Source organism: Antechinus flavipes, chromosome 1, assembly GCF_016432865.1.
Source record: "Antechinus flavipes isolate AdamAnt ecotype Samford, QLD, Australia chromosome 1, AdamAnt_v2, whole genome shotgun sequence".
In the NCBI taxonomy this organism is placed as follows: domain Eukaryota; kingdom Metazoa; phylum Chordata; class Mammalia; order Dasyuromorphia; family Dasyuridae; genus Antechinus; species Antechinus flavipes.
Genome location: NC_067398.1, coordinates 124098074 through 124242252, shown reverse-complemented (window position 1 = coordinate 124242252; position 144179 = coordinate 124098074). Strand labels below are relative to the sequence as shown.

The window sequence follows — 144179 nt, the reverse complement described above, 5'->3', positions numbered from 1 at the left end:
ATCTTTGTACTTGTAAAATTGATTTTTTTGAATCCAAAATAAGACTTTGCATTTATCCCCATGAAATTTTATTTTATTAGATTTCACCCATGATGTCAAGATTTTTTAAATACGTATTTTGTCACCCCAGTGTATTAACTATCTTTATCAAGTTTTTGTGTCCTGTAAACTTGATAAGCATGTAAGCCATTGATAGCCTCCTCAGATAAACTGGGATAAGCATAGATCTCTGGAGCCCAATTCACAAGATGATGTCAAATCATTAATGATAACACTTTGGAATAGCTGTTCACCAAGTACTGAATCAATCTAATTGTCTCAACCATAAGTTTATATTTCACTTAAATGGACAACATGAAAAACTTTTAAAAATACTTAGCTAAAGTTTAGGCAAACTTCCCTCTCACATACTCATGCTTTGCCCCTTAGCTCAAACTTTACACAAATTGTTTCCCTATTCCTTCTTGCTGGTCCTTCTTTTAGGCTCTTGTGGCTAGTTTTCTAGATGACCTTCTCTAGATCCAGTCTTTTTTGAATGCTCCCTGAATCTTTCATTTTTACTAAAACTTCTACTTAGTCTTTTGCAGTTTTTCCTTACAACATCATACATTTTTAGGAATAATAGTAAGTTTGCTAGAGTTCAGAAGTGACAGCAGATATTGGTGAATTTCTCTAACTATCTTTTCCTCCTATCTCATCTCACCTTCACTGATATCTAGTTAGCACAGAAGATAGATGCTGACTTGAAAACAGGAAAACCTGGGTTCAAATCCTGTTTTAGATACTTACTGGCTGTATGACCATTGGCACATATTTTACATAAAATTTTGAGTTCCAATTTTTTTTCCTTCTCTCCCTTCTCCCTTAAGACAGTAAATAATTTGATATAGGTTTTATATATGCAACCATGTAAAACATATTTCCATATTAGTCAAATTGTGAAAGAAGAAAAAGAACAAAAAGGGGGAAATGAAATAAAATAAAGTGAAAATAATATGGTTTGAACTACATTCAGTTCTTTCTCTGGATGTGAAAAGCATTTTCCATTATGAATCTTTTAGACTTGTTTTGGATCATTGTATTGCTGAGAAGAGCTAAGTCAGTCATAGTTGATCATTGCACAATGTTGCTGATACCGTGAATGTTTTCCTGGTTCTGCTTACTTCATTTTGAATCAGTACAAGCAAGTCTAACCAGATTTTTTTTTTTAATGAAATCTACTTGCTCATCATTTCTTAGGGTATAATAGTATTCCATAACATTCATAAACCACAACTTGTTTAGCCATTTCCCAACTGACAGACATTCCCACAATTTCCAGTTCTTTCCTACCCCCAAAAAGAGCTTCTATAAATGCCAATGTACATGGAAGTCCTTTTTCTTTTTTAACGATCTCTTTGGGATATAGACCCCCAAAGTGGTATTGCTGGATCAAATATTGTCCTTTGGAAATGGTTACAAATTGCTCTACAGAAGGGTTAGATCAGTTCACAATTCCAACAATAGTGCTTTAGTGTCCCAATTTTCCCACATCATCTCCCACATAGCAAATTTATAATTTGCTTTTTCTGTCATATTAGCCAATCTGATCAGTATGCAGTGGTATCTCAGAAATATTTTAATTTACATTTCTCTAACCAGTAGTGAATTAGAGCATTTTATAACAACAGATAGCCTTGATTTAGTCTTCTGAAAACTACTGTTCATATTCTTTTATCATTTTCCAATTGGGGAATGGCATATACTAACATTCTTGACTCACTTCTCTATATATTTGAGAAATGGGGGTCTTTATCAAAAATGCTTGCAGTAAAACATGTTTACTACTCTTTCCCTTCTAATCTTGGTTGCTTTGGGTTTGTTCAAAATCTTTTAAATTGAATATAATCAAAATTAGCCATTTTGCATCTTGTATTGTTTTCTTATTTGGTCATATATTTCCCCTTTCTTTAGATCTGAAAGGTAAATGATTCTTTGATCTTCTAATTTGCTCATGGTATCATCCTCTATATCTAATCATGTACCCATTTTGACCTTATTTTGGCATATCATATAAGATGTTGGATCTATACCTATTTTCTGCCACAATGTTTTCCAGTTTTCCAGTGTTTTTTTTTTTTTTAAATCAAATAGTGATTTCTTATCCCAGAAGCTGGGGTCTTTGAGTTTATCAAACACTAGATTACTATGGTCGTTTATTACTGTGTTTTTGTATACCTAATTCCAGTGTTCTATCACTCTTATCTCTTAGCCAGTACTAGATAGTTTTGATAATTGCCACTTCTTAATTTAGTTTGAATATAGTTAGCCACCTATCTTTGCACTATTTTTTTTTTCCTTGAGATTCTTGACTTTTGTTCATCTAGTTGAATTTTTTTTCTCATTTTTTCTAGCTTCATAAAGCAATTTTTGGTAGTTTGATTATGTCTCTGAATAAATAAATCAATTTAGCTGGAATTGTCATTTGAATTATATTGGCTCAGCCTATGCATGAGCAATAGATATTTTCCCAATTGTTTAGATACAACTTTATTTGTGTAAAAAGTGTTTAGTAATTACATTCATAGAGTTCCTGGGTTTGTCTTGTAAGCAGACACCCAAGTATTTCATATTGTCATCTCTTATTTTAAGTGGAATTTCTCTTTCTATTTCTTACTGTTGGGTTTTATTAATATGTAAAAATGCTGATGATTTATATGAGTTTATTTTGTATTCTGAAACTTTGCTAAAGTTGTTAGTATTTCAAATAATTTCTTGTAGATTCTCTATGAGTCTCTGAGCACACCATATCACCTGCAAAAATTTATAGCCTTGTTTCCTCACTATTGTAATTTTTTCAGTTTCTTTTTCTTCTCTTATTGCTAAAGTAACATTTCTAGTACAATGTTGGATATTAGTTGTCATAACAGGCATCCTTGTTTCATCCCTAATCCTATTGGGAAAGTTTCTAACTTATTCCCATTACCAGATAATGCTTACTGATAGTTTTAGATAGATACAACTTATAATTTTAAGGAAAGTTCCATTTATTCTTTTGTTTTCTAATGTTTTAAGAAGAATGGCTATATTTTGTCAAAAGCTTTCTCTGCATCTAGAGAGAAAATCATATGGTTTCTGTTGGTTTCATTATTGATATGTCCCATAATGCTGACAGTTTCCCTAATATCGAGTAAGTTCTGCATTGCTGGTTTAAATCCCACTTGATTGTGGTGTTTGATCCTGGTGTTATATTGCTTTAATCTCCCTCCCAGTATTTTATTTTTAATTTTTGTATCAGTGTTTATTAGGGAAATCAATCTTTGTCTGCTTTGATTCTTCCTGGTTTAGATGTCAGCACTATATTTACATCATAAAAGTAATTTGGTAGAACTCCTTCTTTGCCTATTTTCCCAAATAGCTTATGTAGGATTGGAACTAATTATTTTTTTAAATGATTAGTAAAATTCACTTGTAAATTCATGTGACTCTGTGGATTTTTCTTAGAGAGTTCATTAAAAGTTTGTTCAATTTAATTTTCTAAAATAGGGCTATTTATGTATCTATTTCCTCTTCTGTCAATCTGTGCAGTTTATGTTTTATAAATATTCATCCATTTTACTTAGATTGTCAAATTAATGGCATGCAATTGGGCACATTAACTCCTGATTATTGCTTTAATTTCATCTTTGTTGGCAATGAATTTACTTTTTCCCCCCCTGAAGCAATTGGGTTAAGTGACTTGCCCAGGGTCACACAGATAGATAGGCAGTGCTAAATGTCTGAGGTCAAATTTGAACTCGGGTCCTCTTGACTTCAGGGCTGGTACTGTATCCACTGCACCACCTAGCTGCCTCCTTTTCATTTTTGATATATGATAACTTTGTTTTCTTCCTTTAAAAAAAAAAAAACAAATTAACCAATGGTTTATCTAGTTTATTACTTTTTTCATAAAAATAGTTCTGAGTTTATTTATCACTTCAATAGTGTTGGGGTTTCTTTTACTTTCAAGAAAACATTGTACATAGCAATAGCAAAATTGTTCAGTGATCAATTAAGACAGATTTGGTTCTCAGCAGTTCGATGATTCAAGATAATTCTAATAAACTTTGGAGAGACAATGCCATTCACAAACCAGAAAGAGTATTATAGAGACTGAATGTAAATCAACCCATGCTATGTTCATTATTTTTTTCTTTCTCTTTTTTTTTTCCTCTCATGGTTTTCCCTTTTATTCTAATTTTCCTCTCCCAAAAATGATTCATAGGTAAAAATATATATTAAAAAATGAATGTACATGTATAACCAAAAAAAGTTTCACATGTAACTGGAGAAAATAAAAATTAAAAAAGAAACAGAAAGCTATATATAGACAAAATAAAATGCTAAAATAGAATTAAATAAATGAATAAAAGAATTTGCCCCTAAGTGTTGCTTAATTACTTCCCATAAATTTTGGTATGTTGTCTCATTGTCATTCTCTTTAATAAATTATTGATTGTTTCTATTGATTGACTCACTCATTATTAGGATTACATTATATAGTTTCCAATTAATTTTTAATTTCTTTTTCCATGGTTCTTTATTAAATGAAATTGTTATTGCATGATGGTCTGAAAAAAGAAGTGTTTATTATTTCTTCCTTTCTGAATTTTATTGTGAAATATTTATGTTCTAATACATAATCAATTTTTGTGTAGATGCCATGTATCACTGAGAAAAAGGTATATTCCTTTCTATTCCCATTCAATTTTTCTCACAGAGTCTATCATATTTAACTTTTCTAAAATTCTTTTCACTTCATCAACATTTTTCTTCTTTTATTTAGATTTATCTAATTCTGAGAGAGTAAGTTAAGATCCCACACATATAATTTTGCTGCCTATTTCTTCCTATATTTCATTTAACTTCTCCTCTAAAACTTTGTGTGCTATACCATTTAGTACATACATGTTTAGTACTGGTATTATTTCATTATCTGTGGTATCTTTTAGCAAGGTCTAGTTTTTATTCTTATTACTTTTAACTAGTTCTAGTTTTGATTTTGCTTAGTCTGAAATCATTACTACCACCCCTGCTTTATTTATTTTTTTACTTCAGTGGAAGCATATTATATTCTGTTCTAGCCTTTTACCTTACTCTGTGTATGCCTCTCTACTTGAAATGTGTTTCTTGTAAACAATATATTGTAAGGCCTTATAACATATTTGTAGGTTTTTAATCCACTCTGCTCTCTACTTCCATTTTATGGGCGAGTTCATTTATTTCGCTCCAACCTATTTTATCCCATTTATATTTTTTCTCTCTCTCTCCTTTTACCCTGTCCCTCCTTATTAGCATTTTGCTTGACGCACTGATTTCTTAATCTCTTCCCTTCTTCTTCTTCTAGTCCCCTTTTCTTGTACTCTCTTCCTACTACCCCTATAAGACAGATGTCTATATCCAACTGAGTGTTGTAAGTTATTCTCTCTCTGAGTCAAATTCAATGAGAGTTAAGTTCAAGCAAGGCTCACCTCCCCTTTTCTTTCCCTCCATTGTAATCTGCCTTTTATGCCTCTTGATGTGAAAGAATTGAATCCCACTCTGCCTCTTCCTTCCCTCTTCTTCTAATGCAATCCTCTTTTTTACCCTTTATGTTGTTAAGTTTTGTGTTTTGTTTTTTTTTAATATCATCCCATCAAAGCCAACTTGTATCCACATTCTCTGTGTATGTATCTTCCTTCTAACTATTCTAATAGAGATACATTTCTTGAGGTATGAGTATAATCATCCCTTGTAGGGATGTAAACACTTTAACCTTATCAAATATTTTTTTTTCTTTCCTTTTTACCTCTTTATACTTCTCTTGACTCTCATATTTAAAAATCACATTTCTGTTCAATTCAATTCTTTTCATCTGGAATGATTTAAAACCCTATTTCACTGAATATTCATTTCCCACCTCCTGGAAGATCATACTTAGTTTTTCTGGGTGGTTGTAATCCAAGTTCCTTTGCTTTCCAGAATTTGATGTACTAAACCCTCCAATCCTTTGATGCAAAAGCTTGTAAATCTTGTGTAATCATGTGATTCCTCAACAAATTTGAATTATTTGTTTCTATCTGTTTGCAGTATTTTTTTCCTTGACCTGAGAATTCTGAAATTTGGCTATTGTGTTCCTGGGAATTTTTATTTTCAGATCTCTTTCAGGAAATGATTGGTTAATTCTTTTTATTTATATTTTACCATCTTGTTCTAGAATATCAAGGTAGTTTTTTTAATAGCTTCCAGAAACATGCTGCCCCTACTCTTGTTTTCTTTTTCTTTCTTTTTTTTTTTTAAATCATGGCTTTCAGGCTATCTAATAATACTTAAATCATTTTTTTCTGGATCTATTTTCCTAGTCAGATATTTTTCCAAAGAGGTATTTTACATTTTCTTCTATTTTTTTTTTTCATTCTTTTGATAGTGCTTGATAGATCTTGATGTCTCATAAAATTATTAATTTCAGGTTTCCTAAACCCATATTTTCTTCTGATACCTTTTGTACCTCCTTTTTTTATTTGGCCAATTCTACTTTTTAAGGAGTTGTTTTCTTTACTCAGTTTTTTTGGCTTCCTTTTCTGAGTTGTTGATTCTTTTTTTCATAATTCTCTTGTATAACTTTCATTTCTTTTCCCAATTTTTCTTGTACTTCTCTTATTTGATTTTTAAAATCCTTTTTAAGCTTTTCCAAAAAGCACTTTTGGGCTTGAAATCAATTCATATTTCCCTTTGAAGAAATCAAAGTCATTTTGATATTGTTGTCCTCTTCTGAGTTTGTGTTTTAATCTTCGCTGTTGCCATAGTAGCTTTTTATATTCAAGTCTTTGCTGTTTTTATTTTCATTCATTTTTGAGCCTACTTCATGATTTTTTAAATTGAGCTCTGTTCTTGTGGTGCAGGTGGCCCTGTCCCAAGCTTCTTCCTTGGGAGCCAGGGGACTGGTCACTGTTTTACTGTGCTGCCTTGCCTATTTAATCTAGGCTACAAGCCTCACAACTTGACAGCTGTGCGACTAGCCCGCTGAGGCAATGCTTGGGGAAAGGGCCTCCCATTAACTTGCCCATTATCCTACTTTGTGAACATCCTCCTATGGACACACAAGTGTCAGGAATTTTGGAGAACAAAAAGAGGACATGAAACTATCTTCAAGTCTGTAAAGGGCCTTCATGTAGAGATGGAATCTAATTTGTTTTGCTTGGTCCCAGAGTACAAAACTGGGAACAAAGGGTGGAAGTTACAGAGAAGTAGATTTAAGCTCAAAGCAAGGAGAATTTTTTTTTTTAATCTTCTTAATGATTCTAACTTTCCACACATATGATAAACTGTCTTGTGAAGTAATGGGTTCTCCCACACTCTAGAACACAGGGCTCAATGTCTATGTTTTGGAGATGTCATAGAGAGTAATGATAACACTACTGGTAGTTGTGGTGGTAGTAGTGATGGTTGTGTGACTAGCATTTATCCAATACTTTAAGGCATGCAAGATTTATTTACATTTATTAATTCATTTGGTCCTCAGAACAACCATCTGTCATGTGCTTTTATTATCTCTATTTTGCTGATGAGGAAACTGAGGCATAGAAAGGTTAAGTAAGCAACTTGTTTAAGAGACACACAGAAAAAAATTATCTAAGTCAGGATTCAAATTTAGCTATTCCTAATTCTAAGTCCTGTCCTCTATCCATTGTCCCACTTATAGGTGACAAGATGATCGTCAAAGTTATTTTTCCAACTATGGCTTCCAGGAAGCTTCAGTGTGAACATGCCCATGTGGTTGATATTAAAGTCATCGTCACTGCATTTCAGCTTTTATGGAGGAATTATAATAAATTGATTTCCTTAGTCATGAATTATTATTCTCTTCAGAAATGATGTGGCACTTTGTTTTGTAATTCTCTAAAGCATTTCATTATGTACTATTTTGTTATGTAGCTATTTGGGTTGATATCTTACACTTCTTCTAGATTATGAACTTGTTTAAAAAATGTTTTTTATGACTAACATATTATATAAAAATTAGGGAAGTGGGATGGAGCAGAATGATCTGTACCTGAAAAGTATTTTCCTGTGAGATATGTACATATGGAGACGTGTATGTATGTTTATTCTGATTAAATAAGTACACAACCATTTCTGCACCAGCTGAAAATTCCTCCCTCTTCTCTCTTCTCTTAAAGAGATAAGTGACTGTGAATGCATAAAGTTGCATATACTTTCAGATGTGATTGCTGTATCAGGAATGTTTCCATTGTACCAATGCCAGATGTCCTAGGAGAAAGAAAAGATGGAAGAGGAAAAAGACAAGGAAGATATAGGACTGAGTACAGAATTGAGAATGGGATTCACAGACTTTTCTGCTGATCTCCACCCACAACTATTGCTGTCCATCCATACATTTCATACATTCTCAAACTAGGCAATAATGGCTGTTTACTCTTGGGGAGTGAACCCAGAAGAGGGATGAGTTGACTAAGAATCTTGGTGGATGACAGGCAAAGTTGCTAATAGATTAAAAAGCCTAGGACTGAGGATCCAGAAGTGAGTTGGAGAGATGAAGAAAAAGAAGTCTGGGGAACCTGGGCATCCCTCATCAGGTCTAACAGCTCTATGTATCTCAGTTCCTTATGTAAAATGAGAGAAAGGAATATAGGTTTATGCATCGTTTCTAAGAGCCCCTGGACAGAACACAGCAAAGAGTAAAAGAGGAAGGTTTTTGTTTTATTTCATTTCATTTTGTGTTGTTTCAAGGAGGATAAGCTATTTCTGCAGTGGGCATATCACCATCTAGTGGAATTGTCAGAGTACAGCCTCTTTATTGAACATTTGTTTTTAAACATGTAAAAAGCTTAGTTTTGATGCTGTTTGAGTGGTCTAGATTAGTTGCTATAAGAGAGTTGTTAAGAATCCTCTTTAAATCGGCCACAGGTTTTAGGAGTGAACGAATTCACTCATTCCCGAATTATCAGTTGCAAAATGAAAGTTTATTGTTAGATAGAAATCAGTTTACCAAGAGACTGACTTCTATGATGGCAGATCTATGGAAAATGGAGTTTTGCACTGAGAATGCAGTTCTCGGTGGACAAAAAGTTCTGGCATGTGAGTGAGCTACCTAGGTCCATCTCCAAAAGACCTTCCTTGAAGGAAGGTATTATATTGGAGACTGGGGCAGCCCAAACAGGTCAGACCCAGTGGGGGCTGGGACAGCCCAAGCAAGTCAAACCAGTGGAGGCTGGGGCAACCCAAGTTGGCTCACTTACAAGCTGGATTTCAGCTTGAGCTGGAATTTGAATAGAATTGAATGAGTTTCTTTAATTCAATAAGGTTGGAATTCTTTTGCTCAGGACTGAACCAACCCCACCTAGATAACAGAAAGAAACTATCTTATTTCCCTGGGGCAGGATCCCTCACTGAGGCAGAGTTGAAGATTACTCCTTCTAGGAGTTTTAGAATTTCAGGGTTCCTTCTTCATTTTCAAATGTCAAAATATAATCCTAATTTGGACACAACCTTCTTGAGAAAAATAGTAAATTGAAAAAAGTTGGTCTCAAGCAATATCATGGAAAGGAATACATAGCTTCCTCTTGGACAAGAACAGACTAGTTCTTGACTCAAATTTATAAGAAATCAAGCCATTCTCCAATTGATAAATGGTCAAAGGATATGAACAGACAATTTTCAGAGGATGAGATTGAAACTATTACCACTCATATGAAAGAGTGTTCCAAATCATTATTGATCAGAGAAATGCAAATTAACACAACTCTGAGATACCACTACACACCTGTCAGATTGGCTAAGATGACAGGAAAAAATAATGATGAATGTTGGAGGGGATGCGGGAAAACTGGGACACTAATGCATTGTTGGTGGAGTTGTGAACGAATCCAACCATTCTGGAGAGCAATCTGGAATTATGCCCAAAAAATTATCAAATTGTGCATACCCTTTGATCCAGCAGTGTTTCTATTGGGCTTATATCCCAAAGAAATACTAAAGAAGGGAAAGGGACCTGTATGTGCCAAAATGTTTGTAGCAGCCCTGTTTGTAGTGGCTAGAAACTGGAAAATGAATGGATGCCCATCAATTGGAGAATGGCTGGATAAATTGTGGTATATGAATGTTATGGAATATTATTGTTCTGTAAGAAATGACCAGCAGGATGAATACAGAGAGGACTGGCGAGACTTACATGAACTGATGCTAAGTGAAAGGAGCAGAACCAGGAGATCATTATACACTTCGACAACGATATTGTATGAGGACATATTTTGATGGAAGTGGATTTCTTTGACAAAGAGACCTGAGTTTCAATTGATAAATGACGGACAAAAGCAGCTACACCCAAAGAAAGAACACTGGGAAACGAATGTAAACTATCTGCATTTTTGTTTTTCTTCCCGGATTATTTATACCTTCTGAATCCAATTCTCCCTACGCAACAAGAGAACTGTTTGGTTCTGCAAACATATATTGTATCTAGGATATACTGCAACATATCCAACATATAAAGGACTGCTTGCCATCTAGGGGAGGGGGTGGAGGGAGGGAGGGGGAAAAAATCGGAACAGAAACGAGTGTCAATATAATGTAATTATTAAATAAAAAATTAAAAAAAAAAAAAAAAAAGAACAGACTAGTTCTATTGCTTTCCTTCTGGACTTGCATCCAAATCACTAAGAGTCTACAAGTTCTGTGTCTATGAACTACCTTCTCAGTCCATATCAACATAGTTGGATTCAAATGGCTCAGAATGAGTATAAATAGCAACTTTTTTCTGTTCTGGTCAGAAAATGGTCTTTCCCTTCCAGCCTGATTCTTTTATGAAAGTAAACTAGGCCATCTTTTGCATCACTTCTTACCTAGTCTCTAGTTACTGAATTGGTGTTGCCTTAGACAAACTGAAATCTGGAAAAGACCTAAGCTTCAAAAGACCAAAGTTTTACTGTATCAGGCAATCACCTCATTTTGACTTATTTCTAGCCACTAGTGCCTCATTTAAATCCATTCAACTTGCAAATCAAGACACCACCCTCTTGAAATCAATGGTTGTCTTTGAGAAACAAAGGATGAACAACAAACAACATCAACAACAAACCTTATCAGTGACTCACTGTACTACCACGTGTCTCTGCTCCCAGGCAAAAATAAAGGACTTCTATATCTAAAGTGGATAACCATTCTTCATCAATTTTTCTTTTATTTTAGCTCTTCTATTTATTTGCTTGTCTTTAGAGGGGAAAATAACAAAAAGTGCCTCCTCTGAATGGATATCCCAAATTATCCTCTCTTCCCCTCAATCTCACAATAGGTGAAAAGGGTCAAGACTTCCATAAAGATACTCTTTTATTATTCTAGCACAAATGGGGTAGTTCTAATCCACAGATGTTCCTCATCTTATTTTTTTCCCTTACTCCTCCTCCTCAAAGAACTGCTTGTCATTCTTGTCAAAGATATTAACAGTGAGCATGTGCATATTCACCATTTTAAAAAAAGATACAAACTTCCAAACAAATGTCTTAAATTCATTAAGTTGCCTAAATCCCTAATCAATGCCTACCTTTTGCTAAGAAAAGAAATAACTTCTTTGCTAGTGAGTACCATAAAATGTCTGTCTGGATTTCTCTAAAAGTTCACATCTCCATAACATGGAAAATTTATACCCTGTCTGCATTTTAATCTTTGGCTTTATGGTCCTCTTTAGAAGATAATGTTCAGAGTGGGAGAAAATAAAGATGTTGAAATTAAAATAAACACCCTAGGGATAGAAATGAACTGGACTTATCTAGGCCCATCACTACTAACCAAATAATATGACTTTAGACAAGTCATCCAATTTTCTGTATTTCCTATTGTGTGGGTCAGAAACCATTAATAAAAAAAGACTGGATAGATCTCTAGAAATAAAGCAAAGTTTATTATACTTTCTCATGAGAATCGGGGCCCCACCCATTAAGCACACATAGGGGGCAGGGTCAAGGCTTTTAATCCCTAACATAAATTCCCCCTCCCACCACTGACCCTCATCCTTATTGGCTGAAGATCTTACATTCTAAACGCGGGAACTACCCAAGAAATTGAACTTGACCAATAAGTACATAGTTGCCCATGTTTGGTTGAAATAGGGAGGATAACAAGAAGGGGGGTTTAAGTATGCCCTTAGGGGGATAACAGGGAGGAGACTAAGTATGTCCTTAGGAGCTTGGCAGGGAGGAGACTTTAAGTATGCCCTTAGGAGAATAGCAGGGAGGAGACACTTTAAGTATGCCCTTGACTTAATGCTTAAAGTCCTTCAGGCCTACTCAAACTTTAAAATAGATGAAACCTTACTCAATTTTCACAACTGTCTTGAAAAATCTCACCTTATCTCATTCACTATCATTCTCATCTTTGGAATAAATTGTTATTATAAAGATAAATAATATGATAAATATTATGTACTTTCAGCTCATTAGAAGGAAAGGTTTTTTGAAGAAAGAAATTGTTGTTTTTGTTTTTCTCTAAACATATTCAATTCTCAGCCAGAATAGGCAATTAATAAAAAAAAAAAAAATGCTCATTGAATGAATGAATGAATACATTTGTACAGCAAAGACTTAATGGAAGGGGATTGCCTAGCAAGTAATCCTAAAGTCATTTCCCTTCCAAAAGTGGTGCTATGTGTCTGGAGGGATATAGGATTCTGGGGAAATAGCCCACATATACAGTAATCTAGACATAGTTTTATTCATACTATAGTCTGAGATTTTTCAGAGGAATTTCAGGTAGAGAAAATATAAAGCTCTTTTTCTTGAACCTTGTTCATAACACAAGAACTTGAGAACTGTGCCATGGACTAAGTTGAGGAAGTATGAAGTATTTTCACAATGGATCTCTCTGTTACTCTGCTTAGATTCATTCCCCCATAGTTAGCACATTCTTCCCATTACTTCTAGATCTCCCCATCCCTTGGAGGAATGAGAATACTTTTTTATTTTCCATTGTCATTTCCAGAATCTTCCTCTACCATGATGAGTCCAAATTTATCACTCAGTCCCAATTCTGGTAGCCATTGTTTATTAAATCCTATGGGTTCCTTTCTCAGTAGGTTCAATATCTGGATTACAGTCGTTTTCTCCATCCCAACTTCTGATCTCATTCTAGGGGACTTCAACATATGTCCTGATGTTCCCTCAAATACCCTATTTCCAATTGCTCAGTCTACTTATTTCCCATGTGCTACTCCTCTCCTCTACCTTAGCTACTCCCAGGAGCAGCTATCCCCTTGTTCTTACCATCATTCACGGATGTTTGGTGTCCATATAATAACTAAAATTCCTTTTTATCTAATTACACTCTTTTATCTTTCAAGTTCCCATTGTGTAATGTTCCTCCTAAATTTACCTCCTGTTCTCACTGTGACCTCCAATTCTTTCATTCTACAGTATTCTATTCTTTGGCCAACACACTTTATTTATACTCTTCTTCCTTAACAACCTCAAACCCTAGGGGAAGAAGTTCAAGTCTATTCTGTTCTTTACTCTCAAATCATTTATTCTAAATCCTATTGATGATTGAGCTCTACTAAATCCCAATTCTGTATTATTTCCACTATTCATATCCTTTGCTTCTATTCATGTGTTTCTAAATGAAAGTGGAGAAAATTGCAAAACTGTGCTAAATGGATTCACTACAAATTCATGCAAAGCTAATCTCAGCTGGACTCTCCCTGAAACAAGGCAATACTACCACTCCTAATTAATTCCATATTCCACTTATCATAATAGCTTTTACAAAATATCGCTTCTCTCTTTAAGCATCCCATGCCACCTCCTTCATGTTCTCAGCTGAGAACTTCATCTCATAAGTCACCAAAAATATTGAAACTATTAAATAACATATCTCTCTTCCTTCTCCTCTTTCCCTGCCCCCTTTTCAGCTATAGTTTAAGAATAATGACACTGTGTATATATATATATATATATACACACACACACACATATATAGCCCAGATCTGTATATATAGTCTACACTAAACTTTAGTCCTATATCACAAGTTGCTTTTGAATTGATGTATTAGGCATCTCAAACTCAGTTTATCCATTATCCTTCTCCTAACACCCAATGATCTTCTAACCTTCCCTATTACCTGTTAAGAATACTATTACCTCAACAAAACCATTAACTAGGTTTATTTCCAAATCCAAATGGAATCATTAGTCAGAGAAAACCGAAAAATATCAGCCTGCCTTTCTAGTCCTAATTTTGTTATTTTATTTCATTCATTTTATCAAAATAGATTACTTGCTGTTTCTTGAACAGAACTACATTTCCACTACACACCTGTCAGACTGGCTAGAATGACAGGGAAAGATAATGCAGAATGTTGGAGGGAATGTGGGAAAACAGGGACACTAATACATTATTGGTGGAATTGTGAATACACCCAGCCATTCTGGAGAGCGATTTGGAACTATGCTTAAAAAGTTATCAAACTGTGCATACCCTTTGATCCAGCAGTGTTACTATTGGGCTTATATCCCAAAGAGATCATTAAGAAGGGAAAGGGATCTGTATGTGCACAAATGTTTGTGGCAGCCCTCTCTGTAGTGGCCAGAAACTAGAAACTGAGTGGATGCCCATCAATTGGAGAATGGCTGAATAAATTGTGGTATATGAATATTATGGAATATTATTATTCGGTAAGAAATGACCAACAGGATGATTTCAGAAAGGCCTGGAGACACTTACACGAACTGATGCTGAATGAAATGAGCAGGACCAGGAGATCATTATATACTTCAACAACAATACTATATGATGACCAATTCTGATGGACATGGCCATCCTCAGCAATGAGATGAACCAAATCGGTTCCAATGGAGCAGTAATGAACTGAACCAGCTACGCCCAGTGAAAGAACTCTGGGAGATGACTAAGAACCATTACATTGAATTCCAAATCCTTATATTTTTGCCCACTTGCATTTTTTATTTCCTTCACAGGCTAATTGTACAATATTTCAGAGTCTGATTTTTTGGTATAGCAAAATAATGGTTTGGTTATGCATACTTATTATGTATCTAATTTATACTTTAATATATTTCACATATACTGGTCATCCTGCCATCTGGGGGAGGGAGTAGAGGGAAGGAGGGGAAAAATTGGAACAAGAGGTTTGGCAATTGTCAACGCTGTAAAGTTACCCATACATGTAACCTGTAAATAAAAGGCTATTAAAAAAAAATTCTGGTCATCAAAACCATTTGGTATTGAATAAGAAATATAGTGCATCAGTAAAATAGGTTAGGTTCACAAGACACAATTATCAAAAATTATAATAATCTAATATTTGATAAACACAAGGACTCTAGCTTCTAGGATAAGAACTCATTATTTGACAAAAGTTGCCAGGAAAACTGGAAAATATTATGGCAGAAACTGGGCAGTGAGAAACATCTAACACTCTATACTAAGAAAAGATTAAAATACATTCATGATTTAGACATAAGCAAATTAGGAGAAAAGGGATAGTCTACCTCTCAGATCTGTGGAGAAGAGAGGAATTTATGGCTAACGAAGAACTAGAGAACATTATGAAATGCAAAAAGGATAGTTTTGATTACATTAAATTTAAAAAAAAAGTTTTGTACAAACAAAACTAATGAAGCCAAGATTAGAAGGTAAGTAGAAAAATTTTACATCTACTATTTCTGATAAAGGACTTATTTCTAAAATATATAAAGTATTGACAAAATTTATAGGAATACAAGCTATTCCCCAGTTGATAAATGCTCAAAGAATATGAACAGGTAATTTTAAGATGGAGAAATTAAAGCCATTTCTAATCATATAAAAGTTATTCCAAATTACTATTGGTTAGAGAAATGCAAATTAATACAACTCTGAAGTACTACTACATACTTCTTAGATTAGCTAAAATTGACAAAGAGATCCCAAAACACTAAAACTCCTTGAAGGACAGATTTTCCTTGAATCCTGGCCTCTGTAAAAGATCCTGAGATATGGGTACCACCCCCATTGATAATAGTTACTACTGATTAAGCTTTCTATTGAATTAAAGAAAGAGTCATTCAATTCTATTCAATTCCCCTCAAGCTGAAACCCAGCTCCCATCAAGAACTGCCCTCAGCTTGTTGCCAAAGGCTTCTATTATAAAAGAGCCAATTTTAAATTTATTCCTTGCAGAGGAGCTAATATGCCATTCCTGACATAGCTGCAAAACTCTGACCACTGGAATGATATTCTCTTTCAGCGTCACTCTCTCTTTATCCTTATCTATTTCCCTAAGGAGATTTTATGCTTCTCTATTGGGATCTCTCTACTAGAAACTTTACTCCTCTGCCAGGACTCCTCTACTACTTTACTCCCCTTTCTGGACCTTGCCACTAAGGAATTCAGCCCTTTCTATTCATGCATAGCAAAGGCTAACTTTCCAATGCTAATTATAAACTTTTTATCAGTTTAGGTTTTCAGGTTTGTAAATTCCTTTACAAAGGACCGCTGCACTACCAGAAAGGGGGTTCCCAAAACTCCCTACCCATGTGCCAGATCCTAAGGGGGTTTAGGAGATTCAAACCTCTTCATTTGGTTCCCTGAACCCCGAACCTGTCACTAACTTCATCATTTAACTCCCTAACTACCAGGAACCCTAATCTCATCATTTTGGTTCCCTGAATCTAATCTCATCAAGATGATAGGAAGAGATAATGATAAATATTGGAGGGAATGTGAGAAAACTGGGACACTAATACATTGTTGGTAGAGCTATGAACTGATCCAACTATTCTGGAGAACAATTTGGGATTGTACCCAATGGACTATAAAACTACATATACTCTTTGATCCAGCAATATCTTTACTGGGTTTGTATGCCAAAGAGATCATAAAAAGGGGGAAAGAACCCAAAAGTTCTGGTAGCAGCCCTTTTTTGTAGTGGCAAAGAACTGGAAGTTGAGTGGATGCTCATACGTTGGGAAATGGTTAAATAAGTTATGGTATAGAATGTAATAGAATATTATTGTTCTATAAGAAATGATGAGCAGGCTGATTTCAGAAAAGTCTGGAAAGATTTATGAACTGATATTGTGAAGTGAGTAAAATCAAGGAAACGTTGTACACAGCAACAAGATTATGTGATGATCAACTGTGATGAACTTGGTTGTTTTCAACAATGAGGTGACTCAAGGCAATTCCAATGGATGTGTGATGGAAAGGGCTATCTGCATGCAGAGAGAGAACTAAAGAGACTGAATGTAAGTCAAAGGATAGTATTTTCACCATTTTTTTGTCATTCAATTCAACAGGATCTGTGATTCAATTCATTAGGCACCTGTTTGGTTGAGTTGCCTAATAAATTGAATCACAGATCCTTGAAGTATTAAAGAATACTTGAATTAATTTGCATATATTGATTTTTTAATGACTGTATGATATACTGCAGAGAACATTGACTATAGAACCAATATCCAAGACCTTTTCATGGCTCTGACATGGTAAGTAGTGGAAGTCTAATGTATCAAACTATTAGAGTCTGGCAGTAACTTACTATGTAATCATAGACAAGTAATTATGGTCTTTTTATAATCTTTATGGTCCTCAGTTTCCTCATCTATAAAATGGGAAATATACGACTTATACTCCCTACCTCATGGGTTTTGCATTTGCAAACTGTAAAAAACTGCAGAAACATGGTATATTATCATCATGTGGGATTTGGGTTTTATTTGTTTGTTTTTCTGCTTTCTCTATTGTTGTTTAAACACTTTAGATACTGTTTCCAAGGTTGAGAATCAGTTTCTTTGGATTGAGCAATCAGAAAGGAGACAGTGTGGTCACTGATTCTGGAGTCAGAAGTCAGAAGTTCAAATCCTGGCTCTAAACTTAATAACCTATGTGATCTTGGAGAAGTCCATTGTTAACCCTTTTGAGCCCCATTTTCTTCATCTTTAAAATCACTAGACTACATAGTCTCTAAAATCCATTTGAGCTCTAAGTCAATGTTCTTAGGAGGTTTAGGCATGAATTCAGGTCATGCATTTTACTTATGTGACTGTATAAGTGAGTATGGCTGAGTAATTTACATTTTCAATTCAACCAAGAAACTCTAAATTCCCATTTGAGTTGCCAATTGCCTTCATTGGTGGGAGATTCCAGTCTGAATTCACCACAAATTTGACAAAAATTGCCAAATCTGACTGGATGACAGCTGCTCAATCAGTGTTCGATATCAGAAAAATAGAGTCCAGATTCCCTAGGCTGCTTTAGCAAACAACATTGGCACCTCCACATGTGACCATTAGATGGCGAAGTTGACACACTCTCCTTGGTCTTAAGCAAAGGCACCAAATAGCAATTTGTTTTGTTAGTTAGATTGCTAACCCAAATGTATGTGATCTGATTTGATATTAACTGAGAAATTTAAGGACAACTGATTTTAGTACATGGAATGAGGAATCATTAGGGCTTTTGAAAAAAAAAAAAAAACAACTCTATCTTCCATGCTTAGAAGAGAACAATTCTCCTATTCCCTTTCTGCAAAGAAGTCTACTATCCAATTAAGAAGATGAAAGAGAAAATTGAATCCTAAAAAAAAAGAATGTGCCTAAGTGAGAAAAAGAAGAGAATCTGGTGAAGGAGTTGGTTATCTGGAATTCCCAATCAAAAATCTTGGTCTACTTATATTGGTTAAGCACCATGACCAATCTATCATACCCCTTTCTACCTGGGGATAGTGAGTGATTCACTAAAAAATAGTTCAGTAAATTTGGTTGCTAAGATCAATAATTTACCAAGTATGGTACAGCAACCCTTGTGCAGCCCCCAAACTCTTTCAATGTGTCCAGGAAGTCAAGACTATTTTCATAATTCTACTAAGATATTATGTCCATTGAAAGATTCTTCCCTTTTTCCAAGTATATAATCACATAAAGCCACATTTTCTTCCTGTATTTCAACTAATACATCAGAATAGAGTGAATGCCAAAGCAGAAATGAGAATCCAGTTGTCTTCTATTAAGCCAGATATTGAAAAGATTTGCAAAAATATATGTGCAATTATGCCACTTCTCACTAAAAGTATTTTTATTTATGAAAGCATCATTATTTTAATAAAAATATTACTTGTGTTAACATGCAATGGATTTATAATTATTATAAATGAATTAATACATTTTCTAAAGTTTTATAAATTTAAGTTCCTATAGGGTACCCAATGATTTTCAAGAGTATGAAAGGATCTTGAGACCAAGAATTTGAGATCTGCTGATTAGGCTAAAAATAGAAGAGAGATGCATAAAAGTAATGGGGACTGAAACAAGCCCAGAACATCTCAGATGGCATCTTTTTATGAAGATGCTGGGAAGCTTGCATGCTGGGAGTCATAATGATATAAAATGGAAGTACCTTCGAGAGACCCTGGAGAATTCATAAACATTCTGGTATTGGTTCTCGTCTGCTAGGGAAAAAAAAAAGATGATGAATCTTTTCATAAAGAAAAGATTAAAACTGCCTTTATTCCCCAAGGAAAAATGAATACTTACCTACCTGGGACCATGATGATCATTTTAGATCATAAAGTATGTTTGCAATTTTTATTAGTTGGCAAACAATGGACAGAGCTAAGAACGGTTTTATGATTATATTGTAATCCCAGTCTCAAAGCCCAGAGTTATGACCTCAGATCCTCTTAGACTGCAGGGCCAGTGCTCTTTCCACTACTCTACCTAGTTACTCCTAACAAGCATTTGACAGATCTGGAGTCATAAAGATTCATCTTTCTCAGTTCAAATTTGTTTTCAGACACAATTAGATGTGTAATCCTGAGCAAGTCACTTAATCTTATTTGCCTCAGTTTTCTTATCTGTAAACAAAACTGGAGAAGGAAATAGCAAAACACTCCAGTATCTGCCAAGAAAACACCAAATGGGAATCAGACACAACTGAAAATGACTGAACAACAACATATTTACTAAATGTAAACAGATAGCTGTTCCTCACTTTAGTGAATTATGCTTATAATTCAAAGAAAGTTTTTCTTACAATACTTATGTAAATTTACTATACTAGATAATTCAAATTTAATCTAACCATGATAAGGAAGCTAGGGTTTCTTGTCTTGGATAAATACTATAAATCAGCAGATAGCAGTTGTACTTTCATTTAAAAAGAAAAAGAGATGAAGAATCTTTTTTTTAAAAGCAAAGATTATAACTGCTTTTATTTCTCAAGACCCAATGAATATCCATCCACCTGGGACTATGGTAATCATTTTAGATCACAAAATAAATTATCCATCATGACCCTACCTATCAACCAATTAATTATTTCACACAGGGCAAGTAAGTTATCTTGAGGAAAAGATGGAAGGCCGCATGTGCCCAGAAAGTCAAACCAACATCATGTCCATGGCTGTTACTTTCCTTCATACCCTATAGACATAGCACAGGACCATGAACTCCCAAACTTTGGGAATAACAGTCCTTTCAGCCTACTCTCCTATAGCCATCATATAAGAAAGCAATGTCTAGAAAAACATAGTCTAGCTGCTTTTGTAGGCTTTTCTGCCAGTGCTTCAGAAAGCCCAGAAAAAAAAATGTTTTTTTGTCACCAGAGTCCTTGGCACATGAAGTAGTTCAACATAATAAACTGATATAATTTTATCAGTGAAAATGACATGAAAGATGAAGCACCACTACAATCCACTTTGCTGTTATACCATAGGATCTTTTTATTTGACTTGGACCTAAAACTGCCTTTCCTTGTTGTCTTCCTTGGTCTTCTTGAGAAGGGATTATCTTAGATTTTTCTCTTCATATTCCCAGCATGTAGCACGGTATTTTGCATAGCAATCATAGAAAATAAACACTTTCTCATTTATTTATTCATATACAAAAATGATAGTAGCTCCCCATTGTAATGAGGACTTTAATGGAGCTAAGATCTCCCTTTGAAGGTCTGTTTGCTTTCTGTGAACTCATTAGGGTGTTTTGCATTAGCAATTTGTAATTTCATGCCATTTCTTTTTTTCATTTTCAACCACACTATCCTTTGCATCTTGGAAAGACAAATCTTATTTCACTATGGGTTGTCTGGGCACTTTTCTTGACAAAGACATTGGAATGGTTTGTCATTTCTTTTTCCAGTGGATTAGGGCAGAGGTAAGTGACTCAACTAGGGTCACACAATTAGGAAGTCGCATTTGAATTCAAAGTTTCCTTTGGTGCAGCATTCTATTCACTGAACCATCTAGCTTTATCTACAGGAGGCTCTAAATAAATTTGGAATTAATGAATGACAAATCAATGAAATATAAATATGATAATAAATGATTCCTCAAGAGTACTGATTACCTGATTCTCTAAAATGCAACTTATAGTTTCTTGCTTTGTACAATATCAAATTTCTGACAAAGCTAAATTTGTGTTTCATCTTCCATGTAATTCTGATCTACTTTCTAGCTACAAATTACTCACAGCTTTCAACCCTGAAGTGAGAGAGATGAGATGAGTCATTTTAACATTTATTTTTCCTTTACACATTTTACAAAATATAGCTGTTAGGAACACACATTTAGAAATTGCTTTTCTTTATAAAGTGTTACCAAGATTGCTCAGTTCTTCCAGTCCTCTTCATGAATTTCTCCAGAACTACTCTTAAAAACCCTGGGACTTTTCAGACTTTTCAGACAATAGAGGATTTTAATACATTACACCCAATAAATCCTCCTCTCCCTTTCATTTTCCCTCTCCCAATCCTCTTTCTCTCTGCTTCTCCCTTCCCCTTTCTCTTCTCTCTCTTTTCTTCTTTTCTCTCTTTCACTTTTCTTTTATCTCACTCTTCTTCCCATCTCACTCTTAAACACAAAAGATTTTCCTTCAAAAACAAAAGGAGCATAGAAAGAAACTAAATATCTTTTAGAGACATTTTAGTTCAGATTGGCTGGCATACATATGCCAATTTGCACAGAGAATTTTAGCTCTCATACAAAATCCTTTGTTATGGGCCAGAACTCTGAACTTGAAACAAAGGATGCTTACAAGGTACTAAGTGGAATTGAGAAGACAATGGTTAAATATAGTTTAGCATTCATTTAATCCTACAACAAATAATGGTTTCCTAGTGATATAATGATTGTTTTATACTCAGGGTAGAGCATATAAGCTAGGAGCCTCAGCCAGAATAGATTCGGGGAAATTCAGAAGACAGAGAAGACAGGCAGGAGTACAAGCTGTCGAAACCAAGTAGAGAGGTAGGCCTCTAAGAAAACTAGCCAAGCCCCACGTGAAGGAGATAGGACTTTGAAGGAGATAATAAAGGATTTGGACTTTAACCCCTGGCTACTCATGTGGTAATTACTGAACTGAAACGAAGGCTGCTTCCAAGACCCCCAGAGACCCCAAGAAAAACAAAACAAGAGAACTTTACAATCCTAACTATATATTTATAACCAAACATGCATATAGAAAGATGATAAAATGGGACTGTGCCTCTTCCAGGGTCTCAGTAGACATTTCATGAATCAGGCACAGGGAAAACTTTAGCTACAAGGTCAACTTATGGAGGGAAGTGGGAGGAAGGTGGGATGAAGATGTAACAGCTTTAGTAGGGACCTATTAGATATTTCCAGCTCCAAAGAGCCATCTCTAGTCAAAAATAAAACCAAAAACTTCTTCGGCAACTTAATTGCTTTCCCTCAACTTTCAGGCTCACCAAGAGAGGAAACACTCATTGGAGCGTTAAGGATCACCTTCTTTCCTCTGCCTGCTTCCAGTTCAGCACTTTCAGCTCAACAAAGTTCACAATTCTTGTTCAGACAAAGCTCCCAATGTTCCGTAATAGTAAAATGGTATTTAATGCGAGAGAGGGAGAGGCAAAGTCTCCACTCTTTCTCCTAATTGCTTCGCCACTGAATTTCTTTTCAGTTCCAAATACTTTTCCTTCCCTAATATCTTATTGTTCTGCATCTCTTTCTTAAGGAGTAGTTCTGCTTTCTGGGAAGCAGAAGGGGTGATTCCATTTCTACTTTGCCTCTGTAATTCAGGTTTTCCTGAGTCAGCTCTTTATACATTAGTTATTTTGAGAGGGGATGGTGTCCTCCCTAAGGGAAGTCCAGGGAGTACCAGAGAAAGCCTAACCAATCTCAGGGATTGTCATTTCTTCAGACAAATCACAGACAAATCAGTCTTAAACCTTGTCCTGGTGATAACTGCTCCATGGAGACTGCAAAGCAGCTGGAATGCACCAAGGTATCAGCTAGTTCATTCATAGCCACAATAAATAACTGGATGCTTAAGAAGCAATCTGCCAACAGGAAAATGAAAAAAATTGGGGGGGGGGGGGAAGGAAAAAAGCCAGCCATGTGTCAATGCAACAGCATTCCTGGTTTTGTATTTTTCTTTTGCTCCCCTATTTGGATGCTATTGAATGGAACTGAGTGAGCTGAGCAAATTGAGAATTAGGTTTTAGACATTACACATATAACTACATGTTCTAATGGGCTATAAAGTGTCTCTATCTCTAAAAGTTTCCCTGAGATTTAACTTATTAGCCCAGTTCATTATTTCATGCCCCTTTCTCTTCTCTGACACTGCTACCACTTTTCATCACCTTAGATTATCACAATGGCTGCTGGTTGATTTGATGAATAGTCTTTCCCCAAATCAATCTTTCACTCAACTATCAAACTGATCTTCCTTAGACACAAGTCTGACCACATCACATACAGTTCCACTAACCCATTCAATAAACTCTAATAGCTTCTATTACCTCCAGAATCAAATATAAAATCTTTTACTTGGGATGAATACAGAGAGGACTGGTGAGACTTACATGAACTGATGCTAAGTGAAATGAGCAGAACCAGGAGATCATTATACACTTCGACAACGATTTTGTATGAGGACATATTTTGATGGAAGTGGATTTCTTTGACAAAGAGACCTAACTGAGTTTCAATTGATAAATGACAGACAAAAGCAGCTACACCCAAAGAAAGAACACTGGGAAACGAATGTGAACTATCTGCATTTTTGTTTTTCTTCCCGGGTCATTTATACCTTCTGAATCCAATTCTCCCTATGCAACAAGAGAACTGTTCAGTTCTGCAAACATATATTGTATCTAGGATATACTGCAACATATCCAACATATAAAGGACTGCTTGCCATCTAGGGGAGGGGGTGGAGAGAGGGAGGGGAAAAAAATTGGAACAGAAACGAGTGCAAAGGATAATGTTGTAAAAAAAAAAAAAATTACCCTGGCATGGATTCTGTCAATATAAAGTAATTATTAAATAAAAATTTAAAAAAATAAAAATAAAAATAAATAAATAAATAAATTCTAAAAAAAAATAAATAAAAATAATAATAAAATCTTTTGCTTGGCTTTTAAAAACTTTCAGAACCTGATCTCTCCTTGCCTTCCCAATCTTCTTATACTTTCTTCCTTTCAGCATACTCTTTCATCCAGTAGTACTGGATTCCTTATTGTTCCTCTTACGACACTCTCTATCTCCCCATTCCAAGCATTTTTGCCAGTTGGCCTGAAATTTTCTCCTTCCTCATCTCTGCCTCCTAGCTTCTTCCACATCTGAGCTAAAGTCATGCATTCTGAAAGATATCTCTCTCCCAGTCCTCCTCACTTTTAGTACCTTCCCTCTGAGATTATCTCCAATTTTTCCTATTCATATCTTGTTGGTACATAGCTATTTGGATGTTGTTTCCCTTATTAGATTGTTAACACTTCCAGAACAGGAACTGTCTTTTGTCTTTCTTTGTATCTCCAATACTTAGCAGAGTATCTAGTACATAGTTAACTGATAATTTAATCACTGAATTTCTTCCTCATTTCTGGTTCATCTAGTTGTTTACAGTATCTTAGAGCTAGAGCCAGAAGGGACTTCTGGGTCATTTAGTTCAACCCCATCCTGTTATAGATGAATAAATGGCATCTCAGGAAGATTGAATAACTTTCTCAAAGTCACAAAGGTCAAAAAAGGGTCTGCAGGTAGGATTTTGTCTCATTGCTCTCTGAGAGTTCATATCCAACCTGATATGAGAGGTAGGATGAGTACATATTAATTCAGAAAGGTTAGGCAACTTACCTGGGATCACACAACTATTAAGTTTCAGAATTGGGATAAGAACCCAGACCTCCTGACTTCAACTTCAGAATTCTCCATTAAAGTCCTTAGTTGAAAGTTTGAAGTAATATCTGTTTGCCAAGTATGGAATCAGAAACCTTAAAGATTGAGTAAGACCAGTTCTCCATAATCTAGTTACTATATTGCCAAAGTTGTGAGGACTCAGAAGGAAGGTCCTGCCATTTGGCAGGATCTGACAACCTTAAGAAAAACATAAGGAATGTGCTTGGAACTATCCTTAAATCACATCTGATTTTATTAAACATACATATTATATACTCCATGAGTTTAATAGGCTATAGCATCAGTTATATAAGTCAGAGACAAACATAAAATAAAAGAAAGACTCGTAGCATCTTCATACTGAATCAATCATGCATTTTTCATCAGAGAGAAAATAGGGAACAAAAAATTCTTCATTCTATCTGTTTTTGGCAATGAACATATTTCATTTGTGAATGATATAAGTTTAAATCCATTGTGCAACTGGGAGTCTACTCAAGCCCTCATATTTCTATTGGGTTTTGCTACTCTTACTTTTTGGGAAGGATCTGTGTTCTTGTCGACACAGGAAACTCCAATAGTAGTAATTCTTTCCATTCAAACAAATGGGAAAATAGTCTGTGACTTGGGAGATAAATACTAAGGAGATACCTGAAATACACTGTGATTAAGTGACTTACTCAACTAGAACCTGAAGTGAAATCTGGCGTTGGATCTTCCTATCACCAAAGTGAAACCTTTAACTACCATTCTTCTTCACACAATAGACATTAGTATCATAATTGCATAGAAGAGATATGACAGATTTGAGAAGGCATAGATCCCTGAATCAAAAACTTAGTAAGTGGCAGGTACTATATAAAGAGCTACAGATACAATGGGAAAAAAAAAAAAAAACCCACCTTCTGTCCTCAAGAAGATTATATTCAATTGAGGGAGATAATATGTACATGTATAGAGTATATACTAGACATATACGTAAAATATGTTCAATAGGGAAGGAAAGGCACTAATTACTAGTTGGATCAGGAAAGGTCTTCCGCAATAGATGGAACTTGTACTGAGTCTTGAAAGAATTCAGAAATTCCAAGATTTCTGGGTATGGAATAATAGTTCAAAAACAGGGAAGCAGGAAATTGAAGGGCCTGTGTTAGAAATAGCAAGTAGTCTAATATTGTTGAACTATAGAATATAGAGGGGAATAATGTGCAAACCGACCGGAAAGGGAAGAAGGGGTCAAGTTATAAGTAACTAAATATCAAACAAAGGCATTTTTATTTGATGCTAAAAGTAAAAGGGAGCCTCGTTGACTAAGAAAGTAACATAAGTAGGAAATTCACTTTGGTAATGCCTTGAAGGATAGGCTGGATTGGAGAGAGACATGAAGCAAAATCTCCAACAAGAAGGAATTACAAGAGTGTAGTTTAGCTGTGATGAAGATCTGAACTAAGGTAATAGTTGTATGAGTGGGAAAAGATGTTAGGAAAATAGAAAAATACCAAGATTTGGCAACTGATTGGATATGTTGGGTGAAAAAAACTTCCCCTTAAAAAAGCAAAATGTGAAAACATGGAAGAAAGAAAAGAGTTTTGATAGAGAAACAAGGGATGGTGTTCTAAGCACAGAAAAAAAAAAAAAAAAAACATGGAGTCAAGAAAAGGAAGAATTAGGCTGAGAAGAGACCAGCAATCCAGTTTGCCCAGAATTTAATATTTATGACAAGAATAGAAGGGGGGAAATAGGAAAGGGTAGAGCTAGACAATGGAGGATCTGAATGGTGGAGTCAAGAGTTTGTATTTTTAATACAGAATAGAAAAATGGAGTGTCTTATGCCTAGACCAGCAAAAAAGCCAATACATAGAATTACAGGATAAATGGAAGATAGCACAGGAGTAAAAGAGAAACCAGATAATTAGAATAAATAGAATGCTGAACTTGAAGTCAGGAAGATTCATCTTTGTGAGTTCAAATCCTGCCTTAGACAGCTGTATAACCTTGGGCAAGTCACCCTATTTGCCTGGGTTTCTCATCTGTTAAACTAGTTACAGAAAGAAATAGCAAACCACTCTATTATCTTTGCTAAGAAAATTATTAAGTGGGGTCATAAAGAGTCAGAAACAACTGAAAAATGACTGGACAAGAGAAAGGAAAAAAAAAACACTAGGAAGGCAGGAAGAACTTATGTTATGAAGGACTCAACCCCTCTTGATTCTAATACCTTCTTTCTGTTAATTATTTTCTATTTTTCCTGAATATAACTTGCTTTATGAATGTTTGTTTGTATGTTGTTTCTTACATTGGATCATGACTTCCTTGAGGGCAGGGATTATCTTTTGCCTTTCTTCAGATCCCCAGCACATTGCCCAGTGCCTAAATTAATAAACATTTATTAATTTATTAATTGATTTCATCCTTGAAATGATAGGAAGACATTTACTGTTTAATGAATAGGTGGATATGTGTCAGCCATTTTAAGAACATCATTTTGATGGTTGAATGAAAAGTACATAATTGTAGAGAAATGGGAGGAACATAAATGAGACATTTAATGAAGGTAGAAACAGGCTTTCAGATTTTGGCTACATTTGTTTTGTTTGTGCAGAACCTTTTTGATTTGGTGTAATCAAAATTATCCATTTTATACCTCATATAGTTTTCTATCTCTTGTTTATTCATAAATTGTTCACTAAAAGGACTCACATTTGCAAAATATGTTTGTAACAGTCCTTTTTGTAAATGGCAAAGAACTGGAAATTAAGTGGATGCCCATAATTGAGAATGAAAGTTATGTTATATGAATGTAATGGAATATTATTGTTCTATAAGAAAGGATGAGCAGGCTGATTTCAGAAAACTTAGAAAGACTTACATGAACTGATGCTAAGTGAATAGATGCTAAGTGAATAGAACCAAGAGAACATTATACACAGTAACAACAAGATTATGTAATGATCAACTGTGATGGACCAGATTCTTTTCAACAATGAGGTGATTCAAGGCAATTCCAATAGATTTGTAATGGGAAGCACCATACGCATCCAGAGGGAGAACTATGGAGATTAAATATGAATCAAAGCATAATATTTTCACTTTTTTATTGTTGTTTGCTTGATTTCTTCTTTTTCTAGGTTTTTTTTTCCTTTTTATCTGATTTTTTTTGTACATGACAAATATAGATATGTATTTAAAAGAATTTAGCTTATATTGAATTGCTTGCTGTCTTGGGGGGGAGAGAAGGGAGAGAGGGGAAAATTTTGGAAGACAAGGTTTTGCAAAGGTGAATGTTTAAAACTACCTTTGCATGTATTTGAAAAAATAAAATACTATTCTAAAAAAAATTGTTCATCTATAATAAATAAATAAATATTCATATTTATGATAAATAATATTTCATATTCTTAAAAATAAATAATTAAATTATTGATTATATTTGATATATATAAATTATAAATTAAATTAAAAATAAATAAAATATTTCATATTCTTTTAAAAAGTTGCATTTTATTCTGAAAGCAATGGGCAACTAATGAAGGATTTTTAAACAGGGAAATGAAAAGTTCCAACTTGTACCTTAATATTATTCTTCTGACAACAAGGTAAAGAATGAATTGGAGAAGAGAGAGACTCAAGACAGGAAGACAAATTGATGATTATTAATTATTTTAATGATGATGATGATGATAGCTAGAATTCATACAGTGATCTAAGATTTACAAAGCCTTTTGCAAATATTAACTCATTTTATGCTCACAATAATTCTGGGAGGTAGGTGCTATAAATATCCCCGTTATTATGGGAAATAAGGCATACAGAAATTAGATGACTCACACAGCGTCAGATAGCTAATAAGTATCTGAGGTAGGATTTGAACTCAGTTTTTCTTGCCTCCCAAGATCAGTGTACTTCCTTTATATAAAGTTCTATATAAAGCTTTGATAAACTTACTGGTTTTAGTTCTACAATCTTGGAATCCCAAATTAAGTTGATCTCGTATTATTTATAATAGTGATAATAAGAAAGGTAGAAAACAAGCATTTATTAAATACTTGCTATATACCAGGGGCAGAAAGCTATTAAATATTTGAGGCAGGATATGAATTCAAGTTTTCTTTACTCCCAATCTGTCTCTTTATCTGCTATACTACTTACCTGTCTCTAGCTATTATCGTATACCAGATGAGATGTAATGAAGCTAAGAAATGGAATGGTATCAGTGGAATGGAAAGGAGACATCTGCAAAAGGCATTGCAGAAATATAACTGTTAGGACTTTGAAACTGATGGAATGTGCAGGGAAGTATTTAAGATGACTCAGAGATTATGAACCTTGTGACTGAAAGATGGTTGGTGGTACCAATAATAGAAATAAGGAAGTTAAGAAGGATAGGGGGGAGATGAGGTAAATTTGGAACACACTGAATATGAGATGTCACTGTATGCTTCACACATAGTAGGTACCAACTAAATGTTAGACTAATATTGAAATGAATTAAAATGGAGCGATCCAATGCATGGTTGGAAATGCAAAATTGGAGAAGTTCAGGGTAAAGGTTTCTTTAAATCAGATTTCTCTTCAAAAATTTCTTTAAGCAATAATTTATTACTTACCTTTCAAAAATATAAAGCATTATATTAAGTGACAATATCAAAAATGAAACCTTCTGCCTTCAGGAATCTTACATTATAATGGTGGGTTACAGCTAATACACAGACAAGTAAATAAAAAGCTATTTTGAAGAGAGAAAGTGCATTTACAAATTGTTGGAGAAGAAAGAAAAAGAGAACATGTTGTTTGAAGTTCTACAAGTTATTCATTTGAAGAAGCAATATTTGAAAGCCTTTTAAAATTGGTAGAATATTCCAGAATCAATGTCTTTCTTTGTGTCCATTTCTCATCTTTGAAGATAGCCTCTTTAAGCATGTAAGTCTGCAACAGAATGATTTTAGAGAGGTCTGGGAGAGATTTATATAAACTTATGCTAAGTGAAATGAATAGAACCAGGAGATCATCATACACGGCAACAAGAAGACGATATGATGATCAATTCTAATGGATGTGGCTTTCCTCAACAATGAGATGATTCAAACCAGTTACAATTGTTCAGTGATGAAAATAACCATCCACACCCAGAGAGAGGACTGTGGGACCTAAGTGTGGACCACAAAATAGCATTTTCACTCTTTTTGTTGTTTGCTGACATTGTTTTCTTTTTTCTTTTTTTTTTCTTGATTCAATTTTTCTTGCACAGCAAGATAACTGTATAACTACTGTATACATATATTGGATTTAACATACATTTTAACATATTTAACATGTATTGGACTACCTGCTGTCTAAGGGAGGGAGTGGGAGGAAGGAGGGGAAATTTGGAACAGAAGGTTTTGCCAAGTGTCAATGTTGAAAAACTACTCATGCGTGAATACAGAGAGGCTTGGAGAGACATACATGAACTGATGCTAAGTGAAATGAGCAGAATCAGGAGATCATTATACACTTCAACATTAATACTATATGATGAACAATTCTGCTGGAAGTGGCTCTCTTCAACAATGAGAGGATCCAAATCAGTTCCAATTGATCTGTAATGAACACAACCAGCTAACCCAGAGAAAGAACACTGGGAAATGAATATGGACCACAACATAACATTTCCACTCTTTCTGTTACTGTTTGCTTGCATTTTTATTTTTTTCTTCTCAGGATATTTTAACTTTCTTTCTAAATCCAATCTTTCCTATGCAACAAGATAACTGTATAAATATGTATACATATATTATATTTAACATATACTTTAATATATTTAACATGTATGGGACTACCTGCCATCTATGAGAGAGGGGAGGGGGAAGGAAGGGAAAAGTTGAAACAGAAGTTTTTGCAAAGGTCAGTGTTGAAAAATTATCCACACATATGTTTTGTATATAAAAAGCTATAATAAAAAATAAAATTAAAAAAAGAAAAATTACCCATGCATATATTTTGTAAATAAAAAGCTTTAATTTAAAAAATGTAGATCTGGAGCTACTACAATTCCATAAAATAGTCTCATTTTTAAATATTTCTTCAAGTTTACAGACAGCCAATTCCAAAATGATTCTCAGATAGATTAATGAATTAAAATTTTTTTCTGGTATCATATCCTTGCCATGTTCAATGTTTTTTAACTGTCTTCTTAAAGAAAAAGTTCATGACACGTCAGGAGTTATTCCAAGCGTCTACAAGCTTTGCATCTTCTTTCTAATATCTTTTTCAACTTCAATACATACTCATTACATTAAGATCTCACATTGTGAATATCAGCAATTCAAAGAATTGTACTAATTAATCCAAAAATTTGTAATAATTAAACCTTCTTCTACCTCATCTGCCAATTCATCATTGTTACTTTAAAAATATAAGAGAGATAGATACTCAAGGCTGAAAGTTATTTTGTACTTTTATCTGGTTGATAGGTTGCCGAAGAACTTATCATTTTGTGGTCAGCCTCCTGGTTATAAGCTTCTTTGTATTTCAATAGGATGGTCCTTTTTTAGCTTGATAGAAACTAACGAGGTTTGTGTTCTGTTGGAATAGTGTTGATACTCCAAGAATATCTTGTTGCCATAGTGAGGCTCTGGAGAAGACTTTTATGGATTTAACTAAAATTAAAAGTAAATTTTAAAAGTTCAATGGTAAACTCCATGAGGACAATAACAATAACAATAACTAACATTTAGATAGTGTTTCTACTGTGCCGGGCACTGTTCTGAGTGCTTTGCAATTAGTATCTTTATATGATCTTCATAACAATCCTAGCAGGTAGGTGATGTTATTATACCCATTTTACAGATGAGGAAAAAATGGTAAACAAAAGGTAAATAACTTATTCAAGGTTGCAGAGCTAGTAAGTGTCTGAAGCCAGAATTGAACTTGGATCTTCCTAATTCCAGACACATCTTTCTATCCTGAAAAAGGATATCAATTTTTTATATCAATTTTATATCTCTAGCAATATCTGATTAATTGTAATGAACAGAGAGCTAGCCTCAGATTCAGGAAGTCCTGGGTTTGAATTCTCTCTTTGATTACCAGTGTATGATCAGGAGTCATATCTCTTGAGTCTCTCAATATCCCCAGGCAACTCTGTGACTATAAGTTGCAGAACTGCCAGTCTGTGGTGGGAAAGGAAGTTTCTTTTGAATAGAAACAGAAGTCAAAGCTCAACATATAGCATTGTGATCTGAACAGAATATTCTAATGTGTGTTTCATCTTTGTGGAATTTCTGTCCATCAGTGTAGACCACAACAACCCACCTGTGCCTGTCCAAGGAGATTCTCATGCATCTTTCATAAAGAAAGATTTATGAAGCTACTCAATAGCCTTTCTCTGACTCTTTATTATACCCTGTGGGTACCAGTGTCTTAATCTTGTCTCATAATATTACCTCCTTGTTTGATAATACATATAAAATGATATGATAATATATATACAATGATATTAAATGATATTCCTCTAATCCCTTCTTATATAGAGATTATGGGTAGAAATATGCTGCAACCTATTTACAGCCCCCATATATTCTTCCACTGACTTTTCAGTCATTTCCATCTTTGTTTCTCTGAAAATTATGATGTCCCAAGAGTTACAGCAATATGGAATTGCTGAAAGGACGTTCAATGTTCTACTGAATTAAGACTGTCCTCTCCAGTCTCCCATTGTTCAGCAATCCAAGAAACTAATTCATGAACAGGACAGCCTAGACAAAGGGGAAATCCAGATCACACTAACAACATTGGTCAAAGTTAAAGCAGGTCCAAAAAACTGTGTCTTTCTTACCTCCCAATTATCCAAGGATTGCCAATCCACTTCAGATCAAATCTAGGAATCCCAACCAACAATTCGTAACTCATACAGGATTATAAACAGTTTTAATATAACGACTCCAAGACTACCAAGTATTCATTACATCACAAGAGAGATACGTTCCCTTATCTTTTTTGAATGGTCAAGCTTGTACATTACAATCTCACAATACTCAATTTCCTTTTTGTTGTTATTGTTGTTCCTTCTATTTACATTATTATAATCAATATATATATGTGGTTCAACTAATGTCATTCTGTAGTCATCATTTCTTAGAGAGCATTAATATTCCACTACACTTAGATACCACAATTTGTTTAACCACTCCCCAATTCCAGATAAATTACTTTTAAATACTTTGCTATGAAATATGAGCATGCATAAAGATTTTTTTTCAAGAACTATTCCCTTACCTTTGAGGGTAGCAGAATAAAATCTGTTTTCAGTATTTTTCAGGTAGCATTAAAGTTAAGGAGTTTCCCTTCATAATATCATCATAAGAAAACAATAGCTGGCAAAGTTTTAGAATATTTTGGCTCTACTGGAAGGAATATCAACCATTGTCATGTCTGGCTCAGTATCCAATGCACACAAAGCCAAACAAGGGAGATCATTCAAAGTCTCAGAATATGTACTGATTGGTATTATAGAAATGGCATGAAAGTAGTATAAACGTTGTCTCTTATGATGAATAAACTTTTTTTCTTTAAATCCCAAAATCCATGCTTTTTTGAGTTTATACATGAGAATTCGATTTTAAAACTTTGTGTTTTAGAGAAACAAATAAATCAGGTTAGTAGACACATTCAGAATTCATGAGAAAGCATTCAAAAGAAAATCATGCCAAGCTAATTTAACAAGCAAATAGCAGCATGGCTCAGTGAATAGTAGATGAGTCCAGTCTTCCCTAAATGTAAGCTTGAATGTTCCACAACTGTTCTGATTTCTGAGAAGATCTGAAAGGCTATTCTGTGTAAAATCTGCCTTATAGCCAACAATTAGAGTAAAATTCTGCCACTAGAATCAATTTTTGAGTGAAGGTATTTGTCTCAAAAATCCAGATTAAAATTCAGAGCCTAAAGAATAGCAAACCCATTAGTAATGCCTAATACAATGGGCCAGAACAGTTTATCAGATTAGCTTTCAAAGAACAGTTTTAGTGATTCAGATCAGGAAAGGATTCCTGTAGGAGAACTTCAGATGGTTGACATTCTCTGACTTCTGACTCTGACATGCCCTAAGATAGCCAGTGTCATTAACAATTCAGCCTTAAGTAGTTAAGCAAACAAGAAAACTGTTCCCATGAAACACCCAGAAAATATATTCACAAATATAGGAGGAAAGCTACCCAAACAAGACAACTGCTTTATTCCACTAAGGGAAGATCCTACCTGATTTTACTCTTCCCTATCCCAAGTAATTTGACAAAAGTATGATCACTAGTCGACTTAAATACTGGTGTATGTTTTAATAACAATTTTTAAAAATGCTATTAATCTGATCATACAAGTAATAAAGTGATAAATTTCTCACTCTAGATAAAAGAATTGAATGATAGAAGTCAACCTCCAGAAAGACAAATGCAGAAGCTTATCAGAGACAGAACCAGAAAAACCCATAGCTAACAGGGGCTCAAAGTAGCAGAACTAACAGAAAACTGGTTAGTGTTTTCAAGCCACCTATTTTTCAGTCCCCCTGTTGCTAACAATATTTGACCTGAATGTTGACTCTCTATCCCATATAAGATCACAGTCAATGAGTCAAAAACAGAGAGAATTGGTGTTACAGAAATGGGGGAAACCAAATTCCTGGCTTTTTTTTCAAATGCCTAATTCTACCTTTTGAAACACTTAAGTATGAACATAATAAGGAAGGTGTTTGGGTTTTGTTTTTTTTGTTTTTTTCATCTATTCACTTATTTTAACTCCCTGATTCTAGAAACAGGTCTGCATTTGTTGTTATTCAATCATATAATCCCTGATCTCATTTTGGATGTTTTTGGCAAAAAGTGATTTGCCATTTCCTTCTCCACTCACTATACAGATGAGGAAACTGAGGCAAACAGGATTAAGTGATTTGTCCAGGATGGCTCAAATTGCAAGTGTCTGCGGCTAGGTTTGAACTCAAAAAGATGAATCTTTCTGATTTCAGGCTAGAGTATCTAGTATAGAGTATCTAGAATATAGAGTACACTCTATCCCCAGTGTACCACCTAATTGCCCATCTTCTAAGTAGGCAAATGGAAAGACAGAAAATGGGATTCAAATGTTGGCTTTGCCACTGTTATTTGTGGTATTGGGCAAGTTACTTCTCTTTGGGCCTCAGTTTTCTCTTTTGTTAAATGAGGATACTGGCCCAAATAGACTCTGTAGTTTTTTTCAGTTTTAAATCTATGAACTATAAATCTGTACTTTCCCAATAAGGATACCAGGATAGATTTTTAAAAAAAATTCCCCATGCTTGCTGTTCTAGACAAAAGGGAGACAAAAGCAGCCCTCAGTCTAGTTCTTAATTTTAATTCACTATGTATATTATCCAATTGAAAAAGAAAATAACACAGAAGCCACTTGCTACTCATTAAAATACATAAGCAGATTATAGAGTAAGGATTCAAAGATCTATCATTTTAGAGATGAATAAATTGAGACCTAGAATAGTAAAGTGACTTTTTGCCCAAGGTTAGGTAAAATTCAAGTCTGAGTTCCATAACTTTAAACTTAACACTTTCTTTTTTTCTTAAATAAATTGTATTGATATCTTTTGTTTTTACCTCACTTTTATTTGTTCTCTATTCCTTTAAAAAGAAATTTTAAAAGAGAGAAGGGAGAAATAATTCATTAAAACAAACATATTCCAAAATTCTAGTATTATATGCATCTATAAAAAAAAATATGCTGGAGAAAAATGTGACTCTTTCTTTTTATGTCATGGAGCCTAGTAGAGAACAAACCTATAATCTGGGGGAAGAGTCCTCTGACATGCCTGCTAGTTCCATTCACAGGTCAGGCTTTTTTAGGGAAAATATGGTGAGGGAGATATCCATGTCTCAGTTTGTATAGAACTTCATTGCTTTCTGGCAGAGGCACTAAGATGTTCCAAAAGGAAAAGAGAAAAAGAAACACTGGATTTTTCCTTACACCAGGTAAGTAAAAGGGCATGTATTCTTCGGAGGAAAGGAAAAGAGAGTGGAAGTCAGCCCTCTAAACTCTCCATGGGATAAAAGGGGGAAGGGAGGCAGCTGGAAGTGAGAGGCTTGAATTTACTTAGCAAGAGACAGATTTTGTTATATATTTTAAAATGATGATGATGATGATGATGATGATGATGATGTGGTGGTGGTGGTGGTAGTAATGGGTAGTGTTTTTGTATTTGGATGGGGGGGGAGGGAGTATTATTGTTTTAATGGATAGAATACAATCCAAGAAATTTCAACAGTGGTTTCCACCCCGCCCCCCCCCCCCTTTTTTTTTCCTAAGGGATGTTGAAGCCAGGTTTAATTTTATGTCAGAAAAGAATTCCCCCCCTGAGATTTTCCTGGCTATGGTTCAGTTCAGGATAATGTTTTCCAGCCATGTTATCATGGAATCCCTGAAAAGTTTAAAGCATCAGGCACAGGGAGCCTTCCCTCTGGGAGCAGCAGGGGGAGCTATTAGGGGAAAAAAAAAAAAAAAACTAAGCAGAGTTCCTCACACTAGGACAGCCTTTTGAAAAGTAGCACACATTGTCTTCATATTTTAAGAGTTAGCATGCTGCTAGAAATTTAAAATGTGTACAAACTCTGGCAGTGGTTCTCTGTTTGAGTTGGCATGTAATATGTACCAGTAAAAAGAACTCTGGAGTCAGAGAGCCTGGATTTGAATTACAGTTTTTAAGGTATAGTATCTGAGGGAACTTATGCAAGTTGCATGGGACTCAGTTTCCTTAACAATGAAATAAGGAGCTTAAGCTAGACATTCTTCAAGATCTAAATACTATGCTATGCCTTCTAATAATGCTTCTATTATTGTTGTTGTTCAGTAGTTTTCAGTCCTGTATGACTCTCTGTGATCCTATTTGGATTTTCTAGGCAAAGATACTGATATGGTTTACCATTTCCTACTCCAGCTTATTTTACAGATGAGGAAACTGAGGCAGAGTTAAGCGACTTGCTCAATGTAATTCAGCCAATAAAGGTCAAAGGCTGGATTTGAACTGCAAGCCTGGCCTCTATCTACTGTACTACCTACCTTCCCTAAAAGTCCCATGTAAGTAGATAATAATAATATTTTATATTTGAACCACAAATTATTTATTTCCTTTCCTATGAGGAGCTTTGAGTATGCCCTACACAGTTTCTGTTAAATTCCTTGAATCTCTGCAAGGTCAGGAGGGCTGGGGTCAAAAACACATGTTTGGTTTTCACCAGTCAGTGAGTCACAGGGACATAACCACATTGGGGAATTGAGGTTGTCACTTTGGCTTTTGGAAATACATTTTAGGCCCAGTGAAAACATTGAGAGATAGAAACATACAGTAGAAGAAGTATTAGATTTGAAATCAGGACTTGGATTCAAATCCTGTTTAGTATTTGTGTGGTTTTGAGACAATAGTTTAACATCTCTATGCCTTGATTTCCAAAGCCACTAAATGAAGGGTTTGGACTAGAGGCCTACAAGCTCTTTTTCAGATATAAACCTATGATCTGAAACCATGATCTTTGTCTGAAGATGAGGAGTTTGAAGGAAAACTAAAACTTCATCCCAATTCATCAAACTGCTTGTGACCCATTCCCCTGCTTTCCAAAGTTGTTGCAGTTAAGCTTCAGAGAAGGTGGCTTATGTCTATAGAAAGTCATTGTGGTTTTGTATTTGGATGGGGGGGAGTATTATTATTTTATTGGATAGAATCACAATCCAAGCATAAGCATTTATGTAACTCCTACTATGTGCCAGGTACTATGCTAAATGTTTTTTTACAAATATATCTCATTTGATTCTCACAATAACTCTGATAGATGGGTGATGTTATTATCTCGAGTTAAGAAAACTAAGACAAACAGCTAATAAGCATGTAGGGTTGGATTTGAACTCAGGTTTTCCTTACTCTAGGTCCAGTATTCTATCTACTGAGCCACCTGTGGTATAAAGTCCAGAAAACTGGGCTCAAATCTTGCCTTTGAAATTTTCAGCTGTGTGACCCTTTAATTTCTTCTTAAAAAACAAGATTAATCATAGCCATCAACCCTATGTAATGGTGAAGCTCAGATGAGATCATGTATATGCTTTACAAATCTTAAAATGCTGTTTAAAGGTAGTTACTATTATTAGTATTATTATTCCTGGTCAGGCAATGTCTTGATCTGCTCTGTGGAGCAATGGGTAGAGCACTAAATTAGGAAGACTTAAATTAAAACCTCAAATTCTTAACTCTATTGTCTCAGTTTCCTCATCTGTTAAATGAGCTAGAAAAGGACATGGCAAACCATTCCAGTTTCTTGGTCAAGAAAACATTCGAAATAGGGTAACACAAAGTCAGACTCAGCTAAACAACAACACAATGCAGAATGCTGGGCCTGAAGGCAGCAGCAATTGAGTTGAAATCCAGCTTCAGGTGCATTTAGTAGCTCTATGACCTGAGTTCTTCAGTGTCCTCATCTGTAAAATGCACAATAATAATAGCCCCTATCTCATAGAGTTGTGAGGATCAAATTAAATAATATATTCTCTTTGCAAAGCTTAAAGTATTATATAAATGCTGGCTATTATTATTATTATGGGAACTAAGGATGTTCAGCTTAGAGAAAAATACTAATTCCAAATATCTGAAGGAAATAATTCCACTGCCATGTGGAAATTTAAGGGACAGATAAGTGGCACAGTGAATAGAGTATCAGGATCTAAAGTCAGGAAAATGTAACTTAAAATCCAGTCTCAGTCACTTGATCTTGTATGCCTCAGTTTTCTCATCTGTAAAATGAGTTAGAAGAGGAAATGACAAACTACTTCAGTACCTATATGAAGAAAACCCTCTATGGGGTCACAAAGAAATAATTGAAATAACAACAGACTATGTGAACTTTTAAAATGTTGGCAAACAGCTTACATACGTATTGTAACTTATTTGATTCTCACATAAATTCCAGGAAGTATATACTACATTATTCGAACTTTTCAGATGAGGAAATTGAGTGACACAGAGTTTAAGTGGATTGCCCAGGGATGTACAAAGTTCTTTCCATTATTTCATACTGTTTTCATCCTGTTTAATGTAAAGTAATTGCTAGCAACTAGATGATATGTGAGATTCCTAATGACCCACTCTTGACTGATTTCGGATCTATCTGGAATGAATTTTTTTTCACTCATTCTATGATAATTCAACAATGATAAATGCTTCCTTCTACGATGTCAGCTAATGAATTGATTCTCCACAGGGTTTAATTATTAATTTTTGTAAATCTCTGTGTTCACTGATTTTTTTACACTATATGAGAAATGTGTCACATCATAACATATTGCTTTAAAACAAATATTTTCCAAGCAAACAATAAAAAAAGGAAGAGGCACCCACTTAAAGTTATATGTGCTGTGTATGAAAAAAAGAAAGAGAGAGCATGAGTATGGGGTTTGGAAGTGATAACAGAGCAATTTTTCTTTGTAGGAAAGAGGAAATAACTAAACAAGATCCAGGAAAACTAGCTAGCTGACTGTGCAGTCACATGGATGCCCAAAGGAAGTCAAAAGATTGCATATGCAAGGCCATAGTTCAGTGGAATGTGAAGTTGATATCTCCTTCTATATACTTTTCTTATTTCCCATCAAAATAATGGGAGCAGAAACAAGGTGAGAAAAGTACAATATTTACCTAAAACTTCAATCAGGGAATTCCTTGAGAAAGACACCACTTGTAAATTAAGGTTACTTCCAGTTTCTAGCATTTAATATTCTATACCCACTCACTGTCTTCTAACAACTCTTCCAAGGAAATTAGAGATATGGAGCTTTAATGTATCCAACTCTTCATGATGGTTTTTTTTCCTTGCCAAAGATACTGGAATTATTTGCCATTTCCTTCTCCAACTCATTTAACAAATAGGAAACCGAGGCAAAGATTCTTACAAATGATAGACACTTTACCAGAAACACACAGTTGGCAAGTGTCTGGAGGCCAGATTTGAACTCAGGATGATGAGTCTTTCTGACTTGAAGCCTGGTGCTCTATTCACTGAACCACCTAATTGCCCTACATTTAAGAGCAACAAGTTAAAACACCACTAATAGGTGTCTGTTCTTGGACTTTGGAAATTAGAATGTTTCCCTTCTGAGATGCATTGCAACATTGTCCTTCCATATAGGTGGCAGTTCCTGGAGAGAATGTTTTCCTTATTTATATTTATCTTCTACTAAGTTCAAATGAGAAATTTTCTTTTAATTATTACTTTTGTTCCCACTACCTTTCCCTGCAAAAAGCCCAAGAATGTTTGGATACTCAGAATGCATGTAGTCCCAAAAGGAGAAGAATAGAAATCCAGATTAATGTTCAACTCCAACAATGCAAATAGAACCTCCTCTCCAAATCTCCAGGGAAGGGAGCATTGCCCAACTTCTAGTATTCCCATCTGTTTATAGTCATGAGTTCCCTGCTAGGTCATTCTTAACATAGGTAAAAACTCAGGTTAAGAGTAGAATCAGCTCTGAATAATCTTGTGAGAAGGGAGGAGATGCCTCTGGCAATGAGGTATAGTGGAAAGTATAATGACCGGGTATTTAAAATCAGCCGGAGTCAGGAATTCAGGTTAAGGGAAAAATCTTCAATCTTTATTGAAGTGAAGAGGTGAAGAAGGATTGCGATAGCAGTATGAGCAGATAGGAAGCCAGCTAGCAGAGGGGGATTGCAGGTAAAGGATGGTTGCAATAGCAATGCGAGCAGCTGTGACAAGACACCAGCCAGCAGCCTCTCTTTCCGCTTCCCTTTTCCACTCCCCTGCCTCCATCCACCAAAATCATCATTTCCTATACAACACATCAGGACCTGCACAAAGAGTGGGTGGGGCCATTCTTTCTCTAAGCTTATATATTTATAGAGTACACTCCAATTACTATTTAGCCTCACATGTTTGGGACCTCAGTGCATCAATTCAAGCCTCAGCCCATTACAGAAAGAGTGTTGGATTTGGTATTCAAGATCTGGGTTTGAGTCCTCTCTAGCAGTTATACAGATGATTATTCCATTTGACAATAATTGGCACCTTTGACATCAATTATCATATTCCCTTCAATTGCCTTACTCGCTCTGCTTTCTAGTCTAAATATCCTTAGTTCATCAATAATGTCTGCCTTATGACGTAGCTTCAAGACTTTTTATCATCCTAGTCACATGATTTAATACATTCTAGTTTGCTGAGGTTATTCTTAAAATATAGTAACCAGGATCAAAAATGACAGGCAAATAGGGTCTGATAAGGATAGAATGCAATAGAATTATTCTTTCTCTTGATCTGGTTATCAGATCTTATTATTACTACCTAAGATGAAATTATATATTTTTTTTTTTAGCTTCCATGTTCTACAAAGTTAAATTCAAATTTTGTTAAGTAACTACTACATGGAAGGCACTGTGCAATTAAAGGATTTTTTAACCAAAACAAATACCTTAAATTTATACCTATTAAATTTCATTCAATTTTCCCTCAAAATGACATTCCAGACTATTACAAGTGCTTGAATATATATATATATCTATATAGTATATATAGTAAGTATATATATATATATATAGTAACCTCACCTTTGACTTTTTCATCTTTACATTTGATAAACCTACCTCCTCCATCTTCTTCTAAATTAAGAAAAACACTGAACCACTGAATGGGGCATATTACTATAAGTCTCCTTCCATTCAATGTAATGTTTAATACTCTTTTGGTTCAATGAGCCCCAAATCTTCTTTATACAATCATTTGGTCCACAAGAACATCTTGAAAGACTATTAAAGTTGTGTTTAAAGTACAGATCTGTTCCATTTGGGGTATTCTCCTAATGTAAGTTCCTAACTCTTTCAGAAAAGATACTATGGATGGTTTGTCATGACTCATTCTTAGGAAGTCTACAATGTTGACTTCTAGAAATCATTGGTTCCCTTTTTCAGTGCTTACAAGTTTTCTACTTATCCTTAATGCTTAGTATAGTAATTGATACATAGTAGGTGCTTAATAAATATTTATTGTCAGACTCACACATGATAAAAATTTGCTGGAGATCAACATCCTGCCCATTTATAAAATGTGGAAGTTGAACTCAATGTCCTCTAAAATCCCTCCCAGCTCCAGTTTTAAGATCTTATGGTTTATAATCATATACCCCAGGCTATAATATGCATCATCCATCCACTTCTCATTTCTGAAAAATCAGAGTCTGGAACCTTCCTGCAAAGAAATATAAATTTGCAATGGCGAAATTTCAGCATGTTGAAATTACAAAGGTTTGCTTGCTGCTCTGTTGCAATCTCCCTAAGTAATAAAGTTAGTAAGGCAATGTTTTAAGACAAGGAAAGCCCTTCCTAGAACTACTCAAAATATACTTATTAAGCAGTAGGCTACTTTGCCTAGTCATAAGTCAAGGCTTCCTCCTACAGGATGCCCATGACTCACACTATCTATACTCCAATTTAACAATACATTCTGTACCCCTCCCCTAAGATATTTTTTTGCAATCGTGCATATATGTGTATTTATATATACTAATCTAAAATTTGGGAACCCAGTTTACAGTCTAATCATTTGCTATCAGTGCCTTTATGGAGCTGCTTTTTGATTGTTGGGGGAATTGCATCTTAACAAAAGGCCCAACAGCTATTGAGGAACTGAAAGTAACATTGTCTCAGAGGTTGGCTGATAGGTAAAATTCTAATCAATTATTTGAAATACATTGGAAAGAGCATGAGACTGGGAGTGAGGAAATTGGGGTTCAAGTCTTGGCTCTCTGGTGATACCCATGAGCTGTGTGGCCCTAAGCAAGTCCTTTGAGAGAATTTCATCCTTCTGCACAAAATGACCTCTGGAAGGAGTAATAGACCTTCTTTATCCCTTCACTGAAGACTCTGACTAGTGCACCTTATTTCATCAAAAAGTATAGACATCTTTTTATGTACAAAGCCCCCAATGTAACAAAAGATGCACTCTCATTATGACATGAACATGATTATCAGTTGTAATCATCATCATTATAACAAAAGATAACACATATAATGTTTATTATATTTCAATCACTGTGCTAAATAATTGTGCTTTACAATTATTATCTCATTTGATCCTCACAATAACTTTGGCTATTATTATTCCTATTTTACATAGGAGATAATGGAAGAAAACAGAGGTTAAATGACTTGTCCAGTATCATACAACTAGTAAATGTCAGAGTTAAATTTGAACTCAGATCTCCCTAATGCCAGATCCTGCACTATATTTGCTGTGTCACCTAGCTCCCCTTTAATTTCATGTTCCTACTCTTCAAGATAGAACAGATGAAGAAAAACAAATAAAGGAAAGAATAAAGTCAAAACATAATTATAGGAAAAAAACTGGATAGAAAAATCCTAGCCATTTTCCCTTTACAACCAGACCTTTACAACATGGCTCCAGTGGGAGACATATTCTAAATATGGTCATTCTGTATATGGCATATTTAATTCATCAATACAGTAGTGTTATTTCATCTCTTCCCCCTAACCTCAGGGACTCCCTTTCACCTCCTGATGGTAGTACATAGGATTGTCTTTAGTCTTCCTATCACTCTCTTCTGTCCTTTCTGTCCTTTATTTCACATTGTTTATGTCTCACAAAGACTGATCCAGCATCATATTGTTCAATGGGGTCAGGAAGTAGTTATTTATTTCCAAAGGAGGAATGCTATAAATAGGTGACTGGCAAAATGAAGTTATGATGCAGTCTTATATATATCCAGTAGGATTTGGTTATAACATATGAATGATGCTATTGTGAAACAATAATTTTACAACAACCATATGTAAGTTACATCTTTGCAACCTTTCAGGGTCAATCACAGGAAAAGTTCTGTTAAAGGTGATTTGCTCTGCTCTACCCTTCCAAATAGCCTCTATTCCTCTGCCTCTGGTTTCTGTAGCTCTTCTCACTTTACTCCATCACAGCCTACTGCTTTGTACTCCATCCTCTTATATCAATGCTCTAATGAATTGTATTTCCATAGCAGAGGTTGTATGGAGCACTCCTCAAGGAGCTAAAAATGTCACTTTGATTCCTGTAGGACAGGCAAATGTGTTTTCACAGAAGTTCCCCATTGGTCCTTTGATTCTTGTGATGGGGGGGAACGGTGTCAAACAAGACTGGACTGCACCAAAAAGAGCTAACCAACACATAGATTTTAAAAGAATAGACAAAAACCTGTCTCCTCTCCTCTCTTTCATTTTTCGAATGTGTTACTTGGGATTCTGTGAGTTCTTCCTTAGACTTCCTGCCAAAGTGGGTTTAGGGGAGGGGATTTTTCTTCCTGCCCATTCCCCATAGCAGCTATAACTATTATGAACAAAACATAATTTCAGTCATGCTCTATCCCCTTCATTTTAATCTGATGGATTAATAAAGATCCTCTCATCATATATCCTCTTTAGCAAGGGGGTTAAACCATAGCGCCAAAGCACACATTTTCAACTTCACAGAAAAAATGCTCCAATATACACTCACTCCCCATTCCATCTCCAGAAAAAACGATGGCTTCTCTATATCAATAAGTCAAATTTTATATGATCTATGCTTGTGATTAGCAACTGCATTCTAAAGGCTTCACCAGAGGGAACCCAAACTTTCCTTCTCCCCTTCTTCCATAGAACTATTATTGTTGCCTTGGGCTACACAATCACTTTCAAAAAGGCTTCTCTAATATCTTATGGCTCTACCTGTGTCTTCCATTTCAATTTCAAGGTCACTTAAGAAGTCTGTTAAGCTTACAGACAAGATTTTTAGGGCCATGGGAATTTTCAGAAGTCTACCCAAGTCATTGGGAAGTCATTTCTTGAATCCTGAGACATGCAATTCTAGTCCTTCATTTTTCTTTCTTTCTTCCTTCCTTCCTTTTCTTTTTTTCTTTCTTTCTTCATTCCTTCCTTCCTTCCTTCCTTTCTTTCTTTTTTTCTCCTATCTTTCTTCCTTTCACTTTTTGTCCAGTCCTGTGGTCACTACTGTAGGAAGAAGCTACCCCATAAGAAAATTCCTTTTTGCCAAATTAGATTCATGACTCTCCCAAAATTTATACTCCTAAAAGCTTGCCTGGACATATTGAAAGGTTGGGTTACAGAGTCAGCCTGTATCAGCCCCAGGCCTCAACTCCAGGTTTTGCTCATTCTGAGGCTGACTCTCCATCTACTTTACTATTTTGTCACTCTCATTCTCAGCTATGTCTTTCCATAAACCCTTTATAAAGTAACTACCCAATATACTGAGGGAAATCTTCAATGTTGCTAAGAATCTCAAACTGTTTCCATAACACCATAAATGTTAATTATGAATTAAATAGACAACAATTAAGACAAAAACAAGAGACAAGTTCACATGAAAGCCAGCATTGCATTGTGGTTCAGTGACTGAAGTTGTAGTAAGAAATAACTATGGCAGAGTCTTGTCTGGCTGGGTAACTCTGGACAAGCTGGTTAATCTCTCTTAAATTCAGTATCCTTATTACTAAAAAAAGTAAATAATAATCCATCAGTGTTGTTAAGAGAATCAAATAGGATATTTCCAAATATCCTACATATAAACATTCTAAACCTTAAAGTTTTATATGAATCTGTTATATGAATAACAGATATTACTGTTATTGTTGTTGTTATTTAAAGGCAGTGAAGTAATATAGTAAATAGAGCTCTAGGCTTGAAGTCAGGGATATTTCAATCTAGTTTCAAATACTTACTAGCTGTGTGATCTTGATGAAGTCATTTAGCCTCTGCTTTCCATTTCTTCAATTCTAAAATGGGAATAATAACAGCACTTATCTTAAAGGGTTATTGTAAGGATTGGATGAAATAATATTTGTAAAGCACATGCCTGACACATGGTAGGCTCTATATAAATGATAGTCATTATTATTAATAATAATTGTTATTATAATTATTAATGCATCAAAACAGGAGGAAAAAACACATTCAAAGCAGGTTGATTCATTTATCAGGACTATTACAACATGCTTAAGATATATTGATGTTATCTATGATCTCATTAGCAGTTACTTTCTCCACTGATACAACACAAGCTTTCAACACTTTCCTCTCCAGGTCAATTGTTGTTCATAATAATCCATAAATCATTCACAGATATTCTACCCAGTTCAATAAAGACTTTCTTATTCTTCTTTTAAATATATACATATATGTATGTATGTATGTATATATAATATGTAAACATAATGTGTCTAAATGTGGCTGGTATATATGTTCAATGAGATAAAATCCCATATAGTTTAAATACTAGCTGACTAGTGTACATCAGGCAGAAAAGATAAATTGAATGACATAGTTTATGGAAATAGTAATAAAGCCATTTTGTGAGATTATTTTGATGAGATTGGGCATGAATGATATCTCCTAAATAATTAGGTAAATATATGCATTGGCCCATTGACTCCACAATGAAGATAATTAATTGAGTAATAAAGAGCCACAGAAATAAAGAATCACATATCCAAAACTATAAGGGAAATCATAAGCTAGCTAGTCTATCTCACTTTATTTTATAGCCGGGGAAACCGGGGCTTTGGGTTGTTGAGTGACTTGCCAAAAATTGAACAGATAGTAAGTACCAGAGGCTCAATTTTATGGCTTATGGGTTTTTCCCCTAACTTATATATAAAGATTATTTAGCTTCAAGTTGACATGCTTCATATTCAAAAGGTACTGTTCACAGTTCACACACCAACTCATTTGACCTCATTTATATATACTATATTAAATAATTACTGTTTTTCATTCATAGTCAGTTAGAATGAATTCACTGTTATTTTTTATTTTGTTGACTTTGATCATTTGATTTGATCGTTAATTTTATTCAGGAAAAAAGTAGATGGATTTAAGCTGGAGCTGAAGCTAAAAATAGCCAATCCTATTGGTCCTAGCTTTGCCCACATCCCACCCTTCCAAATAGTTTTGACATTCTCACTCCAAGAGCCATTTGTGAAATTCTGCCTTTGGTTTAAATGATGAACTTTTGATTATAGAATTTCAAATATCAAGAGAAAGAGGAATTTTTCTCTGACCAAGAGACCTTGCGAGTCTAGTGATATGCCATCTCTTTTCCAAGGACAAGTCTAGCTATGTTCAGAGATATTTAGCCACAGATTAGCATTAAAACGATACTTTTTTAAATTATGCAATTCTCAAAGGTCATCTCATCTCTTACATTTTAAATAAGTTGCCTCACTGATACAGTAAGGTAGCATATTACATTGGATATAGAACTTTGATTGGGTTCAAATACTGCCTCAGACACTTAATAATGGCCAGTTACCTCTGTTTTCGCCACTATAAGGATCTTTCCAACTGTGAGTCTATAATCCTATTATCTGGATAATAGAAGTACCTGCAACAAGGAAGGTCCAGTTCTAGGGTCTGCACACTTTTCTGGAGCCATTAAATCACAGCATACAAGTTACCCTAACCTGCTGCTCTAGCCTTACTCAGGTCTTACTTAAGTCAAACAAGCCTGTGAACCCTAAGTCAGGTTTATACAGATTTTTTTCTCCTCACATTTTCTAAAAACACAGTACAAATGAGATGAGCTGAGGAATCGCAAACCCCATAGGAGTGTCCCTCTCTCCAGCTTCCAAATTGCAGAATTGCCCTGACAGAAAAAAAGGAACCCAAATTCCCTCATTACTGGGTTCACGTCCTCATTCTGTCACAAAGGAACTATGTGACCTTGAGCAAGACTGAACGGAGGCCCAGTTTCCTCCTTTGTAAAATGGTGGGGTGGGGAAATAATCTCCAAGGCCTTTTCAAGCTTTGACATTCCATAAAACACTAAAAAACACCAAACTAAGAACAAACAATAAATAAGACTTAATACACAGAAGAGCAATGGTAAATGAATGATGTTTGCAGATTATGTCTAAAGTACAAATGATTGAAAAAAAAAAAAACTTTTATGCTAACAAATATCCCCAATTAAGGAGCCTTTTTTTTTTTTTTTTGTCTTTTAGACTTCATCCTTTAGAAAGGCTAGAGATTTTTTCAGACCCAAAGAGTGATGTAGTTTAAAAAAAAACTCATGGAAATGAAGGCCAGATAAAATGAGCTCTGGTCCTGCTCCAATCCCTAGCCAACAATGTGATTTGGGGATGTGTTTTCTTCTTTCTGGGTCTTAATTTCCCCATCTGTAAAACTAATGTTATACAACATGATCTTTAGGCAGCAAGGTGGCAAAGTGGATAGAGTGCCAGACTTGGAGCCAGAACACATCTCCTTGAATTCAAATCTGGTGTGTGACCCTGGACAAGTCATTTAAGCCTCTTTGTCTCAGTTTCCTTACCTGTAAAATGAACTGGAGAAGGAAATGGCAAACCATTCTAGTATCTTTGCCAAGAAAAGCCCAAAATGGGGTCACAAAAATCAGACATAACTGAAACGATTCAACAACACAAATTATCTGTAAGGTCACTTAGAGGTTATATTTGAAAGGCTATGATTCTTACCCTTTCCTGTTGCTAGTCAAGTGTAAATTATTTTCAAGACTAAGTGTGGGAAACAGAAAGCAAGGCTCCAGTCTAAGTCAGAATCTTCTAGTGAAGATGCAGAAAAATGAGAAATATTAACTTGACTTTTATTCCTTCACTGCCCCCAACCTCCTCTTCCAATAGACTTAGCTCGCATTTGAGGGACTTTCCTTATTTCTTTCCTCCTGACTTGCAATGCTAAGTAAATACTAGCCAAGAGATTAAAGTTTTAGAAGTACAATAACTGTGAGGAGACTAAATTGTCTTAACAGGAAGGAAGGAAGTCAGTATTTGAGCTGAGAAAGAGTTGAAGTGATAACAATACTAGATACACTTGGAAAACTTTTCAAAGAATTGTTTTTTTTTTTTTTTTAAATGACAGCAATATCCATCCTCTATATGTATCAGGACATGTTGTTTACTGCACGATATAGGACAATCTTTGTCCTTAAATATGGTGAACAGACACCCCAGAGAATTAAATAGATAACAATTAAGACAAAAACAAGAGACAAGTTCATATGAAAGACAGCATTGCATTGTGATTCAGTGACTGAAGTTGTAGTAAGAAATAACTATGGCAGAGTCTTGGCTGGCTGGGTAACTCTGGACAAGCTGGTTAATCTTTCTCAAATTCAATATCCTTATTACTAAAAAAAAGTAAATAATAATAATAATCCATCAGTGTTGTTAAGAGAATCAAATAGGATATTTCCAAATATCCTAAATATAAACATTCTAAACCTTAAAGTTTTATATGAATGTCAGATATTACTGTTATTGTTGTTGTTATTTAAAGGCAGTGAGGTAATATAGTAAACAGAGCTCTAGGCTTGAAGTCAGGGATATATAAATTTAAATCTAGCTTCAAATACTAGCTGTGTGATCTTGGTCAAGTCATTTAGCCTCTGCTTTCCATTTCTTCAATTCTAAAATGGGAATAATAACAGCACTTACCTCAAAGGGTTATTGTAAGGATTGGATGAAATAATATTTGTAAAGCACATGCCTGACACACAGTAGGCTCTTTATAAATGATAGTCTTTATTATTAATAATAATTGTTGTTATAATTATTAATGCATCAAAACAGGAGGAAAAAACACATTCAAAGCAGGTTGATTCATTTATCAGGACTATTACAACATGCTTAAGATATATTGATGTTATCTATGATCTCATTAGCAGTTACTTTCTCCACTGATACAACACAAGCTTTCTACACCTTCCTCTCCTGGTCAATTATTGTTCATAATAATCCATAAATCATTCACAGATATTCTACCCAGTTAATAAAGACTTTCTTATGTTTCTTTTAAATATATATATATATATATATGTATGTATGTATGTATAATATGTAAACATAATGTGTCTAAATGTGGCTGGTATATATGTTCAATGAGATAAAATCCCACATAATTTAAATACTGGCTGACTAGAGTACATCAGGCAGAAAAGATAAATTGAATGGACATAGTTTATGGAAATAGTAATAAGGACATTTTGTGAGATTACTTTGATGAGACTGGGCATGAATGATATTTCCTAAATAATTAGATAAATATATGCATTGGCCCATTGACTCCACAATGAAGATAATTAATTGAGTAATAAAGAGCCAAATAATTGGATTGCACACTTGGACTTTTACCTTTAACAGATCTTTGCTTTTAGCAAACCAAGATTTACTTAGAGCAGCTAGGAGAAAGGGGATATTTTGAATCATTGCATGGAAGAGCAAACCCAGATCCTGTGGGTTTTTCACTGATGTCATAAATTCTGTGAATTGTAGAGGTCCTGAGAGAGAAGATAACTCTCTAATAATTCCCAGGGTTTTCCTTTTAGAGTCAGGGGTGGTCTGGAATACTGTATCTTTTTCTGAGGAAGACAAAGAGAACATTGGAGAAGGAACATTATTTTAATTGGTTATGAATTTAAGTACAAGTTCTGGGAGATGTCTTCTACAGAAGGTGACATTTAAGTTGAATTTTAGGGTAAACCAGAGATTATAGGAGGCAAAGGTAAGAAGGCAGAGCATTCTAGGCATAAGGAGCAACCAATGCAAAGGCACTGGGGGGTGAGTGGGTGGGAGAAAGTACAATGGGGAAAAGAAGGCATTCTAAGTAGGAGTAAAACCATGAACAAAGGCACAGAGTAGGGAAAATGAACATGGTGTGTTCCATGGATAGATGGAACATAGTAATTTTTGAGGTTAGCACTATATTAAAAAATAAATAGATAAATAAAAATATAACAAAATAGAAAAGTAATGGTGAACAGAGAATGAAGCATGCTTCTTATAAGGACTTTGATTCATATTCTTTCTCTTAAATTTTCTTTTTTATTTTGTTATTAGAAATGGAAGGACACAATAAGCAGGAAAAATTTAAGAATTTATTATGCACGTATCTAGTGCTAAGCACTGAGAATTCAAAAACAAACCAAAAAAAAAAAAAAAAAAAGGAAGCAATCCTTCTCCTTAAAAAAGCTATATTCTCTTTTATATTCTCTCTGGATGTTGCCCTTCAGAGAAGAACAAAATCACACCATGTCTTGGTCAAGATATGGTGTCTAACTGTGGCTGACCAAATCAACATAGAATCGAAAGGTTCTGCAACAGATCAGATACAAATAATCCATATGAATATTTGAAGAGCTGTTTCTAAATTTGTTTTACTCACATCTTTTCAGTATATCTCATATCTTTTAAGCTACTGCAATTCTGCTTTGCTAATGGAGCATAATGCCTTCTTTGACGTGAACATGCCATGCTCAGTGGTCTTGAGCCATTGTCTCCCATGTCTCACAATTGATTCCAAAGTTCTTCAGAGAGACTTTGAACATGTCCGTGCATCATTTCTTCTGATCTCTATTTGAGCACTTGCCTTGTATGAGTTCTTCATAAAATAGTCTTTTAGGTAAACACACATTTGGCATTTGAACAACATGATCAGGTCATCAGATTTGCACTCTCTACAATAGAGTTTGAATACTATTTAGCTTATTCATACAATTCTTATTCCTTCTTCATTATCAGGGAAGAAGAAGGAATGAGAATTGTATAAATTAGTGAAATTCATAAAGAAATAGAAAACCCAGGGCAGCGAGGTGGCACAGTGGATAGAGCACCAGCCCTGAACTCAGGAAGAGCTGAGTTCAAATATGGGTTCAGACACTTAACACTTCCTACCTGTGTGACCCTGGGCAGGTCACTTAACCCCAATTGCCTCAGCAAAAAAAAAAAAAAGAAAGAAAGAAAGAAAAGAAAAGAAAGAAAGAAATAGAAAACCCAACCTCAGATACCAGCTTTAACTTCATCTGTCTGCAAGTCTTTAAACAGATTGAGTCCCAACCCTTCTTCTCTCATTCTTCTTCCCTTCATCTCTTTCTTCTTTCTTTCCTTCCTTCATTTCCTTCTCTCTTCTTTCCACCTTCCTTTCCTTTCTTCTTCTGTTTCTTCCTGCTCTTTTCTACTGCCCTAATAAAGCTATATCTTAATTATTCTTTCCAACTCCTGATGTTACACATTAGGGAGAATCCTCTATAAAAATTTTACAGAAAGACATGGACAAAATTCCTACATGATGAAAAGTTTTGGAGGGACAGTAACAGTTGAAAGAAGACCCACTTCAAAACAAATATGGACCTATTGAAGATTAAAGAAAATAAATAAACTCTGCCTTGTCTTTGAGAGCCCTGGCATTGACATATTAGATTTGTATGGTGCTTTTTGGATTCTATTACATCAGAGTTATCATCCTGCTATTTTTTTTGTCCTTAGCACCTAACTCAGGGCTTTGCCTGTATTAGGTACTTAATGAATGTTTGTGGATTAAGTTATTATACTTTTAGCATCAAAGGAGAATGACACAAGGAAACAAATAATTGTGGTATTATCATTATCTAAAAATTAGCACCTGCTGAAACAAAGAATCCAGCAGCTCTGATGACATTTCCATTGTGGTACCTGCTGTGATCATAAACCTGATTTATTTTATCTGCCTAGTTAGTCTTGCTGCAGCATTTTAAAACTTCCAAAAATTAAAATTGTAATAAATGTGTAAGTAGAGTCTATAGTTGGAACTGATTCTCTACTTCTCTATTTTGACATGGATAATGAGGACCTCTGTCTGAACAATTTTAAATCTAACTTTTACTGCTGATGTCTATGGTAGTCATCAGTACATGTCAAACTGTACTCCATTTACTCTGTTTCTAAAAAATTATGATATTCCTCAGACTATCAGGAGAAATACTTGACATTTTCTAGGATCTAAATGTTTTGAAGATCATAATAAAGTAATATAATATAGACCCAAATATAGCTTTTCATTGAATGCTGCAAAGCTCTCTTGGGGTTTGTCCTATGTTATTTTGTTTTTGTACACATGCTTAAAATCTGAGTTCATCATATTGCTCTCTTTAAAGTAAGCAGGTTCTTCATCAAGTTAATTTGCTATTCATTCATCCAGCAAACTTGTCACTAGTCAAAGGAAAGATACAAAGTTTAAATAAAATACTATTTCTGATTTAATGGAACTTACAATTTAAGAGGTCATTGAGATACTAAGACAGATAATAAATGTGCTTAACATTATATAATACAGTTACCTTCAGATAATTATAAAACAAAGTGCTTTGTATAGTCTGACAGGGAAGATTGCTACCAAGTCATTATATTATTGAAATTTATTTTTTATTCTGGCATTTGAATAATATAGCCAGCTCATCAGAGTTGCACTCTCTATGGAAAGTTTGTTATTTAACTTATTCATACAATTCCTATTTCTTCTTCTTCATTAGCGGGGAAGAAGAAGGAATGAGAATTGTATGAATAAGTAAAATTCATAAAGAAATAGAAAACCTGGGGCAGCTAGGTGGCACAGTGGATAGAGTACCAACCCTGAAGTCAGGAGGACCTGAGTTTGACTTCAGAGACACTTAATACTTCCTAGCTGTGTGACCCTGGGCAAGTCACTTAACCCCAATTGCCTCAGGAAAAAAATAAATGAAAGAAAGAAAGAAAGAAAGAACAAGAGAGAGAGAAAGAGAGAAAGAAAGAAAGAGAAAACCCAATATCAGACACCCACTTTAACTTCATCTGTCAACAAGCCAACAAGCCTTGGCTTTTTAAGATCTCTGGCCTTAAGATGATATCTATCCTTAAACATATAATATATCTATATATATGTAGATATATATATATAGATATATGTATATACATATATAATGAATACCACACAAACACAGAGACATATATATATATATATATGTGCATATATATATATATATATATCCATCCTATTATATATCCTCTTTCCAAATATATCTCCCTTAACCTGAATTCACAACATCTCTAGAGGATGGCTGACTACTATTCCCTTCAACATTCCAAGGATTAACCAGGGACAGGTTTATAGCATTATCAGTCAAGAGACCCCAGTGTTTTTCCCACTGATTATGAGCTAAATTTAATTAAATTTAAAAAGGATATTTTCCAAAACAGGTAGAACAAGTATAGTTATAACAGAAACATTCCCTAAAATTAGGGGCATGTTATCTCTTTTCATGCACAAGCTGTCTGGGGAAAATGGGTTGAAATTTAGAATACACATGTGTCCAAAAGGAAAACTTATACTCATTTTCTTCCTTTGGGGAAAATGTTGGGGAAATTCATTAAGTTTCTATTGTATTTAACTAATATGATGTTCTTAGAACTTATGTCTTTCTTGAGTCTTGAATTTGTCTTTCTCTCAGATCCCCATGTAGAATCTGCTGATTGATCACCACCATACCCACTTCATGTCCAAATCTTCATGACCTCATTTGAGGTTTTATTGGCAAAGATCTGGGAGTGGTTTGGAATTTTCTTTTCCAGCTCATTTTTTACAGATGAGAAACGAAGGTAAACAGTTAAAATGACTTGCTCAGGGTCATACATCTAGTGAATATCTGAATTTGAATTTGAACTCAGGTCCTCCTGAGTGCCTGACATTCTCCCAAAGACACTGCTAACTTTTAAAGTTTACAAGGTTATCTTCTGATCAATGCATATGCAGAGGTAAGTGAATGAGGTGAGATTCTCTCTCCCTTTCCCTCTTCCACACCTCCCCTTGGGAGGGGGGACTCTCATAAGTTCTTCACTACTCAATTCAATTACCAATCCACTGACTGCTTCTGGAATGTTTTTTTCTTTTTCTTTCCTTTTTTTCCCCCTGAGGCAATTGGGGTTAAGTGACTTGCCCAGGGTCACACAGCTAGGAAGAGTTAAGTGTCTGAGACCAGATTTGAACTCAGGTGCTCTATCTACTACATCAACTAGCTGCCCCACTTAGCCAACTTTTTATTGATTGATATGATTAAATAGTTTGGGTCTTCTATGATTAAATTTATTACGCTATTACAGAAGGCATATATATATCTTAACTATGGCAATAATAGAGGGGCCTGCTGGTAGTCAACGCAGTAGAGAGAGTGTCAGGTTCGAAGTCAGGAGGACTCATCTTCAAGATTTCAAATCTGACCTCAGGTTCTTATTAGCTGTGTGACCCTGGGTAAGATACTTAACCCTGTTGCCTCAGTTTCTTCATCTGTAAAATAATCTGGAGAAGGAAATGGCAAATCACTCCAGTATCTCTGTCAACAAACCCCAAATGAGGTAGTATAGAGTTGCACACAACTAAAATGACTTAACAACAACAGAACTAGCATCATTTCCCTTAACATACAGACAAAGAAATTGGGGCTCAGCAATGTTGAATGATCTACCCAAAGTCTTGGAGCTAACAAGGACTAGCACGTATGATATAGTTCAATATGTTTAAAATTCTCTCTGTGGTTCTTAGATAATGTAATCATTTCCCTGAAAGATTTTGACCACTTCCACATCAGCAGCCAGTTCTTTCTTCTTATTGCACTTAATGCAAAGAATTCCTCTTTTTTGTCTCCTAAGTCTTCAAAGAAAAAAAAATTGTCAGTAAAACAAGTCAAGAATTTGTTAAATGCATAGCTTTTACTGGAATTAGAATTCCAGCCAGTGTCTGCATTACTGAATCTCCCCATCACTTTAATATCTTGCCTTTATGCCAGTTCTGTGATCTATAATGGAAAAACATTATTTTCTAAGTCCTAATTAATTTTATTTCTTCCTCTCTCCTTTTTACCCTTACCCAACAATTCTCCACCAGTGTTATAGCTTCGAATTTTCCTACAGGTAGGCAACCTCTTAGGGAAAAAAATGCTACTCTATCTCCCCTACCACCACCCAAACATACGACAGGCATATATTTTAAACAAGGTATACCATACCATTGTATATATCAGCCTACAATCATGAGTCTAATCTTGTCAAGTCTCAAAGATATTTATAAGGACATAATATTCATTTTTTTTGAGTCATAGTCACATTGTTTATTATTCATTCTCTTTGCCATAATCTATAAACTGAGATCTTGTTTAAGATCTTCTTCCCTTTTTTTCTCCTGAAAAGTACTGGATATCTCACCCACTGAAGTGCTTCATTCACTATTGCATCTAATGGCCTCTCAGTCTGATTTCACTCTTTATTTGAATATTTTTCTCCCTTTTCCTCAAACATTAATATAATTCCTCAGATATACTTCTTCCCTTGCAAGGAAGGCCTTTATTCATTCTCTTATCCTCTGTTCCTCTCCTCTTGTCTTCCTTCCTTCCTTCCTTCTTCTTTCCTTCCTTCCTTCCTCCCTCCCTTCTTTCCCTCCTTCCTTTTAATCTTCAACAAATATTTCCTGAATGTCTACTATGTACACAGCTTAAATATCCAATATTGTTCTAGTCCTAATTGGGGCCCTCCTCAGGATAATAATAGGTTCAGAGAATTAGCAAAAAAAAAGGAAAAACTGCCAATCCCCAGTTAGACTTCCAATTTTAAAAATGTCTCTTAGAACTAGCCTATGATGTCAAACAAGAATGAAAAGGGTGTGGGGGGGGGGGGAATTCAATCCATTTGCCAAATAATTTGGAAGCATGTAAACCAAACTTCAGAAGAATATGTGATATTGGGCACAAAATGTAAAAGCTTGGTGATGAATTTTCTTTTTTCTTTTAATCACAAATACATGAACTGTTCATCAGCCTATGTGACAATAGTCTTTCTACTGTAGGAACCTGTCTGGATGTTGATACAGTTCCTCTCTGGTACAAAGAAATTTGATGACATAAACATATCCTTTTCCCCAGTGCTCAAGTTGTGTGTGATTTAACCTTTAACTCCTGCTTGTTGATATAGGTGAGATGTCAAATATTTTCACTAGAGCTGTTGGCAAGTGTTTAAATGCAATTTCATCACTCTCACACTAAGGCAAAGTGAGCAGCATTCTCTTTGACAGATCATTGTAACAGCCCACATTCCCCACCCTTTCTCTCCTCACCACTTCCTCCAGCCTGAGACAGGAAAGCTAGGACAATGAGCTGGGATCAGCCCTGTAGTCACTGTAAATCTGTAATTACTTAAAATGTCACTTCCTGTTTGGGGAAGAACAAGTCTGTATGGCACATGGCATGGAAACCAAGGTCTTGGCGCACAAACTGTGAACAAATGACTTAAGTTGGGACACAAACATTAAGGAGTCTGGTGTCAGATACCATAATCCCATTCTTATCTCCCTTTAAGTCTCACTAGACACACAGATAAAGCCTTTTACTTCCTTTGGCTCAAACCCACCCTGGAAAGCCTAGATCAATAACTTCTGCTCCCCTTGTGCTCAGTAGAAACATACACACACACACACACACACACACACACACACACACACATACAGAGAGAGAGAGAGAGAGAGAGAGAGAGAGAGAGAGAGAGAGAGAGAGAGAGGAATATATTGCCCCTTTCTCCTAGGCTGACAGTCCTCACTAACTGATTTACATGGATTAGAACCTGACTTCCAGATGGTTTGATTGACAATTTAAGTTATATGTGACTAGGTGTCTGTGGGATGTGAATATGGACTTAGACATGGAAATAAACAGACAAGTTTAGGGATGCAGAACACTATATGTCACAAAATAATGCAGCACAGTGATTGATCAGAGGACTCCATTTTGCTTGTTGAGGCTGCACCCTATCTTCCTGACCATCAATGCCCAGTTGCCTACTGTACTCCATCTCTCTCAAGCTGCCAGGGAAATGAGAACATAAACATGCCACAGATGCAAAAATGGCCCCTGGAATGACTGTTTTGGATAAAACACAGCCCTGACATTAGCATTTTCACCTGCTGAAATAGAGTGTGGATTTGCTCTTGGCAGGGGACTCTACATTTAATTAAAGAAAGCTATTGTTCCCAATGCCCAGGAAATGTCTTTTTTTTTTTTCCCCAGGGAGAAGGGAAGGGGAGGAGAAGGATAGCCATGGCATGACTCAAATAAGCTCAGGACTCATTCTATCATTAATGTTTCTGAAGCCTATTTTACTTTGTAGTCTAATTATAACTGTACAGTCAGAAGGGAAAAAATAAATCCCACCAGATAAACAGAGAAAAGCTAGAGAGCACTTTTTTTTTTCAGGAAGTCATTTTAAAACCATTTTCTACATTTATTTTTAATTGAAGGTTGACTTAAAATGGTCATAGAAACCCTGAAGTGTATTCTTTCAGCCTGGTCTCTTCCTTCTAGGAAGCTCAATGTATCATTTTCTTCAAAAGTTTCAAAATAGGCTTCTCTTTATTTTACCCAGTATCTGTTCCTTCCTTTCAGTCTGATCCTGCCAAGTGAGCAAGTTTCTCTCTGAAAGGAAGAGTTAGAAACTAGAAGTGACTTCCTTCTTTCCTGTCACTTCCTGAGTATTATTCCTGGCACTTAATGATATTATGGCTCCAAGAGCCTGGAAGAGTTAGTTCTCTTCCCAAATAGTCCCAGCGATTATCACCTGGTGATAATCCAAAAGAATTTAGCACGTGGAATGTCCCTCCTCTAGAGTTGGTAAAATATGGATCCTGCTTGTCATCCATTTTTCCTAAGTTTACATTTTACAAGACTCGAATCTTTGAATTATAATCTTAGAAAGAAGATTGACGTAATTCAACAAGAAAACTGCATAGAGCAGCAAGACCCTGAGAGCTGAAGTCGATGTTGAGATTCACATTCTCTTCCATTTGTAAAGAAGAGGGGGAGGAAAAAAGGATGATGAGAAGCAAAGCTGTATTTTTCTGCGCTATCTGCAAGTGATCAAAGCAATGTGAATTAAGCAATTGAAAAAGAATAAGTGGAAAAAAGGAATCCAAGCCATGGATTTTTAATCATCATATAAATAAGACCTAATTTTGCCTGAAAGTTACTGCTTACAGGCAGATGGGAAAAGTAAAATTTATCTTGGAAGTAAAATGAATATTAAGAAAGAAAGATACAGAAAGATGCAGAGATATGTAGAAATAGAGACAGACAGAGGAGATATTTCTCTCCTCTCTCTCTCTCTCTCTCTCTCTCTCTCTCTCTCTCTCTCTCTCTCTCTCTCTCTCTCTCTTTTCCCCCTCATCCCTCCTTCCCTTCCTCTTCCACACAGACATAGACCCTGAAAGTTAAAGTTTCTTAGAAATTCTCTCCTCTGGGTTCTTTTACAGAAGAGAAGGCTGATGCTCTATGAAATGATTTGCCTGAGTTACACAAGAGATAAAACAGAAGAGCATGACTGGAACCCAGCTTCTTGACTCCCCATTCAGTGCTCTTTTTATTATCCCTGACTTCCTTTCTCAAATTTCTAGGATATTTTGTTTGGTCACCTGAATGACAACTGTGTTCCTGTCTGTCACAGTTAGTTTCCTTTGTGAGCCTTCTCTCCTTCTGCACAGCTTCTAGAGCAATCTTTATTATTATTATTATTATTATTACTTGCTTTTACTGACATCTCCCATTATTTGCTTTTGAGTCTTTCCCCTCTTGCAAATACATTTCTACATATATAACAGAAATGTTTGGAAAAATATAGTATGAAGTACAAATTGCTACTGTAAAGAAATGCATCTATTTTATTTATTGATTATAGTTTTAGTCAAGGCACAATCAAAAGAGCACAGGATTTGGAGTTGAACAATCTCTGTTCAAACTCCAATTATAATACTTACTATTTGTGTGATTTTAGACAATTTACTTAATAGCTGATCTTCAGTTTCCTCATTTGTAGTAAGAGAGAGTTAGACTAAACAGCCTCTGAGGTTCTTTCTGTAGCTATAAATCAATGATCCTTAATGACAGAAGTGGCAAAAACAGTCCATGTGCCTGCAGCATTCTAAAACAAATTAAATTATAACTGGGAAACATTTAACAAAATAAATGAACATACAATAGAATATAGATAATGTTAATGTATGATTTTCCAAGTCAAGATAATAACCAAGAGATCCTTATACATAGATTAGCAGCCCATTTCTAATTGAGTTTGACCCTACTGCTCTCTAATACTACCAAGGTATACTTAGAAAGTAATTTGCTGTACTGATACTTACTAGGTATGTGATCAGAGGCAAGTTATTTGATCTTTATGGCCTCAGTTTTTGGTTTGTAAAACAAAAGGGTTAGAATAAATGTTCTTTTTTCAGAGCAGGACCTAAGCCCTCTTATTCACTTGATCTATGCTCTCACAAAGGCATTTTAAAATAGATATTTTTCTAATTATCACATAGTAGAAAGATTCATGAGCACAAACTTTCTATTCCTTCTGATACCTAAGTATTGAGTAGTCTGTATATTTTCTTCATTTATTTTCAGCAAAATGAGCTGGCTTATGTCCAGCTAACTAGTATTTGTTTCCCATTGTAGCAATAACTCCTTTTTTTAATCAGATACTTTTCTTTGTTCCTTCTCTTATAGAAGCATAATAAGGGGGAAGGGGGGAACGGAGAGGAGAGGAGGTTGGTTTACAAGCAGGCTAGATTAAAATCTCTCCCACAGAGCAGTTAAGTGCTAACATGTCAGAAACACCCCACTCCATCAAATGAATGGCAAGATAACAAGAAGTCATGCCTGAGTGAATGGTCCTCAGTTTCATTCCTGTTCTTCTTTTTTTTTTTTTAATTTACAGATTCCTACCCACCTACTTTATATCATTATGTTCAAAATATGATCAAGAAAGTTATGGGGCACACTTAAATGGCCAAAAATGATGTGCCTAAGAGAAAGAAAAGGGCATGTTGTCGTTGAAGGTATGGAGGAAGAGAAATGATCTATCCTGTGACAGAGGGAGGGATACTAGATCTAGTGTCAATAGGTTTGGGTCTAATCCAGATTCTATCACTTCCTAACAGTATAATTTCAGGTAAGTCACTACACAAATCCAATCTTCTGGAAGAGGTCTTCCCCAACCTCTTCTACCACTTCTAGTATTTTCCATCCACTCTCATTTATACAATCTGTCTCAAAGAAGGAGAGACAAAGGTAGAGAGAGAGAGAGAGAGAGAAAGTGAGACAGACAGACAAAAAGACAGAGAGTTATAGTTATTTTTTATGTCTCCTCCATAAAATGTGATCTCTTTGAGGGCAGGGACTATAATCCAGTGCTCAACACAGTGCTTTCACACAACATGAGAATTTAATAAATGCTTGTTGACTGACTAACTGAACCTTTCTTGACCTCAATTTCTACATCTACAAAATGAGTAATTTCTAAGCTTCCTTCCAACTCTATGCCTCAGATCTTTTAATTATATTAAAAAGGAATAAAACTTACTTCAGAAACAGCAATAGGCACTCACTATTGCTTTCTTATTGAAGAGCTTTACATTTCTGAGAATCACATCCCCCACCCCCCTACCCACATGGTTCTCCATCTTTTTTCATTCTCTTCATAGATTTTTCTCTGCCTCTCTCTTCATTTCCTTCCTGTTTTGCTTCTTCCTGATTTTTCATCTCCTAGTTTTCTCCTGGTCCATTTCTATGAGGCATATAATAGATATAGAGAACTAGACTTGGGATCCAAAAAGGTATGAATTTTAGATCTATGTCTCATCCACACTAGCTATGCTACCTTAGGTGACTCACTAACCTCTCAGGGATTCAACTTATTCTTTGGGGACCTTTCCTTCAGACAAGTTGCTAACCAGCATCAAGTTCAAAGAGGTTTTCCATCCAGAATCACCTACCCAGATAAAAGCACAGTTTTGGATCATTTCCATAACAAAAAATCCTGTCATTTCCTAAAATTTCAGATACTTGATCTCTCTGGGCCTCAGTTCACTCAATTATAAAATTAAGGGATTGGAGTATATGATGTTGTTTATTCAATCATTTCAGTTATCTCCAACTCTTTATGACCCCATGTTGGAATTTTTTTGGCAAAGATATTGGAGTGGTTTGCCATTTTCTACTCCAGCTCATTTTATGGGTGGAAGGTTCTTGTTTGGTTTTCTGGAGGTCTTGGAGCAGCTTTCTTTTCAGTTGAGTAATCACCGCAAGAATAGCCAGGTGTTAAAGTCCAAAGTCTTTATTTTCTTCTTCACAATTCTAGTTTCCTTGCCAGGGACCCAGGCTAGCTTTCTTAGAGGCCTTCCAGAGTCTTGGTTTCAGTAGAGAAGCTAAGTAAGATTAATAGTTCTCTAATTCAGTACATGTACTTAGTACTTAATATAGTTCTCTAAGTTCAGTATGATTAATTTAATCTTACAACAAATAATGGTTTCCTAGTGATATAATGATCCAGTGTAGAGCATATAAGTGGGGACTCAGAGTCAGAGACAGAGACAGACTCAGAAGGGACCCAGAGACACATTCATTCCATCTTTAGTCAGGCTCTAGATGGCTCTCCTGGGAGAGAATGAATTGGAGAACTATTAATCACCATGCTAAACTAGATAATCTTTGTCTCACCAATTCCACTGAATTAGCACCTTGTAAGAATCCTTGTTTTAAGTACAGAGTTCTGGCCCATAACATCTCCTGCTTTCTTTTGTTTTAGAACATAGGTGGTGGTGCCCTCCCTGACTTCTCAGGAAGGTGAGAACCCCAAAAGAAGGTGATCATGCTTTCCCTGACTCCTCAAAAAAAAGGATGAAAACACAAAAAAAGGAGGTGATCACCCCCTCCCTGACGTCTCAGGAAAGAAGATGAAAACCAAAGGCAAATGGGGAATCAAACTAGATTAGCAGGTTTCTGAAGGGTCTCACTTGAAACAGATATACATGTTTCCATCAACATGGGAGGTATTACAAACAAACAACATGAATCAACATGAGGAATTATACATGTCCATAAGTTCTAGAAATAGTCCAAAACCAATCTATTGTCCATTATTTCATCTATCTGGGAATCCAATGATTCCTGCAAGTTTTGAAGTCCTGCAATAGTCTTATCAACAATTTTTCATCTCAGGGAATCCAATGCTACTTGCACTGGACACTAACCTTCTGTTGGGTTAAAAAGCCTGTATTCTGCCCAATTGTAATCCCTTTCTCCCATCTGATTGCTTTTTGGCTGACTGATCAATTCAGAGTATTGAACTTCTAAAGATTCTCTGGGTGTAAACTCAGCTGCCATCATGCCCACCTGTTTTTTGTTTGGAATCTTGGAACTGGTCCCCACCTCTCATTTCCCTGGATCAATCTACATTCTGAGGCCCAATGGAAGCCCTTATTGCATTTTGAACATAGGGTTTTGGGTCTTCTCTTACCCTGTCCTCTCACTATCTCTTTGCCTACATTGAGCTTTCAGATGCCCTAGTTTACCACACTGAAAGCACTGATGAGTCTCTCTGGAAGTCCCTTGCCAAGAGGGACCCTGTCTTCCCATGTTCTGCATCATAGCCTGGGTATAAAAGATATTTGTGCCTACTGTGGCACAGCATCTTATGATCTTCTGTAAAGGAGCATCTTTGTGTAGTCCCCATATAATTCTTCTATAAATCTCATTAGCATTTTCTTTAGCAAGTGGTTTGATCATTATTCCTGTAGGTGCATTCTCACCAATAGTTCATCTGACAGCTGCCTGTAGACATCCCACAAAATCAGCAAAAAGTTCATTTAGAACTTGCTCTATTTTCGTGAAGGCTTCCCCGCCTTCTTTTCCTGGGAAGGACTCCCATGCTTTGATAGCAGCAGAAGCAATTTGCTCATAGGTTATCAAAGGGTAATTAATCTGTACTGAAGTGTCTCCATACTGACCTTTACCTGCTAGTTGGTCAAAGGTGATTTGTATATTAACTCCAGTTTTCCTGTTTCATTGGGCCTGTATCCTACATAGTTCACTATTCTCCGAAAGCCACAACAAGTTTTGTCCAGGTTCTAAACATAGATTTCCAATCTCTAGGGGTAAAATTTCATAAGTTAAATTCTCTGATACTATCCTAACATAAGATAATGTAGCCCCATAAAGAATGCAAACCTTTTTTTAAATCTTTGATAGTTTTCAGATCAAAAGAAATATATCTTCTTCTGGATTGACCTGAATAATCAAATTCCTCAATAAAAGAGTATGCATTTATTTGTAAATCAGATATATCCTGTCCTTTTTTAACTTTACCTAGTGCATTTTGTAATTGTGTCATAGGCTGCTTCATAGGTGGTACTAATTGTGTTACTGTCCCTTCCTCTCCTCCTTCTCCCTTCACCCATGAAGAGTTAATTGAGGGGGGTAGATCAGGGGTTGGGGAATGCCCTAATGGCTCCTGCTGTGAAGCATCACATTCCTTAATTTCATCAGAATTGTACTTAACTCCTGTCTTGTCTAATTCTTCATCTTTTTCACATAGTTTGTCAGTATCCTCCCCGTCCTGTACTTTCTTCTTTTTCCTTATTCTATAATTTATATAATGTCCTAAAGCCAATTGTATTAAATTATATGTATAAAGCGTTTCTTTAGGAATTGAGTCAAGGCCGTAATCATTGTTATATTCACATAGTTGCTTTCCTACTAATTTCTACTCATCTGGATGCAATTCTTTTTCCTTAGAGAACCAAGGAGATATGTGTTTTAATATTTAGAAGAGTTCAACAATCTGCATCCAAGTTACAATCAAATCTTGGTTTTTTATCAATCTAGCCATGCTTTCAACACATTTTCCTTGGGGTGGAAAAGGCTCCTTTCTAAACATTTGTCCCATTTCAGCTGAAACACTACTTTAGCCCTTAACAAAGTTTCCTTCTTATCTGTTTTTGTACTCACCCTAATTTCTGGGTCACAGATGTAGATCCTTAGCCCCACATTTGGATGCCAAAATGCAATGTTCTTATTTGGTTTTCTGGAGGTCTTAGAACAGCCTTCCTTTCAGCAGATTAATCACCATGAGAATAGCCAGGTATTGAAGTCCAAAAGTCTTTATCGTCTCCTTTGCCTGGTGCTCAGCTAACTTTCTCATGGTCTTCAGACAGAACTTGGTTTCAGTGGAAAAAATGCAGGAGGATAGGCCACCACAATGGTGTGCTTCAGCCTCCAACCATCATAAAGAAGAACAATAGAATGAATCTGTCTCTGCTTCCCTTGGCTGAGTTTATCTCAACTTATATGCTCTTCACTGAGTATAAACCAATCATTATATCACTAGGAAACCATTATTTGTTGTAAGATTAAATCAATCATACTGAACTTGGAAAACTATATTAAGTACTAAGTACATGTACCAAACTAGAGAACTATTAATCACTATGCTAAACTAGATAACTATTGTCTCATCAATTCCCATGAATTAGCACCTTGTAAGAATGCTTGTTTTAAGTACAGAGTTCTGGCCCATAAAGTAGAGGCAAACACAGACAAGTTGCTTAGTCTTTCTGAATCTCTATTCCATAGGACCATGGACCTTCCATTGGATGAAACTTAGTGGTCATCTAGTCTAATGATATTAAACTGAAATAGAAGAGAGAGCCAATAAAACCATATAAAAGGATCTATAAGGACCATATATTGACTTAAGTCAGCACAAAATAACATTATCTATGTTTTTTTTTAATTTTGTTAAATATTTCCCAATTATAATTTAATTTTGTTCAAGCCATACTGGATAGTGTTGCAGGTCACAAGCAGTCTTAGGGCCAGGTGTCTGACACAATGCAATTCCTTCATTTTCCTCCTGAAATTGAAACCTAAAAGGGTGATGTGACTTGTATCCTTATTACCTCTATGGTCAAATGTAAACTTTATTTTGTTCTTTATGGCTTTTTGCAATTTGTTTCCAACTTGTCCTTCCAGTCTTATTAAACTTTAATACCTGTCCTTCACATACTATAATCTAGCCAAATTTCCTTTTTCCCTCCATAATTGCTTTACATACAATATTCTACCTCTATGTCCTATCTTATAATGAAGGTCAGCCTTATCTACACTTCTTAGATTGCCCAGCTCCCTTTAAAATTCAGCTCAAGTCCCTAACATAGAGAAAATGCTTAATAAATACTTATTGATTGATGGATTGATCAAGATCATGTACTCATTAAGTGACAGGCCTGAGTTTAGTGAATGTAGACTCTGCAACTCCAATGCTGTTATGCTCTTTGCACTAAGCTACATTGTTCCCCAACCTCTTCATTAGTAAACATTATTAAGCCATTATTCAGTGCCTACTATGTGCCACTGTACTGTGTTAAGTGCTAAATGAAAATACCATTCAATCAGCCAGTATTTAGTAAGTTCCTACTTTGTGCAAGGCACTGAGACACAGGACAAAAATGAAAATATTTCTGTCCTCAAAGAGTTTATTATCTATTTGAAGATAATGCTAGAATTTTCTAGTTCACAAGATCATTTATAGAATTGAAAGTACCATGTGGGTATGAATTATTATTATGTATAACTATATGACGAACATTTCAAAGAAAAGTTAGAGAGACAAATTTAAGCTTGGCAAAAGAAAATAGTTCCTAATAATTAGAACTGTTTAAATATAGAGTTGGCTGCTTCAATAAACAAGCAGTGGATTTTTTATCACTGGAACCTGTGATAGACCTGTCACTATAAATATTTTTGTTGCTTAGTTATTTCAGGCATTTCTGACTCTGTGATTCCATATAGAGGTTTCTTGGCAAAAATATTTCAGTGGTTTGCCATTTCTTTCTTCAACTACACATATAGTATTAATATGTATAATCATAGTATTAATTTTATAAATTGTCCATTCAACTGCAAATCAAAATCAAATGGATCCAGGATTAGAAATCAGTTCCTCTGACTCCAAATCCAGTGTTCTTTCCCCTACATCAATAACTAGATCATAATAAAATCAGTGGAAACATCCCAATTTATTCTCATGGGCATAAACACACAAACAATGAGGATAATGATGTCCCTTTGCCAGTCAATTCAAATGTAATAATATATTCCATTTAAAAAACATAAATTATATTGGGTTTTGTGTCATCATAAAAAAATGGTTGATTGGTTTGTTTAATAATTCATTACAAATTTAATATTAAAATCCAATTTGACTTCTCTTGTAATTACTTATGTTTCCATAAATAATTTTCAATGGACAAAATGTTCTATTAACTTTTTGATTGCCCTTATATCTCCATCAGGACATCGTTCCTTCATTCCCAATCACTTTTCCTCTACTATGATCAAACCAAGGACTCTGGTCCTTCTGACCCTGCTGTTTTTATTGTGCATCATTCTAGGAAGGTTTTCAAAGATTTTCTTATTTAATTCTTCTATCTTATGTCATAATATAAATTTACATTATTGTGCTATGTTTTCTTTAACCATTTTCTTCTTACCAGAAATTTTACAAAATTCCTTTGTTTTAAAAAAAATTCAGACAACTTTTTTTTTCTTTTTGCTCTTGCTTTTGCTTTATTCATTTTGTCACCTAGCTGCCCTATTCCTCAATAAATTCTGTGTTTGGAATATATTGCAAGAGCAATGAATAAAGCATTGGACTTAGAATCATCTTCAAGAGTTTGAATACAGCTTCAATCATCTGAAGGAGTTGCAAAGCAGCCTTTACTGATACAGTTTGCTTCTGGACTGAGAATGAAATAAATTGGATGCAGTGGAAAGAGGAGAGAAATCAGACAATGCAACTGTCTCTCAGGAGAGAGGTGAAAGAACAGCAACTTCCTCTCAATCTCCTTGTATAATCATCATCATTATCATCATCATCATCATCATCATCATTTCACATGCTACAGATCTGAGTTAGACCTCCAGCAGTCACTAGCAGGTACCCGTGTCACAACATTTGCAATCATTTAGTTTGTCCTGACATCACAAAACCTAAGTATTCTTCAGCCTGTCTTCTCATTGACCTGATTTCAATAGTCTTCAAAAATAGAGCTGCAAACGAGCATAAAACTACATTGGAATTTATGTTGGAAGTTAAATCTTTCCCTTTAAGTCCAACAGCAGAATTAATTCAAGGTACAAATAATACTCTCACCTTCCTCTAGATACCTACCCATTGCCCTAAAATCTGTCAAGTTATTCTGCATCAAATCTTTCTTCATTTTACTTCCCCATTCTTTATCATCAAACCAGGTTAACGATCATAGAGGTGTCTATGTGTCAAGCCCTGTGCAAAGTAGTAAGAAACTAATAAATGAAAATAACTCTTTCTTCAGAGAGTATATATATTCTACTTTCTGTCATTTTCTTTATATTGTCTATTTCAACACATTCTCCATGCTGCCATATTCTCTCTCTAAAAATTCTTAGTCCACATCATTGTGTTATTTTATGCCTAGCCTTCTAAGTGCACTAAGTAGGTGGGAATGTTGGCAGTAAAAGAGAAGATGAGAAGGGGATTTCTAAACAATACCAAAAAGCTTTAGGAAAATTCCATTTTTGATGGCAATTCAGTAAATAATTGTCTTTCCACATGGAGAAATACCAATTCATTGGCTGTTATTAAGTTCATAAGCAACTATGTTCCTGTCATTGTGCTAAGCACTGAAGGTACAAAGAAAAATAAAAATACTCCCTGCCTTCAAGCAGCTCACAGTCTAACAGAAGACACCAAATACAAACAACTATGCACAAATAGGATATATGCAGAATAAACTGAAGGTAGTCTCAAAAGAAAGACAATTTAGAAAGACTGGGAAGAGAGGGAGAAATTGCCAAAAAAAAAAAAAAAAAAAAATTGGTATGAGTCATGAAGGAAGCCAGGGATTCTAGGAGACAGTAATGAAGAAGAGAAGAATTCCAGACCTTGGAGAGAGCCAGGGAAAATGGAGAGTTGGGATAAGGATTGTCTTGTGTGATGAAGTGCAAGGAAGTCAACATCATTGGCTTGTAGAGTACATAGATGGAAGTAAGATGGAAAATTAAAAAGATATGAGGGTGCTAGGTTAAAAGCTAAATAGAATTTTATATTTGATCCCCATAGTGAAAGATAGTTACTATTCTTTACAAAATTAAAGACTGGAAATGTGGTCAGAATTTTTAGGAAGATCATTTTGCTAACTAAGTGGAAAATGAACTAGAATAGGGAGAAATTTAAGTCCAGCGGACCAAGCTATAGGTTATTGTAAAATATCACTTCCAGGTATGAGGTGATAAAGACCTCACCAGGGCAGTGGCAAAGAAAAGAAATATACATGAGAGACAGAGTTTTTACAAAGATACAATTGCCAGATTTTGGCAACATTTGGAAAGGAATCAAGGATGGGGTTGGGAAGCATGAGAGAGAATAAAGACCCTGAAATGACACCTAGTTTGTAGGCCTGGATGACTAGACAGATGTTCTTAACAGGAATAGGGAAATTATAAAGAGGGAAGGATTTGAGGGAAAGAAAATAAGCTCAGTTTTAGATATGTTGATTTAAAAATGTCTCTAGGACATTGAGTTTGAGATATGTAATTGATCCTTAGAGATGCAAGTCTATGAGTTAGGCGAGGGAGTGGGGTAGATAAACAGATCTGAGAATCATCAGCATAGAAATGATAATTGAATCCATGGAAGCTGATAAAAATCATCCAGCCATTAGTATTAAAGAAAAAGAGAAGCGTGTCCCTCACCACTTGAGAGACTCTTAAAGATATAACCTGGAGGAAGAGCCAATCAGATAGATGGGTGGAGAACCAGACAAGATCAGTGTTATAAAACCCAGGGAAAATGGAGCACCAAGGGAAAAGGGTGATCAACAATATCAGAGATATAGAAACATGAGGACTGAGAAAAGTACAGTAGATTTAGCAGTTAAGAAACCTAATAACTTTTCAAAGAATAGTTTCAGATGAGTGATGAGGTCAAAAGCTAAGCTGCAGTTAAGAAAGCAGTAAGATAATGGCTGGGGAAGGGGATAGAAAGAGGGAAAGAATTTGGAATCCCTCCAAATTTTAAAATAAGTGTCCAAAATAATCAATTTATAATTAGTGGTGTGATTTGATAAATTAATAATTATTTTTATTAAAATATGATGGTTAACGAAAAAATAAAATTTATTTTTAAAAAGAAAAGAGGAGAGAAAGTAGTAACACTATATATATGTATGTATATATTATATTAATGCTTTGTTATATATTATTATGTGATATGTTGTGAAATGTATTTATTATATCATACTATATATGCAATATGCTATATTACATTGTATCATATATCACATATAATATTGTGTTATACTATATATTATATTATATTATGTCATATTGTTTGGTATTATTTTATAACATTATATTATCTATACATGAGAGGTGGGATACTACTGATGATAAGTATTAGGGACTCTACCTGTGCTAATGTTCCATTAGTTGCTAAATCTGGGACTCTAAGTCACCTCTTCTCTACTTCTTCATATTTAAAGTGAGAGAGTAGATGATCTCTGCTCTCCACTTCAATTCTAAATTTATGAGCCAATCATCCCATCCTACTCTACTACTTATCTCTCTCCACCATAAAATCATCTCTGATTGTTTAAAGTTCAAAGTCAGAGGAGCCCAAGCAAGCTCTGGCAGGTTCTATTCACAGTTGGAGTCTTGATCTGACAATGACTTCTGTGTCCTGTCACCTGAGGATCAGCCTTATTAAAGTTTGGAAAGGCTCATGATCCAATAGTTAATGACCAGAGGCTGATCTTTTTTTTTTTTTTAACCACAATTACTCATGAAGATTTTCTGTGTATATATATGGTACTGCTGTGAGTCAGACTGGTGCAAGGGATACTCACAATAGCACCATTTAGAAACATAGGTAGGCAGCATGGTGTCATAGAGCACAGGAAGATCTGAATTCCAATCCTGCTTCAAATACTTATTGGATGTGTGTCACTGGGCAAGTGATTTAACTCCTCAATCCCTCAATTAGTATAATAGTAGCTCATTCTGCACAGAATTGTTGTGAGGAACAAATGAAAGATATTGTATAAAACACTGTACAAATTTAAAGTACTATATAAATGCTATTTATGATTATCTTTCAAAATCTAAATAATTATGCCAGGACATTTAAACAATCCAAGAAAGCCATTATTTTTTTTTTTAATCCAAAAGAATGTGCTATATATATGAACACTCTCTGTCTGCCCCTAACCCCCTGAGAAGTTTTGAACAGCGGGTATTCTTAATTTCCTTCAAAAATGAATACTTCTGTCATACAGCTGTGAGCCTTGAAAACAGCTGCTCTGTTTCTGTAAGAGGTGGCTCCATTTTGGAAGAGGATGAAACAAATCATATGTCCAAAGTGTATCACACTGAGATACTCTAAATGGAGAGGATCTGTAAATATCAAAATCAGCAAAAAGCTTTGATTTTATTATGTTTCCGAGTTAAATAAATATTACATATGTACAACACACTTCCCTGAATTCACAAATACTTTAGAAGCCAGAATGAGCTGTTCTTACTGGGACATTTGAAGTAGAGGCAAGAGGACATCTTGAGTTTTGTCAGAATTAATTTAGTTTTGCCTCAATGTCTGTACTTGCATGGAAAAAGAAAACATGATATAAAGCAGTAGAGAAAAAAAGTCAATTATTTTGATATTGTCAGAGTAATAATAGCTAACTTTTATACAGTGTTTTATACAAAGTTCACAAAATCTATTATATCCACTATCTCATTTGAGCCTCACAATAAGTGCGATAGAAATTATTATTCCCATTTTGCAGTTGAGAAAAGTGAATCTCAGCAAAGTTAAGTGAGTTGTCCAGAGTTACTCAATATATGAGGACAAGATTTCAGTGGCAGGTTTTCCTGACTCCAAGTCCATCTTTTTATCTACTACATCACAGGGACTCTTTTCACATAAAATTTGGATGAATTGATTGAGTTTTTCATTTTTAAATTAGTCATGTTGGTAATGTAGAGGTATAACCAATGGCCTATTGCTCTCCATTTTGTCCATGTAACTTCAAGAGTTGTGAAGTATGAACAGATTAGCCCATAGAGTAAATCTAGAAGAAAAAAAATCCCCCATCTCTGCTATTCCTAACAATTACAAGGGGGGAAAAATGAAATAAGTGGAAAAGAAAAGGGACATTTGAAAACTATCTTTCTCTCTACTGAGCAATTTGTTTCCTAAGTTTCTGTGGCTCTGCTGATATTCTTCAGGAAACTCGGTGATGTCATTTCCTCTCAATTGGCCAGTTACATAAATGCTGGAAAGGAGCCAAGTCAAACAGCCCTCAAACAGATGGCTGTGTGTGTAAATGCCAGAAAGTGAGAACAGCCACTTGCAGTTAAAAAAAAAAAAATTACCCCACACATGGTATAATGTTTATTTTACAACCTCTCTTATGGACTTAGGTGGGTCATTCTTGTCATTTTTCCAGACAGAAATCCCAGAGGAAGCAATTGTAAAATGCCAAAAAGGGAAAAATTCAGTGGAGATATGAAAATAAAGTAACTTCAGCAGAAGAAAACACAGTGGCTTTGTAGATATAAACATATTCCTACGAAGTCATCCAAAGCACTGGTATTTGGATACTGCATGAATGGGGTTGGGACACAGGGAGATCAAACCAGGCTAAAATTTCAAGGAGGGGGAAGGATTTACTGTAGAGAAACCAAATTCATCTGCAAACCTTGAAGTTTAAAATTGAATTGCTCAAACAAAGAGGCCCACTTTACAGGTTTACTTTGAATCCATCAAAAGCAAATCTAAATTTAGCATAAGGGAGCTCTTCATTGACTGACCTATATATCTTTTAGTTCCAAGTACATATTGGTGCAATCAAGAAAAGTTTACACTTCTAAAGCTGGGAGGAATTTCAATTATGCATAATAAAACATAGCAGAGAACTTTGGGCTTTTTCTTCTTCAGGAACTAAATTCTCCAGCCTGCCTGCTGCAACTGATAATGACAATTCATCCTCATAGCTAATAGGCAAAATAGAAGCCAGGCATCCTATTGGTTAATAGGATGAGCTACTTTTAAAATGTTGCTTCAAAGGATGGTAAGTTGATTTTTTTCCCCATAAATCCCTTCAATTAGAGTCTTTTTATGAACCAGTATTTCACAGATATGGCAGCATGCCAGTGTTAAGCTATTTCTGACCCTCTCCTCCTTTTCCCTTTTGATACAATAGAAATCTGCAGAGAGAAGATAGAAATTCATGGAGGACTTACAATTTCTCCATTTGTTTCTCTCTTCTCTGTGGCAATCATCTCACATTTTTAAGAAGACAAGCGAACCCACTTCCTTCTTCTTCACCACCGAGAGCCCCCAAATATACAAAATCATCAGCTCAACTGCCTTCTAATTCCTAGTTGCCTTGTTGATCCTAGTTACCATTCAGGAATCAATATTTAATTGATTCAATCCCAGATAATTTCTAAAATGGATCAAACATATAACCTATCTAAGGCCTAAAATCAAATATTACTCTTTTTCCTTCTATTTTCTACAAAATTTGCTGAATGTTTTATTTCTAGATCACAAGTAGATATTCAGAACTCTGCTATTTTTCTTAAGGGTTCTGTGCTGGGTAGGTCAAGGAAGGACAATTTTAGAGACCCTGTTACCTTAAGGTAGGTTTGTGTCCTCAAATGTTTTTTATGCTTATCTTGGACCCTGCTGCCTGAACTCCACCAAACAGACTAATAAGTTCCATATGCCCATTTTTTTGAAGAACACATTTTCAAAGCAGCAAATGTTTTGACGGATTGGCTCACAGAGAGCCTGAATACTGTTATACACATCGTTTAACATTTCACAAGGCCCCCACTGTTAAATTCTGGGAATGGGGCCAGGGTGACCTACCTAATGCAGCACTGACTTACTTTAAAAAAACTGAGAATTCTTAAGCATTGTACTAGTCAAGAGCACATTTAGAACCTGAACACATCTTTATAGTTCCCAGTGTTTTCAATGTAAAAGACAACAAAACTGAATACTTTGGACAAAAGAATACAATGCTTTAATGTTTCATCTGAAGACATCTTTGAATCTGGTTCACAATGCTTGAGACCAGAAAAAAGCAGCAACAATAGAGGGCTAAGTATATGTTTTGGGATCTCGGTGGATTACAGACATCATCAACTCAAAATTTTAAAAATACCCTGTGTCCCTTGTGATTCAAAAGTTATCTCTTTTTGTAATATTTTCTTTTTTCTCATTTATCCAGATTGGCATACTAGTTTCAAATGAGATCACTCTGTAGCTTCAATCTAAAGGCATTTCTGTAGGCAACCACCAAAATCAATGGTTTTCCAGTCAATCCTTCTACTCTTTCCCCACCCCAACTTCCCCTTTCCCAACTGTCTTAAATGGCTAATCTCACACAATCTATCTGATCCATAGAGTCTCATCAACATGGCTCCATCTGGTGTTTATCATTGTCCAAGAATGTGCTACTTTAGGAAAATCTGATCCAGAGGTCTGAGATTATCAACCAGATCAATTTGAGAATGATTATTTAGATGAACAATGGACTGATTATTTCCTTACAGACCATTATCACTGAAAGAGGCAGAGAAAGGAAGGAGAAAGAGAGAAAAAAGACAAACAGAGAGGAAGTGAAACAGAGAGTGGAGAAAGAGAGCTGGAGTATGAAGAGTTAACTGCTACTAGTCCAAGATCTATTAAAACAGAGCCTTTCTGATGTTATTCTATAAAATAGTAGGAAAATAGGATTGGCTTTTAAAATTTTGGATTTCCCAAAAAAACTTTTCAGGAACACATATGATACTCAAAGTGAGACACACAATATAAGCTCACATAACATTTAATCTTAAGAGGTGGGGCCATTTGGGAACATGAAAGACAGTCAACATTCATAGTCTAACATCCTGTCATTGCTCTGGTCCAATTTCTCTTAAATTCCCCAGTCAGACTCTTCCAACTTTCCTTGGATTGGCTCATAGTCTCCTAGGAATTTTACTTCCCAAGAGATAATTCTGTTAAGATTTTCTTTACAGATATGTAAGACCTGGGTTCAAATCTAGATTCACGAATTAGTTGGTTAACCTTAGACAATTTGCTCTCTGCTTCAATTTTTCCATCCATAACGAAATGATTGGATGTAAAGTTTCATTTGGTCTTTTTAACTGAAAATATGTTCTTACGGTCTTATAATTTTTTGGCCTAGTCCAACTCAGAACATTTCAAAGATAAAATTCTGCATTGGTAGAATCCCAGACTTACCTCCATATGATATTTGCTAGGAGCTTCCTTGAAGAAATTCTAGTGAGATGTCATCAATGACACAGCAACCTTTCTTTTTCTTTCTTTTCCTCCTCTTCTTCCTCTTTCTCTTTTTCCTCTGAAATCCAGTACCTTTTCATTAAAAAATATTCTATGAAAGCTATTTTAAGTTACTGAGTAAATGTTGTTACTATAGAATTCCATTCATTAAAATTAGGGTAAGATTAACAGGTGAGCAAACCAAAAAACAAGAATTGTAAATTCAAAGGTTTAATCCAACATCTCATTTTGATTAAGAAAAAAAATGGTGTTTCTAAGACAAATAAATGTTCCAGAGTACTTCTCTATGGGAAAGATAAATAAATCACTTAGGCACTGTCTCATGCTCTGCTTCTTCCCTTTTACATTACCATAGTCCAAGCCACCATCACCTGGATTACTGTAACAACTTCCTAATTGATCTCCTTTCTTCAGTTCTCTCCTATCTCCACTTCATTCTCACATAGTTATCAAGGAGATTCTCTTAAAACATAAGCAAGAATAGGTCATTCTCCAACTCGATAAGTCACAGTAGCTTTCTCTTACCTCTGAGATAAAACACAAATTCTTCTGCTTGGTATGTAAACAAGCTACCTTTTTGAATTTATTATCCATTAGCTCCTTCACTCAATCTAAAGGCCAATAATATTGGTCCTCTTATTGTTCCTCACCCGTGTTATTCCATTTCCTATGTTTATGCCCTTGTATAATTGCCCAAAGTTAGAATGTACTACCTCCTTTTCTAGGTCTTAGAATCCCTAGTTTCTTCAAGGCTCAATCCAAGAATCCCTTTTTGCTTATCTCCCATTTCTAGAGCCTATATATCAAAATTATCTTACATTTACTTTGTATGTATTTTTTATAGACATGCACTTGTACAAATTGTTTCCCTCAATAAGAATGTAAGTTTTGAGAGTAGAAACTTCATCCTATAACCACCAAGCTCAGAATAAGAGCCTGGCCCATAATAGGTCCTTAATAAATGCTTGTGGTTGGATTGTTTGGTAGATATTTAACTTTTGAGCTGATTTGTCCTGGTCTTATATCCTGAGTAATTCAACCATATCTAGTATATCCTTATGTTTCATGAGCCACCATCGTTATCAATGTTCTCTTCTTCTACAAAGAGCTGTGCTATCAGGACAAGCTGGCAAATGTTCAACAATGTATGCAGGGTGCACTTTTAATTTTAATCTACATTACCATTTTCTCCACCACTTTCTTAAGTCTGGACTGTCTACAACATAGATTATACATACACATACTTGTATGTATATGTACATTTGAATATAAAATCCTGGTTTATAGTATTTGTCTACTTCCAAGGTATAAATGCTCACAATCATCTTTCACCAGTCTGTATGAGCTCTCTCCAGAATATATCTGTATGATATATATGTATATGAATATACATATGTATATATTTATATACACTTGTGTATATATGTGTGTGGGAATATTGTGCATATGTATGTATGCATACCTATGTGATAGACTGATAAAATTCCATAGACTCATAGATTTGTAGCTCAAAGGGACCTTAGACATGATCTATCAGGATGAAGATAGTAAGCCAGGGATAGGCTGTGACCCCAGGTCCTCATACTCTAAATCCAGAGTAGACTGCCTCAATAGTACTGGGAAGTTTACCTTAGCTAACATCAGTCACCAATATAACAATTGTTTCCATTTATATGCATTTATGTTCTGCCTCTTACAGCTATGTGATTTTGGACAAATAATATAATTTTCCTGGGTCTCAGTTTCCCCTACCATAAAATGAGTAGCTTAGACTAAATAATCTGTAAAGTTTATGCTGGAAACATATTAGTAGAATTGTGTCACACAAAATATAAAAAACCAACAGGTACATGGTGGAGGCAAATTTTCAAATATTTGACTTAGTTATTAGTTAAAACTGAGTGTTTAAGATAGGACTGGGACTGGCCTAGTAAATGACAAAACTCCCTCTACCAGAGGAAGTCAGCACTTTTTGGGCATCTTAGTCTTAAAAAGTTGCCTAGAGCAAGGCTTCAAACTCCAATAGAAACAGGCCAGTAGTTTTCAATATGATGTTATTTGTTGTATTTTTGTTTATTTGTTAAATATTTCTCAATTGCATTTTGATCTAATTTAGGTCACACAAGAGAGTATTGTGGGCTTTTTGCAACCAGTAAGCCATGTGTTTGAGACTTCTGGATTAGAGCATTGAAAAATTAAGTGACTCTCAAGTCATATAGCCAGTCTGTATGAGGCAAGGCTAGCGCTGTGGTCACCTTAGCTCCAAACTCAGCTTTCTTTTCACTATACCACACTGCTTCTTAGTATATATAACATGAAATTATACAATCTGTAGTTTTGGAGCTAAAACAAATGAACAAAAACCTTAAGACTCAATCTTCCAATCCAATCTCTATAGATAAAGAAAACTAAGGCTCAGAGAAGTGGTGATATGCTCACTGTTATGCAGTTGAATACTGGCAATGTTTGTTCATTGAATAGTTCATTCATTCAGACAAAAACTAGAACTAGTGTTAGATCTAACTGGTGTTAGATTCTTGGAATGGAGTAAATTAAAAGAAGAATAAGATCCAATCTATGTTATCAAGTAGTTTATTGCCTAAAAGAGAATAGACAACAGCTCTAGGTTCCTGAATCCTAGCCCCATGGTCTCTCAACACACACACACACACACACACACACACACACACACACACGTCATTCAAACTATATTATTGAATTTGGGGGGATTTTTTTAGACAACTAGATTCTTGTTGAAACTAGAAGGGAAAGTAAATTTAGGCCCTCATCCAGTCACTGCTATTCAAATACAATAAAAATATTAATTTTGCTTTTACAGTCACGAGAAGGGGTAAAATAATTCTCATCCTGCAACTCTGGTCTCACAATCAATGTACATTCACATTCCTGGAGTTCTGAAACAAAGAAGAAAACTCTTCTTATCAATGTATCTCAGTTCACTCAGAGCAGTACTCCTTCTCATGTCCCAATCACAGGGAGTGGGTGACTAGTGCTTAATACAAGGATTATTCTGTTTTGTTTTTTTCATTTTTTTTTTAAAGAAACAGAATTTAAAAAAAAAAAAACAGAAAAGGAATACAAAATAAAAAAATAAAAGAGAACATTTTCATGTGCCTCACAGAACATCAGGGAGGATTCAAAATATGTAACAACAAATACCAATTCAAGCAAAATGTGTATACACACACACACACACACACACACACGTATGTATTTCTTCTACATATATATGTATATACATATACATATATATGTAGAAGAAATTATATGTATGAGTGTCCATCTTTTCTTTACTTCCTTGTATATTTTGTCTTTTGGATGTTTTTACTTTATTCTTTTTTCCCCCTTTCATCTCCCATCCCCCCATGTTAGAATCCTTACAAGCTGTTAAGTCATTAGAATTGATAGAGATAATAATTATCTAATTTAGCCTGGTTCAGTATGATTGGTCTGATCCTACGAGGAGATGTTATGGGCCAGAACTTGAAACAAGGTACTAAGTGGAACTGATAGAAACAATGCTTGTGTTTTTAGAGAGCATTAAAAGAAGCTCCCAGGGCCAAAGAACACTCTGGGACAGACACAGAGCACTCTGGGAGATTAAGAGCCAGAAGCCCTCTCTCCGAGGCAAGTCAGGTTCATACCAACTTTCACCTTGGTGCTGGCTGGAGACATTTGGAAGAAGAGAGGCTGAAGAAAGCAGAGGCAGAAGTGAAGGACAAAGCTGCAAAAGCTCTTAGAACCAAGGAGAGAGAGAGGCTTCTAAGAAGCTAACTGGGCTTGGAAAGAGATAAGAAATAAACATTTGGATTTTATCAGCTGGCTGTATTTGAGGTGATTATTACTTGGAAATGGAAACTAAGGCTGCCTCCAGAAAACCTCCCCAAGAAACCTGCTTAGAGAGAACCATCATATTTTAAAGAAGAGAACACCACACCCCCAAGCAGTTTATAGTTAAGAAAGGTTATGTTCTTATATATATGTAGATATATACATACACAAACGTAAATACACACACACTCCTACACTTAGACATAGATATCTCTCCTATCCCAGCTGAACGTTTGCTTTCATTCTGCTCCTAACTTGCCTTGCTATTACTTAACCTCCTCCCACCCATGGATCCTTCTTTTGTCTTCTTCCCTCACTTTTTGCTTCCCTCTCCATCCATCTCTCCCCCTTTATTTCTTTACAGATTTTGGAGGGTGCTTTACTTTTAATTATATATACATATAACATATTCCCAGTATGAGTAGATTTTCAGAACTACAAGCCCTCTTCCCCTCTCTAATGCCTCTGTAGCTATTCTTCCTCTGTACCTCATTTGTATGGCAAAATTACTATTTGTTAGGATTCTTACAAAGTGACAAGTCAGTTGTCCAATTTTAGCATCATGCTTAACAGTTCTCTCATTCAGAGTTCATACCTTTCACACCTTTAAGAGTTCACACATTAGTGGTCAAGATTCACAAATCAGGAACCCACAATCCCACTCTCTTAGAAGAGGAGTCAACCTTTGAGTTCACACCTCTAAAAGAGCATATAAAAAGATGAGCCTCAGTCAGGAGTCAGTTTGGGAGATTGAGAGCCAGAAGTTCAGTTGAAGAGATTGAAAAGCCAGAGACTGCAATTGGGCAGAACTGAGGATTTGGAAGAAGAGAGGCTGAAGCTGGCAAAGGCAAAGGACTAGCAACAAGAGCACTCAGAACCAAGGAAAGCTAACTGGGCTATTTTGGAAGAGACAATAAAGGATTTGGATTTTAACTCCCTGGATGCATTTGGGATGATTATTACTCTGAACTGAAACTAAGGCTGCTCCCAGAAGCCCCCCAAGAAACGTGCTCCCAGAGAATGATTATATTTTAAAGAAGAGAAGAACATCACAACTATTTTAGCTTAACTTTGCTCCAGCCTTTCTTTTGAGCTGTCATAATGTTAATGTCGATTTTAAACATATTCTATAAATTTCCCATATTTAAAAAGCATATTGTCCATGTTGAATTCCTTGAAATTTATCTTTGATATTGGCTTTTATATGTTAGATTTTCTTTTAAGTTAGGGTTTGGTTGATAGAAATTCCTGAAAATCTTCCAATTCATTGAATGTCCATTTTTTTTCTCCTTCATTATAGATAATTTTGTTGGATATGATATTTTGAGCCACAGACTTAGTTCTTTTGATTATTGGTAAATATAATTCCAGGACCTGTGGTCTTTTATTTCAGCTGCTGCTAATCCTGTTCAATTCTAATTGTCATTCCAGCATATTTGAATTTTTTCCTTTGTTTCATGCAAAATTTTCTCTTTGATTTAGGGATTTCCAATGATCTTGTTGTGGTAGTGATTACTGGATTTTTTCTATTTCTACTTTCCCCTCATGTTCTAGGACGATTTTTTTTTTTTTTTGGATTATTTCTTGCATTATTAAATCAAGTCTTTTATTTGGTCACACCTTTCTGGAAGTTCAATTAGTCTTACATTTTTTCTTCTTGATCTGTTCTCCAAATATTTTTTTTTTATGTTTCATATTCTGTTCTATTTTTTCATTCTTTAAAATCTGTTTTGTTATTTCTTGGTCTCTCATAGCTTAACTAGCTTCCCATTTCTCAATTTATTATTATTATTATTATTATAGCTTTTTATTGACAAAACATATGTATGGGTAATTTTTATTATTTTTAAATTTTTTTCCATTTCCCATTTTTTTAATGTCAACCATTTATTTGGAAAGTTCAGATTATACAATTTTAACTTCTTTTTGGATCTCCTCCTCATTATTCTGTCCTGTAATTTATATAATTTATAACTGAAGTTGATCTTTGATCATTCAATTTTTCTTTTTTTTCCTTTTTTTTAAATAACTTTTTATTGACAGATGCATGGGTAATTTTTCAACAATGACCCTTGCAAAAACTTCTGTTCTACTTCTTCCTTCCTTCCTCCCCTAGATAGCAGGTAGTCCCACACATGTTAAATATGTTAAAGTATATGTTAAATACAATATATGTATACATATTTATACAGTTATCTTGTTGCACAAGAAAAATCAGATTTAAAAAGAAGATAAAAATAACCTGGGAAGAAAAACAAAAATGCAAGCAAACAATAACAGAAAGAATGCAAATGCTATGTTGTGGTCCACACTCATTTTCTAGTGTTCTCTTGCTGGGTGTAGCTGGTTCTGTTCATTATTTATCAATTGGAACTGATTTGGATCCTTTCATTGTTGAAGAGAGCCATTTCCATCAGAATTGATTCTCATATAGTATTGTTGATAAAGTGTATACCCATTTCTCAATTCTAATTTTTAAAGAGTTATTTTCATCTTTGAGACTTTGTGTCCTTTTCTAGTTGATTAACTTTTTTTTCCATAATCTTTTTGTTTTTCTCATATTTTTTAAAAGTTTTTCCTCAATGTCTCTCATTTGATTTTTAAATTCTGAGTTCTATAAATTCTCTCTGAGCAGGGAGCCATTTCACACTTTTGGGGGTAGAAACTTTTTTTTTTAACTTCAGTATCCTCCTCTGAAGATGAAGCCCAGTCCATCCAAATCCCATAGTAAGTTTCTATGGTTGGGGTTCTTTCTTCTTTGCCAGTTCATTTTTTTAAAAATAAGAGGTATTAGTGTATCTCTAATCTTGGGGTTAGAGGATAGTGTCTCTGGCTTCATTTCAGCTCTTCCTCTGACAAGGAACCCCAAACCAAGAGCTCCACTCTCCTGCAAATGTCTACAGCTAGCAGAGTTCCTGCCCTATTGCCTCTGCACTCACCAGGTTTTGGGTTTCTTATCACCTAAGGTTGCATCTCAGCAGCACTTGCACTTGCTTCATAAGGATTAATCTCTGGTCTTTTTTCAGATCTTCTCCAGTCTTTCTTCAGATCTTCTCTAGTTGTATCCGGAGGACCCATATTCTATTCCAAGTCTTCTTGGTTTTTCATTAGTCTGTGTTCATCCTGAGGCACAAATTTGTTCTATTTGTAAAGGAAATCAGGAGACCTTGAAATTCACCAACCTATTCCACCATCTTCCCAGAATCCTCCTCTAAAAGACTATTCTTTTGTCTTATAAAATTGAGAGATACCTGAAGTCAGTAAAGAGGCCCAGAGATTAAATTCACTAGATGTCAATACAGGGGAAAAAACAAAACAAAACAAAACAAAAACAAAAAACCTACTTTAAGTTTTATTTCTCTAAAAATAAAATTCACAAAACAAGAAAAAGGGAATATTGATGCAAAAATACCATAGACCAAAGTAGCTTAGTGGATAGAGCACCAGCCCTGAAGTCGGGAGGACTGAGTTTAAATCTGGTCTCAGACATTTAACACTTCCTAGCTGTGTGACCCTGGGCAAATTTAACACCGATTGCCTCAGCAAAAATAAATAAATAAATAAGTAGGGGGGGAAAAAGATACAACAACAGTAAGTGAAGCAGCCACATCTTAGCTCTCCCTCAAAGAGTCCCTTTGTCATAGGACATTTTGCTCTATCATGGCCAGCCAAGCTTTTCATAATTCTAATTATTCTTTGCTCTTCCTCTCATTGTTTGTCCTTTTCCATAGGGATACTTCTCTCGGTTTTCCATCTTGCTTAATCAAGTATGTGTTTGGTTTCCATTCTTTTGTTCCTTTAGAGGTGACATATCCAGATCTCTCACAACTGGCTTGGCAGTTGCCATTGCAGTAGACTTACAACATTCCCACAGGAAATTCTTTCTGGCTTATCTTTGTATCCCCAGTATCTCACAGCTTCATAAGCACTCACTGATGATTTGATTTATTGATTTGATTTTCAATAGCCAATATATATCCAGCACCTCTTATGCCCTAGATGTCACTTTTTCCATGAAGCTTTCTCTGATCTTCACTAGAAAGTCATTTGATAAATATTCATTAAGCACCTAATATGGGCCAGGCACTATGCTAAATGCTGGGGATACAAAGGCAAAATATAGTTCCTGCCTACAGGAAAGCTCACCATTTAAGCGGATGATATCTACCTTTACATACTACCTTTACATACTTCTTATAGCACTTCATCTACACATTTTCTTTGCCTCTAAAATTCTTGTGCACAGCATGAACTCTTTATTTAACCACAAACTCTCTGGGGAATGGAAGGCAAAGTGTTATCTTGTTTTTTATCTTAGTATTCTTCCATGGTGCTTTTACATAGATATTTTATTACCTGTAATTTTCTAGTTGTATAAAATTCTCAAATGAAGAGACTCCCTCTCCCAAGGCAGGTCCATATCTTCTTTATTATTTATAATCTTAGAAATTAGATCACTAAGAGGTTAAGATATTTATATGAGATCACATAGTCAGCGAATATAAGAATTTGAACTTGAATCCAGGCCTCCTTTACTACAAGGCTAACTTTTTGGTCACTTCACCATGCTATCTAACCTAAAGGGGACAGGGCAAAATAAGCTTGGAGCAATAAGTCACAGTTAGAGTATAGAGGGCTTTTAGAAAAGGCAGTAGGAAGTCACAAAAGACTTTGGACAGCAAGAGAAATAAGCTTATCAATGTGATCAAAGTAACATTGGAACGTATGGGATTCAGGTCAGAAAGTCAAAGAAAGGCTAGGACTAGAGGACCTTTTGGGGTCCCTTCCAACTTCTGAAATTTCATTATTTTGTGAAATATCCACAAATTTAGTGAAATAGTTACCATTCTCTTAAAATAATCAATTAATTAGGAGTTAGAATCTTCTGATTTGTAATAGTTGCATGGATGCGTGACTGTCTGACAGGTCTGAGCTTTTAAAGAGACAAGACATTGTCTACACTAAAAGAGGAAGTCAGCTCTCTACCTCAAAAGATGAGGGCAGCTAGGTGACACAATAGAGAGCATCCTGGGGCTGGAGTCAAAAAGACTCATCTTCCTAAATTCAAATATGGCCTCAGACACTTATTATCAATGTGACCCTGGAAAAATCATAACTCTGTTTGCCTCAGTTTCCTTATCTATAAAATCATCCAGAGAAAAAAATGGCAAATCACTTCAGAATGTCTGCCAAGAAAAGCCCCAGTAGGTCACAAAGAGTTGGACAAATTGAAAGAACTCAATAACCTCAACAAATCAGAAGGTAAAGAAAATATAGTGAAATGCCAATGAATAATAGCTCCTAAATTTGATGCAATTCACACCAGATACTGTAAAGATGGAACAATAAATTGTATGAGGCTGCTTCTCTGCAGAATAGAACAAGTCGCAAATGTCATGGATTTTCCTGGATATTGTATACACAGCCTGTGGTCTGCCATGGAGTACTACACTAATGTTTAACTTAGAACTCCTGCACTTCAGTCTATGATGAGGCATGGAAGCTGAAAAAGAACATTAGGGAATGTTCAAATATGTTATGTAATACATCACTTGTTAATTTTTGTGGTAAAGGATTTTATCATTTAGAATTTTTTCACCTGGAATTGGGCAAAGACACAATATGAATTCATTATCTGGAAACACAGAAAAGAATTCACCAACTGCTGATTTTGGATCATTTCTGCAATTTAATTTTAATCAAACTACAAGTATTCATTGAACACTTTTAGGTAAATAAAAACTTATGCTAGACACTGTATATAAGTCACTGCCCTCAAGAAGTTTACAGTCTAATTTGATGAGAAAATATTTGTACAGTTGACACAATTAGAGAACAATTAGCCAGCAACATGATAAAATGGAAACAAACAACTAGAATTCGGGAGTCCTAGCACTACACTCAACTTTGCAATAAACTAGCTATATGATAACTGTCATAGTCCAAAATAATCTGTTGTGTTAAAGGAAAGGGAGGTTGCTTCTCTGAGATTCATAATGCTTACCTGCAGCATACTTGAGAATACACACTTCTCCTTTTTCTGGAATCTTCTGTACCTGAAATCTTCCAAGATACTTCTATTCCCCATGTTCCTGAAGGAATAGAAAGACTTCTTGGGTCTAATGGGTTTTAATAGAAAGAATTAGGACCATATTCAAGCAAATCTGACTTCCCCATATCGGATATAACAGTCAGGGAGAGGTCAAGGAAGTAAGATGAGGATTACATTCTATACTTTAGCTTAAAAAGACCAAGGTCTCACACTGCATTTAGGGCCATCCCCAGTCATCCTGATCTCCATCTTGCCACTGGACTCAGATGGCTCTGAAGGCAAAAGTGAGGCAGGTGACCTTGCACAGCCCTCCCTCACTTAAATCCAATTCACTTAAACATCAAAGCATCACCTCCCTGATATCCTGGTCCTCTTTGAGAATTAAGTACAAACAACAACAACAGAATATGGGGAATGGACGTATGAAGAAAAATTACAGGTCTTAACGCCTTTGTACGAGTTAAAATGTGCCTTATAATATCTAATGATGTTATTATTCACTGATCTATCTGACTCCTTTAGAAAAACCACGTAAACTTCCAGAACTAGGGGTATGCTAGAGCCAGCTCATACACTAAATTTTCAACATGAACATTTATTTTTACCTCAGAAATTGGCAATAGTATTTGCCTGTATTGACTGTATTGTTTTATTGATTGTTTTTAAAGACTTAAAGAAGTAATGAAGAAAGCTTAATAACAAAGCTTAAGCTTAAAAGTAAGTCCTAGATACATTTCAAAAGAAAGGGGAAGTAGAATCACTGTCAAACATGTACCAGAGATCAAAACATACTATTTTCACTTTATTTTGCGTGTGTATATGTGTTTTCCTTTTGTTCAAATTCTTCTTTTACAATATAACTAATGTGGAATTATGTTTTACATGATTACACTTAATATAACCTAGATCAAATTGCTTACCATCTTGGGGAAAGATGAAGTAGTGAGAAATTTTGGAACACAAAATTTTACATGAAAAAATGAATGGTAAAATTATCTTTACATGTAATTGGAAGAAATAAAGTGCTATTTATAAGGAAAAATAAAAATAAATGTTTAAAATGTCTTTGCATGTCATTAGAAAAATAAACCAAAAAAATAAAATAAAATACTATTAATATTTTCCATCTCATCCCTGACTAGAATACCCTGTGATAGACACTTCACCTTTCATAAGTTTCCATTCCCTCATTTATGAAATAAACATGATGTATTAGCTGATTTTTTAGGTCCTTTACAGCTATTAAATATTGATTCGCTTGATCTTATATGTTAAATGTATAGTAAAAATACAATAGGAGTTTAAAGAAGGAAAAGAGTTATAAATTGAAGAACTTGAAGAAATAGAGGAGTCAGGGCTAACATTATCTCATGTGTATAAAGTTTAGATAGACAGAAGAGGAAGAGAAACAAAATTCATCCTACTATGAGGGAGTAACACTTGTTACCTTAAATAAGATCTCATTATTTCAATGACAACTTTCATTAAATGAAAATGTCAAACAAGGTTGAACCTTTGCTAGAAAATGTGAGACCTAAGATATAATTCACTCATATTAATGAAAAGCAAGGCAGGCTATGTCTAACTTACAAGCAGTGATAACTAATAATAAAACCAGATTTCATTTCAAATAAATGATGAGATAATTCTGGTTGTCACACTAAAAAAAAAAAAAAAAGTAAAAAATGCTTTAAGAAAGCTAGGTGATTCAGTAGATAGAGCTCTAGCCCTGGAGACAGGATAGTTTGAGTTCAAATATAGTTTTAGGCACTTACGAATTCTGTGATCCTGGGCAAGTATTTATTGAATTCATTAAGACCTCCAGGTCTCACACACTCTCATTCAGTATACTTTTAAAAAGGAAGAATCTGTTTCCTCCAGTCCCTATCCATGTCATACACTCCATTACAAACCAAAGCACTCAAATCAAAGTAAAGAAGAAGAATGAATGATCTGACCACATTTGGGGTTCATCCATCGAGTTCCTCAATAAGTTTTTCCAAAGTTTCAGTAAAATACAAAGTACATTCTTAAAGCCCCTTTCATTTTAAAACTGACGATTCTCGTAAGAGAAAATTTAATCCATGTGTTCATGATTCATTCAAGTACCAAAATGTTATTGTTTTGTAAAAGCCATTAATGTTCAAGAAGCTTTTTGACCCTTTGTAAAGATTTCCTCTCATAAAGGAGAAGCTGTGGATTTGTCCCATAAACCCAAGCATGGCCCCAAAAGTATGAAGTAATCCTTAACAGGGTTAACATAAGTTTTAAATGTGGGATAGAATATAAAATGAAGGAAGCTGACCTAAATAATCTCTAAGCCTATTCCAGCTCTATCATGTTATAATTCTAGAATTCCTTTCCTTTTACTCACAACTTACACACACACACACACACACACACACACACACAAACACACACACACACAAATACATGATGACCTGTAAGATATGTTGTATATCTTCAGTAGAACAAAATATTTACTCCTTTCCAATTTCATTCTTCAGGGTAGCATTTCCCAAAAACAAATGTATTTCAGACTAGTATATACCTAAATTCTCTATTAGAGCCACTCTGTGCTACTTACATTCAATCCAGTCCCTCAAGGGCTACATCAAGACCAAGTTGAAAAAATTCAGGAAAAAGAAGGGAACTATAAAAGTAGTAGCAATATTTAGAGAAAAGGAAAAGATAGTCTTTCAAATTAATAATTTTGAAGGAATAAGGACTCCTCATAGCCATCAATTGCCATGGACTGAAATTGGGAAGTACTGTTCTAGTGAGTAAATGATTTCTTATATTATTTTCAGCTGTACAATATATCCAGGGGACACAACACATATCTTGCCCAGTGACCTAGTTCATCTAGATCTCTAAAGATATGATCCTATAAACTCTCAAATTAACTGCTCTATTGAAATGACAATTCTGTACCACTCACTGAAGGCTTTTCATAGATGCATATAAATTATGTTTTACTTGTTTTCCAATATAGTCAGTTGAGTTAGCATTAGGACTTTCATTTATTTGTATCCCCAACATATATCCCCAACACAAAAGTGAACATTTATTGTTAATTATGATTTTAATAATACCTATCACAGGATATTGAACTTAATCTAGACATCTAAAATCTGCATATTGAATTAAATATAGTTGTATTACTACAACAGGAAAGCTTACTTGTCAGATACAGGGCTTCAATAAATAAAACTCTCCTATTCTCTGGAAAAAGAATAAAAAGTAAAGATCCCAACTATGACTAACATCATTACTTTGAGAAATGTAAAACAATTATTACAACAAAGAGGCCAGAATATCCCAGAAAACTATAATAGCAAGGAAACATTAGATCTCCTTGATAAGTGATACAACTAATAAGTTTAGTGTACAGGCTCAAATGAGAAGAGTTGCATTAAGTGAATGATATTACTAGTACTATCAATCACATTTAAAAAAATTATGGCAGGAAAAAAAAATAGAGCAGTGATGTCACACTCAAATAGAAAGAGGGTGCCTACACTGCCCATAAGAATCCCTATCAGCTACATATTGACCCAGAAAACCACATATTAACATTATGCAAATTTTATTCTATTTTTATTTATTTTGTTAAATATTTCTCAATTATATTTTAATCTGATTCATGAGAGAACTCAAGTTACTCTCTTACCCTCTCCACCTTTGACAGTTCTAGTGTAGTGATTAGGGTGCTGGACTGAGAATCAGTGATCTGTGTTCAAATCTTGCCTAAGATATTTACTAGTTGTGTTGCATTGAAGAAATTGTTTAACCTGTTTCAGACTCTGTTTCCTCTCTAAAATAAGGAATAATATTAACTCCTATTTCACAGGGTTGTAGTGAGAATCAGGTAGCATAATATTTATCAATGACTTTATAAACTTTAAATCATTAGAGAAATGTTATCAATGATGAGAAGGTGGGCAAAAAAAGAGGAAAAGGAGAAAGAGGAGGAAAAAGAGGAAAATCAGTGGTAGAGTGGTAGAGAAAATAAGCCTATAAAAAACTTTGTGTGAGTATGAGCTAATTCCAAACATCTCAGGAGCATTTTTAGATAAAACTGGAAGGATGGAAAAAATATGTACAAAATATAATAGATTTCCTAGAATTTACATAAAAAATCATTTTCATTATCATTGATTTGTCACTGGACCTCAACTACCCTGGGACTTTTTCATTCGACTTACAATTTTGAAATATTACATATGTGTTACCTTTCTCATTAGAATGTGAGTCCCTTGAGAATCAGGATGATCTTCTCTATTTGTATCCTCAGCATTTAGCATAATATTCTGAATATAATAAGATTTAATAATTTTTCTCTTTATTAATTGTCTCATTATATATTTTAAAGGTAATTGAGCTAACCTCTATTGCTCCTTATGGTTACTTTCTTATCTCTATAAAATCTTTGTGATCAATATAGATAGATAGATAGATAGATAGAAATATATGTATATGCATACATGCATGAATGCACACATGCATATATTTATATACACATATGCTATATGTGTGTGTATATATGTATTGTCTCTTTGATGATGAAAAGGGAAAAGACAGTCTTGCACAATTGTCTACAGAAAACCACATCTTCAGTCATTTAACAGACAAACACTGGTAGAGAAAACAAGAGCCCACCATTTTTATTATTTGTTGCAAAAAGGAATTTGACTCAATATAGTGCAAAGCAAGCTTCAAGGTGTTTTTTTAAATAAGATTTCTCCCATGAATATGTTAAAATCATACATGATTCCTTGCTAGGCACAACTACAGAGCTCATTGTGTTCAACAATCCTCTGACTATCAGCTGTAAGTGAAGCATAAAATTGGAATATGCTCGCCAAAGGTGTTGGTCACTGTCATGGGGCTGTCCTGCATAGAGACCAGATGGAAGAAGAATTCCCCACAGAGAGTGATATTTTCCAGATGTCCTCACTTTCAGATAACATGGTGCTACCATCAAGCTGGAAGAGCATAGTACATAAAGTCCTGGAATTCAATAGGGCCACTTCGTCCAAACCATAGCTATACAAAATAAATTGACCTAGCATTCACAGAGGAGAAACCATGAAAATGAAGAATTTATATTATTAAGAAAGATAATATAGTTAGACAGGAAGCTTGTTGAGCTAATCCATCAATATAAATATTGACAATAAGCTGAGTACAGAACTGACTGGGAGAAATAGAGGAGAATGGATTGAATAGGGAAAATTTGAAACTTCATGGTTCTAAATGTTGTATCCTGACATCTTAAAATAAAAATCTTTAACACCAGCATTCTTCTAGTGATATTATATATCTATGAACCATAAAAGTCACAATATCCAATGAATCAACTTTGTAGTTTCCATTGTGGATTTAAGTGAGTTGCATTATGTTATCAAGACAATTTGCAAGTAAGAAGTGACATAAAAACCTTCATAAAGAAAATGCCTGATTGAGAAAAAAAAATCTGCTTATGTAAAAACATAGAAGATCAGATGGACGGCTTAAATGCTGCTCTGGTACCTATGAGATCTTAAAAATACCAGAGGAAAATCTTTTAGCATGTTGGATGTATCTCCTTGGGAGAATTTATAGAAGAATATAGATAAGAATCATATAGAATGAAAAGGCATAAGTAGGTTGTCCTAGAAAAAGGAGTACCCATATTGATGATAATATGAATCTTCATCATGGTAAAAGTATAATTTTTTCTAAAGTTCTTTGATGGAAGACTCATTGTAAATCTAAAATAGTATTTATAGTTTAATATACTTTTGCTCTGGCACATCTACAATTAGCATTTGCCTTGAAATGACTGAGTAGATCTACATAAATAACCTAAGGGTTGATAGTAGAAAATGGTATAGAAATCTTTAGGCATGGGTAGAAACTAGTTGCCAAAACAGCATGGAAAGTAGAAGAATGGTGGAGCCATCACAGTGATATCAAAAAAAGATTTGAAGGGAAGGATTTGAGAACACTTACAAGCAGAGTGAGTTGGAAGTACCAGGATTTTATTCATGTATAGTTGTAGAACAAGTCTGGAATTTAAGGAAGAAGATTTGGAAATCAACAGAAAAGAAATTGAATCAATAAGAGTAGCTTATTAATATATTCAATGACTTCAACAATGTAAATGGAAAGAACCACAATATTTATACAATTCTCTTGCTGCACAAGAAAAAATCAGATCAAAAAAGAAAGTAAATGAGTAAGAAAACAAAATGCAAGCGAACAACAACAAAAAGAGTGAGAATGTTATGTTGTGAGCCACATTCAGTTCCCACAGTCCTCTCTCTGGGTGTAGATGACTCTTCATCACAAGGTCATTGGAACTGGCATCAGTCATCTCATTTCTGGAAAGAGTCACGTTCATCAGAATTAATTATCTTATAATATTATTGTTGCTGTGTACAGTGATGTCCTGGTTCTGCTCATTTCACTCAGCATCAATTCATGTAAGTCTCTCCAGGCCTCTGAAATCATCCTGCTGGTAATTTCTTACAGAATAGTAATATTCCATAACATTTATATACCATAACTTATTCATCCATTCTCCAATTGATGGGCATCCATTCAGTTTCCAGTTTTTTGACACTATAAAAAGGGCTATCACAAACATTTTTGCACATGTGGGTCCCTTTCCTTCCTTTAAAGGAATTACTATTGATGGCAGACAAGAAAAGCCAGACATTTGTCCTACTGAGGAAATTGAAGCTCCCCATTCATTTTGCCTCAAGATCAAGTTAAACATTTTCCTTTTAGAGAAATAGCTTTTTCCTACCTCTTTTTTTTTCTCTACCCTCTTTCTCTTTTGTCCATGAATTACCTGATGTTTTATCAGGATTGCATAAATCGTGCTCAGAAAGCAAGTTGTAGTGGCAAGGGCATCACATCTGGAGTAAAAAGGACCTTAGTTTGGATTCTGTCTGTAACACTTACTAGCTCGGTAAGCCTGGACAGGTCACAACCTCTCTGAGTCTTGATTTCTTCACCAATGAAATGGGGATAACAAGAATACCCACCTCTCAAGGTTATGATGATCAAATGGGAGAACATATGTTAAGATCTTTGCCAACTTTAAAGTGCTATGTCACTTTATACAACATTAGCTATTATTATTTTTAACATCATTAAAAATTACTTTTGACTTTACTGTCATGTTTCCATCTAGAATGAATTATTGACTGATTGATTATAAAGAACACAAAAGAACAGAAAACTTGAGCAAAACTAATAAATATATTAAAAAGTCTGACATTTCATTCCATATATACCTTTAATCCACAACTTTAATCCCTCACCTCTGCAAAGGACAGTGGAGATAGATAATGGGGGGGGGGGGAGGGAGAGGGAGGTGATAAGCTCTTTTTCATAGCTCCTCTTCAAGATCAAGGTTGGTCATTGTTATATCTCATTAATTTGTTTGCTTATTATGGTTCTTTCCATTTACATTGTTGAAGTCATTGGGTATATTAACAAGCTACTCTTATTGATTCAATTATCACCTCTTTTCTGTTGATTTCCAAATCTTCTTCCTTAAATTCCAGACTTGTTCTACAACTATACATGTATAACCCTGGTACTTCCAACTCACTCTGCTTGTAAGTGTTCTCAAACCCTTCCTTTCAAATCTTTTTTTGATGTCACTGTTTCTCTTGATGGCTCCACCATTCTTCTAGTTTCTATGCTATTTTGGCAACTAGCTTCTACCCATGCCTAAAGATTTCTATACCATTTTCTACCATCAACCCTTAGGTTATTTATGTAGATCTACTCAGTCATTTCAAGGCAAATGCTAATTGTAGATGTGCCAGAGCAAAAGTATATTAAACTATAAATACTATTTTAGATTTACAATGAGTCTTTCATCAAAGAACTTTAGAAAAATTATACTTTTACCATGATAAAGATTCATATTATCATCAATATGGGTACTCCTTTTTCTAGGACAACCTACTCATATTTCTACAATCCTCTCTCTGACTGTAGATGGCTCTCTTCATCACAAGATCATTGGAACTAGCTTGAATCATTATGCTATTGAAAAGAGCCACATCCATCAGAATTGATCATCATATAATCTTGCTGTTGCCATGTACAATGTTCTCTTGGTTCTGCTCATTTCACTTAGCATCAATTCATATAAGTCTCTTCAGGCTTTTCTGAAATCATCCTGCTGATCATTTCTTATGGAACAATAATATTCCATAACATTCATCTACCACAAAATGTTTAGCCATTTCCCAACTGATGGGAATCTATTCAGTTTCCAGTTTGTTGGCACTACAAAAAGGCTTCTTCCAATATTTTTGCACATGTGAGTCCTTTTCCCTTTTTTATGATCTCTTTACATCAGTTAGTGAATGTAATAAGACTTGAACCAATAATATCAATAGCTAACATTTGTATATTTGTTTTTTCAAAGTACTGTGCATTCTTACAACAATTACATGAATTAGATAATATAGGTTTTTAATTTATGATGAGAAAACTCATATTTAAGAAGTTAATTGGACCATATTTGACATAGAGAGTGTCAAAGGCAGGTTTCAAATTGATCTTTCCAAGGTCAGCACACATTTCCTTAGGCCATCCACCTAAAAAAAGTCAGGGCTCTCTATATAAAAGGGATCATTAAGAATTTTCATTCATAACATTCCATTTCCTAACTCTATGCCTTTACAAAGGTTACTTCCCAAACCAGGAATGCATTTTTTCATCTATACCTCAGAATTCCTAATATTCTTCAAAGTTAATTCCATCTATCTGAAGCCTTTCCTGATACTTTCAGCTGCCAGTGCTTCCTCTTCCCCTGCAAATACTTCAAATTGTGTATATATTCTATTTAAATATGTTTTCTCCCCTAATAGATAATAGATAATAAGCTCTCTGAGGGAAGGGACTGTTTAACTATTTTATCTTCACATTTAATCATTTAATTTCTGTTTGCCTCAGTTTCCTCAGTTTTAAAAAATTGATAATAATTGCACCTAACTCCCAAGATAGTTGTAAGGATCAAATGAGATAATAATTGCAAAGTGCTTAGCACAGGGTCTAGTACAGAATAGGTGCCATAAAAATGATGACTATTATTTTTTCTTTGTTTCTAGCACAGTACCTGTCACAAAATAGGAACTTAATAAGTTTTTTGTTAACTAATTGATTAGCAGAGCTATACTACATTTGAATTCTATGCACCTATGTTTGCCTATTGTGTAAGCAAGTTATATTTTGTTATCTTCTTTGCTTAACATAAAATAGTTTCTGTTGTATTCAAGGCAAACAAAATGGCCAGAAAAGTATGTTATTAGTATAATGACTTAGGATGAGGAGATGGAGAAGAAAAAATGCAATGACCATTACCAGAAGTAGAGTGAAAAAAGAACAGCGCTTTCACTAGGGTGAAGTGACCAAAGCTTTATCCCAAGAAGCTGAGCAACTTCAACCCTCAGAACAAATGAAAATAGCACTGTTCAGTGAGAATAAGGATTTAAAACCAGAAGTTTCCAGAAAGCTTCTTCCTTCCCACTCTTAGCCATTCACCCACAAGTTGTGACAGATGTATCTTAAATGAACTCCACCCTAACCCATCTTGTACTCATATCCCTCCAAAAGCTGCCCTGGGGTTTCTGCATCTGGCAATAGTGCTCCTAAGGTCTCTATCTCTCCCTCCTCCATGAGGTATTGTCATGCCAGGAAGCTTTGTGTCCCAAAGTCTGAAGCATCCCTCTGAGACCTTCCTCTGTCCCTCAACTCCTCTGTGCTTTCTCTGAATACTAAAATTGTTAGCTTCAGTTCAGAATCAGAGACTCCAAGATCTTGCTGGTGGTAGCAAAGTAGGAAACTATCAACCATTCAGTAGTTTTGCTGCCCACCACACAAAATGAACTGAATTCAGACTTTTCCAGGTCCTATTGTGGGACATTTCCCCCTTTTTTTTCTCTCTAGCCTACCCGAGGGCTAACAGCTTGCACAAACTTACAATCCCCACCTTGCCAACTACAAGACTTCTTTCCTGGGCAACAATAATCCACATTCCTTATTTATGGCCATTTTACAACAAATAGTGTGGACCTCAGGGCAGCTGCAAATGCAGGCTCAGCTGTAGATTTTTATTAAAATCTGGCAGTAGCTTTCCATTCCATCTGATTTTACTCTTTCTTCACTTTCCCACCCTTTCCCCCTTGACTTCTCTCTTAATTTTTTTGGAGCTAGACATTTACATGTCAACTTACCCTAAAAATTGGTGCCGATGTGTTAGAGCATTAGAGTCTAACAGTGGCCCTAGAGATGTCTCATAGATATGTGTGAGAGAAGAGGTTGCCCAAGTTCACTCTGCCAGCACTAATTATTCCATAATAACAGTTCATCTCCAGAGAGGGGTTGTGATGTTTGGGGGCTTGACTCAGTCACAACCAGAAACTCCTCCTGTGAACACTCCAACACCAGGTCAAAATCATTTTTCTATCCTTCGCTAGAAGGTGGTACAGATTTTCTGACTCAATAACAAAGTATTTGTAGAAATAATCATTGTTCTTTAATATTGAGGAAATCTTTGTATTTATTCTCAACCTATGGAAAGGATAATTAAATGGAAATGGAGAGGTACATGCGAACTAAGATACAGCACCATCAATGGGTGATTTTCTTTTGGTGTACCAGATACATAAGGAGCACAAATGTGCATCAAACATGGTATGAGATGCTGTGGGAAATAGGCAGAAAGTTGCAACCCAAGCTCTCCCTCAAGAAATTTGCATTCTGACTGGGAATATCAATTGTATAAACATCCAATAAGAACAGAGAATTTGAAGGTTGGGAGGAACCATAGAAATCTTCTATTCCAACCTCCTGACCTGTTGCAGAAATCCTAAATACAACCTTCCTAACATATGATCATCCACTCTCTACTTGAACACTTCTTCTACTTAGAGGAAACATATTTCCTTTGGCATCCTAGTCCATTATTGGAAAACTATAGTCACCTCTTCTTAACCGCACACACACACACACACACACACACACACACACACACACAAGCTGTTTAATTTGTATACTTAGTATACTTATAATTTGTACTTATATATGTGCATGGTTTTTTTTCTTTCTTTTTTTTTTTTTTTTGTCTTTTTGTGCCTAGTTTGCTTAGCACATAGTAAATGCCTAATAAATGCTTTTTAACTGATTCAGTGGAAAGCTCATTCTTTCAAATATTGATCCTAGTCCTATTCTCCAAAGCCAAGTAGGAAAGAAAAAAAAAATCCTATTGTATTATAAGAGCCCCTCAAATGTCTATAAGAATCTCTTAAGTCTTTTTTTTTTTAATTGTTCTCTTCTTTTGAGGCAGCTAGATGACCCAATGGATAAAACTCTGGACCTGGATTCAGGAAGATCATAGTTCTTCCTGACTGTGTGACCCTGGCCAAATCATTTAAATTCTGCTTGCCTTAGTGTCTACATCTATAAAATAAAAATGATAGGCATTTGATAAATACTCATTTTCTTCCATTAGGCTATGAAACAACAGAAAACAGAAGTATATGATAATGCAGTAAAAACAAGGTGTAAGTATCAAAGCAAGGCATATTTAGGCAGCATTTGACACTTTCCTGATTGCTATGAAGTGAATACTTGAGTTGGGAGATTTTTGAGGCATCAAGATTATTCAAAGGGATTTCTTCTTCAGAATAGTTTCAATGAGGGTTTCAGGGGAACAAGTTTAAGATATAGATAGATGGATAGATAGATAGATAGATAGATGGATGGATAGATGTACATTTACACATGTACAGATGTAGGTATTATTTATGTTTCTTGTTTCAGTCATTTCAGTTGTGTCCTATTTTTCATGAGCCATTTAGGGTTTTTGTGGCAAAGATATTGGAATGGTTTGTCATTTCCTTTTCCAGCTTATTTAACAAATGAGGAAACTGAGACAAATGGGGTTAAATGACTTGCCTAGGATCTCACAACTAGTGTCTGAAACCAATTTTGAATTCAGGAAGATGAATCTTCCTGACGTAAGACCTGGTACCATGTCCATTGAATCACCTAACTATCCTTTTCATATAGTACATTATTTGATCTTATTCTTATAACAATTCCAGGAAGTAAGGAGGGAGAGTAGTATTCTTCCTATTTATAGATGAAAAAGTGTAGACTGAAAGATACTCAATGACTTGCCCATGGTCACACAGATACCAAGTATCTGAGGCTAAATTTGAACTCAGATCTTTTTGACTCCAAGTATAGTATTCTGTCTAACTAGATAGAGCAGCCACCAAGCTGCCTTAACACATACATAGACCTACCTATAATACCTGCTATATATGTGCAATGTATAAACTACATGCATATATAGATATATTCAAATAGGTATGCATATATATATATATATATACTGCTATATTATGTGTAGGTGCATATAATGCATGCTCTAATGCCATAAATTATATAATATAATAAATAAAATAAATTTTATACTTGCTCTACTATATGTATACATATATTATCATATGTATGCATATGTCTATATAATTTTGAAAATTTTCTAATAATAATACTCTCTTGAAACTATATAACCATGCTGCACAAATCACTTAAGCTTTCTTAGACTCAGTTTCCTCTTCTATAAAATAGAGATAATAATAGTATTTATCTCATTATACTATTGTAAAGTTCAAATTAGATAATTTATATAAAGCACTTTATAAACCTTAAGGGACTATAAAATTATTATCGTGGTGGTTATTAATTACTATTATCATAATCATAAGCTACAGATCTCAAACTAGAGCTCCTTCACCTTATTTACTGATTAATCTTTTGAGATTCCCCCAAACTTTCCAGGAGCCTACAACTTTAATGAGCTTACTTAAAATGTGTACTACATGTGATGGCCATATTTTATGAAATCTTATAGGTCTGCCTAAGAACCTGAGGGGGAAAGAGATACTAAAGAAGGGAAAGGGACCTGTATGTGCCAAAATGTTTGTGGCAGCCCTGTTTGTAGTGGCTAGAAACTGGAAAATGAATGGATGCCCATCAGTTGGAGAATGGTTGAGTAAATTGTGGTATATTAATGTTATGGAATATTACTGTTTTGTAAGGAATGACCAGCAGGATGAATACAGAGAGGACTGGCAAGACTTACATGAACTGATGCTAAGTGAAATGAGCAGAACCAGGAGATCATTATATATATATCACAACAGTGATACTGTTTGAGGATATATTCTGATGGAAGTGGATCTCTTTGATAAAGAGAGCTAATTCAGTTTCAATTGATCAAGGATGGACAGAAGCAGCTACACCCAAAGAAAGAACACTGGGAAATAAATATAAACTGCTTGCATTTCTGTTTTTCTTCCTCCATTATTTATACCTTCTGAATCCAATTCTCCCTGTGCAACAAGAAAACTGTTCGATTCTGCACACATATTTTGTATCTAGGATATAACTGTGACATATTTAACTTGTAAAGGACTGCTTGCCATCTGAGGGAGGGGGTGGAGGGAAGGAGGGAGGGGAAAAATCGGAACAGAAGTGAGTTCAAGGGATAATACTGTAAAAAATTACCCTGGCATGGGTTCTGTCAATAAAAAGTTATTTAAAAAAAAAAGAAAGAAAGAACCTGAGGGAGTAGGATGAACATAATACTTACAACCTAAACATCCAAGCCAAAAGATTATAGACAAGTTAGGATGATCCCACTGGTTCCACTAACTCAACAAGGGATAATTATGGAAAGTTGTATGAAATTTCAAATCCTACTATCATAGAATTATAGAGCTAAAAGAGACCTTAGAGATCATATTGTTCAATTTCTTCAATTTATAGATGAGGAACACAGAGATGAAATTTGCGAGACTAGAAAGTAAGAGTCATGATATCAGTATCAATTTTTTGTCTCCTAACCTTGCAGAGATTTTTTTCTACTTCAAGCCCATGAGACAAAGGCAGCAATAAACCCAGAAAGTTAGAAAGGGATCCATGATTGTACCTAGATGAGCTCCACAGATAATGGTCATTTTTTTTTCAATAGTAAAGGGAATTAAAGTTTGTCCATTGGAGTGAGCTGGGGGTGGAAATAAAGTAGAAGGAGTTTATACAATCAAATACTGCATTAAAACGGGGGGGGGGGGGGGGGGAAGGGGAGGAGGGAAGAAAGGGAGGGGTGTCAATTTCCCGGTCTAATGTACTAAAAGGACATAGCCAGCTCAACCTAAACTACCTAAACAATAGAAAGAATTTATTGCATAAAAATGCTGGGGAAATAATGTTTTCTAAGGGAAATTATTTATAACTGCATAAAAGCTATCTTTCTATAGTTGTTTGAGCATAATCATGCTTCTATTCAAATGAATAGACTAAATGACTTGCAGAGGTCTTTTTAGTTCTAGGGTCCAATGAAATTATAACAAAATCTATGTATATTTTTAAAATTATGTCCAGCCAAATAAGGGTTATTGAAACAGCTAGGTATTATAAGTGTAGTGAAAACCCTGAGGTCTCAAGGTAGGAAGACCTAAATTAAAACCCAGCATCAGACATTTATTAGCTGTGTGACTCTGGACAAATCAAACCTCTGCTTACATTATTTCCTCTTCTGAAGAATGGAGAGAATAAGGTGTCCTATCTCCTAATAGTATTGTGAGAATTAAATGAAATGATATTTGTAAACATGTTTAGCACAGTATCTGTCACATAGTGAGTACTTAGTAAATACTTACTTCTTTCCTTATAAGTATCAAATGATATCACATAGGAAATATTAGGTATGTATAAAGCATTATTATTATTATCTGGGCTAAGGAAATTAGCCTGTAGAACTGAAATGGAGACAAAAGAGAAGAAAGGACTGGGGTCCTGCCAGTGGTATGCTAATAAAACAAAAAAGGAGGTGAATTACTTTCATTTCCTTGCATGAAGTGCAGAGTGAAAGCAGCTCAGAAATGTGATGGATTTCCTGTAATCCCAGATACTCCAGCTGCCCAAGTTGTCAACACCTGTATACTTCACATGATTTTATCAATAGAGCATCCAGGCACAGTCAAGAAATTTTTTTCAGAATTATTCCTAACCATACAACAGACTGAAACTTTTATAGAACTATGCCTAACAACACAACAAACTGGAGAAAAAAGAAACAAATACTCAAGTTTATAAAATCACCAAAGTCCTAGGAGTCACATGATTAATACCTTAGCAAATACCTCACACTTAATCATTCTTCACAGTTGATGAAGCCTGCTTCTGGCCCTTTTTTGTTTGGTCCTTTTTCTTCTTTAAATCTAGCTACTCAGCAGCTTTACTCATTGAAAATCTTATGTACAATGGACAAGATTCATCCACTTGCAGCTCCCTCACTCCGACCTTAAAAAAATTTTTTTTTAATTAGAGCAGATCTCTGAAACTGCAAAAATGAAATTGCTCCTGTGAATCACTCAAGAGTCATCCAAATGGAGACTTCCTCATCCCATTCCAGTAAATGTTATTTCAGATCATTATTTTCTTGGCTGCCTAGAAATCACGGGAATGATTTGATACTGGCAAAAAAAAGTCCTTTGGGTAATAACTTTCCCCTGTCCATTAGAAAGAATTCTTAAAGAAAAAGAATCTTTTTTTCTTAATAATCTACTTTGTCATTAAAATTATTTTTTTCTTTTTGCGGAAGTAGATAAACTAGTTGGTGGAGGGATAAAGGTAGAGTTCCTTTTCTACCCCAATGAATCTGATGCATATTTCCTTTCAGATATTCAGATGGCTGGGATTTGATTTCACTTTATCCATACTTCCATTTGCATTATTCACAACCTCAAATTTCTTAGGGAAGCACAATAGATAACGAAGATATTTAAAATGCTTAAGAATGTTGAAATGAATTCTGTAGTTCAGCCATAAACCTTAGCATACTAGCAGTTTTACATTTGGTGTCAAAAGAAATCTGTTCAAATCCTACCTCCTTCAGTTACTACTACTATAAAATACTTTTGTACATATTAAAGAGTTACATAAATTTGAATTTGTATAGAGCCTTACTCTCCTGATTCTGTTTTCTCATGTGTAAAATGAGGAAGATAGACAAGATAATCTCTAAGATCCTCCAGATCTAAATCTTGTGTTCCTATGCTCATGTTCCCCTCTCCCCCACAAAAAAAAAAAAAAATCAGTATCATAGAATGGGAATATAAGCAGCAAACTTAAGATGTGGTTGATTCTGCATCCTTCCACATTCTTTCTTTTGAAAAAGATTTTCATTTGAATCTGTATTCCTGGGAGATTTCAATATACATTTGCTATAACCACAATTACATCACCAGACATTCATCAAGTGCCAAACCATGAGTCCACGGGTGTGCCAAAACTAAGAGGAAAGCTTAGGTTGTCACCAGCATATGTGGGTGAGATCAATGCAAATTTTGCTGATCTAATAAAAAAAAAAAGCCTTAAGCTAATCATTTTTTAAAGCAATTTAAGAGGTAGGATGAACATCAATAGAATATTCAAATTGGTAATAAAGCCTCCTGCCTTATCTATCCCAAGATGTATGTCAGGGAATTTAACAGAAATGGATTTCAACAGCCAAAAGGATAGTTCTGAGATACTGAGTGCTATGCTTTAATAATGTTGGTCAATAAGTTGAAGAATCCTTATCTTGTTGGTATGGAACTAATTCAACATAATGGGGTTGATTATGAAGCAATAATCCTTGTCTAAAAAATCAATCCAAAGAAACAAGAAAGGAAACTGTATTTCAAGAGTACCAAGAAAAATTGATCTAAAATTATTTAGCAAGTAATTACTCATGAGAGCAAAAATACATGGCGACCAGAGAATAGTCTGTATCTCTAGCACTTAATACAGTGTCTGGCACCTAGTCTGAATTAATAAATATTTATTGACTTAATAAATACTTATTAAATATTTATTGACTGAGAGACATGAGATCAGGATTGATGGGTGGTTGTTTTGAGGATATTTCAAAGAGAGGAGGGGGCTGGTGTCTCTACACTCAGAGCAGCAACACCAAGGTCAGCATTAGTCAAGAGCAGTAACAAATGAAATTTCCTTTATCAAAACTAAGTCTGAAGTTAAGACCACAAGATGTAGCTCTAAAGAAATATGATTCTATACATCTGTGTTTGTTAATTTATTTTAACATGATAATGAAGGAATGAGAGAAAAAACAACAGCAATAACTGGTAGTCCTTACCTATCTTCTTTGCCTTACTTTATTAGGATGCAACTGGCATTAGACTTTTTAATTATGTTGAAGACTGCATTTGAAGGATCTAACTTATTTTTCTTCAACACCTGTGACTGATTCTAACCTTATTTCCTAGTATCCCTTTGGGTTTATTTTGTTTTATTTTTAATTTACATAATAAAACAACCAATTCCATAATATAATACATTAAAAAAATGACATGGTATATGAAGGTAAAGGAATATTACAATTCTATAAAAATGATGAATAAGCTGATTTTAGAAAGGCCTAAAAAGATTTACATGAACTGATACTGAGCAAAACAAGCAGAACCAGGAATACATTGTAAACAATAACAGTAAGAATGTAAAATGATCAACTATGAAAGACTTGTTTCTTCACAGAGGTTCAGTGATTCAAAGCAATCCCAATAGACTTTGGAAAGAAAATATCATCTGCATCCAGAAAAAGAACTAAAAAGAACTAATATAAATCAACACATGCTATATTTACTTTTTTTTTTCTGTTTTTTTAATCTCTCCCATGGTTTTTCCCTTTTTGCTCTGATTTTTCTCTCCAGCATGATTCATAACGAAATGTGTATTAAAAATAAATTTTAAAAAGGAAAAAAAAAAGATGATAGTACATGAAATTGTAAATCTACTGTGCACAACTTGCTATTCCTTTCAAATACACAACAAAATTATGTAAATTATTTCTTTTATTCTTCCCTCCCACACCTTAGAGATGTCTACCATTATTTACAAATAGGAGATAGATAGATAAAATTATTCTATACATACTTCAGTTTATCAGTCCTTTCTCCAGAGGTAGAGAGCATCTTTTTTCGCATTACGTTATAGCTAACTTACATATTTATAATAGACAAAATAACTTATTTGCCTAAAGTCATTCTTAAAACAATATTGCTGTTAATGTATACAATGTTCTGTGTTCTATTCATTTCATTTCATTATTATGTCTTTCCATGTTTTTCTAAGATTACTGAGTTAATCATTTCTTATGCCATATTCTATCACAATCACATACCACTTGTTTGACTTATCCCCAATAATAGGCTTCTCTGCAATTTCTAGTTTCTGGAAATTGGAATTTGACAGCTTTCACAAAAAAAACTGACACAAACATTTTAAAACACAGAGGGTTTTTTTTTTTCCTTTTCTCCCTAATCATCTTTGGAAATAGACCCAGTAGTGGCATTGTTGGGTCAAAGGCTATAGATAGTTTAATAAATCTTTGGGCATAATTTCATATTGTTCTCCAAAATGGTTGAATCATTTTACAATTAATGACATAATCGCACAAGTTCTTGAGGAGTTCTGGGAGTCACAGAGGATTAAAGGGATCCTTCCTACATTAAACTGGAATCTGAATCCTAAACCTGTTGTTTTTGCTCTCTAACTCAGACTATAATCATGAGCTAATTCATACCTCTGATTCCAGAGTCATTCCAAGATTATTATGAACATAGGTCATTTAAAAAAAAAAAAAAAGCTTTCTCATCAGAGAGCAACCTAACATAGTAAAGAGAGTTACATGCATGTACCTATATAATGTAATATAATGTAAAGTAATGTAATATAATTTTCTATTTAGGTGTAATTGTTCTCTTTCTGGTAAAATTTCAGTTCTTCAATGTGAGAAACTGTTCCATTTTTGTTTTTGTCTCCCTTACAAGGTCATCTGATCTAACATGGATTTCACATGGGGAAACTAAGGCCTAGCAAGGTGGAGTGATTAAAGATCATAGGATCATAGATGGAGATTTGAAATGTAGTCACAAAGATGGAAGGAACAGCAAAGACCATCTAGCCCAATCCCCTCATGATATAGATGAGAAAATTGAGAACCAAAGAGGTTTAATATCTTGCCCATGATGATATAAGTTGTGAAAAAAAAACAAACAGAATTTGAATTCTGATTTATTGAAATCAAATTTACACTCTTTCCACTGAACCACACTGCCTCTCTTCTGAAATGCTGATTTGGCCAAACTCACCTGGAAAAGAAAATGGATAGTATGAAAGGAATAAGCATCAATATTTATATTTATATAATTTATATATTTATCTAGGTCCTGTATTAAGCTCTTTATAGCATCTTATTTGATTCTTGTAACAACCCTTCAATGTAAGTAATAGTATTGCTTCTATTTTATTCATGGGAAGACTAAAACAGAGGTTAAATGACTTGTTCAGAGTCATACAGCTAGTAAGTGTCCAAGACCAGATTTTAATTCAGGTCTTCCTGACTAACCCAAAGCACTATCCCTTGTATCACTTAGCTACCCTGGGATACTACCAAGAGTGGTAGTGGGCTACATGTTTATGAACTGAATCTCTTTTAAATATTTGAATTTATAAAATTATCTATTCTTCTATTTAAATCTGAAAAAAAAAAAAAAAAGCCTGAGTTTTTACTGATTCACAAGGCCAAATCAATCCATTAACTTTACTACTAGGAAAACATAATAAATTGGTTATCAGTCAAAACAGCTCATCTTATCTCAGGGATATGAGGAAATAACAAATAAGTTCCCCTAATACATTAATTTTCAGAATTTTGTTTGATTTTTGCAAAGATATGGGAAGGTTAAAATTCAGAGGACTTCACTGAGTTATAACAGTCATTCAATCATCCATTTAATAAACATTCATTAAATGCCAAATATATGCCAGGCACTATGCTAAGACAATTCTTGCCTTCAAGGAGCTTATACCTGAATGGGGGTAGACAACATATAAATGAATATATGCAAAACAAGTTATATATAGGATTTAAAATGAAATAATTAACAGAAGGAAAATAATAGAGTAGGGGTTAAATAAGGCTTCTTGTGGGAGGCAGAATTTTTATGGTATTTAATGGAAGCCAGAGAGGGCTGTAGTTGGGGCCAAAAAGAGAGTGCTTCAAGCATGGAAACAGGCAGAGATAATACTCAGAATCCAAAGATGGAATATCTTGCCTATGGAACAAACTAGAGGTCAGTATCACTGGTTTGAAGAGTATGTGTTGGGAAGTAAGGTGTAATAAGTCTGGAAAGGAATGTGGGGAAGGAGGTTATGGACTTTGAATGTCAAACAGAGAATTTTGCTATTGTTCCTGGAAGTAATAAGCCACTGGAGTTTTCTGAGAAAGGGGTTGACATTATTGGACCTGCATTTTTAGAAAATCACTTTAATGACTGAATAGAGGATGGATTGAAGTGGGAAGAAATTTGAGGCAGGCAGACCCACCAGAATGCTACTATAATGATCAAAGAATAAGGTAATGAGGACCTGCACCTACGGTGGTGTTAGAAGAGAAGAAGGAGTATAATTAGAAGATGTGAAATCAAAAATTAGATATGAAGAGTGAGGAGTCCAAGACAACTCCTAGATTGGAAGCTTGTGAGACTGGTAGGATGTTGTTGCCCTCTACAGTAACAGGGAAGGAGGAGTGGTCAGGGAGAAAGATAAAGAGTTCTATTTTGGACATACTGAGTTTAAGATGTCTACTGACATCTAATTTGAGATACCTGAAAGATACTTGGAGATGTGAGAATGGATGTTGAAGCAGGAAAAGTAGATTTGAGAGTCATCAACATAGAGAAAGTAATTCAATTCATATGTGGAACCAAGAGTGTTCAAGAAATCCCTATTATATGGAAAGTATTCTGCAAAAAATATTTGCAGAATCTTAAAAGGCACATGATGATCTTTCCACTCAAGGAATTTGTATTCTCATAGGGCATTTACAGGTTTCTTCTACTTCCATATCATTACTTATACTGTCAAAAGAAAACTATTTTTCTTCCTCTAGGCTAAAGCAGAGTCCAGGCCCCATGATGGGGTAAGGTTAAATTTCAGCTAATCAGAGAATGACATCAGTCACATCTCCTCAGTAAAAACCAATCATGGAGATTATCTCCAATCCAATCTGCTCTAATACTGCAGCATTCTTCCACACAGTCCTCTGACTTTTAAGCAAGTTCCCAAGCCACCCTATTCTGAGATATCCCTCTCAGGATGTTTATAACTTAACTGATATCTAAAACCCATTAGAGCAACTAAACAATTACCACTGAAAAAATTACTGCCAGCTCCATCTCCCAGAACATTTGCCTTCATCCCCAGGATCACCTTGTAGCTTCAGCAGGTGTTCTTCAAAGGGTAAGTGTGCCCCAGGGCCTTGATCTGTGAATAACATCCCCACCCACCTTTTTTTTTTTTTTTTTTTTTTTTTTTTTTTTGCTTTAGGTGGTACAGGGAGATAAATAGGCTCGGTGAATTCAGATTTATAGCTCAGATTACATTACTTTATTTTCCCCCTAAACCTGCCTCTCTTCTAAATGTTTCTATTTTTGCCAAGGCCACCACCATCACCTTCCAATGATCTACTTTATTTTTTTTTATTTTTAAATTCAATTTTATTTTATTTTCATCTCCAAATTCTGTTCCTCATATATCCTCCTCACCTTCCTCCCAAATGAAAAAGTTAGAAATATGAAATCTGCTTTGATCATGTAGTCAAGAAAAATAAATTCACACATTAGTCATCTCCAAAAAGAAAAATCCTCAATCTACAATTTGAATCTATATTTCTCTATCTACAAGTGAATAGCTATTTCTTCAAGATTCCTCTGGAATTGTAGTTATATTGATCAGAATTTTTTCCCATTTCAAAGCTGTGAGTTTTTACAGTCAATTCTTGTAATCAATAAATGTCTATTAAGCATCAGTTACTATATGTTTATCACTATTCTAAGTGCTGAGAATACAAAGGGAAACAAAAGACAATCCCTTTCTTCAAAGATGGGGGAAACAACATGCAAACAAATATATTAGAAGTAAACTTATATAAGAGGGGGAAAAGAAAATGATTATTAGAAGAGTGGTAATAGCAATTGGGAAGAAGTGTTGGAAAAGACTTCCTATAGAAGGGAGGATTTTAATTGGGATTTAAAGGAAGTGAGGGAAGGCAGTAATTGGGGCAGAGAAGAGAAAGTGTTCTAGACATGAGGGACAGAGACTAGCAATGGAATGTCTTGTTTATGGAACAGCCTGGAGGCTAGTATTTTTGGACTGAAGAGTATGTGTTGAGCTGAGATTGAAATCACTAAGTGTAATATAAGGAGAGAAGAGAAAAAAGTCCAGAATAAAACACTAAGGGCTTATCTATGGTTAGAGGGCATGATTGGAAAGATGATACAGAAAAGGAGATAGAAGAAAAGTGATCAGATAGATGGGAGGAGTACCAAGAAGTGTAATATCTTGAAAATCTACAGAAAAAAACAGTATCAAGGAGAAAGTGATTAACAGTGTCAAAGATGCCAAGAGATCAAGCTGAATGAAGCCAATAGATCATTAGTAACTTTGAGAGAACCATTTCCATTAAATAATAAAGTTGGAAACTAAGTTGTAAAAGTTAAAGAAAAGAGTGGGAGGAGAAAAAGTATGTGTATCACTTTGTAGACAACTTTTTTAAAGAGTTTAACTACCAAGAGCAGAAGAAATATAGGATGATAATGGGAATAGAAGGATTAAGCAACACTTATTTTCAGTAAAGGGGAGACATAGCATGCTATTTTCAGCACTAGGAAATAAGCCAATAGACCTGGTGAAATTGAAAATAAATGAAAGGGGAACAGTCTGTTGAAAGAGATGGGATAAAATGGGATTTCTTGAACAAGTAGAGAGATTGGCATAGGTAAGAAGTGAAGTCACTTTATCCTGTAAGTCAAGGGTGAAAGAGAGACAGAAAGAGAAAAGCATTTGAGATTTATGAAATAAGGAAGAGAGAATGGGGAATTCATGGTGAATGGTCTCAATTTTTTTCTATAAAATATGAGGCAAAATTCTCAGCTGAGGAGAGAGCGTATTAAGTTTGAGGAGAGATGAAGAGGTTTAGAAGTGCCTCTGTGGAAAATAGAATAATGAATTGATAAGGGATAATAGGATGCATAGCAGCAGTGAGAGTCCGCTTGAAGTTTCATAATATAAATTTGAAGTGGGCCTAGTTAGAATGGTTGCATAGTTTTCTCCATCTACATTCAATAGCAGCTGTGTAAGCAAAGGCAAGAAATGGTGGGGGTGAACTAAGGCTGAGTCTTGACAATTGTCAGTGTGAAGAGGCAAGATAGGAATTAAGAGAGGAGGGCAGTATAGAGTAGAATTGGTTCACAAAGGGGTCAAAGATCAATGGAAGTAAATAGTTTGAGGAACTGAGTAGTTAAAGTATTTGTAATTATTCAGTCATATTTCACATGTGGCCCCATTTGGGATTTTCTGGACAAAGATATTGATTTCCTATTTGCTTCTTCATCTCATTTGGCAGATGAGGAAACTGAGGCAAACACAATTAAGTGACTTACTCAGGGTCACATAGTTAATAAGTGTCTAAGACAGATTTGAACTCAGATCTTTCTGACTCCAGGCTTAGACACTCTATCTTCTGGGCCAATTGGTTGCCTCTAAAATAATTGAGGAAGAGTCAATGGATATATTGAAATCCCTTTATGAAGAGAAGTCAAAGAGGAGATAAAAATTTGGAGATAGGAATTGAACCTATTGAGAAAGGAAGAAGAGTGAACTTGGGGTCTATAAACATCATCTACCAGGGTTTTAATTGGGTGAAAGATATGTATAACATGAACCTCAAAGGAAGAGAGTAATGGGTAAAAAGGTAGGACCTAGTCATAATGGAGAGAAAGGCATATTCCAACTACCCTTCCTTCAACCAATAAAATGGGAAGAATGAAGAAATATATAAGCAGTTCTGGAAAAGGTACCCAGGGAGGAGAAAGCCAGGTTTCATTAAGAACTGGAAGATGGGAAATGGTTGAACAAGTTGTGGTATGTAAATATAATGCAATACTATTATGCTATAATAAATTATGATAGATTTCAGAAAAGCCTTGAAAGACATATGAACTGATGCTGAATGATGTGAGCAAAACCAGAATATTGTATACAGTAAGAGCATCATTGTATAATGATCAACTTTGATATACTTTGCTTTTCTCAGCATTACAATGATCCAATACAATTCCAAAGGACTTGTGATGGAAACTACCATCCACATCCAGAGAAAGAACTATGAAGTCTGAATACAAATTGAAGCATACTCTTTTTATTTGTTGTTGTTTTCTTCCTCATGATTTTTTTTCCTTTTGTTCTTCTTTCACACCATGACTAATGTGAAAATATATTTAATATGATCATACATGAATAACCTAAAAAAATACTAGAAAATGAAAAAAATAGGAGAGGAATAGATATAAAGTGAAAGGAAGTTGGTTGCCAATGGAACAGGTATTACAGAGAACATTAGAATAATTAGACGGCATTAGCTTGAAACTTTCTGGGTGAGAGGGTTGAGGGGGGTTGGAATGAGGAATAAAGAAGTGAGGATAGGGAATGGGATTTGAATGATGATCTGCAGGTGTTCAGAGTAACTGGGATGTGAAGGCTATAACCAGGTATGAAAATGTTCACCATTGAGTGGAAAGTGCCAGTCTTTCACCCTCAAAGGACAGGAACAGTAAGAAATGGGAAGCCTGAAACAGAATGGTAAATCTCTCTTTGTTGCCCTGGAAGTACTCCCCTCTCAATTGGGAGTCTGGTCTGTCAGCAAGAAATGGAAGTTGCTTTGTGATGGCACAGAAAAAAAGTGATTGCTTTGAGGCAGATGGAAGATGCCTGGCTATTCTCCTGGCAACCTTGCCTCAAGGAATACATTAGACTCAGCAGGATTGCTCCACTTCTCACCAGAGGAGGCTGGCAATAAGGCTTTAACAGGAAGTAATAAATTTCCTATACAAGAGGGAAATCCTTTGGAAAAGATGGAAGATTCCTAGTCTGATGCCTTGCAATTTTTCTTCAGGGGGGTATGTGGTACCCAACAGGAGATGGAAGGCATAAGAATGTTTTATAACTGTATTCATAGAGTTGTTCTATGTCTTGGCAAGTAGACTTCTAAATATTTTACACTACCTATAGTTAACAGAATTTTTTCTCTCTTCCTGTTGAATTGTTATTTATTTACAGAAATGCTGATAATTTATGTGGGTTTGTTTTCTATTCTGCAATTTTGCTGACTACAATCTACTTTTATTATCTTGATTTCATCTTTACCTCTTCACCCTCCATCACCTCACATATCTAAATCTCTTGGCAAATCTTATAATTTCTAGCTTCACAATATCTCTCAAATCCATTCCTTTCTCTCAACTCACATAACCATCTCTTTAGTTCAGGTTCTGATTCTTTCTCTCTGGAAAATTTTAATAGTTTCCTAATTGATCTTCTTGCTTCTGATCCCTCCCCTTTCCCATGTATATTTCATACAGCTATTAAAATGATTTTTCAAAACTCAGCTCTGACATTGTCACATTTCTATTAAAAAATTTCATTGACTCATTATTGGCCATAGGATCATATACCATTTCAACTTTATTTAATCTTTTTTGAGTTTCTATTTTTTGGTAAGTTTTATGCTGGATATAGTTATTAGTATGGTAGTTGTTTGACATGACATGACAGAATAATGTCATGATTCATGCATGAATTAAATTGAACAGAGTTGCAGTCATCAGCTTGACTCTCTTTTCCAGAATCATTAAAATCAACAAGACAAAGTCAAGATAATTGACAGTGTTCCAAGATGCAATGGATGATCTTGGCATCTTTGATGTCTGATCAAGCTCTAAGAACTCCACAGCAACCCATTTTGTCAGAGGAACTCTTCAAATGCCAAAAGTTTTGTGGTCCATTGGTTACCCTCAACTTGGTTTAACCTAGCTGTTAACCCCTGTTCAGGGGTTGGGGAAGTTGCTGCTACACATGCTATAACTTATTGGAGCCCCAGGTAAGAGGTGAAAAACACAGTTGAATAATAAAGATAAATAAGTAGTCCTGAGAATGGCTCAGCAAGCCTTCATTCCAGAGATGCTGGTCATCCCTGAACACCCTGTACATGTACATAAATGATGAAAAAGTAAATATACTTAGCACTTTCATTTCAGAAATGTCCACCCTAAGCCCTTGCAGTCCTTATTGATCAATAACTCATGTGGCTCTTGGTTTCAATTCCAATCTTGACTCACTTTGCTACCCAGACATCTCCTTATCAGCCATCTTCTTGTCCTCCTATGTAACTTTGCCTCTTTCTCTTTTTCTTCCCAGTCCTATATCAACCTTTCAGGGTTGGTAACAATTAACAAATGCATACTACCATTGTTTCTAGGAAGAGATGGGTCATTCTACTGTCCTCTAACTCCATTTACCATGCCAGTAAACACTACTCCTTAAATAGGTTTAGCACAATGTTAACCTTATTTTAAATATTCAATACAGAGTTCTGGGGTGGGGGTGGGGGAGTTGTATTTATTTAACATCCATGTCTTAGGGGTGCCTTCATAAAAGATTTTTTCCTGATGAGGTGCATAAAAAGTGTCAAGATCACTGTTACAGCTAAACTTGATGGCTTTCAAAATGTTTGTGGCAGCCCTGTTTGTAGTGACTAGAAGCTGGAAAATGAATGGATGTCCATCAATTGGAGAATGGTTGAGTAAATTGTGGTATATGAACGTTATGGAATATTATTGTTCTGTAAGGAATGACCAGCAGGATGAATACAGAGAGGACTGGCAAGACTTACATGAACTGATGCTAAGTGAAATGAGCAGAACCAGGAGATCATTATATACCTCAACAACGATACTGTTTGAGGATGTATTCTGATGGAAGTGGATCTCTTCGATAAAGAGAGCTAATTCAGTTTCAATTGATCAAGGATGGACAGAAGCAGCTACACCCAAAAAAAGAACACTGGGAAATGAATATAAACTGTTTGCATTTTTGTTTTTCTTCCCGGGTTATTTATACCTTCTGAATCCAATTCTCCCTGTGCAACAAGAAAACTGTTCGGTTCTGCACACATATATTGTATCTAGGATATACTGTAACCTATTTAACATGTAAAGGACTGCTTGCCATCTGGGGGAGGGGGTTGAGGGAGGAAGGAGGAAAATCGAAACAGAAGTGAGTGCAAGGGATAATGCTGTAAAAAATTACCCTGGCAAGAGTTCTGTCAATAAAAAGTTATTTTAAAAAATTTAAAAAAATTAAACTTGATGGCTTTGCTCACTGATATCATGTGAGGTATTACAGTGGATAGAGTGCTGGACCTGGAATCAGGAAGTCCTGAGTTCAAATACAGCCTCAGACACTAGCCATGTGATTATGGGTAATTCATTAAACTCTTTTAGTCTCATTTACTTCATTTATAAAATGAGGATAATCATACTTCCCATAGTTGAAAGGATAAAATTAGACAATGTTTGTAAAATGTTTTAACAAACCTTAAAGGGCTATGTAAATAGTATCTCTCATTAAATACTATTAAGAATAATCTAGTGACCTTCCTACCCTGAAATACTCCTCTGCCATTCTAGTCCACTCCTCTCATTGGTGAATTCCTTCTGGGGACTCCTTTTTAACAAGGAATTCAGGCTGGCCATATTTCATTTATTTCCTGGTTTGTGACTTAGCCTCTATTCCATAGCTATCTCCTTACCCTGTCACCTCACTTTGTGCCTGGACCTTCTCATCCTACAATATTCTCTGTTTTGATAGTCCCCTTTTCACATTTATGATTTCTTTGAAATCTATTTTGGTAACTGCCCAGACTGACTTACTTCCCTCCATGCCTTGCCTCTGATTCTCTGGACTTTTCCAACCACAAGCCACAGGAGAACCTCTCCTCTGTTTTCAGTGGTTCCCTTTTTTATTTATTGTCTACCCTTTAGAAAGTAAGGTCCTTGATAGCCAAAAAATAAATGTTTCTTATTATCTTTTTGTGTTTGCAACCTGTTCAAATGGGAGTAGCTAGGTGGCACAATAAATAGAACCCTGGGCTTGAAATAAGAACAGTTTGTCTTCCGGAGTTCAAATCCTGCCTCATATACTTCCTAGCTATGTGACCCAGAGCAAATCATTTAATCATATTTTCTTCAGTTTTTTCATCTGTAAAATGAGCAAACCATTCCAGTATCTTTGCCAAGAAAACTCCAAAGATAGTAATGAAAAGTCTCCTCTGCAGTTAGCATAGTGCCTGACACATGATAAAATGCTTAATAAATGTTTCTTGCCTTGCCTTCAATGAATTTGTATAATAATGATTTTTCTAGTTCTGCTGACAGAATCAAACGACAATCAAAATAAATCAGCTCAATTCTCCTCCTTCTGACCCTACAGGATGTAACACTATTCCCTGTGATATCATGGATGAGAGATCAAAGATCAAGTCACAATAACTTTGTGCTATGTGCTAGGGAGACAAATAAATAAATAAATAAATAAATAATCCTTGCCCTCAGTGAGCTCATTTCCTATCAGATTGTTGATTCTTCCTAGTCATTGCTTGAAGTTTGGAGATAAAGGTAGAGCAGAGAGAGCTAGGAGAGTTTAAGCAGAAACATCAAAAACTAGTTCCAATCCCCAGCTTCTGAATGTATAGAAAATAATCTTCTTATCTGAAAAACCAATGAAATAAATAAGGAAGATACAGGAAGAGCCTAAAAGGTTGAGAATGGGGAAAACAAGATTGGGATGAAAATAACCTTTCCTGTTTCTTTCCCCCCACTCCCTTACTTCAGTCCCAACTTCTAACTCAGTCTATGCTTAACAGCAGGTACAAAATGACTAACTAGTCTTCTTGACTTATATCCTGCCATTGGACTTTGATAACTCTGGAGGAGGGAATGAGATTGATGACTTTGCTGGGCTCTGCCTCACTAAAATCTAATTCATTTTCTAGTCAAGATATCATCCTTCTGATTTTGTTGGTTGTCTTTGAGAAACAAAGAATGAACAATAAATAATAAAGATGCCTAAGAATAATCCCTCTGTGGTAAATCCACCCTCCCCCCCCCCCCCAGGTATTCCCTTTTAAAATTATTTTTTTAAATCCTCCCTAAAGGAGCTTTTAGCTACAGTAGTAAACATTGATACCTAGTAGATATTAAATAAATGTTTATCGATTGACTGACCAAGAAAAGACCAATGGATAATGCAAACGTAATTGCATTGAAGTAGGTAAGAGAGAAAAGGTAGGGCATTAAAAAGGACATAAGTACATACAAAGAGTCACAGGGGAATATCAAACACAGCTCTGTCTAAAATATTAAGGAAGAGAAATGCTTTTTTTTAAAAGTTGCAACATCAGTTTTGGGGTTAGTGGTGATTGTAAATTTGGACTGCAACTAACAGAAACAGGAGGATTATGTCCCCAAAAATTCTGGCATCACTTTCACATTGTCAGAGCCAGACTATGCAAGAGAAAGCAAGTTCAAATTCATTCCTGATTAGAGTGCACAGTTAGAAACTTGTAGATTTCAGCCAGATAAAATGGCTATCTGTGGCAAAATTTCAGCCAAAATTTAACTTGCTAAGATTTAGACCAGATATATTTGAATGAGGAGTGGAGAAAATAAATCTGTCTCTGATAACTTCTCTTTCTGCTTTGACACTTTAAATGCTCTCCAAAAAATGTAGAGAAATGAATAGAGAGCTAGCCTCTGAGCAAAGAAGACTTGGGTTTGCTGACCTATTTGCTGCTCCTTGAACAAGAAACTCCAATGAACACCATGTACAGTAACAACAACATTATTCGATGAACACCTGTGAATGACTTAACCATTCTTAGCAATACAATTATCCAAGACAATTTCAAAGGACTTGTGATGAAAAATGCTATCCACCTCCAGAGAAGTTTACTAATGGAGTCTCAATACAGATCAAAATATACTATTTTTCACTTTCTTGTGTGTGTGTATGTGTATGTGTGTGTGTGTGTGTGTGTGTGCGCATGCGCATGTGATGTTTTCTTTCACAATATGATTAATATGGAAAATTTTGCATGATTGCACATGCAGTATCAAATTGCTAACTGCCCTAGGAAGAAATGGGAAAGGGAAAAACAGAGAATTTAGAAATGAAAATTTTTAAAATGAATACTAAAAATTGCTTTTACATGTAATTGGGAAAAAATAAATATTATTCAAAATATTAAAGAAAAAACAAGAAACTTTATTTCCAGCCTCCAAGTGTTTTCAGTGATATCCCCCATGCCTATTCTTTCCCTTCTCATTTGTATCCCCCGCCTTTCTTGCCTTCCTTCAATTTTCAGATAGAATCCCATCTTCTACAGAAAGGCTTTTTGGATTCCCCTAAATTCTGCTGCATTTCCTCTGTTGTTTAGTTCAAATATATCCTCAATACAGCTTGCTTGTACACATTTCATCCTGAGACAAATAGCCTCCTTGAGGGCAGGGAGTTTTATCTTTCTTTGTATTCCCAGAACTTAGCACAATGCCTGGTACATAGTAGACACTTAATGTTTATTGAGTGACTACTTGACTGACATATTGACAGAATAACTTCAGCAAGTCATTTAATCTTTCACTGCTCTAGCAACTTTCTAGGAAAGATTTTTGCTCTTCTTCTGAATCACAAACCCCCTTGGCAGTCTGAGAAAATCTACAGACAAGCCTCCTTCTCAATCAATCTTTGTTGAAGATCTACCATGTATCAGGCACTGTGCTAAATAGGAGGAATACAAAAAGAAGCAAAAGACAGTCCTTGCCCTCAAAGAACTCATAATCTAATGGGGGAAACAACAAGCAAACAAATGTAAACAGGTTATATACAAGAAAAATATAAAATAATTAACAGAAGAGATATTCCTAGAATTTTGAGGGGCTGGGAAAGACTTCCTGCATAATATTTTTTTCTCAATAGTATTTTACTTTCCCAAATACACTTAAAAATATTTCCAACATTCATTTTTGTAAGAGTTTGTGTTCCAGATTTGTCTCCCTCTCTTCCTTGCCTCTCCCCTCCCAAAGAAAGCCAGTAATCCAATGTAGGTTAAATATGTGCAACCATTTTTAAACATTTCCATATTCATCATGTTGTACAAGAAAAATGTGACCAAGAAGTAGAAAACCATGAGAAAGAAAAAGAAAACAAACAAACCAAAAAAAGTAAAAATAGTATACTTCCATCTGTATTCAGTCTCCATAGTTCTCTCTTTGGATATGGATGGTATTTTCCTTCCCAAGTCTGCTGGAATTATATTGAATCATGTCATTGATGAGAAGAGCCAAGTCCATTACAGCTGATCATCACATAATATTGCTGTTACTGTGTACAATGTTCTCCTGGATCCATTAACTTCACCCTGAATAGTGTTTTTAAATGAAGAGAATAAAATATATCAGATTACAAAAAAAAAAAAAAAACTTATGTTAAAAGTTATCATTTTTTAATTAATGTACCCCAACTGAAGAACTCTTACTAAGACTGAGCTGAAGAAAAAGTTGTGAGTGGCACTGGAAGGGAACATTTCTTCACTTGTAGTTTCTTCTATGGGTTAAATCACAAGATTCAGATCTTGTCCTTAAATTCTCTTTGTAAGGCCACCTACCTAGATGATCAGAGATTCCCTCAACATTGCCAAGACCCTATTATGCCTTTAAGTTATCATCCTAACCTTTGCTCACCTGCTGTTCTCATTAATATGTGATCTCCTCTTCTTGCCAGTTATCATTGGAACTGTACCAAGCACATAACCAGATTTCGTTCCAGAGATCTCCCCACACTATCAATAGGCAGAACTAAATACAGAATGAAAAGCATTTTGACTTTAAGTCAGCACAGGACCAATTGGTACTATCAGGAGATGATGACATGGTATATGCTTGCGTGTGCATTCTGGAGAGATGGCAATCTATTTCTGGGGCAGTAGTCTCAAAAAAATCTGAAAACAGTTTCTTTCTACCATAAGCAAAGGAGATCTGCCAACATACTAAGCATCTTGCATTATGGCAACAAATAGACTTCTTTACTTCTGGCTACATTAAGAAAGAAAAAATGTCTAACAACTATGGAGATGATAATCCTACTGGATTTATCTTCAGTCAGACTGCATCTGGAAATTCTGTGTTCAGGTCTGGATTTTTCACATTTTAGGAAAAGCATTTTCAAGGAGGCAAACAGAATAGGGAAAGATTTGTTATCCATGCTAGGTGAAGATTAATTTACATGAAGCTAGTAAAAATTTAAACTCTTAGGAAGCCACTTCCAAAGGATCCCAAGTAATTCTAAAGATAGAGTTGAAGCATACTTTAGGGTTTTCCCATTGAGCATCTCAAGATCAGAAATATTGCTGAGAATTGATCACTACAATTCAATTTCATTATCCTAAAAGTTTAGAATAAGTAGAAAGGGATACTATAAAGAGATAATGGTAGAAACAGCCCAAGATCCTGAATCCAAGAGATCTTGGAATAGCTGTATTCACCAAATATGCTTATATCCCAGTCATTACAGCCATCACTGAGAGAAAAAATCTTCATGGCAAAGGGGCCTAGCTTCCTTATTACCACTAGCAACAATAGCTGACCAGCTACCACTAACAGGCAGATGAGCACAGGAATCCTGGATGTGGCAGCATCCTCCTAGACCACCATTTAATTTAAGCCTTATGGTCATTGTCCCAGGAAGCAACACATATAAAGAAAGAGCTAATTATACCCACCAGTGACCAAGCAACTGCTATTGAAAATACAAGGAAATTACTCTACCTGAAGCAGCAAGGGACCTTGAGGGAGAAATAAAAGACAGCATGTGTCAGACAAGTCATCAAACCATCATGACTCCCTTGACCATCATCTCCCTCCAAAAACTAATGGAGACAATCCAAGGATAAGAGGATCAAAGTAGACACAAACAAAACACATATTAGATACAAGTTTACCTTTCAAGTGAGGCAATTAAGTGAAATAGTGGATAATGTGATGACTCTGGAGGTCATCTGAGGCTCATGAGTTCAAATTTTATCTCAGAACCTTATTGTGTGATCCTTTAGCAAGTCACTTACTCTTGTTTACTTCAGTTTCCTCATTTTTAAAAATGAACTGGAGAAAGAATTCTAGTATTTTTGCCAATAAAACTCCAAATGGGGTCATGAAGAGTTGGACATGACAGAACAAGAAGTCTTACATAGAAAGTGGCACTTATCTACTAGAAAACCTGCATATTTATAGAACCTTTCCTCTCAACAAAGTGAGGCCATGACACATAAGAAACAAGGCTGTGCTCTTTTAAAAGACATCCAGTGTCATATGAAGATCTCAGAGCTAGGTTAATTGTGTGGTCACCTCAAGTTATTTGGTTGCCAGTTGACAAGAGCAGAAGTCTCAAAGATGAAAAAGGCCATAGAGACTACCAAGACTCCACTAAGTCCTCTTTTCAGAAAGGACCAATGACATCAAAAGGTAATATCTTAACTTGCTTGCTATTGGAATGAAATGAGGCAGTTGAACCAATTCCTCAGTCCTATTCTCTCTTCCAATCATCAAAGTCCAGTGGCAAAACAAAAGCCAGGATTACTAATAATGGCTCTGGATGCAGTGGATGATGCTGATATCTTCGATGTTGACCACACTGTAAGTACTCCACAAAATATGCTTCTGTCACTTTCCTGGCTGCTAGAGTGGTTTTTCATACACCCATTCCTCGGGAGGAAGTCTTTGCATGCTTGGGGTAGACATCTCCCTAACTCATTGATGGATCCTTGCTTTTCAGTTACCCTCAAACTGGTTTAGTCCATCTGCCCAGAAAGTTTTATGATAGCTACTAGTAGTAGCTATTAGATGTAGCTATTACACATTCTACAGCTTTTTGGAGTCACAGATAAGAGTTGAGTGCTGTGTGGACACTAAAAGTAAATGAGCAGTCCTGAAAGGGGCTCTAATGATATTATGTGAAGATCACTGGTTTTTTAGTCAAAAGACTTAAACTCAAATCCTTTTCTCTATGACCTATTTCCTCCAAACTTAAATATTTTTCTTCATCCTCCATCACTAGACCTTAGTTTCCTTATCCACAAAACGAGGTGGGAAAATAAACCTGGGGCAGCTAGGTGGCACAATGGTTAGAGCACCAGGCCTGAGATGAGGAGGACCTGAGTTCAAATTTGGTCTAAGACACTTAACATTCCCTAGCTGTGTCACCCTAGGCAAGTCATTTAATCCCAATTGCCTCAAAACAAAATTAAATCTTAAGATTCTAATTCAAACAATTTTTTTTTCAATCAGATGGCTACATTATTCTAAACTATCATTTAGATTAGTTAATATTAGTTTTAATTAAACTAATCATAGATTTGATTGATAATAAATTTAATCAATCATATCAAATGTTAATTTGAGTGCTTTTATAGTAGAAATATTTAAAATATGACAAAACTGAACATATATATATACAATATACATATAATACTTCTGGTAATTTTGTGAAAGATTTGCTGCTCATCAGCTTTTCATGATGTATCCATTAGATCAGAGCCACAGGCCTTGGAAGAACTTTGAACATAGAAATGAGATTGAGGTTAAAACACCAGGTCTGTAACTGGCTAACTGTATGACCTTAGCTTATTAACTCCCTCTCTTCAAGTCTCAATTTTCTCATCTGTAAAATGATGATATTGAGCAAGACAATCTTTTATTTTATTCTACTTTTAATGAATCTCTAAGATTTTTTGATTGAGGTGCTCAATGTTTCCAACGAAGAGGCTTTGCTCTCCAACCATACCCCCAACCTCCTAGTGATTCATGGACCCTGCCAAAGTATGTGTATTGCATCAGGGGAGAGAATACCCAGAAACAACCACAGTTAAAATGCTTGAGGCTGTTGGCCCTTCTACTCCTCCACAGTATTTTGGCAAGATTTCTCTAACTGTGTGGTCATATTGAAGAATAGTCTGTTCAATCAACATCAGCAGCTTCTTTCCCACTGGCTCACAGACTTCCTTGTCAATAGAACTTTCATATCCCAGGTCAAATGTGATGAGTCAGAAAAAGATGAAACAGCTTCTCATTGATTAAAGAAAAGAAGGGGAGAGGAAAGGAAGGAAATAAAGGAAAAGGAAAAGAAATTTGTAGACACCCTGCTCTCCTAAGTTGGCATCTCTACACTGATACACACATATACACCCATGGATATTTAGGGATATGTATATAGATGCACATGTATAAATCTGTATGTACACAGATATAGAAGGCTGAATCTCCAATTATCTATTTGATGTGAGACAATGAGTCTATTAGCATATGTTTGGATAAATAGCTCTTCTCACCATAGGTGCTTGCTGAATATTTGGTGTTAGGATAATCATAGGCAAGAATTGGAAAGCAGAGGGAGAGGGGCCAGAGAATTACTTGATGGCAGGACAAGGAGGAAAGAAGCTGATGATTCAGGACTCCAGAATTCAGGAGAGATCTTTAGCAGGCCTCATGGCAGTTTGCCTGCCTCCTTCACTTCTCTCCCTAAAGACCAAGGACTTTAATTTATCCTGACTCTGGCTGGCCCCAAGGCCCTTCAAGGAGCTAACTCTACATACAGACATCTATGTTTATGAATAGATAGATGCATACACACACACACACACACACACACACACACACATATATATATGTACACACACACACACACACACACACACACACATATATATATATAAACTTTTCATCTCAACTCAAATACCATCTTTCTAAATAAGCAACTCAAATCACTACATTCTTCCTCCTTAGAATAATATAGATCTAGGAACTTAGAGGGAAAAGAACCATTAATATTGAGGGAGGCTCCCACAAGGATATTATTGAGAACACTGAAGCATTCATTTACAAAATGGTACCCAAGAGGCCTAAGAGACTCCATGCAGCTTCTAAAGTACTAAACTTATTCTCAGGAAGTAAACATTTTGCAGCTGTCTGTCAGATGCCAATGAAGTGGAAAACTCTGAAGAAAAAAAAAAGAAAAAAAAAAAAACTACACACGCATAGTCAATTTTGATACTAGACTTACTTGCCTGATGCAGCCTCAGTATGGCCAGCTTCAAAATAGGAAAAATAGAACTGAAACGATCTGATGTTGGTATTGGCAGCAAGTACTGCTGAACTGCAAAGAGACAGGATCCTCCTGCTGCTTCCTCTCTGTAGAGCTCCTACTCTGGCCTCTTGAAAGAGTTCCCTTGAGGTGACTCTGAAAATGCAAAATCTCCAATGTAAATGAGTTGTTTATGGCCCTAATCATTTGTTAGAAAGCATTAATTTCTGCTGAATAAGGAGTAATTGCTTTTGACAGACTCCCACATAAAATGGTAAATGATACCCAAGACACGTGGTTTGAGTCTCAGAACTTGGAACACCCTGCTCTGTGAATAAAGGGTCATAGCATCTGACACATCCCTCTGTGGATTCTTACACAGTCATTCTTAACAGCAGAATGAGTGAAGGAGTGAAAGTATTTGAACTGAACAAAGATGAGATAAATATTGTGCTAGTAAAGGGAGTAAAGAAAAGACACACACAGGTCTTCAAGTGGGAGCTTTTAAATAAGTAAAGAATTTTAGTCTAGTGGAAACACAACATGAGTGGGAGGTAGTGGAGACAGAGAATTTTAAACTGCACTGACTGCCTCAGGGATAAAGGCAGGAGATCAGAGAAAGTAAAAACTAGTAAGGCTCCCTTACAAGTGCTTTACTTCCAAATTAAAATTTTAACTTGGATGTTTTTAAGCCTTTGTCTAGCAGCCAATAGATTAACCAGGAACCACCTCCTAGATGTGTGCTGTTGTGGGCGAGTTTTGAATTCTTCTAAAGATTTTTTCGCTCTTCCTTCCTTCCTAGCTTGCTTTTTCCCCTCTTTTCCTCCCTCCCTCCCTTCCTTCCTTCTCTCTTTTGTTCCTTATTTCTTTCTTCTTTCTTTTCTACTTCCTTCTTTCCTTTCTTTCTCTTCTTTCCTTCCTTTCTTCTTTCACTCCTTTCCTTTCTTTCTTTTACTTTTTTTACTGGCATTTCTTTTTTTGTTTCCCCTCCCTTTATTCTTTTCCTTTCTAAATTTATATATATATATAACATATACATATATGTATATATATGTGTGTGTGCTTGTATATATATATATATATTATATATATATATATATATATATATATTTACATATATGATAAAGGTCCTGTCTTTCAGAAACTTAAAATCTACCAGGGGTGATAGGGCCAATATACCAATAACTATATTATAAAACTGTTGTAATAAGACTCCTATGGGTAGTCTAAGTAATGTTCTCACTCACCCTTCATGTTTAACCTGTTGCCAAATCCTACTGTTTCTATCTTTACAATATCCCTCATATAAGTTCCCTCTCCATTTACAAAGCCTCCCTATTTCATACTCTCATCACTTCTCTAGCTCTTTCCTTAAATCTATCCTGCATTTATTTGCCAAGGTGATTTTTCTAAAGCATAGATCTGACCACTTCACTTTCCTGATTAATATACTCAAGTGATTTCTGTTACTTCCAAGATCATATATATATATATTCTTTTCTTTGGCATTCAAAACTTTTGGGTACCTGGGTCCTTCCTGTCTCTCTAGTCTTTTCACACTTCATTATTCCTCTTCATATACTCTGCATTCCAACAACATTGAACTTATATGTAATTCCTTGAACATGGCAATCTGTCCTCTCTATACTTTGCATTGACTGTCACTGATGCCTGAATGCTCCACCGCCTTATTTCCATCTCTTAGCTAACTTTACTTCTTTCAAATCTCAACTCAAATCCCATCTACTATAGGGATCCTTTCCTGGCTATCCCATCTAATATTGCTTTCACCTCTTAGATTTGTTTCCATCTTCTCTTTCTATATCTTGCATATACTCTATTGTCAAAATATTATATTATCCTAATTCAAAAGTAAGCTTTTTGGGTTTAGAGATTGGGTTTTTCCTTTTTCCCCCTAGTGTTTAATACATTGCCTGACCCATATAATTGCCTAATAATTGTTTGTTGACTTGGCTTGTTGTTGATAAAAGATTGAAGGAAGGGGGAGATCATTTATGGCTAAAGTCCCCTGAAAAGACCCTGAAAAAGATAAAATTTTACCTGAGCCTCAAAGGACAGCCCAAATATGGAGAGAGACAAGCAATAACCCAAAATTCCTGAAAATATTATCTCCTGGTCTAGGATCTGTAGAGGGCTGGAACTCCAGAGCCCTCCAGAGAGCTAGCCAGGACATTATAAGAATCTACTGGTCAATAAATTCTTATTAATTGCCTACCAGGTGCCAGACACTAAACACTGAAAACAGAAAGAAATAAAGAAAAAAAAAAACAGTTCCTGCTTTTAAGTAGCTCAGAGTCCAATGTGAGGGAGAAAACATGCCTCAGGTTTATAGAAATATTTTGCTTAAGTTAATTTAGAAAAGACAACAAAAAGAGGGAAAAATTAGCTGTACATTGCTATTGAGTTCCCAGTGACTGCTTTGTCTGACATCCACAAACATTCTGTTGCGCTTGGAGCAACTAGAAGGGCAGCAAAGGCATGCCTAGGGCCAAGCAAAAATACCTAATCCTACCAGTTCATCAGTCCAATGAGAAAGAAGAGTGACTTGAATTTAATCATGGCTCCATCCTGACACTGAATTGAGCTATAAACCAATTGACTTAGATAGGTATTGTTAAAGTGGCTGTTGATACAGCAACATGACTATGCCTTCTAGTTGAGAGATATGAACTGGGGCTGAACCTTTACCAATGAGCAAACTGCCCACCCAGAAAGTTGTAAAACCCATTCTTGAATTTAACAAGGGAAGAAAAAATAAATACCTGCCATTTATTTTGAGCAGTGAAGCAAAGAAGGAATGAAGAAGATGATTAAATCATCTAATTCAATTTCCAGCTTGACACACATATATACCTAGAAGCATACATTAATATACCACTGGCCCAGTCTGCTATCTCCTACAGGAAGAGAAAAAGGCATAAAGCTCATGTAAGGCTACTCTGAACTGCATTAAAAAATCCGATGTTTTAACAGAGTGGAATAGTTGCTTCTTCCCTGACCTGACATGACATGGGAGCTGCTGTGTAATGGCATTGTGCCCAAATATACCCTGTGGTATGGGGAACATGGCCCATGACAGAGTGCACAAGAATATGTGATGGCCATTCAGCCATCTGGAAAGGAGCTTACAGTACCAAGATCTGACAGAAAGATGCTGCTTCCATGCACTTGGACACAAGCTCAGAAGGAGAGATCAGTAACTAGTAGCTATGTATCTAAAGGTATAGGTAGTAGGGAAAGGGGTAAGGAAGAGAAGATAACTTGCTCATTCTGAAATTGGTTTTCATACTTATCAATAGATATATATTTTTAAGGACTCACCCACATGAGCACATTGCTAGGATATGGGTTCCTAACAAGGAGGGCAAAATAAAAACTGTTCTTTCAAGTATTACTATCTTAGGAGATGGAGACATCTGGCTCCCACCCTGAGGTTTGAAGGAGGATGAGGATTGGAGAGAAGAATTTCTGATGTCCATCTTCTATATGAAATCTCTCTTCTTTCTCCCAATTGTTAGTGCTTTTCAACTCCAACGTAAACTTTTTTATTTATTTTATTTATATTTCCTACATATTTCTATATGTCTATATTTCTTCTGATAACATTTAAGTTCTTGATCAGAGGAATTATTTATTTTTATCTTTGTATACCTGGCACTGATACTAGGCATAGTGCTGGTATCTACTAGACAGTTAAAAAATATTTAATTGTTGATTGATCAATTGGCTGGTTGGTTGGTTATTTAGTAGATTTGGGAAAGTAGCCAACCTGAATAAAGAAATTGGCTTGGGCAAATTATATTTTAAAAAGGAGGAAGAAGAGGAAGAAGAGGAGGAAAGAGAGTATAAGAATAAGAAAGAAAATAACAAGAACTAGAACAAAAACAAAAAGAAAAAGACAGTTTAAGACTTTTCTCTATGGAGAATAAGGGAAGGAAAGGAATAAAAATTTGTTTCATGCCTACTATGTGCCAATCACTGTACTCAGTACTTTATAAATATTATCTTATTTGATCCTCACAATAGTCCCATGAGATAGATGATTTTATTCCCATATAATATTCAAGGAAAATGAGAAAAACAGAGAAATGACTTGCTAACAAGAGTCGAGGCAGGATTTGATTCAGGTTTTCCTAACTACCTCCAGATTCATCACTCTATGCATTCTGTCATGCAGTTGCCTCTATAGTCAGCATACATTTATCCCCAAACCACTTTCTCTTTCACTTTACTCTTCTGTTGACTTTTGCCCTTCAGAGATGTTTTTTATGTTCATAGCAACACGATTTTTCCTATATAATTATAATATTGTGGTTGAAAGGAGGATGGTATGATTTGACCCACTTCACTTCCCTCCCCCCCTATGCAACAACTATACCACAGTCCCTTAAACCTTTTACAGGATTTGCAGTGAGGTAGTGAAAGCAGTGAATTATATTCTGGAAGACCTGAATTCAAATTCTGCCTCAAACAATTACTAGTTCTCTGACCCAGGGCAAGTCACTTAAGTGCTTTCTGCCTCAGTTTTCTCATCTGTAAAAGAGGGATGATAATAGCACTTACCACCCAGGATTGTAGTGAGATGAGATATTATTTTTAAAGTACTTTGCAATCATTAAAACATATATAAACACCATTACTATTACTGCTACTATTTCCCTCTTCTGATTACCCCGTACCTGTGTATGAAGGTACTATGAAGGCATAGTACCTGAATACAGTATCAAGAACTGCTTTTAAAGTATTATTCTTTGGTGCATTCTTTTGCTCCCTCAGTGATTTTTAGCTCTGAATACCTCATCCTAAATGAGTAACATAAAGAAACATTAAGAGAATGTCCACTGGACCAAGGGTTCTTTATTACAAGGTAATGGTCTCTTCAGGCACATAAACCTTGATCAAACTTTAAAGCTGAGCTACTGATGGAAAAGAGAGGTGGAGCTAGAGCTGGTAAGTTGATTTTCAAAGTAGAAGGAATCAGTCCTAGAACAACATTCTGCTCTTATGACTCTTATTGCTATTACACTGAATGATGATGGCTGTTTAATGGCTTCATCAGATGTGTAAGAGAGCTATCAAATGACATCTACTCCACACTTAAGTTTTCTTCCATGTCAATAGAAGACTGCCTTTTTTCTTTCTTAAACAACAACAACAACAACAACAACAACAACAAGCTAATCTTTTAAAGTTACATTTTACTGTAAGGAAGCAGCTGTTTTATGTTCAACTGCAGATGATAAATCTCATGAGAAAATTGATCTCTTATGCTTTACTTAATAGCTATTGTGAGCCTGAATATACTACATTTATGTGGTACATTTTTTAAGGAGTATCTCATTATTATCCTCTCAGTGATCTGGCACAATTGGTAGATAAGATTATTATCAATGGGTAAAAGATAAGAAAACAGAACATTGATAATGTAACCTTTGGAAAGTAATTTTCTTCTCTTAGGCTTAGTTTCCTTACTTGTAAAATGAGAGCAATGGACTTAATGTTATCTAGGGTCCATTCTAAGCACAAATCTATGATGCTAATAGACCAGATTTCCTGAGATAAATGCTAAGAATTAGAGCCTGGCTTACCAAGCCTGAGCTCTTCCTACTGGACAATACTGTTAACCTGAAAGTAATATAGTTATAAAGATATCACCTTCATTTGAAAGACAAATATTGCTGTGGGTAAAGGTCTATTTTTATAATATTTAAATAGTTGTGTTCCATCTTTATTTCTTGAACCTATGTCAAAGTGTAAAATCATTATTACATTTCCCTATTTATTTCACTTCCCCTTCATTCATTATAAATGAGATAACCTAAATAGCATTCCTATTTGCAGCAAAAATTAATAAAAGTTTACATATTATACTAAGATCTTCTTGTTCTTCAGGGGTTTTCAATTCTTTGTGATCCCATGTCTTGGCAAAGATAGTAGAGTAGTTTGCCATTTCCTTCTCCAGCTTATTTTACAGATGAGGAAATTAAGGCAAAGAGTCTAAAAGTCCAGAGTCACATAGCTAGGAAATGTCTGAGGTAAAATTTGAACTGAGGAAAAGGAATCTTCAGACTGGTGGTGGGAGGGAGGGAAAGGGAATTTGGATGAGAAGAAACTGAAAAGTTAAATAACTTTCTCAGGGTCACACAAGTAATAAAATGTCAGAGGTAAGATTTAAACTCATATCTTTCTGATTCCCAATTCAGCACTCTACTTTTTTCGCTACTTAGCTGCCTCATTTAAATCAATTTCATATGAAAGTAATGATGTCATTAATTCTCTTTAAGAACCAAGAACCTGGAGCAGCTAGATGGCACAGTGGATAGAGCACTGACTCTGAACTCAGGAGACCTGAGTTCAAAGCTTCAGACACTTAAAACTTGTTTGTTGTGTGACCCTGGGCAAATCACTTATACTCAATTGCCTCAGCCAAAAAAAAAAAAAAGACAACAGGTTTTTGTAGGCCAATGATGAAAGTTATGATAGAATTAGATCCCTGTGGACTATATATTAATATAGAAAATAACAAATTGACACTATCTATATTATATTGTATTTTTATATATAGTTAAACATTCCCCACTTGCATTATAATCTGGTTCCACAGCACATGGAAATTTTTAAGTTTCATATGGCTTGCAGATTTTGAACCTGATACCTCTTCCATCATTGGTATAAAAAAAGTTAAAATCATAAATATAAAATCATGTATACATATGCATGTATGTATCTACACATCTATATATTTATATCTATCTCTATATATATAATGTTTATATTTTATACATTTCTATATTTTGATATACTTACATTCATTTAAATCTATTTAAGTGCTTGCTTGGTTTAAGCATGGTGATAATTAGGTTACTAATTATATTCAAGAATTCTAGTCATCATATCAATATGGGGGAGGATATGAATTAGGAATGACAAAGTGCAAATCTGACATCAGAAAGGATGGGGAAAACATCTATCAGAAGTGGTCATGGTATTTTCATATAAGAACAGCAGCACATCCTATTTTAAATTTATTTTGAAAAACACAAAATACCTGGAGAACTTTACCAATTAAAAAAAAAATCTACATGGTCATTTTCTATATCCATGACAAACATCTTTGAAACATTCCTCTTTTAATCCAGTCAAATCAACCCACATTTATTAAGTTCCTATCACTGCCAAGGTTTGTACTAAGCACCAAGGTTACAAAGAAAAGCACAAAATAGCCCCTGTTTTTCTTTTATTAATAAGAAGGTCATTGATCTCAGTTTCCTTTGTGGCTGAATCTCTCAAAGAATCATGTATTATTTTAACATTGGCACTGGAGACTCTTTGCTCTGGAGTCATTTTTTTTTTCCTGAGGCAATTGAAGTTATGTGACTTATCACACAGCTAGGAAGTATTAAGTATCTGAGGTGAGATTTGAACTCAGATCCTCCTGATTTCAAGACTGGTGCTCTATCTACTGCACCACCTACCTGACCCCAAATATTCTTTTTTTTAATGATAACTTTTTATTGACAGTACATATGCATGGGTAATTTTTCACAACATTATCCCTTGCACTCACTTCTGTTCCAATTTTTCCCTTCCTTCCCTCTACCTCCTCCCCTAGAGGGCAGGTAGTCTGATATACATTAAATATGTTATAGTATATCCTAGACACAATATATGTGTGCAGAACTGAACAGTTTTCTTGTTGCATAGGAAGAATTGGATTCAGAAGGTAAAAATAATCTGAGAAAAAAAACAAAAATGCAAACAGTTTATACTCATTTCCCAGTGTTTCTTCTCTGGCTATAGCTGATTCTGTATATCATTAATCAATTGGAACTGAATTAGATCTTCTCTTTGTTGAAGATATCCACTTCCATCAGAATACATCCTCATACAGTATTGTTATTGAAGTATGTAATGATCTCCTGGTTCTGCTCATTTCACTTAGTATCAGTTCATGTAAGTCTTTCCAAGACTCTCTGTATTCATCCTGCTGGTCATTTCTTACAGAACAATAATATTCCATAACATTCATATACCACAATTTACCCAACCATTCTCCAATTGATGGGCATCCATTCGCTTTCCAGTTTCTAGCCACTAGAAAAAGGGCTGCCACAAACATTTTGGCACATGCAGGTCCCTTTCCCTTCTTTAGTATCTCTTTGGGATATAAGCCCAGTAGTAACATTACTGGATCAAAGAGTAGACACAGATTGGTAATTTTGGGGGCATAATTCCAAATTGCTCTCCAGAATGGTTGGATTCGTTCACAACTCAACCAACAATGCATCAATGTCCCAGTTTTCCCTCATCCCCTCCAATATTCATCATTATTTTTTCCTGTCGTCTTAGCTAATCTGACAGGTGTGTAGTGGTATTTCAGAGTTGTCTTAATTTGCATTTCTCTAATCAATAGTGATTTGGAACATTCTTTCATATGAGTGGAAATAGTTCCAATTTCATCATCTGAAAATTGTCTGTTCATATCCTTTGACCATTAATCATTTGGAGAATGGCTTGATTTCTTATAAATTAGAGTTAATTCTCTATATATTTTGTAAATGAGGCCTTTATCAGAACCTTTAACTACAAAAATGTTTTCCCAGTTTGTTGCTTCCCTTCTAATCTTGTTTGCATTAGTTTTGCTTGTACAAAGGTTTTTTAATGTGATATAATCAAAATTTTCTATTTTGTGATCAATAATGATCTCTAGTTCTTGTTTGGTCACAAATTCCTTCCTTCTCCACAAGTCTGAGAGGTAAACTATCCTATGTTCCTCTAATTCACTTATGATCTCATTCTTTATGCCTAAATCATGAACCCATTTTGATCTTATCTTGGTGTATGGTTAAGTGTGAGTCAATGCCTAGTTTCTGTCATACTAATTTCCAGTTTTCCCAGCAGTTTTTGTCAAATAATGAATTCTTATCCCAAAAGTTGGGATCTTTGGGTTTGTGAAACACTAGATTGCTATAGTTATTGACTATTTTGTCCTGTGAACTTAAGCTATTCCACTGATCGACTAATCTATTTCTTAGTCAGTACCAAATGGTTTTGGTGATTGCTGGTTTATAATATAGTTTTAGATCAGGTACAGCTAGGTCACCTTCATTTGATTTTTTTTTTCATTAATTCCCTTGAAATTCTCAACCTTTTATTCTTTCATATGAATTTTGTTGTTATTTTTTCTAGGTCATTAAAATAGTTTCGTAGGAGTCTGATTGGTATAGCACTAAATAAATAGATTAGTTTAAGGAGTGTTGCCATCTTTATTATATTTGCTCAGCCTATCCAAGACCATTTAATAATTTTCCAATTATTTCAATCTGACTTTATTTGTGCAGAAAGTGTTTTGTAATTTTGCTCATATAATTCCTGACTTTCCTTTGGTGGATAGATTCCCAAATAGTTTATGCTATCAACAGTTATTTTGAATGGGATTTCTCTTTGTATGTCTTGCTGTTGGATTTTGTTGGTAATGTATAAAAATGCTCAGGATTGATGTGGATTTATTTTGCATCTTTCAACTTTGCTAAAGTTGTGAATTATTTCTAATAGCTTTTTGGTAGAATCTCTGGGGTTCTCTAAGTATACCATCATATTATCTGCAAAGAGTGATAATTTCATTTCCTCATTACCTACTCTAATTCCTTTAATCTCTTTCTCAACTCTTATTGCAGAGGCTAGTGTTTCTAATACAATATTGAATAATAATGGTGATAGTGGGCAACCTTGTTTCACTCCTGATCTTACTGGGAAAGGTTCCAGTTTATCCCCATCACATATGATGCTTACTGATGGTTTTAAATATATGCTCCTGACTATTTTAAGGAAAAATCCATTTATTCCTATACTCTCAAGTGTTTTTTATTAGGAATGGATGTTGGATTTTATCAAATGCTTTTTCTGCATCTATTGAGATGATCATATGGTTTTTGTTAATTTGGTTATTGATATAGTCAACTATGTTAATAGTTTTCCTAATATTGAACAAGGCCTGAATTCCTGGTATAAATCCTACTTGATCATAGTTTATTATCCTGGGCATGATTTTCTGTAATCTTTTTGCTAATATTTTATTTAAGATTTTAGCATCAATATTCACTAGGCATATTGGTCTATCATTTTCTTTTTCTGTTTTCAATCTATCTGGTTTAGGTATCAGTACCATGTTTGTGTCATAAAAGAAATTTGGTAGGACTCCATCAATCCCTATTTTTTCAAATAGTTTATATAGCATTAGAGTTAATTATTCTTTAAATGTTTGGTAGAATTCACATGTAAATCTATCTGGTCCTGGGGATTTTTTCTTAGGGAGTTGGTTAATAGCTTGTTCTATTTCTTTTTCTAAGATGGGAATGTTTAACCAATGTACTTCTTCCTCTATTAATCTGGGAAAGCTATATTTTAAAGGTATTCTTCCATTTCATTTAAGTTATAGAATTTATTGGCATAAAGTTGGGCAAAGTAACTCCTTATTATTGCTCTAATTTCCTCTTCATTGGTGGTGAGTTCTCCCTTTTCATTTTTAAGACTAACAATTTGATTTTCCTCTTTCCTTTTTTAAATCAGATTTACTAAGGGTTTGTCTATTCTGTTGGTTTTTTCATAGAACCAAGCCTTAATTTTATTAATTAATTCAATAGTTTTTTTTTTTTTACTTTCAATTTAATCAATCTCTCCTTTTATTTTTAGAATTTCAAGTTTAGTATTTGACTGGGGGTTTTTAATTTGTTCCTTATCAAGCATTTTTAGTTGCAATCCCAATTCCTTGACCTTCTCTTTCTCTGTTTTATGCAAGTAGGCCTCTAGAGATATGAAATTTCCCCTTATTACCACTTTGGCTGCATCCCACATATTTTGGTAGGCCGTCTCATTATTGTCATTTTTTGGGTGAAGTTACTAATTATGTCTATGATTTGCTGTTTCACCCAATCATTCTTTAGTATGAGATTATTTAGTTTCCAATTATTTTTGGTCTATTTTCCCCTGGCTTTTTGTTGAATGTAATTTTCACTGCATCATGGTCTCAGAAGGGTGCATTTACTATTTCTGCCTTACTGCATTTGGGAGTTTGAGTTTTTATGTCCTAATATATGGTCAGTTTTTGTATAGGTTCCATGAACTGCTGAAAAGAAAGTGTACTCCTTTCTAACTCCATTTAGTTTTCTCCAAAGATCTATCATATCTAATTTTTCTATTATTCTATTTACCTCTTTGACTTCTTTCTTATTTATTTTGTGGTTTGATTTATCTAATTCTGAGAGTGCAAGGTTGAGATTTCCCACTATTATAGTTCTGCTATCTATTTCTTCTTGTAGCTCTCTTAATTTCTCTTTTAAGAATTTAGATGCTACACCACTTGGTGCATATATGTTTAATATTGATATTTCTTCATTTTCTATGCTACCCTTTAGCAAGATATAGTGCCCTTCCTTATCTCTTTGACTTCACCTGAAGCATAGTAGATTCTGCTCCAACCTTTAACCTTTACTCTTTGTGTATCACCCTGCTTCAGGTATGTTTCCCATAAACAACATATTGTAAGATTCTGGCTTTTAATCCAGTCTGCTAACCATTTTCTCTTTATGAGGGAGTTTACCCCATTCACATTTATGGCTAAAATTACCAGTTCTATATTACTTGCCATCTTGTTAACCCCTGCTTATACTTTTCTCCTTTCCTATCTCCTTACCCCCCCCTCCCCAGTATTAAACTTGTGAGCACCACTTGCTTCTCACAACCCTCCCTTTTTAGTATCCCTCCCCCCCACCTTAGAATTCCTCCCCCTATCTTATTCATTTTCCTCACAATTTCTGTATTCCCTTCCGCTTAGCTTACTCCTTCCCTTTTCGCTTTTCCCCTCCCACTTTTCAATGAGGTGGAAGAAGTTTCACCATAAATCAAATATGTTTAATATTTTTCTCTTTAAGACAATTCTGATAAGAGTATGATACACTATGTTCATCTCCCTTCATTCTTTCTCTCAGATATAATATATTTCTTTTGCCTCTTTGTGAAATGTAATATCCCCACTTTACCCTTTTTCTGATACAATTTCCTTTCCACCTCTAGTTTCTAGAACAAATTATACATGTGGTCTTTATATATCATTATAGCAGAAATATAGTTCCCAAGATTTCTTTTTACCTTTTTAGGTATCTCTTGAGTTCTATATTTGGAAATCAAACTTTTTTTTAGTTCCATTTTTTTTTATCAGAAATAGATGAAATTGACTTATTTTGATGAATGTTCATCTTCTTCCCTGGAAAAAAAAATGCCCATTTTGGTTGGGTAAGTTATTTTTGGTTGCATACCAAGTTCTTTAGCCTTTCGGAATATCAGATTCCATGCCCTTTGATCCTTTACTGTGGATGCTATTAGATCCTAGGTAATCCTTATTGTGGCTCCTCTATATTTGAATTGATTTTTTTCTAACAGCTTATAATATTTTTTTCCTTTGGTTTGATAGTTCTGGAATTTAGCCATTATATTTCTTGGAGTTTTTATTTTAGGGTCCCTTTCAGTAGGTGATCAATGAATTCTTTCAATGTCTATTTTATCCTCTGTTTCTATAACTTCGGGTAGTACTCTTTGATAATTTCCTGGAAAATAGTGTCCAGGCTCTTTTTTTTTTTTTTGTCATATTTTTCAGGGAATCCAATAATTCTCAGATTGTCTCTCCTAGATCTATTTTCCAGGTCTGTTGTTTTCCCACGAAGGTATTTGACTTTTTTTTCATTGTTTCACTTTTTTGGTTTTGCTTGATTGATTCTTGGTGTCTCCTCAAGTCATTCAATTCCATTTGTTCAATTCTGATTTTCAATGAATTATTTTCTTCACTCACTTTTTTAAATATATTTTTCTAATTGTCCAATTGAGTTTTTAAGTGAGTTGTTTTGTTCTAAGGATTTTTTTTTCCATTTTGCCAATTTTATTTTTAAGAGAGCTATTTTCTTTTTCCAACTCACTAATTCTGTTTTTCAAGGATTTGATTTCTTTATCCACTCTATCTTTAAATGAGTGGGGTGACTTATCCAGACTTTCTTGCCAATCATCCCTTTCCTTTTCCCATTTTTCTTCTAGTTCTCTTGTAAGAGCCTTTTAAATTTCTTCTATGAGAGTCTTATGTGTTGAGGATCAGATAATATCCCCCTTTGGGGATTCATCTGGAGACAGTTTTTTTTTTTTTTTTTAATTTTTTAAATGATTGAAAAAGACAAACCAGTACTGTATAACATTTCAGTCAATTGCAAGACTGTAAAAAATAGGTCTGCTGCAGAGATTGGTCTGCAAGAGCTTATTTGTTCTTTGGGCTATCTTAATTGGAGGTAATTATATCTTCTTTTTTTTTTTTAAATGCACAAAGCCCCACAGTATCATAAGGGCTACCCTCAAAGAAACTGATGTTTTCTCAAATATAAAAATTGGCCTAACAAATTGTAAAGAAAATACATGGATTAAAATACCTTTTATGCAAATTGCTATTTGCCTTATGGTGAATCCATTGTATATCTGTACCTACACCGAGGACAACCCCTGCAAATGGACAATGAATTGAATTCAGAATTGAAGAAGAGGAATGGTTTGGCTTGTATTTGGGAAACTGTGATACATTCAACAATCTTAAGCTGTTCCACACCAAAAAAACCTAATTTTTAAAAAATAAAAATAAAAGCATGCCCTTGATGATATATGATTGCAATTCTTGGGATACCACCATCTCCAAAGAATCATAGTTGAGGGTGACCAAAGGCAAAACAGAAGTTAGAAGAAGAGGCCTGGGGGGTGTAAGCATATTTACATGTGTCATGTGCATCAGGGATGTCATCCAGGAATTGTATGATTGGAAAAGGATGTGAGTCAGGCATGCAGTGCCTGAGAGTAAGAGAATAGTTTTGTTGAAGCACTGATACCCACAAAGTGAAAACATGCCTAGAGCAAGTTCTCTTTTACATGAGCTTATGCCATGATAAGAAGGCATGGATATATGATGATCTATTCAAATGAGTGTAATATCCATTACAAATTGGATTAGAGTTTCTTTTAAATATATAAGAATCGAATCCTTTTATGTGTTTTCATATATCTTACAATCAAAAACTTTAACGTCTGATAGCATCATATGATTTCTTACTAGAAGGACAGTCACTAATTTCCAGGATACTTAACCTCTGTGTGTGGAGTGTGTGTGTGTGTGTGTGTGTGTGTGTGTGTGTGTGTGTATGAAGGAGTTGCTGGAAAGCCTGGTGAAGCTAATGGGGCCCTTAGAAACATTTTTAAATCATTCTTAATTCAAGAAAATGCCAATTTCAGCTAGATACTGGTAAAAAAAAAAATTTCCCCATCCAAATTCATGGACACCCTGAAATCAATGTGAAGAGTTTTGAGATCTACTTCAATACCCTCATCTTATAGAGATGGGGAGAGGGAAGGAGGATGAGAGAGAGAAAGGGAGGAATGGAGGGAGGAAGAGAAAGGGAGAGGGAAGAAGGAAGAGAGATATTAAGGGAATTTGCCCTAAATCACACAAATAATATAAGAGCCAGGATTCAAACCTTTGACTTTTGATTTTCAGTGTGGTTTTTTTTTTTTTCAGTATTGCATATTGCTTTCCCAATGTTTTCTTTTCATTCTTTTTCTTATTTCCTTTTCTTTTTTTTTTCTTTTTTTTTTTTTTTTTTTTGAAATTGGATCTCTTTATCTCAACCACTCTAGATTTGAAGTGGTATTTATGGGTCACTGCCCTAACTAATAAGCAAAAATCATCCTTTGAGATTTAACATGCTTTGTTTTCCCCAAAAAAAAAAAAACATGTTTGATTCCCTGCCCCTATTTTGGTCCCCTGCCATTCCCCCACTCTCAGAAGCTCACTTTATTGGTACTGTATTTAGTATGGAAGCCCAACTGACTTTAGCCTCATAGCTCAGAACCCCAACTTACAATATTCATCAGCCTCAGCCTTCCTGTTGCAAGAATTAAAGATCATCACCATAATGACCCATTGCCTAACACATTCAAAGTCTCAGTTTTCAGGAATGGCCAAAGAATGATCAACTTCAAAAAGATAAAAAATAAAAAACTATGTTAAATTTAGAAGGCTTTCCTTTCAAAGGAGAAATCTCTGCCCCCTGAAAAGAAGATTCTACAGCCTCCCATCTATGGCCATGTACTTTCCTAATAGAATATACATTGTGTCTACTATGTAGAAGGTCCCACACTAGGTTCTGTTCTGTGCTACAAATGAATCTCACATTTATATCGCACTTCACAAGTTACAATGTATGGGAAAATAATATTGTCCCATTTTGCAAATGAGGAATGTATGATTTAGAGAGAGGTTTTGATTTTTTCCAAGGTCACATATCTAGTAAGTGACAAAGTTAGGACCTAAATTGAGAAAGGTCCTTAAATTCCCAGTCTAATAATGCATTTTACTGTTTGAAACTAGAATGCCATCATCCTTCATCCACTATCATGAAAGAAACTGAAAAAAATTCCTTCTACTCTAAGTTAATTCATTTTCTTTGTGCCTAGTTCTCAGTAAAGCCAGTGAACCAAATAGAGTCAATTGGCCTCTAGCTTCTATGCAAGACAATTTTAAACATTTGACCAACATTAATAATTTATTCTTTAGCCTTATCTTCTCCAGGATAAATGATTTCAGATCACAGAACCATAGAACATTCTATGGAGATCATTTAATGATCACCTTGTCCAACCATCTCAATTATAGGTAAGGAAAGCCTAAATTAGGTGAAATTATTTGCCCAAGACCACACAATTAATAAGAGGCAGGGCTTTGACTTGTTAGTGTCTCCTAATTCCACAATCCCTATTTTCCACCAAATACCCAAAGAGTAGTCTTACTTATAGCCTGAAACTATTTTATTGAAACATCAAAGAGTCTTCTTTCTGCCATTTCCTGAAATTTAGGATAGAATAGCATAACTCATACTTCTTGTTTTATGGCTAAGAACACTAAGACCCCAAGAGAACATTGTACACAGCAACAAGATTATGTGATGGTCAACTGTGATGGACATAATTTTTTTCAGCAATGAGGTGATTCAGGCCAATTCCAATAGACTGGTAATGGAGAAAGCCATCTGCATCCAAAGAGAGGACTAAATGTGGATCACAACATAGTATTTCTACCTTTTTTTATTGTTCTTGCTTGCTTTTTTTCTCCTTTTTTTTATTTGATTTTTCTTGTGCAGCATGATAAATGTGGAAATATTTATAGAAAAACTGCACGTTTAACATATATTGGATTACTTGCTATCTAGGGGAGGGGTGGAAAGGAGGAAAAAAATTTAGAACACAAGATTTTGCAAGCATGAATATTGAAAACTATCTTTGCATGTATTCTGAAAATAAAAAAGCTATTATTTTAAAAAAGAAAAAAAGGAAAGAAAACTAAGTCCCAGGCACTGATTTTTTCAGAGACATTTTCCTTGAAAATGAGATTTTTCCCTTGGTTTGGCTCAGTTTTCATTCTAACTCCATGTAAGCCTCAATTTCAGAAAATTCATAATATTAAGTGATTGTAATGGTACTTTCTTTGGTAAACAGAGAAGAGAATGTTAGAACTGGAAGGAACTTTAAAGATTATCTAACCCAACCTCCTCATTTCAACAGCCTTATTTTCTTTTTGTTTTGAGAGGCAATTGAGGTAAAGTGATCCACCCAAGGTCACACAACTAGCAAGTATCTGAGGCTGGATTTGAACTCAGGTTCTCCTAATTTCAGCTCCAGTGCTCTATCCAATGAGCCATCTAGCTTCCCCATCAACAGCCTTGCTTTCAAATTGAGTCATTTTCCAGGGACAGAAATGGAGGAAGCAATGGAGTAGGGTTTCAAACCCAACTATATTTTCAATGACAAATCCAGCACCCTTTCCCTTACTTCATGTTGCTGGTCTAAATATTCTATATTCCAAATTCTTACTGGTAGTATAAATCATTTAACTTCTCTTGCCCTCAGCTTCCTCATCCATAAAATAAAGGGATTGGATTTAATGACCTCTAACATAACTCCCAGCCCTAAATCTATGATCCTCCTTAGTTGGGGAGAATGGAAAACACTACATAATTCTCACAGGGATCTGACAAAAGCAAGTGGATATAATGGGAAGATTGCATGACAGCTTCTAGAAACTTTATTCCAATGGTTCTCAAAATTTCTGGTCCACAGATGATTTCTGCAGTGTAAATAAAAGGTCTTCACATTTCCCTCATCTTATTTGTTCCTACATGCTGCTAGCATTTCATTAAAATTAAGGAAGAAGCCTAGTATTTTGATGAGGACCATCAATTCCAAATTACTCATTTATGCCACAAACAAAATTATCAAGCTGTTCATATTACAAAGGCCTATATTATTAAAAAAAAATAGCTCTTGAACCATCTGAAGCATCTGCATACCAAACTCAGAGAGGCACTGCTCTATAACTACTTATAGGATCCAAAATCATGCTCATGTGATATGAATAAATAAAGAAGCCTCCTTCCCTTTAATTTTCATCTTTGAGATGTTGAGCCAAATTCTTTAGGCTATATGCACTTAGTGCTGAGGGACTTGGAACTTGGTAAAATACAAAAGTTCAACCTCTCAGCTAATATCAAAGGGATCCAAGAATTATGGTATCATCCCGAAGTACCAAGTCCTTCAGTCCTGAAATGGCCTACCAGAAATGGCCCATAGTTCCACAGATCAGAAACACTCTCTCTTTATCCCCACTATATTTGATTTTTTAAATTACCTTGCTTAATTATATTTTCTAGAGATATTTATGCTAAGATACTCAGACTCCATTAGCAATCTAATGAAGTCTGTGTACTGTTTCTTAGATTTTTTAAAATATTGAAAGAAATGTGAAATTTCAGTTAAAGGTTGATGAAAATAGATGTAATTTTTACCCCATCCAAGTTCCCAGACTTCCTGAAATTTACCTTATCAGCTCCATAGTAAGAACCCTTGCTCTTGACATAACCAGATGAGTACAATACCCTTATCTACAGATGCTCTTAAAAGCTTTTTTTTTTTCCTCTTTTATACCTCTGAACCCTTCCAAGATATCTTGGAATTTACTACCTAGATTTCTTTCTTAAGGACAATGCTTTAAACCAAAACCAATCTGATTCTCATTGGGCACCAATAGGTCCTAGACCAATCTCTATTTAATCATTGTTTGGGTCCGAATTGATTAAGATTGAATGTAAATAGCAACCATTTCTATTTTGGCTAGAAATGTAGAGGTCTTTCCCTCCCAGATTTATTTATTTAGTTAGTTTTTTGTTTTGTTTTGTTTTGTTTTGGACTATGTTAAAGAGGAAATTCTTTGCCTTAATTGTTACCTGGCCTTAATCACTGTATGGGTGCGGCCTTAATCAGAGTCCTGTTGAAGATCTTAGTTTAAAAAAGCCAAAATTTCCCATTTAATCCAAGGTCATCTCCAGTCATCCTGATCTATGTCTGGTCACTGGGACCTGGATGGCTCTGGAGGGGAAAATGAGACAGCTGATCTTGCACAGTCCTCCTTCACTTGCATGTCATGGTATCACCTCCCTAATGTCACGGTCCTCTTCAAGAATGAAGGACAAAACAACAATGTTCACAGAATTCTAAATTCAGAGTGAGTAGGAATCTTAGGGGTCATTTAGCCTAGTTCTTCACTTTGCTGATGAAGAAATTGAAGATCCTAAGAGTTTGTTACTTGTCCAAAAATAAGCAGATGGCATAGTCGAATTTAAATTCTATGTCCTTTGACTACAAATCCAATGTAATTTCCACTAAAGTATTATGACTCCTTTCTGCCATCTATCAATCCCATCCTTATTATCACCTCCAATACGAGTGGCTAAGTATCCATATCTGTGGAGTATTTGAAAACCATCTTTGTTGGCACAGAATTAAAGAACTGTCCAGAAAAAGGAGAAAGAGAGTTTTTTTTTTTTTTTTTAGAAGCAGAAACCCAAACTTTGTCCTTTTCTAGAAAATCATATTCTTTTCTCCAACCCCCTATTTTAGGATCAGTTTTCAACTGGCCACTTAGTAGTAGTGATCAAAGATTCCATTTTTCTTGATGTTCAGGGCAAACAAAAAGACTAAAATACATACTCCACTCAGTTCTGGAGTAAAATTGTATCAGATTAAATGCATTTCCCCTGCTATTAGCAATAAAGTACACGCAGATTTGGGAACTCTGAAATAATACATGTTTCTGGAAATCAGGTTCCCATTCATTTAGAAAAGAAGTTTGACAGGAAAGCTAAGCTTTTCTATAGGAAATAACTGCAGGGGCATTTTCTCTCCAAGTATTTTCTGTTAGAAGGAAGAGGCAGGAAGACAAATGCAGTCACCACATAAGCTAATCTCTCCTGGCTATCATCTTAGCACATTTTAATGAGCTGTTACCAAAGAATAAGTCTCATAGGAAAAAAAATAAATAAAAACCATTTCAAGATGGATGGTGGAGGAAGGATTTCTTTCTCAAAATATACAATATAAATATACTTAAAGAACACTGAATAAGGACTCAAGATCTTGAGATAAATAACTGGTTATATAGCTAGTTGTGTAACCTGAAGCAAATCTTTTTTTAAAATTTATTTGGAGGTGGGAAGAGACAATCAGCGTTAAGTGACTTGTCCAGTGTCACACAGCTAGTAAGGTTAAATTTTACCCCAGCTCCTCCTCACTGCTAGGGTTCAGCACCATCTAGCTTCCCAGAGCAAATCTTTTCATGTCTCCAGAAGTTCCATCAACTATAAAATCAGAGGGTCAGACTAGATGAGCTCTAATAGGCTTCCTAAGGTCTACTCTAATGTTCTATTTAATGAAACCTTATTCCCAAAATAATAATACCTATGCCTGGAGATTGAAGGTGAGTAGGGTGGATTTTAATTTAGCTGAAGCATAAAACAAGTACCCTCAGTATGTTAAAAGGATACTAAAGATTAATGGAGCATACTATTAAGCCTGACCCCCAAATGAATGGTCTCCAAATAACAGTTCATCTGCTGTATGGATATAAATCACAAACATGCCTTTCCCTAACTTCAATGAAGAAAGGACTAAAATACTGAACCTTACAAAGAGTCTGTTTATTGTGGAGTCAAGTCCTCCATAGCTAAACAGGGTTGAAAAATATTAAGAGTCAAAAGTCTGATCCAATCTGTAAAGGCATAACTAACATACTTATCAAATTTATTGTGGTTTGTCCTTTATTCTCTTTTTTTTTAATATGTTTTTTAAATTTTTATTTAATAATTATTTTATATTGACAGAATCCATGCCAGGGTAATTTTTTTTACAACATTATCCCTTGCACTCGTTTCTGTTCCGATTTTTTTCCCCTCCCTCCCTCCACCCCCTCCCCTAGATGGCAAGCAGTCCTTTATATGTTGGATATGTTGCAGTATATCCTAGATACAATATATGTTTGCAGAACCGAACAGTTCTCTTGTTGCATAGGGAGAATTGGATTCAGAAGGTATAAATAACCCGGGAAGAAAAACAAAAATGCAGACAGTTCACATTCATTTCCCATGTCCTTTATTCTCAAAGAGGATCATGACATCAGGGAGGTAATGGCATGACATGCAAGTCAATTGGATTGAAGTGAAAGAGGGCTGTGCAGTCACCAGCCTCACTTTGTCCTTCAAAGCCATCTGGGTCCAATGACAAGACATAGATCAAGACTACTGGAGAGGCCAAGTCATTATTAATCAGAGAAATGCAAATTAAGACAACTCTGAGATACCACTACACACCTGTCAGATTGGCTAGAATGACAGGGAAAGATAATGAAGAATGTTGGAGGGGATGTGGGAAAACAGGGACACTAATACATTGTTGGTGGAATTGTGAACACCTCCAGCCATTCTGGAGAGCAATTTGGAACTATGCTCAAAAAGTTATCAAACTGTGCATATCCTTTGATCCAGCAGTGTTTCTATTGGGTTTATACCCCAAAGAGATACTAAAGAAGGGAAAGGGACCTGTATGTGCTATAATGTTTGTGGCAGCCCTGTTTGTAGTGGCTAGAAACTGGAAAATGAATGGATGCCCATCAATTGGAGAATGGTTGAATAAATTGTGGTATATGAATGTTATGGAATATTATTGTTCTGTAAGAAATGACCAGCAGGATGAATACAGAGAGGATTGGCAAGACTTACATGAACTGATGCTAAGTGAAATGAGCAGAACCAGGAGATCATTATATAACTCAACAACAATATTGTATGAGGATGTATTCTGATGGAAGTGGATTTCTTCGACAAAGAGATCTAAGTCAGTTTCAATTGATCAAGGATGGACAGAAGCAGCTATACGCAAAGAAAAAACACTGGGAAATGAATGTAAACTGCTTGTATTTTTGTTTTTCTTTCCAGGTTATTTTTACTTTCTGAATCCAATTCTTCCTGGGCAACAAGAGAACTGTTCGGTTCTGCACACATATATTGTATCTAGGATACACCGTGACATATTTAACTTGTATAGGACTGCTTGCCATCTTGGGGAGGGAGTGAAGGGAAGAAGGGGAAAAGTCGAAACAGAAGTGAGTGCAAGGGATAATGTCGTAAAAAAAAAAAAAAAAATTACCCAGGCATGGGCTCTGTCAATAAAAAGTTATTAAAAAAAAAAAAAAAGACTACTGGAGATGGCTCCTCACCTAGTCAAATATATATATACATACACAGAGACATACATACATACACACAAACACACAAACACACACATATAGAGAGATAAATTGATATGTGGATATACATGTATGTATGTAAAGAGAGAAAGAAATGAGAGAGAGAGAGAGAGAGAGAACATCTGTAAGAGGAAGAGCCTCAGGATTCTGGCCCAAACAATTGCCATTTACATTCACTCTGAGCCAATCAGTGACCAAGCAGGGCGTGGCCTGAAACCTGTTGTTGATCCATCACTAAGAGCCATTTGGGTTTGAAGCACAGTCCTATCCCTTAAACCTCAAGATGTCAAATTAAAACATGAAACAAAGGAAGGAATGAAGGATCACTTGCATTAATGAGAGGATCCAGAAAGATTTTAACAGACTAAAAAATAGGCCAAAACTAATAACATGGAATTCAGTAGGGTTATATGCAAAATTCTTCCTTCAAAAGTTCAAAGTGTGAAATTTACAAGGACAAGATGGGAATGGTACGATTAGATAGCAATTCATCTGAAAAGATTTAACAGTTTTAGTGGATTACAAGTGTAATATGGCAGATCCCCCAAAAGTCATTGTAATCTTACTTTGGAGTAAATAAGATAGAGTCAAAAGGGGGCGGGGTTTGTGGAGAGACAGAGGAACAAAATGAGAGGAGGGGAGAGGGAGGAAGGGAAGGAGAAAGGCAGGGAGGGAGAGAGACAAAGAAAGGGAAAGGGAAAAAAAGAAAAAAAGAGAGAGGAGACAGGAGGGAAGAGAAAGAGAGAAAGAAAGAGAGGGAGAGAGGGAAAGAGTGGGGAGAGGGAGGGAGAGAGAGTGTGTGTACAGGTGATGATCCCTCTACCTGACAGGGATTCAATATAATGCTATATGAAGATTGGTGGAAGGAATTAATTAAATTTAATCCAGGAGAAGATTTAATTGAGACTATATGGTTGTCTTCATGTATTTTGAGGGCTGCTTTGTTAAGGAAGCATAATTCTTGTTCTGCTTGATCCCAGAAGGCAGAAGTAGATGCATTAAGTTAAAGTTGTAGGACAGTTTAGCTTCAGTATAAGGAATACAATTTTATAGCAATTGTTGTTCAGTTATGTCTGACTCTTCATGGCCCTATTCAAGGTTTTCTTGGCAAAAGTACTGGAGTGACTTGCCATTTC

General features: G+C 35.1%; 1 long non-coding RNA gene across 4 annotated transcripts; it reads right to left on the bottom strand.

The window, feature by feature from the left end:
- Positions 1 to 45818: 45818 nt before the first annotated feature.
- Positions 45819 to 116594, bottom strand: LOC127556804 (uncharacterized). Of its 4 annotated transcripts, XR_007952513.1 has the most exons (6): positions 114967 to 115057; positions 85086 to 85173; positions 75170 to 75301; positions 50351 to 50577; positions 49573 to 49626; positions 45819 to 45958 (listed from the first exon to the last, which is right to left on the bottom strand). It is a non-coding gene; the product is annotated as an uncharacterized LOC127556804 (long non-coding RNA). The 4 variants fall into 4 exon arrangements; XR_007952514.1 differs by lacking the exons at positions 50351 to 50577; positions 114967 to 115057 and adding an exon at positions 116420 to 116594; XR_007952510.1 differs by lacking the exon at positions 50351 to 50577 and having other exon boundaries at positions 114967 to 115056.
- Between the last annotated feature and the right edge of the window lie 27585 nt (positions 116595 to 144179).